General features: G+C 43.7%; 1 protein-coding gene across 1 annotated transcript; it reads left to right on the forward strand.

Annotated features, from left to right (window-relative positions):
• The first annotated feature begins 1,258 nt into the window (after positions 1 to 1,258).
• PRR12 (proline rich 12) lies at positions 1,259 to 117,643 on the forward strand. The gene is made up of 14 exons (XM_073570839.1): positions 1,259 to 1,860; positions 56,105 to 56,217; positions 60,494 to 60,655; positions 62,316 to 65,923; positions 66,173 to 66,698; positions 66,963 to 67,282; positions 69,436 to 69,552; positions 69,870 to 70,003; positions 91,931 to 93,837; positions 96,746 to 96,871; positions 98,346 to 98,443; positions 100,226 to 100,354; positions 101,366 to 101,461; positions 109,565 to 117,643. The coding sequence occupies exons 1-14, from the start codon at positions 1,775 to 1,777 to the stop codon at positions 109,703 to 109,705; spliced, it is 7,563 nt and encodes a 2,520-aa protein (XP_073426940.1). The 5' UTR covers positions 1,259 to 1,774; the 3' UTR covers positions 109,706 to 117,643.
• Positions 117,644 to 132,496: the final 14,853 nt, after the last annotated feature.

Here is a 132,496-nt window from a genome sequence, read left to right on the forward strand (position 1 = left end):
TCACAAGGGGAACTCATCTCGGTACCTAATGGCAGTCAGGCTACCTCCGGCAAGCACATGGAAGGCTGTGCGGCTCTCCAAAGAAATGCCACCCCACACCATTACTGACCCACTGCCAAACCGGTCATGCTGAAGGATGTTGCAGGCAGCAGATCGCTCTCCATGGCGCCTCCAGACTCTGTCACATTTGCTGAGTGTGAACCAGCTTTCATCTGTGAAGGTTAAAGGGCGCCAGTGACGAGTTTGCCCATCCTGTTCTGTGGCAAATGCCAAGCATCCTGCACGGTGTTGAGCTGTGAGCACAACCCCCATCTGTGGACGTTTCTAACAGTTTGTGCAGACACATGCACATTGTGGCCTGCTGGAGGTCATTTTGCAGGACTCTGGCAGTGCTCCTCCTTGCACAAAGGCGGAGGTAGCGGTCCTGCTGCTGGGTTGTGGCCCTTCTATGCCCCCTCCATGTCTCCTGGTGTACTGTCCTGTCTCCTGGTAGCGCCTCCAGCCACTCCTTTATTGAGTGTGTCTTGATAATTATCTATTCCATTTGCACAACAGCATGTAAAATTGATTGTCAATCAGTGTTGCTTCCTAAGTGGACAGTTTAATTTCACAGAAGTTTGATTTACTTGGGAGTTAGATTCTGTTGTTTAAGTGTTCCCTTTATTTTTTGAGCAGTGTGTGTGTGTATATATATATATATATATATATATATATATTTACATACACACGCATCTACAGCCAGTGCTACCCCTGCACACAATGTTTGCAGCTGATCATCAAACACAGAAGTGCCATCCCTGCCAACACACTCATTTAGCAGACAGTGTGTTCAGAATGGCAGTGGCTGTATGTAGATGCATGTATGTGTCTGGTGATCAGCTGCAGACAGTGTGTGTAGAGTGGCTGGCTGTAGATGCATGTGTGTGTCTGGTGATCAGCTGCAGACAGTGTGTGTAGAGTGGCTGTGGATGCATGTATGTGTCTGGTGATCAGCTGCAGACAGTGTGTGTAGAGTGGCTGGCTGTAGATGCATGTGTGTGTCTGGTGATCAGCTGCAGACAGTGTGTGCAGAGTGGCAGTGGATGCATGTGTGTGTCTGGTGATCAGCTGCAGACAGTGTGTGCAGAGTGGCTGTGGAATGATGCATGTATGTGTCTGGTGATCAGCTGCAGACAGTGTGTGCAGAGTGGCAGTGGATGCATGTGTGTGTCTGGTGATCAGCTGCAGACAGTGTGTGCAGAGTGTGTGTCTGGTGATCAGTGGTGAGGATGTATGCGCTGCCTGGGCTCTGGTGTAATTTTAGCCTGTGTCTCAGCCCTTTCCTCCTCCTCCTCCTCCTCCCCCTGGCTCTGTGTGGCGGTGGCAGCAGGAGGGGAGTCTTCGCCTCGGTGTCTGCTCTGCCTGCCTTTCTCTCCCTCCTGCCTTCTTCCTCCCCTCCCCCTTTGTACAGTTCACTGAAATGTATGCTGGGAAGCTGAAATAGACACATAGAGAGACTGCAAAAATGGCTGCACCATGAGAAAAAAACCAAAATACATCTGCGATCCAGACAAGGAAGGTTTGCACGCCGAGCCTTCTGGGGGGCTGAGGAGCGCTCCTGCCAGAGGGGGACCCCACATCCAGCTCCAGATCTGATTTTTTGGTTTTGGAGGGGCTGGTAGATCACAGGAGGAGAAGGAGAGCCCGAGAGAAAGGAAGCAGAAGCAATTAGCCTGCAAAGCAAGAGGCGAGAGGAGCCAACCCAGCCCTCTACAAACCCTTCCCCGAGAAATCTATGGATAGAAATTACCCGACCGCAGGCTTTGGAGATCCTCTGGGGGCTGGCTCGGGATGGAGTTACGAAAGGACGGCGAAGGCAAGGTAGGAGGACATGGCAGCTGCGGGGCTCACGTGCGGGGTGCAGGGGAGCATGGCCGGGAGATGGGGCTGCACAGATTTTGGCCCTGGCTATGGCAGCAGGAGGGGAGGTGGAGAGCTGCAGGGCTGAGCCAATGCTGCGTTTACATCCCCCCGTTTATTTTAGTTTAGGACTTGGGGGCTTTGAACCCCCTTAAAATGTGCACCCAGACATTCCAAAAACAAGAGTGCGCCCTCCCGCATCAAATTCCTTGATGGTTGCAAAAGAAGAAGAGGAGCGGGAGGGAGGAAAAAAAAAAAAAAAAAAAAGAATGAATCCAGCCCTGTCTGCTCCAGGCCTGCAGTCTGCAGCAAGGAGCACGTTGCAAGCAAAAGGGATTTCCTTCCATTTTGCCTCATTCTTTTTTTTTTTTTTCTAGCTGGGGAGGGGGATGGGGTGGATTATTGGAAACAAAAAAAGGGGGGGGTGGGTGCCTTTATGGGAAAAATAATAATAAAGTGGGCATGGATGCCAGTGCTTGTGGGGTTAATTGGCTTCTATTGTCTACAAGCAAATGTTGCATAATTTTTTCTTATTTTAGTAACTGTTTGGCTGATTTGCTGTGAGGGGTAATGGGGGGCTGTGTTGTGGGGGGTCTGTGAGGCATTAGGCACAGTTTGTTTATTTTTTGCATATGCAATAGTAAGGCCAGGTGTGGAGGAGGAGGGGACTGAGCGGCCTCCTTCCCTCCCCCAGGACTAAGTATTAATTATGGGGGCCCTTTCATATTTTTATTTTTTGTGAAAGGGAAAGCATCCCCTTTTATCCCCCTTCCCTGACCGAAAGCTGGATGCTTATCTGCAGGAGGGGGGGGAAAGAAAAAAAGATGGAAGGCATTGCGGTGAAATTCATTCCGGTGACATTCATTCCGGTGACAAAGCCATTCAGACAGAACGCCGGTGCGAAGCAATAGGAAATACAAACTTTACCAAAAAATGTTGGCGTGATTTAAAAAAATCCAAATGTATGTTGGGGCCTAATTAAAAGAAATGTCACTGGGTGATGAATATGCAAATTTTTTAATTCCGATTTTTCATTATTTTATTTTTGCATTATTATTGTTCATTATATATTATTATTATTGGAATATTCCCAGACTACTTTGTTGACTTTGTTACATGTGGGATATGGCTACGCTAATAGGGAACGTAACACGTGCAGATGACAGTAAAATCACACCTCCAGCTCCAGTCATTACCTTTGGTGTGATATTTCATGAAGTACACCACCATTATATACTAACAGATCTGCTCTTAAAGGAACCCTAAAAAAAAAATGGCAGTAATTGGAAGTCCTTGAATTGTCCTTTTTTTCGGTCATGGCTTGGATACGTCTCGTTATGAAGCTTGGGTTGTCCGTCCTTGTTGGTTCCTGGAATCTGGGTGACCATGTATCGGCACCATGATGTCTTCCGTGGGGGTTGTGGCCCGGCTTATGTAATATTACAAGATATGGGATGTATGGATGCACAAGTAATTTGGGCCCTCGCTGACGTCGTATGACCCCTTGCGCCCATTGTGAGTGACACTCCCGAGGTTGAGGCGTGAGTTATCTGTCCGATCCAGACCCCATCGCTCATCCTAAAAAAAACAAACATTGAGCCGCCGTTCCGTAATATAATATATTGATTTATTAATTATTACAGTGGGAAACATTTTTTTTTTTTATCCGATCTTAATGAGAGAGAACGGCCGACGGATACATTTTCAGAAGGAATTTTGGTTTGAGTTTGAATATTGTTAGATGCCAAAAATCTTAATTTTCCTTCTTTCTTTTTATGTATCTTTTTTCCTTTTTGTTATTTAATTGAAACTTCGAGTGTAAAGTATGCAAAGAATTGCACATAATCTATGAGGATTGTGTCGGACATTTCGTCAGGTGCAACTTGGCAAGGAACAACCATCGGTTATTGTCTGGAAACAAGTCGGCTGTGTCTAAAATGTTTTTTGCATGATAGATGCTAGTCTGTGATTGCTCTTTCTAATAATTTGTAATAATTTGTAACCATTCTTTACTTGCCCTTCACAGGTCCAGCGCTAAGTTTCCGCATCATCTCCCAGTGTCTGGTATTGTCACTTTGACAGTGCTGCAACCCATCACTAAGCTCAGCAGCTCTGAGTGGCCTGTGCTGTCTACTTGGACAGAGCCGCTCATTCTGTGATTAGCTGCAGTGCTGTCAATGTGCCGTCAGTATTCTCCGGTTCTGGCGGCAAGAGTGAACAAACACATACCCACACGTATTCGACGTCTATTGAGTAAGGCCGGACACGTCTAATTAGAATGTGGCCGGAAGTATGCAGATCGCATACTTTCGGTCACGTGGTTGTCCCCTCTCGCTATTTGAGAATCCTGACAGTGTGCAGTGTGCGCACTGTGAGGATTCACAATTCTGCAGTCATATGGACTGACTGCAGACTTTCATCCTGAACCTGGACAACCACTTTAACAATAAATCTGTGGAAAAAAACGGTTTAAATATGGATGGAAGGCTGAAGTACCAAGTCTGTCCCATGTTTCAATATTATATGGATTCCCGTATACTTTATTGGGCAAATGAGCCGCAAGACGTTTGAGAATAGGACACTTGGTGAATCTCGTGGCCCGGTGACATGGACCCAGTTTTAAAGTATGGATCAATGAAGCTATATTGGTCCACGTGCCAGCCGAATACAGATGTAAAATTAATTAGTTGGGTACAGTCTGCATTTTGGCGTCAGTAGTTCGACTTTTTGTAATCTAGAGATGATTACACCAGATCGCTCCGTCAATTGGACTTTTGCATAGCAGACACTGATCTCTACTGGCTGCCCCAGTGCTTGGCATGGCAGAGGCTTCAATGAGGAGAGAGGAGAAAGCCGCTGCCAGACACTTTTGGGAGCAGCTCATTTCTTATGAAAATTAAAAGAAGCATTAAAATTTCAGTTGCCCGATTCCCCCTCTCCCTTGTCATCATCAGTCAGATGGCCTCCATACACATTAGATGGTCTTTTGGTCCAACCTAAATTGGTGAATGGGTTCTGCAAATTTTCAAAGGGGTCATCCGGTGCCACTTACTTGTGCATCTTACAAAATTAGAATCTCATCAAAAAGTTTATTTAAGCTCTTCAGTACAAAAAGTGAAACTCATGTGTTAGATAGTCATGGCATGGCTCCCCAAACCATCACTGATTGTATGGAGAAAAGTGGAGAGGCACACAATCCAAGCTGCTTGAGGTCTAGTGTGAAGTTTCCACAATCAGTGATGGTTTGGGGAGCCATGTCATCTGCTGGTGTAGGTCCACTGTGTTTTATGAAGACCACAGTCAGCGGAGCAGTCTACCAGGATATTTTAGAGCACTTCATGCTTCTCTCTGCCGACAAGCTTTTTGGAGTTGGAAATTTCATTCTCCAGCAGGACTTGGCACCTGCCCACACTGCCAAAGTACCAAGACCTGGTTTACAAACAACAGTATCACTTTGCTTGATTGGCCAGCAAACTCGCTTGACCTTAACCACATAGAGAATATATGGGGTATTGTCAAGAGGAAGATGAGAGACACCAGACCCAACAGTGCAGATGAGCTGAAGGCTGCCATCAAAGCAACCTGGGCTTCCATAACACCTCAGCAGTGCCACAGGCTGATCGCCTCCATGCCACACCGCATTGATGCAGTAATTGATGACAAAAGATCCCAGACCAAGTATTGAGTGCATTTACTGAACATACATTTCAGTAGGCCAACATTTCGGATTTTACAATCATTTTTCAAGCTGGTGTTATAAAGTATTGTAATTTGCTGAGATAATGACTTTTGGGTTTTCATTGGCTGTAAGCCATAATCATCAACATTAACAGAAATAAATGCTCGAAATAGATCACTCTGTGTGTAATGACTCTATAACTTGAGTTTCAATTTGTATTGAAGAACTGAAATAAATTAACTTTTTGATGATGATCTAATTTTGTGAGATGCACCTGTAGTTTTGCTTCAATGAAATTGAGACCTGTGCACATGGGGTCGTAACGTTATTGGCCGCACTCTCCTCTGACGTGAAAGTGAACGGTATCAGATGACCGCTTTGCGTTTGGTTCGGTAGACCATTTGGATCTCTCTGCAGCTCTAATATTGACCCCAAAATTACGGCTCTGCTCACCCTGCCCTGGAGGCCTCCATTCATTCAGCTGATTATTTCATTGTAAGTCATATTTAAGTAACTTATGTGCACATAATGTGATAATTACATGAGAAAATAAGTGTCGGGTGTCCCTGTGTGAAGTTTGAGTTCCTGGGCTGGGCCGGTAGTGAGGGTGATTACAGACGAAAAGGCCGTATTCTTGTCAGTATGTGGTTACTTGCTAAGATGGAAAGGAAGATGCTTTTGTAGAGCTTCGTGGTTGCTGAACAGCTTGCAGTCTAGGCGCTTGAGGGTCCATAGTTTTGTCCTTTTTTTTTTTTTTAACAGTTCGGGTCTTCGTATCTGACAACGTGCCATGGGGCAGCTACTTGCCAAGTACATGAGATACCACATTAGACACTGACTAGCCAAATAAAAGACCCTGCCGGAGCCCAGGATATGAACAGTCTTTGTGGGTTTTGTTATGTTTGCTCATAAAACCATATTGCTGTACTTGCAGAAATTTTCCGGCACTAAATGTACCTAGTGTTCTGCCCTAGAAGTGTAAGGATAGACCACCTACGTACTTATGGTGGTAGACCACGTTTTTGTTGCCGCCTTATAGACAATGGCCAGATGGCGCACAAAGTGACTTCATCTTCCTCACTGTGGTGAACGGCTTTATCGGGGATTTCCGTCTGAATGTTGTTTGGGGGGTATATAGATAGAAACCACATCGTAGTGTACAGGATAGATGTCTAACAGGTATGGAAAAAGGTAGATGTTGGTTGTGGGATTCATTGAGACATTCGATTTATTTAATAATTTGTCATGTACAAGAAAATAGGACCGATTATTCTGATGTCATCCTATGTTCTCGTACATGGGGAAATTAAAACCTCCACCTTCTCCGTTCTGAAAGTCCGTGAAAATTGGATCGGAATCATTGTTAATTTTGAGTTCAAAATTGGACACGTCTCTAATATTTTACGCGGACAGAAAATTGCAGACATGTGACTGGTCCTACAGACTAGACAGCTGCTGTCCGTGAAAAACTGCAAAAATCTGACGTCTGAATGAGGGTCCAGCCATAAGTCTCTGATACTGCTCCCACTGCTAACCATCAGTGAGCTCAGCGGCCTTCCCAAGTTGATAGCACAAGCCGCTGAGCTCTCTGTCAGCTCTCCAGACAATAACAGACACTGGCCTGGGGAGGGTGAGTAAAGAACTTAAAAAATACAACCTGTGGGACTTCCAGTTATTGAAAGACATGGTGTTCCCTTGTAAGAGGAGGGAACGTAACAGGTGTGTAACATGGGTTCCACCTCCAAATCCCTGAATATGTTGGCCGGGAACCCAGCATCGTGACCTAACGCCTTTTCCTTTCCTAGTGGATCTGGTAGCCGGAGGATTTGCAATGGTTTCTGGCAGGGATACATAACAGGTGTCTCCATCCCTGCTGTGCTGTGGCCCCCAAGATCCAATTTCACTGGAAGCGATGTGCGGCCCACTCGCGGTTATACAGATAAATCATTGCTAATTACACTCAAGGTCTTTGCATTGGAAGAAGACAAGGAGTTTGTCTGTAGGTCAGGTAGAAAGCGCCATTAGTGCCTCTCGTTCCCCTGCAACGTAAACCTATCTCCGCACCCTCCTTCATTCCATCAGTGGTTGCAGATCTCACTTCTTATTCTATTTTCTTTTTGTTACCAATTAAACCCCTTTCCTTATTGTTTTTTTTTGGTCTGATTTGTTTCCGCTTTAAGGCATTTTTTTTCTTTTTGTGCCTTATTTTTCCTTTAATTTGCGTCTATTTTTGTCTTTTTTTTTTTTTTTTTTTTTACCATTGTGGGCCTGTTTTGTTTGTGGCCCATTCACTATTGTAACTTTTTTTATTTTTTATATATATTTGTTCAACAGAAATTTTTGCATAAATGTTGAAACGCATGCACAATTTTTATACATCATACAACTTTTTTTTTTTTTTAAGTGAGAAAAACTTGCATTTTATTTTGCACAAAATTTGTGAACCCGTGTGCACCAAAGGGGGCAATAAACTAAAACTAAAACTAAAAAAAAAAAAAAAAAAAAAGGGACTTAAAGCAAATGATGGATGCGGCCTGGAGATCATAGCTTTTAATTAGTGCCAGAAATGCAATGTATGTGACTGATGGTTGGAATGAATTTCCTCTGGGAAAATACTTTTTGATTGGTTGTAATATTTTATTCCTGATCGCAGTGTTCACACCAGCGGATGTCAAAATTTTCTTTCGTTCTCTTTTTACAGTATTGCATCCACATGCAATGGAGAAAATCTGCAGCGAAAATTGTCCTTTGCCGCAGTCTTCCGTACGAAAATCTGGACGATTTAGTGCAGATTTTGCCTCGGTGGAAAAAAAAAATCCATACTCTTAAAGGAATTTATTAAAAAAAAAAAAAAAATTGTCTGACATGTCGGCCAGCGGCTTATCTCTGGGAGAATAACACAATCAGCAGTCTGAAGTTGGACATGCACAATGGACATCCCCCCCCCCACCATCATTCAGCCGGAGCCCCCATACACATAACAGTTGGCTGAACCTGTCGATATCGTCGGATTCAGCTGACATTAGTATAAGGTGTATGGGGGGCTTTACTCATCCTCCGCAGGTCCAGTGCTAAGTCTCTGCTGCTGCTCTCTGTGTCCATTATTGTCTGCAGCGCTGACATCACATTAGCAGCGCTGCAGCCAATAACTGAGCTCAGCAGCTCTGCTTGAGTTAACGGCACGAGCCTCTGAGCTCACTGATTGGCGGACACCGGGAGACTCAGCATTGGACCTGGAGAGAAGGAGTAAAGCACAGGTTGTATAAACAAATTGCACCTGGAGACAAGGCTTTTTTGAACCGTTGTCACTTTTTTTTTTTTTTTTGTCGTGGTGTTAGGAGCATTATCACTAAGAGGCGTCTTCCACGTTCACCCTGAGCACTCAGGATTTACCTGGTAATCATTTTATCTCTTGCTCGGATTTGAACTCAACCTTTGAGTCACCCGGGAGTGAAGACTTTCAGCTAAAATTAAAAAAAAATAAAAATAAATTAGCTGAATATGTAAATGGGCCTATGTTGCATGGGTTAGTAACCCAGCTTTTCCAGGCCCCTGACTGGTTTAATCTTGTTAGTATGGGAGCGGAGATTGTGCAGTATTCCAATGCCCAAGGCGCTGTTCCGATTAGAGCATTTAATCCATCGGAGCTACGGGTTAAAATGTCTGCGTTAATAAGCGTCGACGTCCCCGGATGATAGGACCACCTCTGAAGAAGGTGAGAAATGAACCTTAAGTGGTTCAGATCTTGGAATGTGAGACATATGGCTGAATTTTTTTTTTTTTTTTTTTTTTGATCTCCAGCCGCTGCTTTCATTTCCAGCATTAATTATCCGAAAGTGAAGAGGAAGAAGAGCACTCCTGACACAAAGACTAATTAAGACTAATACCATGAGAAAGGCAGGTTATAGATCCGCCAGCTGGAGATTGGCTGCAGCCTGACGTTCCGGCACTTCCTGATCGCTGGAGGAAGAGGCTGTCACACACATTTGTCGAATGTCTCCTACTTCTGCAAATCTTCGCAGTATATAGACAGAAGGCCTCCGTCTTCGTCTTGTCTGCGGGAGGATCAGACTTAGAACGGGCCCCCCAAATACAGCGATGGGACACATTTTTATTACATTTTTGCCAAGATTCCACTAGTGTTAAATATCATTGATGTATTTGGCTTTTTATATCTCAAATTTGCCGCAGATCTCTGGGAAAAATTAGCGGCTGGTTGGACGCAAAAAGGCAAAATCAGCATGCAAATCCATGGCAAAATTTGTTTAGTTGTGGATTGCCTATTTTTTTTTCACAGCATTTCTGCAGCATTCAAACTGATTTTTTTTTTTTTCGGACAGCATTTTATGTATGAACTCATTTTTTTAAATCACAGATCTGACAAAGTTCTATTCTCATCCGATTTTGCAGGTCGGCCTTTAAACTTTAGGGGGATCCGTATACAATGGACGGAAGATTGGCGGTGTACTACTGAGTTCCACACTTTTTTTTTTTTTTTTTTTTCAGATCCATTGGTAAAAATCTCTTTGATGGTAACAGTCGCACGGATGTAACTGTTCACGCGTCCAACATATAGACCGCAATGTACGGTCCTGCCATGGGTCTACTGTCCCATGCTCGGCAGCCTTGTGAGCATAAATGAGGCTATGGATTTCTGTTCAGGAGATCCACAAATGGTCGAAGAATGTCCTAACGTGAAACTAGCCTTTGCGGGAAATTCGTCAAAATGGTTGATTCTCCAGTTTTGGTCCAGGGTCTCGAGAGTAAGATGCTCTAGATTCAATAAGAGATTTAAAGAGGTTGTCCACTACTTTTTCATTGATGACCTTTCCTTAGGAGAGGTCATCAATGTCTGATCATCCGACACCCCCACCGATCAGATTTGTTGGACGGAAATACTTGTGGAGCTTCTGATGGTGGATGCCGCACGGTGCTACACATACGCCTCCTATTGATTTGAATAGGAGGTGGATGTACAATAAGCCTCGGTCACTACCAGAAAACGTCCAGTTCCGCAAGTGAGTCCTTGCGTCCGACACCGATAATAGCTGATCGGCGGGGGTTCCCGGTGTCTGACCCCAGGCTATAAGACATTGATGACCTATCCTTGGAATAGGTCATTAGTGAAAAAGTAGTGGACAACCTCTTTAAGCCCCGATCACTATTTATAGATCGTTCTTCTGGCAACTATCTTGCCCAACTCTCTTATACAAAGGAGCTCTAGAGCTCCTGTGCTCTCTGAAAGAGCCACCGACAAACCACTCTGGCAGAGGCTTTTCTCTAGAGGATCAATAGTCTGAAAGTTGACATGTTGGACTCTTATCTCTTCCGAGATCATCTTTTGGGGGCCCCATACACAAGAGTTCAGCGGGTTCTCCCAACATTAGTCTGTGGATCCCTTTAGTCCCGTTCTCTTAAATGTTCCTACACTGATCACACTTTGGTGGTCTTTCTTTAGAATGGGTCATCAATGCCCTGAGACCTCCATACATAGTATAAGAAAGTTGTCCGAACCCCTCATTTCAGCTTGAACAGACTGTGTGGACCTCCTGACTCTACCCTGACAGATGATGCTGCGGAAGAGAAGGATTGAGCAGATTTTAATGTTTTCAGGGAAGATAAGCCACTAAAAGAAGAGTCTAACATCGGCTTTCTCCTCTTCCACCATGAGGGCTCATATTTATGGGGGATTCAGGAGAGATGGCTGTCTCTCAAACAGCAGCAATCCCATGTTTATGGCCAGATTAGCACCTGAAACTGATGTCGAGGGAAAGAAGGGTTGGACATGTTGGATTTCAACATGTCCGGTCCCATGTTCAGCCAAGTGCGGCAAAGGCGTGTTCCTTTTTCAGCTAAGTCAAACTGGCCTTGGACACATATAAAGGCTGGCGTCACATATCCAACTTTCGTGGTATGTATGGACCGTGATATGAGGAGCAGTCAAGTGTGTGCTCACCCAAAACTCAACTGCCTTCTATATTCCTATATTGAGTTTGGGTCAGGAGACCCTCACCTGTCTAAACGCCTACTGTGAAAGTTGGATGTATGAATGCGGCTTAAGGCATATGGGCATCATGGGCCTAATTTATCATTTGTTTTTTTAAGGCGCAAATGAAAAACACCAAAAACTGGACAAAAAGAAAGATGCAAATGCAAAAATGAATTGGGCCTCTAAAGTTTGTAAACTTCCTGCACAATCTGCAGTATTTCATCCCTTCCAAGTATGTCTGGCAAGAGACTAGGCACAGCATTGTATTTTGATTTATTGGGATCTAAGGGGTAACGTTTTTCCTTGTGGAGCGTGGCATGTCAAGCCGGTCATGTCAGAGTGAGGAGACTTAAAAGCCATGCATCATTCTTAGGGAAATGAAATATTCAAGGTAATTTGTATACCCTGATTTATTTACTGTCTAAGGCTATGTGTGCATGTTGCGTATTTTCTTGCAGAAATTTCTGCAAGGTTTCAGCATCTCTTGGCAGAAAAACGCAGTGGAAAATCTGCGTTTTTGATGCGTTTTTTTCATGTGTTCTTCTAAATCCATAGAGATAAATAAACATATTTTAAAAAAAAATTGTGATGTCATTTCTTTGTTCAACATCTTCTTTTTCATTCACCATTGAAGACCGTATATATACCGTATATTTATACCTAGCCCAAGGTTTAGTAATGAACAGGTGTCAGCCAAATACCCTCATTAATAAAACGACACATAAAGAGTTAAATAAAGACACACACATGCCTATGTAGGAGCATTACCATAATTAACCTACGTATGCTGTAACAAAGCAGCAACTATCAGAAAACCGCGTGAAACGCAGTATCTGTTTTATTTTTTTTAAAAATGTAAAAAAAAAAAAAAATTGCGTGGGCTCCCGCATAATTTTCATAACCAGCAGAGGGAAAGCCGACCGCTGAGGGCTGATGTTATATTTCTAGGAAGGAGCCAATAGCCATAAAGGTTCCCAGGCTATTAATATCAGCTCACAGATGTTTGCTTAGCCTTTACTGGCTAGTTTATAGGGGAACCCCAGAAAAAAATTGACATGAGCTTGAACCCCCTATAAAATCGAACCAGCAAAGGCTAGGCAGACAGCTGCGGGCTGATATTAATAGCCTGAAAAGGGGCCATGCATATTGGAACCTCCAGGGTAAAAGCATCAGCTCTCAGCATACCCAGAAATTGCACATCTTATAGAAGTGCCAATTCTGGCACTTAGCCTCGCTCTTCTCACTTGCCCTGTAGCAGTGGCAAGTGGGGTAAATATTTTGTATGGTTGATGTCACCTCTGTATTGTCAGGTGACATCAAGCCCACAGGGTAGTAAAGGAGAAGGGTCTATAAGACACCTATCCATTACAAATCCTATAGTTATATGGTAAATGAACACAGCCAGAATAAAATCCTTTATTTGAAATAATCACACAGACTCCTTTATTGAATCTAAATTAACCATACTTACTGAACGCCTAATCCCCGATGCCCTCGTCTCCTGCATACAATCAAAAAATAATAAACCAACATATAATACTATCCTGTCCGACGTGTCCCACTGCAAGCTAACATGTAGAACAGTTACATTGGAGGATGTGACTGCTCTACTCGGCCACCGGCGATACACTGACATGAGGTATTCGCTCCCACAGTGTATCACAGCACTGCCGTGAGAGTTCACTGGAGTTCATCAGCTATAGTGCTCTCACGGCACTACTGCTGTGTGAGAACTTTCACATGCAGCGGTGCCAAAAGCGAGAGCACCAGAGCTGATCAACTGATGTATTTCGGTGAACTCTCACGGCGGCTTATTGATACACTTACACTGTGGGAGCGATTACCTCCTGTATCGCTGGTGGCCGCGTGACATCAACGTGGGACACTCAGTATTAAATGGAATACAGCGGACAGGGAGTATATGTTGGTTTATTATTTTTGATTGATTACAGGAGATGAGGGCCTCAGGGATTAGGTTGTTCGGTGAGTATGTATATTGTATGTGATTATGTCAATGTTTTGTTTCTTTTTTTTTTTTTACAATGGAACTTAGGCACCGGATGATGAGACTATTCTCCCATCAATGGCTCATGCTGTCTCTATTATATGTGACAAAAGACGTAGCCGGATGGGAGTAGTAGTCCCATCAGACGATACGTAAGTACAATCACTATGGGCTGTTCATCGCATGGGTAAGCAGACACCCGCAGGCAGACGCAGACACCCGCAGGCAGACGCACACATATTCTTCGCCCACACACTTCCTCTGTCTGACATCATTTCCTTTTACAATTCCGCAGCAGCGTTTTTGCTGCAGATTTGATTGACTCAGTTGAAGTCAATGAGTCAAAAACACTGCAGAAATGCAAAAAGAATTGACATGCTGCAGAAAAAAACCCACTGCAAATGCGAAAATTTACGGGTCATGTGCATAACGCTTCAGGATTGTCATTGCATTACCTTGCTTTAGTATTCCATTGCATTTTCGGAGTATTTCTGCAAAAACGCATCGTGTGCACATAGCCTAATTGTGATGAGTGAATATGCTGGGATAAGGTGTTATGAGAGCATGCTCGGGTGCCGAGTGTCTTAGTTGTGCTCAAAGAATATGTTCCGAGTCCCTGCAGCTGTTCGACAGGAGCAACACATGTAGGGATTGCCTACCAAGCAGGCAATCCCTGCATGTGTTATGGCTGTCGAACATCGGTGAGACATGCAGCTGTGGGGACTTGGAACATATTATTAGATGCAATTTATTTCTTATTTTTTTTAGGGTTTTCTTTTTTTTTTTTTTTTTCTTTTCTTCCCCAGTAGTTTTGCACACAGGAGCGAGGCATAGCCACACCTCTGCCATGTCTGCCAGTGTTTCTGATGACATAATGCCATTCACGCATGCTTGAGTTTTCCATCTGATAAACAGGAGAGGATGTGAGAGTTGATGACAGATGTGGGGGAGAAGTAAAGCAAATGCATGAATACATGGAGGGAAAAAAGGGAGTAGAAAAAAACAAACAAGTTTTACACTTCTGTTAGGTCATGAGCAAATTCGGGTTAATGTAAATTTGGCGCAGGCTGACGTGAAATTGGGTTTGGCCAATGCTACATATTGGGGAAATGGCTTTTTAGTGACTTAGGAACCAAGTGTCTCATTGTTTACAAAATAACAAACAGTATTTATAAATATTACAGTGTGTGTGTGTGTGTGTGTATATATATATATATATATATATATATATATATATATATATATATATATATATATATATATATATATAATAGTGTGTGTGTGTATAGATACATACATCAAAATATATATAGTACAGACCAAAAATTTGGACAAACCTCATTCAAAGAGTTTTCTTTATTTTCATGGCTATGAAAATTGTAGATTCACTCTGAAGGCATCAAAACTATGAATTAACACATGTGGAATTATATAATTAACAAAAAAAAGTGTGAAACAACTGAAAATATGTCTTATTTTCTAGGTTCTTCAAAGTAGCCACCTTTTTCTTTGATTGCTGCTTTGCACACTCTTGGCATTCTCTTGATGAGCTTCAAGAGGTAGTCACCGGAAATGGTTTTCACTTCACAGGTGTGCCCTGTCAGGTTTAATAAGTGGGATTTCTTGCCTTATAAATGGGGTTGGGACCATCAGTTGTGTTGTGCAGAAGTCTGGTGGATACACAGCTGATAGTCCTACTGAATAGACTGTTAACTGCTTTTTTTTTCTTGCCATAATACAACTTCTAAGTAAAGAAAAACGAGTGGCCATCATTACTTTAAGAAATGAAAGTCAGTCAGTCCAAAAAAATTGGGAAAACTTTGAAAGTGTCCCCAAGTGCAGTGGCAAAAACCATCAAGCGCTACAAAGAAACTGGCTCACATGAGGACTGGCCCAGGAAAGGAAGACCAAGAGTCACCTCTGCTGCGGAGGATAAGTTCATCCGAGTCACCAGCCTCAGAAATCGCAGGTTAACAGCAGCTCAGATTAGAGACCAGGTCAATGCCACACAGAGTTCTAGCAGCAGACACATCTCTACAACAACTGTTAAGAGGAGACTTTGTGCAGCAGGCCTTCATGGTAAAATAGCTGCTAGGAAACCACTGCTAAGGACAGGCCACAAGCAGAAGAGACTTGTTTGGGCTAAAGAACACAAGGAATGGACATTAGACCAGTGGAAATCTGTGCTTTGGTCTGATGAGTCCATATTTGAGATCTTTGGTTCCAACCACCGTGTCTTTGTGCGACGCAGAAAAGGTGAACGGATGGACTCTACATGCCTGGTTCCCACCATGAAGCATGGAGGAGGAGGTGTGATGGTGTGGGGGTGCTTTGCTGGTGACACTGTTGGGAATTTATTCAAAATTGAAGGGATACTGAACCAGCATGGCTACCACAGCATCTTGCAGCGGCATGCTATTCCATCCGGTTCGCGTTTAGTTGGACCATCATTTATTTTTGTACAGGGCAATGACCCCAAACACACTTCCTGGCTGTGTAAGGGCTAGTTGACCAAGAAGGATGGTGATGGGGTGCTACGCCAGATGACCTGGCCTCCACAGTCACCAGACCTGAACCCAGTCGAGATGGTTTGGGGTGAGCTGGACCGCAGAGTGAAGGCAAAAGGTCCAACAAGTGCTAAGCATCTCTGGGAACTCCTTCAAGACTGTTGGAAGACCATTTCCGGTGACTACCTCTTGAAGCTCATCAAGAGGATGCCAAGAGTGTGCAAAGCAGTAATCAAAGCAAAAAGTGGCTACTTTGAAGAACCTAGAATATAAGACATATTTTCAATTGTTTCACACTTTTTTGTTAATTATATAATTACACATGTGTTAATTCATAGTTTTGATGCCTTCAGAGTGAATCTACAATTTTCATGGTCATGAAAATAAAGAGAACTCTTTGAATGATAAAGTGTGTCCAAACTTTTGGTCTGTACTGTGTGTGTGTGTGTGTGTGTGTGTGTGTGTGTGTGTGTGTGTGTGTGTGTGTATATATATAATTATTTTTTAAAAAATTTTCTACTAACAAAAAAAGTGATCTTTCATATTCATTAACTGTGTGGGTCACGTCCTCATTTGTTCCCTGTCTGCACTGCGAGGCCTGGAGCTGGAATGCCAGAAGCAGAATGGCAGTTCCGGTTGCCAGCTGTTACCTGATTGGGCCTGAAAACGCAGCCAATGTGTAAATATTCCCCCTCCCTCCACTCTGTATATATGTGGAATTACAACAGGAAAAGACACAAAAACAGCCTGAAATTAAATGCACCCTGACCGGACTGTGATAACGGTGTAACCTCCGTCCTAGCCATATCCGCCTCCTTTACTGCAGGTGTCTACGTCATAGAAATCTTCTCCGATTATTGTGTGTTTGCGTTATGTTTTTATCCATTTTTGGTGCAGTTTTCATACAAGTTTTTTTTGTTGTTGTCAGAAATTGTGTTGTTTGTCAGCCACACAAAAAAGACACTGTTCAACTGCGTCTGTTAAATTCAGTTTTTGTAAAATCCCATCCAACTGCTTTAAATGGTAGGGTATGTGCACACGTTGCAGATTCGTCTGCGGATCCGCAGCAGTTTTCCATGCGGTGTACAGTACCATGTTATCCTATGGAAAAGAAAAACCGCTGTGCACATGCTGCGGAAAAATCCATGCGGAAACGTAGCGGTTTATTTTCTGCAGCATGTCCATTCTTTGCGGATTCCGCAGCGTTTTTATACCTATTCCATTCTAGGAATCCGCAGGGGAAATCCGCTAGAAATCCGCAGGTAAAACTCAGGCATTTTGACCTGCGGATTCTGCAGATTTTGCATGGAAAAATCCACAGAGGAATCCGCAATGTGTGCACATACCCTAAGGGCTTGTTCACACGCGGCATTTTTGATGCAATTTTTTTTTCCTTGATTTGAATTTTTTTTTTTTTGTGGAAAAAAATAACTCAAAAACAGAATGAGATTTCTAAAACCTCATTCACAAGTGTTTTTTTTTTTTTCCTTTTTTTCTTTTCAGGCTTTTTTACCTGTTGTGTTTTTTTTTCTTTTTTTTTTTTTCAGCATTTCTATTGCAGTTTTTCTTCTTTAAAGATTGAAGAAAAAAAAAAAAGGATCAAGAACAGGTGTAATTTCTGCGGCATATTTCTGGCCATAGATTGTGTTTCATGCAAGGAATATATAATATATATATATATATATATATATATATATATATATATATATATATATAAAAAAAACAGAAAAAGCAAGGTGTGAACATACCTTTTAAATGCAGAAGATTTTCTGTTGGAGTAGAAAAGGATTCGCCACATTGGACTTCTGACAGCCAATCCTTTTGTTCTCCACCGGGTGGCGGCAATAATAGAAAAAAACAGAGCGCTTGACCGATGGGGAGTCAGGAGAAATAGCGGTCAGCCAAACAGTCTGTCTACGGCCGTAAGGGTGTGTTCACATGTGGAATGTTTGCAGCGGCTTTTTCTGCACTTTCTCTTGGCAGGAAAGCTCATTCACTTTGCTAGTGCTCTAAAACCCTGCATATTTTTTTTATACGCTGAAAAAAAAATGCTGCAAAACCCCAGAGTGTGACCATACATTATTATTATTATTATTATTATTATTATTATTATTATTATTATTATTTCTTTATAGATGTAGATGCATTGGTGATAGAGGTTGTACCAAGGACGGTTTATCTCTACTACAAGATATATACAATTGACTTTTTATTTTATTTTTTTTACATTATTTCCTTTTTTTTTCTATTCTTTACGTTACTTTGTTAACTTTGCGTTGTCATAAAAATCACAAAATGCAGTAAAACATTTTGGTGACGAATTGTCATCCCGCGATGATGAAAATAGAATTTACGGCGCGCAGTAATCCAAATGTTGTTCTGTCCCTGCGATTCTAGTACTTCAATTCCTTCCATTTATATTAATTTCTGAAATACAGTAGTGCACGATGCGGGCATAGTCTCGTGTATGTCATGTTGGAAACTCTTTAATAACTATTTTTTCCCCCGTATGTACAGTAGCATTGAGTTTTTTTTTTAATGGTAATTCTGCCTTTTTTGTTTGAAAAAAAAAAAAAGTCCCACAAAAAAACCTCAAAATTAATATTGATCCTTTGGATCTTTTAGAACCCCCTAGGATGACCACCAATCGTTGAGTGACGGAGCCAAATACTGCGTATTGTTCATGGCTTATCCATGCACCGCTCCAGACTCTTATTAGCCTTTTGTGCCTGATAGTTACAGCTCAGCCGGATTCACTGAGCCCCGCTCAGTTATAATACAAGGCGCAGCCACCGCTAAGTACGAAGCTGCACACGGTAAACGAAAGAGCGGACAGAGTGCCAAAGTAAAGTGTTATGATCCCTTTAAACAGCTGTTCCGCGGGGGCGTGGCGGGATGTAACACCGCAGGGGGCGTGGCGGGATGTAACACCGCAGGAGCAGGATGGAATAAAACACCGCAAGGGGCGGAACCTCACAGGGGTGGGATTAGGTGGGAAACTTCCTCCAGAGGTGATATTAATGGCCTATTTTAATTCTTATGGCTTACTCAAAGTACCACTTACAGCTAGGAACATTCTGCACACAGAATAATTTGTAATGTGATCGTTCTGTGCAGGGCTGTGGAGTCGGAGTTCGTTTTGGTTGGAGTCGGTAGAAATGTACCGACTCCAGCTTTAAAAAAAAATGTATTAATATTTCATAATTGAACTTTCATATGAATTTTATAAATGTTACTCAAATATATATGTTCTATCAAACTATGAACAACAGTGATAAGCAGTTCTGCTGGAGATAGAGACATTTCTTACTTCTTGTGTGTCACTGTTCTCCACTGCCCTTATCTAATCTTATACTTGGTTAACCTCATGCTGCCCCAACCCCCCTACTTACAATGTATGAAACTGAAAGTGAAAATATGTTGCAAATTCTTAGTAGTATAGCTCCTCCTCTAGACTAGATCATACTAGGTGTGCATCTTCCAAGCATCTCACAGCTGCCTGCTACTCAGAAGAGGAAGACTGTAAGAAGTATTATCCTTTCAACAAACTTTGCATCAGTTAACTGTGAGTACATGAGGAATAATAACAGTATTACTGACCACTATATCAGTTGTACGACCTGGCAATAATTTTGTACAATTGTTTTTAGGAAAAACAATTGTCATTTGGATTGTGAATGCAGAATTAAAAACCTGAGAATGTCAAAGAAGCATCACATTAAATCAGCTGTATTTGAACATTTCACCATCACTCAAGATAGAAAACATTATGTCTGTCAGTGTATGACAAATGATCCAGACGAAAACAAATGCTGTGAAGCCAAGATGAGTGCATATTCAGGCAAAGATAAAAATGCTCCTACCAGAGCTTCTAATCTAAAGAGACATTTACAGAGCTTTCATCCAGAAGTACTGAAAGCAGTGGATGAGAAAGACTGCATCCAAACCAATGAACCAGTGCCCAGCTCTTCCAGCCAAACAAAGGAGCAGAGAACTTTGCAGCCATCAGTTGCAAGATATTTTGTCAGTGACAAAGTTACTGTGACAATGACAGTAGATACATTTAAAAAACAGATCATAGAGCTTGTTGTAAAGGATAGTGTGCCTATTTCATTATTTTCACAACCAGCTTTTATGTGTCTGAATGGGGAACTGGCCCGCAAGCTTGGTGTTTCTCTGGAGAGAGAGAGTATTAGAAAATTAGTAATCGAAGAAGCTTTTAAACAAAAGGAAGAACTTAAAAAAACTCTCAAGGGGCACTTTCTGTTTCTTAAAATGGATGCCTGCACACGTCACAGAGTGAATTATTTTGCCATCAATGTCCGATTTGTTTGTGACAAAAATGAAATAGTTACCAAGACATTGGCAGTAAAAGACACCAAAGCTCATCACACCAGTGAGTTTCTCCAGGTCTTGGTGGAAAAGGTTCTGCAAGACTATGAACTTAAAAAAGAGCAAGTTCTTTCTGTCGTAACTGACAATGCTTCAAATATGATAAGTACTATTAAGCTAATGAATGAGAGTAATGATGGTGACCAGCAGCTAGAAGAACATTCTGGGTCCACAGACACAGAAATGTTTGAAATAGAGGAACACAGTATTGTAACTGAGGAGCAAACTGAAGTTGCTTCAGATGAACAGCAACATGATAGTTTAGATGATCTTGTTGAAACTGTGTCAATATGTTCTTTCATTCATCACATGCGCTGTGTTGTGCTACGCTACAGCTGGCTATAAGAGACAGTCTGCAAGAAGGACATGCTGCTGCACTGATTGGCAAGGTGAGAAAATTGGCTACTGTTGCCAGAACCCCTAAAGATGACTCAATTTTGAAGAGACGTGCTGGAAAAGGGGCAATTATTGATCAAGCCACACGATAGGGCAGTACTTAATGATTCAGCGCTTGGTTGAACTGAAAACCTTTCTTGTAGACATGGCTAACCCTCAACTGACGCTAAATGAAAGTCAGTGGAATCAGGTGACTGTGCTGGAAAAATTGCTAGAGCACCCATTTACAGTGACTAAAAAATTACAAGCAGAGGACTTAACTCCAGGTATTTTCTTAAAGGAGTGGAAGAACCTGATGTTTCGCCTGTCCCAAAGAGGAGGGTTAATTGCAAGTGGCATTGCTACATCAATGAAACGGAGAGAGGAGCTACTATTACAAAATAACATTCTTTTGGCAGCTGCTTATGTAGACCCAATGCATCGGATTCTTCTAGATGATCAATAGCTAAGTAAAGGAAAAGAAGCTCTGTTTGAAATAGCAGTAAGGATGAAAGGGTTGCAGAACAGTCAGGAGGAACAAGAAGAATTTGGTCGTCCTGACACATCTTCACCCTCATCATCAACTGATGAAGAATTTAATTTCGAAAAATATTTGGATCACAAGGACCGTGCAAAGCGTTCCCGCATAGAAGAAGAGTCATCCCCATCAAGGAACACAGCCAGTACATTTCAGCAGAATTTTTCATGTGCACTAAAAGAAATTGAGAAATTTGACCGTTCATCAAAAATAACAGTGCAACAAGCGATTCCTCTGTATCCTGACATTGTCAGAGATGTTGCCCGAGTGGTTACTGCTTTGCCACCAACACAAGTTAGTGTAGAGAGGTTGTTCTCTGCTCTCAAAATAATTAGATCAGATTTGAGGGCATCCATGAAGGAGGATCTGACAGAGGCAATACTTTTTCTGAGGACAAATTTATAGATTTCTTCTTATTAACTGCATAAAAGTGTTTATTGCATATTTACTTACAGTTTAGAAAAGTTTATAAAAGTTATTTGCTATATTCTAATTGTATTCTAATAAATGTAGTTTTTGCTCTAAGTGGTCTGATTACTTATATGATGGTGAGAAACTGAATAAGCACGATGTTTAATATTTTACAACAGTAAATTTGTTGTTATGAATTGGCCATTTATGAAGGAGTCGGAGCCTGATAAAATCCAGGAGTCGGAGTCGCAACTGTGGCTTACCGACTCCACAGCCCTGGTTCTGTGCACATAGAGTATCAATGTTCTCGGCAGCACATGTCCTATTTGCTCTGGTCTATGTGCTGTCGAGAATGAGATTTTTTTTTTTTTTTTTGATCATTTCACTTGACGAACGAGCATTTTTCTCGTTGATCAGATGATCGTCAGCTTGTTTACACTGGAATGATAATCCGGAAACAATTCCAATTATCATCCACTCTAATTGCACGTTTAACGCTCCTTCACACATTCGTGATTTTTCTCGTAGGTAATAAACGGCCCGAGTTTCATCAGCGTTTTTAATCCGTGTTATCGCAGTTTAGGTCAGCGTTTCATCTTTTTTTCTGAGGCCTTGTTCACGCTGTCAGAACTTTACATTAGTATTTATAAGCCAAAATCGGGAGTGCAAAAGTATAATAGAAACACGTCACCACTTGTGTAGTTTTTTTAACCCACTCCTGGATTTGGGATTACAAATACTGTACATGTGAATGCGGCCTTAGATGAAAGAAAAAAAACCTGATGATTTCTCAAGCGTCGCATGTCATAAAGTCCGTGAAACACAGATGGCATCCGAGTGCTCTCCGATTTTTTTTTTTTTTTTTTTTTTTTCCCGATCCATAGACTTGCATTGGCGGCTTTGATTCGACACTGATCAAAATCGGACATGTCTCCGTGCTTTTCTGCAGACCACTCGGTCCGAGGAAAAATAAGACACATGAACTACCCCATAGACTATCATAGGTACGATTTCTATCCAGAGATCTCTCGTCTGAGAAAAACTGACTTGTCAATGAGCCCTTAAGCCACATTCACGCGTTGCATTTTTTGTGCCGTTCCGGTTACAGTTGCAGCAGTTTTGTACCCTCTTGCTGTGGTTTTCAAAAATGGGAGCAAAATTGATGTGTTTTTTTTTTTTTGCTGTGGCAATGGGGACACCTATCCTTGGGCAGAAGATTGCACTTTGTGGATGAAGAGCAAAAAGAAAAAAAATCTGCAGCTCCTGAACTGAATGTTGGTTTGATCACATCTGTGAACAATTTATTCTTTTTTTTTTTTTTTTTCTTGACTGCCCAACTTGTGACTGGGGTGTCTGTAAAGTGACCTGAAACATTTATGTGCGGGTGAACTTAAAGAAAAAAAAAAAACCCAGCAGTCTGAATGAAGCCTGAAGATAGATTCATGGATGAAACCACACATGCTGATTGGCACTTTTTAATTTGATTATTTTTTCTTTTTTATTTATGGACACTGTATGATGCTGTTTAGCTGCAAAACCACATGGCTACATAAATACATGTATTTTGGCTAAACATAATTTTTGCAATTTTTTTTTTTTTTTTTTTTTTTTTTTTTTAAATTAAAAATCTTGCCCTGTTTGGCTCTTACCAGCATTTCTTGTTTCCCTAAACAGAATTCGGTCTGTGGTCATAAATCAGTGGAGAGGAGCATAAAAAAAAGACTCAAAATGAGCTCACTTATGAATTCTCAGTTAGCTCATTCTGCAGCCAGCAAAAAAAAAATTGCATTTAAATAAGAAAAAAGTGTCACCAATGGTGGATAAACCCCTTCAATAATTAAAATGCATCAGTTTGAGGGGGGGGGGGATTGTATGTTGGCATGGTTGTGGTCTCAAAATGTGAACTTATTCAGAAGCCATGATTATTCATGAATTGCAGGATAAGTGATTGGAGCTGACATGTAATACCAAACACGCCCTCTGGGTCAAAGTGGAGCTGTTACTAGGGAAAAGCGGATATCAATACAAAGTTAACATTTAAGGTACTGATTGTGCCACATAGGTCCTTCCTTAATGAACATGAAATACAGTGACCTCTGAAAGATATTCTGCAGCTGCACCTCCTCCCTACCCCCACCATAAGTAAAATCAGGATGATGCTTCCCGCATGCTATATATTTGGATCAGTTCATATCCTACCTCCACCTAGTTATATGGTCAGCATTATCCTAGCTGAAAGAATTTGGAAAGGAATGTGATTTATCACGTGCACTACAACCCCGTTGCACATGCTGCGTGCCCCGAGAAGCCATCCGTCACCGTGAGGGTTGTAGGGTGAAAATACAATCCAGAATGACCTTGAGAAATGGCTACCCGTACAATCGTGAACAGACGGGCAAAGGCAAATCTCCATTTCTGAACACTTTTACTTGAACATGTGGTCACCATCTGTTTAACTATTTCCTGTCCGAACACATTTCTTTGCCTTGTCACTTTTTTCCACTTGGTGAATGGGAGTTTTAATTGTAGAAGTGTCCTGGTCTTTCTCACTCATTGACTTGTTCGCCAGTCAAGGCTGGATTCGGATTTAGGTAACTCCGCTTAATTTTTTTTTGGAGGAGCCTTTAACATTTCCTATTTTTTAATTTGTCTATATCTATCCCTATGGGAAGTCATGGTACGAGCACATGCTCAATGAAGGTCAGAATAAATGGTGGATATGTGTACGTAAAGTTGCTTTCAACCCAGTTCTGTAATTTTTTTTTTCAGGCCTGCAGAAAATGTACTGTTTTTTTCTATTAGGTCACAGTCGCCAGTTAAGGCAGATCTTAATATAAAGGAATTTTTACTTAAAAGAGGGATTGTCATCGGAAGTGTTTTTGTACTTATTTTATTCCCATTACTCCCCTGAGTATGCCACGTTTTGTTTTCTGTAAATCCGCCTTACGGTTGCAAAGATATGGCACTTTTTATAGTCATTACAAGGGGTTTGGTGTAAATGATTCCTCATGGGCGTGTCTTTAAGCTGCTCTGCATAATTATCCTGTGAGCCACGCCCCCTTGAAAAGATGATAAAAAGCGGCACTAAATAAAGTGGACCATATCTCCGATACCGTATAATGGATTTTGAAAAGACAAAAACCGGAATACTCAGGGACGTAGCAGGAATAAAATAAGATCAAAAATTGTTTGCTTTTGACCTGTTGACAGGTCCTCTTTAAGCAATGTATGTAATGATTATAGTGACATTTTGAGGAGGATTTTATGAATTCCTGGTGGGCTCGTGAGGGATCCTGACTTGAAAAGGTTAGCAGAGTGAATGATGGGCTCTGGCGTCGGCTTAAACACCAGACAGCGCTGAGTCATTACACAGGCAGTGAATCAGTTTTGCCATAAAGGAGTAATTTAAAGTATATTAATGTCATCCCATACATCTGCAGTGGCTCCTACCTACATACTTTCTAGGAATGGCTCATTAAGTCTTACTTACTGCAGTGGTGCGAAAAACAAAAAAAATTCTCACAACTGTTTAGCTATTGACTTTCATCTACGTAGCGCAAATCCAACTTCGTTTTCATAAGCGTCTTGTTGCTGTGGGAAACATGGCGGGTGTATATAATTAGTGCTTGGCAGATCCCACTAAAAATAGATGTCGCATTGTCTTGTTAAAATGAAATATTTAAATGATAGGAAATTGCATAAGTAACATTTCCCCATTAAAAAAAAATTGTTTTGGGGATTGCTAGTTAAGCAGTTTCCCTAGTTTGTATATGGTGCTGTGCTAGATGTAATCTCATGCTGGATGTTCAGGAGCACACAGCTCCTCTACTTCTTGACTTCCTTCCTGCTGGGCAGTGGTGTGCTCCTGATGATTGGCAGCTTGGACACCATGCATTGAAAAATGTGAGCGCCACCTACTGTTTGGTGCAGTTTGAGCCACTCCATATTGATCAGCCTGCTCTGCGTCCACACGTCGCCGCTCCATTGTAGTTCTTTACAGCAATTTCGGCAAAATCACATGGTTCTGCAATGGTACTCTAAAATTTCTGTGAAATGTTGCAGATCTATCTCGGCAAAAAACCCCTCAACATATCAATACAGCCGATCTTTCCAGCTAAACATCTAATTGAGCGTGCAATTTAAGGGTTTAAAAAAAAAAAAAAGCCTGCTTATTTTCTCAAAACAGCGCCCCCTCTGTGGTTAGGCTGTGTTTGGTATTGCATTGTAGTTCACCTCCATTGAGGTGAGTAGGGCTGAGCTCTAGTGCCAGTTTCGTCTTAGTCAAATTCGGTTTTATAAAAAAAGAAAAATTCAGGGTAATGTTTGTAACCACGATGCCGGGACATTGGTGTCACACATCAGAGTCACCATATAGCCTCATCCTTACAATTTATGAAGCTGTGTTTAAATGATACATTTTTTTTAAATGATTTTACTGTGATCCAGAATATTGCAGGCAACAAAAAACTGCATCATGTGAACACGGCCAAATGCAAAGTGGAGTTTCTTTGTGGCAGGCGCATTGATTCCCTCCATGTCAGTCTGCTTTAGTAAAAAATGCTGGCCATCATCGAGGGACTTTTTGCAAAAATGGCTCAGTGCCCCCTAGTATTAAGATTATCTGAAATAAACTTCCCCTTTAATTGGGAGACAAGTGTCCTTGGTGGCATGGAGAACTGATCCTGGAGCACACAGGCAACAGCAGATACAATCAACAGCATTATTGCAAATCCCTGCAGATATTTTAATTTATGAAGTTTATGCATCCGTGTTTTGTATCGGTGGAGCGTGCGGCACGTTTCGCTTGCTCTCCATCTTGCGGTGAAGGGTTTAGCACAAAGGTGAAATCGCGTCTTCGGAGCCGTGCTGCCAACTGGCGTCGTACAGAAGCGACATTCCATCTGTTGTCAGTTTATCTACTTCAGAGCATTTTAGTGGAGAGCTTATGTGCGCAGGCTGCTCGCTCGCTCCCTCCCAGCCTGGCTCGGACTCACATGGTCACCTTCTGATGCTCACTGGGGCTCCGTTAGGGACTCGCATTCACACTGCACTTACGTCATATGCGAAGTATATGTCTCATACACACAGGTGTGTTACGGATCAAGGGAGAATTTTTTTTGCAGGTTTTGCAGCAAAATCTTTCCAATAAAAACTTGTGGTTTTTGAGCTCCTGAAAAAAAAACCATGTTACTTGCTAAAAAAAAAAAAAGTTGTTAAATGCGTCATAAAAATCCCTGAGATCCCCTGACTCTGTCGCTCTTTTCTGTTTTGTTCTGCGTAGCTCCATGGCGGATATATTCACATTTGTTGCTTTTGGAGCGTACAATGTGTGAAATCTCTGCTGGTATTGCAATTGTGCGTTTCTTCAGAGGATTTTCGTGGAGGGGGGAGTGTATGCTTTCATCCCTCTTTCCCATAAGCTGCTAGTCACAGCTCAGCAGCTGATCTAGCAGTTTAAGGGGGTGAAATCTCTTACCTAGAGAGAAGACTGAAGAAACGCCCAGTTGAACTACAAGCAGAGATTTCACATACTGCGCTCCAAAAGCATAAAAATGTGAATATCTCTGCAATGGAGTGACGCAGAGCAAAATGGAAAATAGCGGCAGAATCGGGGAAGCTCAGGGATTTGTTTTTCTAGGTATTTGACTCCGTTTTTGTTCTTGAGCAAGTGACAACTGCTCTATAAACAGATCTGTACTATACAACACCCACACTTGTGCTATAAGGTCATACACTGCATCCTATTACTGTACTAACAAATGATCTATTTAAGTATTTTTCCTGTATTTTCTAACATCCTGATCATATATGCCCATTTGTGCCAGTGATCCTTTTCTTTCCCTCTTACCACTGCAAAATGGATCTGGAAATCTGGGAGACAACCCCTCCAGAGCTAAATTAATGGTTTTGCTGGTTGTCACCTGCCTTTCCTATCAGCTAATATTCGAATTTGCTGACGGATAATGATGGTGATGATGCACGGTGGTGATACTTAATGCTGAATGTGAAATCTGTATTTCTCCGAGCATTTGGTGGTAAAATATTGCCTTTTCTGCAGAATACCCTTTTATTTTAGGGCCAGTCAGCAGGAGCAGCAGGCCGCGCGTTTCTTTGCCTCCATTTGTCAAGGTCTAAACACAGATGCGTTGTGTTTGCACGGATAGCTGTGCAAGCTTGTCAGGCGTGTCGATCGCATGTGGCGTCTGTACCTGTGATGGAGGATTTCCTACTAACCGCACTTGTCTTTTTGTCTATTGTGTTATGTGCTTTCTACTTTTATGACTGGTTTGGTTTCGTGCTTTGGCGAATGAAGATTTTCCAACTGGGTTGTCTATGATGTTGAGGGCTTTTGATTCCCACAACCATTTTTTTTTTTTTTTCTTTTTTTTCACTTTTATATGGCCATATAGAAACATCCACTTCATTGATTGGTTAAATTATACATGCAAAATAATAACATAGCAACCGATTTTGGCTTTTTTAAGCTTTTGTTTCGATTAATGGCGCTAGCATTGATCCAAAGCATCTAATGAAGGTCTGTACTGAGCGGAACGAGCATGCATAAGCGCGTTAGGTGCTCTGTCAGATACAGTCGCCTTCAGCATTTTGGAAGTATATTCTAACACATTTCCTACTCCTGTAATTCCTTAGGCTACGTTCAGAATCAAAATTTTGAAAATTTCGTCAATTTTGCCAAATTCTGAAAATTTTCACTAGATCTCTTTTGGTCTGACGCCAATTGTATTTCCAACATAATGGTGCATTCACAAAACCGTATATCACAGTCCGTAATTCCCGGGTCGATTTGGGGAATTCTGCCGTAAACTAAAAGCCTTATGAAGTAGTCTATGAGCCTTTTAGCTCCAAAGTGAGACAAGTGGGTCATGAATTTTGCACAAAATAAAAAAATAAAATGCTCTTTCCACAGTTACGGGACTTCTTACGTCAAAAAGTTGCATGCTTTGAGAAAAAACGTTTGCAAAATTTATGCCAAAATTTTAGGCGTACATAAAACTACTTCCAAGCGGAAAGAAAGGGGACTGGAGTAGATTTTACGACCAAATTTTCGAAAAGTTGCAGACGACGAGTCAGATAAAAACATCTGGAAACCCTAAAATCCTGCCCACAATGGAGAAGATAAAAAAAAAACAAATCGGTGAACACTAAAAATTCAAAAAGGATGAATTTGGTTGCTTTGCTCAATTTTTGATATTTTCAGGCTTACCAAACACAAAAAGACAGTCCAAACGGTAGTCCGGACTCGCATCTTAAAAGAATTGATCCAGTAGTATAAAAGGCTTAAAAAATGGTTTAACACACCAGTAGAAAAATTAAAAAGGAAGAAAAGAAGTATTCTCCGCTCCCAGGCAACATGTGTCAGACCTTCATGGTCCTTTGATAAGCCAGGCTTGGGGAAAAAAAAAACAGGCGCAAATTAAAAAAAATGACTCGATTTACTATGCGTCGACTTGGGAGAAAGTCTCGACTTTGTGTTTTCAGCAAATAAAAGCCACATGTCTGTAAAACGCAGCTATTCTTGGATAGACTTAACACTTTCTTTTCCCTCTTTGCCGGTCGCAGCTTTGAAGGTTCGGTAAGTGTTACTAGAATTTGGACTTGTGAATTTATATTAGAGCGACTTTCTTTCGAGTGGTGTTTGTTGCACATTTTAGTATGCTGAAAAAAAGATAGCTACATTACACCTTATTTTAAATTTTTGCAATAGAAAAAAACTCTTATATTCTCTTAAAAGTGCATAGTAAATAAGTGTGAAGTTTAATGGGCTGAATCGCTTAGGAAATAAGTGGCGTTTCAGATTGTAGCGTCCCATTTCTTGAAGGAGCGGGCAGAGTATTTATCCAGCCATCATTGTCTCGGCTCTCGTTAATATCCGATCCATCATGTTGTTTCGCTGTGTACAGCAATGTTCCCCAGACTCTCAGCGGGGCGTCCAAGACAGATCAGATTTTAGTAATAATCAATCACGAAGAATAAGTGTTCGCACCGCTCCAGAATGTGCGATGAGGCGTCTGTGCCCAATATGCGCAGATCTTCACCAGGAGGACTCTCTTAACCTGTAGAGAATATCTCTGGAGAACACTTCTGTAAATGGTCCTGGTGCATATGCCAAATGTACCGTAGATAGACGAGGTCACTATTCTCCCTATGGAGGTAAAATGGAGTCCTATATGGCTCTTTCAAACAAGCGTGTTATACGGGCATCTGCTCTCCGAGGTAAAATCGGACAGCGCCCCTGATCAATGTGCTGCAATAGTCTTATTCACACGGACTGTTTGGAAAAAGATTGTGGCATGCCCAAGTCTCTTTCTAGTATCGGATGAGAATCGCCTAAAACTGCGCACAAAACTTGGATCCCTTATGGATTATCCTTGTAGAATCCCATTTTTATGGATACATTACGGTTATTATCTAGGAAACTGTATCTGATAGTGTACTCGTAAAAATGGATATAAAAAACGGACATATGGATGAAACGCAGATGATTTTTTAACCCCTTAGTGACGGAGCCAATTTGCAGCCTAATGACCAGGCCAATTTTTACAATTCTGACCACAGTCGCTTTATGAGGTTATAACTCTGGCACGATGTAACGGATCCTGCTGATTCTGAGATTTGTTTTTTCGTGACTTATTTTGCTTCTTGTTAGTGGTAAAATTTCTTTGATATGACTATTGTTTATTTATGAAAAAAATGGAAATATGGCGAAAATTTTTTAAAATTTTGCAATTTTCAAACTTTTAATTTTTATACCCTTAAATCAGAGAGAGATGTCACCCAAAATACTTAATAAATAACATTTCACACATGTCTACTTTACATCAGCACAATTTTGGAAAGAAAATTTTTTTTGTTAGGAACTTATAAGGGTTAACAGTTGACCAGCAATTTCTGATTTTTACAACAAAATTTACAAAGCCATTTTTTTTAGGGACTGCATCACATTTGAAGTCACTTTGAGTGGTTAATGTGAAAATACCCAAACAGACACCATTCTAAAAAGTGCACCTCTCAAGGTGCTCAAAACCACATTCAAGAAGTTTATTAACTCTTTACGTGCTTCACAGGAACTGAAGAAATGTGGAAGGAATTAACATTTAACTTTTTTTTACAAATATTTTACTTCATAACCAATTCTTTTTATTTTTACAAGTGTAAAAAGAGAAAATGAACCATAAAATTTGTTGTGCAATTTCTTCTGAGTACGCCGATACCCCATATGTGGGGGTAAACCACTGTTTGGGCGCACGGCAGAGCTCAAAATGGAAGGAGCGCGGTTTGATTTTTTCAATGCAGAATTGGCTGGAATTGAGATCGGACGCCATGTCGCGTTTGGAGAGCCTCTGATGTGCCTAAACACCCCACCACAAATGGCACCATTTTGGAAATTAGACCCCTTAAGGAACTTATCTAGATGTGTGGTGAGCACTTTGAACCCCCCAAGTTCTTAACAGAAGTTTATAACGCAGAGCCGTGAAAATAAAAAATTTTTTTCCTCAAAAATGATTGAAGGGTAACAGGAAAAATTGGTCCACAAAAGTTGTTAGTACGCTGATACCCCATATGTGGGGGGAACCACTGTTTGGGTGCATGGCAGAGCTCGGAAGGGAAGGAGCGCCGTTTTGGAATACAGACTTTGATGGCATGGTCTGCGGGCGTCATGTTGCGTTTGCAGAGCCCCTGATGAGCCTAAACAGTAGAAATCCCCAACAAGTGACCCCATTTTGGAAACTAGACCCCCTAAGGAGCTTATCTAGATGGGTGGCACACGTCGTGGCTCAGAAGGGAGAGAGCACCGTTTGACTTTTTGAACGCAAAATTGGCTGGAATCAATGGTGGTGCCTTTGTCGTGTTTGGAGACCCCCTGATGTGCCAAAATAGTGGAAACCCCTCAATTCTAACTTCAACCCTAACCATAACTCTAACCACAAACCTAACCCCAACACACCCCTAACCCTAATCACAACCCAACACACCTAATCCCAACCCTAACCCCAACACGTTGGCTGGTGGGCAGATAATATTTGGCCAAATTTTATGCTAAGCGTCTCACATATTTTTTCCTAATATTCCAAAGCTGTATTGCTATTCAAATTACATATATTCCACATTGACATGCTTTAGCATGATAGAGTGCAACCTTTCTTTGTATATTGTATATGGGGGTAGCTCCTCTTGGTATGCACCTATTCACACTAGTTTGGATGTGCCAGTCAGTTTTTTGTGTTTTGTATGTTAGTTTACTGACTGAGCACTCCGCCCTCCACCAGGTGGTGACTTTAATTATATCAGGTCCCTACTTAAGACCCCGTCTCACATGGCGAGATCGCTAGCGCGTCACCGATTTTGTAACGCAACAGCGATCTCCTACATTTGACACAATGGCGGCGACCGCCCAACCCCCCCCCCCACTGGATATCGCTGATCGTGCTCGAATGTCCTAGGCCATTTTTCATCCTCGACGTCCCGCTGGACAGCGTGCATCGCTGTGTTTGACGCCGATGAGCGACCCTGTTTGGCGACACAGAACTCAAGGAAGCAGGCTGGAATAATTCAGAATAGCTGCTGTGTGACAACGCACCAGCGATCCTTACCAGGTCGTATCGTTGTCGGGATCGCTGGTGTGTCTTTGAAGAGATCTGCCTGTTTGGCAGTTTACTAGCGACCATGTAGCGACGCACCAGCGATCCCTACCAGATCGTATCGTTGTCGGGATCGCTGGTGCGTCTCTAAGTGAAACGGGACCCTTACCCATAAATGCAGGCATTGCTGACAGAGGTGTCCACTTTCACCCAGGAATTCAGACTTCAGTCTTAGAGAGGTATTCACACAGTGTAGGTACCCATCAGATTTGAGACCGCCTTGACGTTGGCTGGTGGGCAGATAATACCTAACCCCAACACACCTAAAATCACAACCATAACCCTAACCACACTCCTAACCATACCCCTAGCCCTAATCCTAACCATAACCCTAACCCCAACACACCCCTAATTCCAACACTAACCCTAGCTCCAACACTAACCCTAGCCTAACTCTAACCCTAGTGGAAAAATGAAAATAAATATATTTCATTATTTTTCCCTAACTAATGGGATGTTTATTTACTATTTTTTTTATTTTGATCACTGTGATAGGGTTTATCACAGTGATGAAAATGAACCTTTAAAGAATGAACGAAATCTTGCCGGGTGCCGGTCGGCAGATCTCGGCGGGTGCCCGCCATTTTCTTCCCGGAAAAAGATCGCGGCGCCCATGGAGTGGAAGCACATGGGCCGAGGACCACCGTGAGGTACCGTGTTATGAATGAGTCACCGTAGGAGGCAAAAACAGAAATACTAGCTAAGTCCAGAAAACCAGAGAAGTTGGCAGCTATCGGATTGCAGACCCCTGAACCTAACAACAGCAACTAGCAGTAGCTGTGGGGGGTTCCTACGGTGTCCTAGACCCCTCGATCACAGCCGGAGAACTACATAGCCTAAAGACAGAAAGGGAAATCTAAACTGCCCCAGAGCAGACCCCAAAGCAATAGGCAGCCCCCAACATATAATGACAGTGAAGCAAGATGAAAAAACACTCACACAGATAGAAAGATAGGCTGAGCAAATGATGGGGCTCAAGCTAACTAAATAGGACAGAATAGAAAAGCTGCTGTCTGCAATCCGCCAAAACCCTCTCAAAAACAAGAGCCAACAGACTGATAGGGAAAAAGGCCCTGAAGATGCTAGGCTTCAAAAAGACTATATAGTACTCAGGTATTATCTGAAGACAGAGCAAAAAGGAAATCCGCTCACCCAGCAGGGAAAGGCAGAAATCCAGAAAAACAAGGCAAAACAAAACACAAATGCAAAATGTAGAGCAGAAAACTTAGCTTTTGAGGAGCAGGAATCAGACTGGTCTCCAAGAATCCCTCAGAGTAATCACCCGCAAGGCAGAAGGGCGTCGGCTGCCTTATATCCAGTCAGCAATCCCAGTCACCCAGTCATCATCATTCTGCTCAGGTGCTTTGTAATCAGCCTCACTACCTTCCTTCACCAGAAGAGGGAGTTCATCAGACCTCAATGGTGAAGGGGAAAATGAACTCACAACAGTACCGGGGGTGGGATCGGAGTCCCTATTTCTCTCTCCTCTGATGTGCGATCATATCAGAGGAGAGAGAAATTAAATGACACATCGGACTTTTTTTTTTGTGGTCGCCGTTATACAGTTAATAACGGCAATGGCAAAAGCTGGGTCAGTAAAAACTGACCTGAATCATGTCCTGTGTGGTCTTGCCTACCCCTGGCTGCAGAGACCCCAGAGAAAATTCAACTCTGGGGGGCGCTATACACTTTTTCCACAGTGCCGTGAATTCATAGCGCTGTGGTTTAAGTACCTTTAACTACCGCCGTTAAAAGACGTATTGGCGGTTGTTAAGGGGTTAAACTTCCTTTCTGGTAAGTACACGGTTTAAAAAAAATTAGGCATTCAATAACTACAAGGTTTTTAGTGGAAACCTCTCCAGGAAAAGCTGCTTCTTTGGCACCTTATCCTATATTTTTTTTTGTGCCAGTTGGGTGAAGTTTACCATTCGAGCCCTGTGTTGCAGGTACACATCAGATAATACTTGTAAAATCTAACTCTGGGGTAGCATTCTTGGGTTACGTTCAGTTTTATTCCATAGGGCTGTCCTGATTAGTTAACCGAATGCCCTCGGCATGCTAACATAATATGTTCCAGTCCCTGCGGCTGCACGTCTCCCAGCTATTCAACAGATGCAACAGATGCAGGGACTGCCTAATAGACAATCCCTGCATGTGTTGCGGCTGTCGAACAGCCATGAGACATGCAGCCACGGGGACTCGACCATATTTTTTGAGCATGCTGAAGACACTCGGTTATCACCCAAGCATGCTCAGATAACACCTTATCGATGATCGCTCAGTCATCACTAATTAAAAGGTTAAAAAAGAGCAATCTTTTAAAATGTGTTAACATGCATTTCAATGGTTCCTGGAGGAGAGACCCTCACTCTCTGGGCTTGCTCACACAACTGTATTTTTGATCTGAGTGCCGTCCGTGGAAAAAACAGACCAATGTTATTCAATGGGGCAGTGCAGATGAGAGAAAAAAATTGCAGCTTGCACTAATCTCTTCTGTAAACCCGATGAAATTTGCCCATGCAAGTCTATGGGTGGGCAAAAAAAATAAAAAATTGGATGCCATATGGATACGCAATTATTACATTAGTTTCCCAAATTTTACAAAATTGTAAATGGTCTTGCAAATGATTAATGGCTGTTGCTGTAAAAAATGGACTCCACACTGATGAAAAGTAAGAAAAACGTGCCCCAATTTTTTGGATGAAAGTCTGAACGATTCTTTAATAAGCTCGTGTGAATTTACCATGTGACCGCAGCTTTGGATGTGCACTTTTATTCTTGAGGCTGGCTTCATACGTTGCAAAATTGTGGCGACACTGTATAGTTTTTGCCTGGATTTTGTAAAAAAAAATAAAAATAAATAAAAATGAAAATGATGTAGTTGGATCGCAGTCTTGCATGGATTTAAGGGCTATTTCACACTTTGCAGTTTTGTTGCGGAGATTTTGGCAACAGTCCCATTTGAGGGAGACTTTGCAGTGACTAGGAACTACTCGAGAATTAAATTTCGTTTGCAGAAATTCCTGCACCAAATTTGCCGACGCACAACAAGAACACGTCTGTGATTGCCCGGAGACAGAAGGTGCAGCCAAATGCATCATGTGAGATGTAGTTCAGCAAGTTTTACTGTTCTTTGTAAGGAAGATGTGAAGGTGATCAACTTTGCTCCCTTTTTTTTTTTTTTTTGCCGAGTGACACACAAGGCTTTTGAAAAACCCACAGGTGAAAAAACAAGGGCATCCTGCCACTCAGTTCCCTAAAAACAACACATGACTAAACTTTGTACTGAAGCAAACTTTTTGCATGTTCTTCACTAAGAGCAATCTAGATTGTTAGTCATCAGCCTAAAAAATCGTCTACATTTTTCACCTCCTAGGACAATTGTGTTTCAGAAAGCTGCGTTTTCGGAGCAGAATCTCCACACTTTTTATTAATAGGATTTGGAGATTTTTCTTTGTTCCAAAAACGCCTTAAAAAAAGGAGGCTGGTTTTAAATAATCATCATGGAATTTTGTGTTTAGACTACCCTTGAATCCAAATTTTTGGCCCAACACCAATGATACTTGGTGACAATTTTTGTAGGTACTTTGTTCCACCATGTTGGTAAGCTTCGATGAGCCCATAAAAAAAAAGTATTGGGAGTTTTTTTTTTGTTTTTTTTTTTGAAGATCCCTATCATTCTGGAACAATTGGACGTTTGTCATGAAATTCCTCTGCTCCTCCATAGATATCCATCAGTATTGATCTGGAATTTTTAGGTGGAGAATTCCTGTGGAATTTACAATAAAGGCAGAGTCTTTTTAGGAAAGCCATGAAGGACAATCCTGTCTCTAAATTCTAAAGCAAAAGAGGATTAAGAAGGTTATCTGTGTGAGTGGCTGTTCTCCTCCACCATTCCACCTCCTCTTGCTGCTGCTGTTCACCCCATTACTTCCCCCTCCACCCCAGGCCTGTGAGCCATGTAAATCCTGGCTATCTGCCCAAACTGGAGCAAAGTGAACAAGACAAAACCCCATTGACTAGGAAAGGAATTTGATCCCTGGATAATTTTAAAGAGGGGTAGGACATGTCTTCATGATCACTCTTCTGCAGGAGGGAACGGAAAGGAGGGGGTTTACTCCATGCAAGCCGTAATTCCCGGGAGGCAGATTTTTTTTCCATGTCAAAGAAAAAAAAAAAAATCACCTTTTGGCATGTGTAATGCCTCAGGCCGAGGATGAGAAATCTGTGTTTTAAGAAAATTGCAGAATAGTAATGACTATCAGTAACTTTTTATTATAGGTTATTATCTTGGTCTTACCCGGAACGGAGGAAAACTTACGAACGGGCTCGTTGGTTGGTGCAGAAGTATAAACATGGGATTATATTGTCAGAAAGAAATTCCTGCTGGAAGATAAAGTTTCTATTGTCTGGCCTTCCCTCCCCATCCCTTCTTAAAATGCAGGTGCCCAAACACTTTCAATATCTGTTGGCCCTTGCTCGTTCAGCTGGCAGAAATTCTTCCTGCCCACCTCGATTTCATATACTGCCTGGGCACGTTTTCTCGAGTGGAAAGGAGAAGTATCTATTGGTTTAAAAAAAAAAAAAAATTGGGCATGTTGAAATTCAACATGCTCAATCCTTATTTTCCTTCAAAATCTGTCATTTGGAGAGTCCAAATAAATCAACTACTTAGGATAATAATCACAAAATTGGCCACTTTCACTCTTAGGGTACCTCTTGGTGCTTGAAAGTAAAGTGCCCCCTTGCTGTCTGCCATTTTAATTTTTAGGCAGTGTGAGTTGTTTGAGTTTTAGCGGGCGACTACAAAGTTCTTCATTGGTGGCTTGGACATCCAAAGTAGTCCCCTTCTGACTGTAGTGGTAGTAGCAGGAAATTATTTGAAGGCAGCAAAATTAATTTGTTCAAACCTTGGCGAGCTGACGGCACATACAAAAAATGAGAGCTTTTGATGTGGAACTTTTTTACAAAAGTTTTTTTTGGTTTGGATAAGGACTTTAATTATTGGGAGACATTACTGAACTAGTATTGGTCACTTCCAACCTGAAATGATACATGCCAAAAAAATGGTGATGGCCGTCGTAATTGGGTAATTGGATAATTTTTGGACATTGGTCAATAAGAATATGTAAAATAGGATGACTCCTAATCTTTGGGATTTTTTTATTTTATTTTTTTTGCAGATTTTGGACAGGGTCTGCTGGTTCCTAAAGTTTTTCTTGTAAAATTTATCCCCCCTCGTTACATCATAACCTCATTTAAATCTTTTGCACGATAGTATAGTTTGCCGACTCCACTGGATAAATGTGCCTCCTCGTCTTCACCACGCATTAAGGAGATGTAAACAGTGAAGGTTGTCCTCAGGAGCCTCTCTTGGCCTCATTTGTACTTTTATATGGAAAATTATCATAAATCTCTGGGTAAAGTTGAATGTGACATAAACAGAATGGTGGTGAGCGAGACAGAAGTGTGTGCTGCTTTGTGTTTCCCAGGGCCTGCTGTGCTGTAGGCAGCACTGCTGTGTCCATCTGTCATTGCGTCCGACCGTCTGGCTAGCTGCGACTGCGTCTGTATATATGCACACGTTGGATACCTATTATATATACATAATCATAAAATGGTTTACTATGGCAAAACGATATTTTAGTACTATTTTTAGAGAGCTCAACAAAAAATGTTTCTAGAAAAATAAACTTTTTTTTTAATGTTTAAAAAAAAAAAAAAAAAAAAAAAATCTGCATCCCGTACATGCAATGAAACTTCCTCAGCCCTGTTCACATGCATTGGAAATTTTCTGTGCAGATCTTTGGTGCTCATGGGGCTGAAACTTTGCTTCAGCGGTGTTACTTACGGGACTCCTTGTAGTTTTGATACCTCCTTTTTTTTTGCCCGCTGCATCTCTGCTAGTCCTCGCAGCCATGACATACTTTATGCTGTCCTCATATTGGGAAACCGGAAACAAAACCTGGTTAAAGATTCCCTTTAAGGCTATGTGCACGCAGAGTTTTCAGAGCAGAACGAGAGTGGAGACTCCCAAGATTTTGAAAATTTTGGGGCGCACATAACCTATGGGTGTGTTCTCACAGAGCCTTTTTGCTGAGTTTTTGGTTGAACATTGAGTGCAAGTTTTTATGGAGAATTTTGAAGAGTTTCTGCTCTAAAAACACACCCTACATATTTCTAGTGGCTTGTTCACTGAAAATGGCAAGAATTATCTGCGCAGAATGACAAGGATCCATTGTAGTATAAACTACAAAGCCGTAGGTCAGCCTATTGTGAATTTTTCATCTCTGATTTTATGCCTTTCCGGTGAAAAGTGCAGTAAAACATGAAAGTAATATGGGTGGGCTGGTGGAAAAATCCATCACTTGGAGGGCCTATATTGCGCGCTATGTGCACATTTTTAGGAGTTTTTAGAGCTTAAATTGAGCAGAAACTTTCGAAACCTGTTGAATTTTCCCGCTCATTTCTGCTCCAAAAACTCAGCTAAAAGACTGTTTGCACATAGCATAAGTCAGTGAAACGCGGACCCTGCTCAGGTTGCAGTACTTGTCCTAAATGCCAGGTCTTCTGGCCTGTTAATTTGATCCGTATTTCCTGACCGTATAAAACCAGCCTTATAAGATTCTTCTCTACCACAATCCATGAGAATCTCATTTATATGTATTTTGGCAGTTTTTGTGTTCACCTCAGGTAAAGGTCAAAGTGAGGACAAGGTTTTTTTTTTGCCTGGAGATAAGCAAAATGATGCTGATTGGTTATTTACATTCACTTTGGCGCCGTTTTAACAGGCCATGATTGGTGGATGGTTTGGTGGCAGTGTAATTTGAGTATTTAAACCATTGCAGAGCGGTTTTCTCCTCAGTGAAGAAATTGTCTATGAAGAAAAGAAGATTCTCCCACCCCCTTTTTTCTGTTAATTGTCGTGATGTTTATTGTGGGAAAATCGCCCGCTAAGGGGCGGATTGAGTCTTTGATATGGTTTAATGGGTATTTATATGGAATTATTTATTAATGGATTTGGTTTAATTATTATTTTAAACCCAAAATAAACTCACGGCCAGTTTTTATCCACTAGAATCGGTGTTGTGTCAGTTATTTTAATGTATTAAATCGGTTTTGTGGGACCATGTTCTTGTCAGCCTATAAATTAGGGCAGAATCCTCCTAATATATTAAGGGTATGTGCACACACTGCAGATTCACCTGCGGGTTTTTTCCTGCAGAACCGCAGGTAAAACCGCAGGTAAAATGACCTGCGGTTTTGCTGCGGTTTGGCCTGCTGTTTTGCCCTGCGGTTTGCCACCTGGACAATGGAATAGGTGGCAAACCGCAGCAGAATCCGCAGAAAAAATTGACATGCTGCGGAAAAAAACCCGCAGCTTTTCCGCAGATAAAAAACCGCAGCGTGAGCACTGCGGTTTTGAAAACCCATAGGCTCACATGGTAAAGTACCATGTCTGCGGAACTGCTGCAGTTCTGCAGGGCCAAAACCGCAGCGTGTGCACATGGCCTAACGTGACCACTGCAGCAAGTCGCTGACCATCATTTGAGGCCAGGAATAGTAAGCCACCGACTCCAATGATGATGGCAAAAAATAAATATAATTTTGGCCTTCTTTGGTCTGGTTAGATCCCCCTCAGCTCCGGTAGTCCCCACCTCTGTAGCTTGTCTTGTTCCATGTTTCCAAGCCTCAATTTGATACCAGTGATCGGCTGCAGCGGTCTCTTTGAGGTACAGCACAACATCGTGGAAGTGAGCACGAGTTTTAGCTATTTTATTTTTAACACATTTCCTTCTTTTTGGCCATGTTTTTTTTAAATCCCCTCTAAAATGATAGAAACGCCTCCTGTAAAGTGCAATTACTGCAGTAATGTATGGAGATTATAGTCGGGCAGTGTATGATTGACAGACGTCACTTTTATAATCCCCTCATCCTATAGAACAGTGACAGTAATGTATTCCCCCCCCCCACGCCCACCCCCCCGAGCACTATTCTCAGTCTCTGGCAATGAATGGCAGCTCTTCTTTGAGGATTTTTAAGGAAAAAAAAATTCTCCACACGAGGCCGAAGGGGATCATCAGGTTATGCTGGAAGTTGTAGTTTCACCACAGGTTATAAGGTGCTTTAGACTTGGGCTGTGTTGTACATTTATGCACACTGTTGCATTTTTTTTTTTTGTCTGTTGCTTAGCAACACAGGACGTGACGCGTGGGTGACAACATGGGGGGCCTATTCATCGTGTCTAAAAGCAGAAATCTTTGTTGCCCATAACAACCAATCATGGTGCAGCTTTCGTTTTAGCAGAGCGGTTTAAAATATGAAAGCTGCATCCTGATTGGTTGCTATGGGCAACTAAAGGTTTTTACATAAACGAGGCCTTGTATTTTCTCTAGTGACCTCTTGTAAAGGTCACTACCAGTAAAGAGACACGTAGGGCCCAAGATGGCCCTATTCCTCCCTCCTGAACAGAAAATAAAAATTAAAGTATGGTGGGAATTGGGAAAGGTAAAAGTGGCACAGTGGCCCATAGCAACCAATTTCACTTTTTAAAGGACCTTTGAAACATGAGCTGGAATCTGATTGGTTGTTAGGGGCGACTGCTCCCCTGTGCTATAAGTTACTAAATCACCCCAATATGTCACCTCCTAGACCCTACGTTGTTTCAGCATCGGGGTTCAGTAACTATGGGGTTACACCCAAGCAAATATCATCGGGGGACCTCTCTGCCTCCAGTATAAAAGAAGTTTTTTGAAGGGGTTGTTTATAATGATAAAAACATGTCTGCTTTCTCCTTTACAAACAATGCCACTCCTATTTATAGGTTTGTCTTGGTATTGCAGCTCATACCCATTCACTTCAGACAAAATCCAAGACAATGCTTTTGGAATAAAGCAGCCATTTAAAAAAAAAAAAAAAAATCATGTTTAACCCCTTTAATGGGTGCTTGTCACTTTCCGTAAAAAATTTTTTTTTCTACCTGGTGTAAATGCCACTCTTCTCCTGAAACCGGTTTTGTTTTTCTTTTTGTTCCTACGCCTCTCCATTCCTGAGATATGGCCTCTTGTACCTTGTATATATTTCTTAGCCAAGTGGGCATGGTCCTCAACTTCCCTGCCCAGTTGGCTAAGAAATACTAAATTTATATATGGTGCCATATCTCTGGCATGGAGAAGCTCAGGAACAAAAGAAAAACAACACCGGACTCTGGAGAACAGCGGCATTTACACCAGGCAGAGAAAAATATGTACTTATGGTAAGTAACAGGTCCCCTTTAAATGAGCTATCCTTTTGAATCCAATCTAATTTAATTGAAGGGCATTGTTGGCTAAACAGTGTTGTTGGGCGCAAGAGTCTGAAGATGTGTTTTTTTTTTTTTGTTTGTTTGTTTTTATAAATTGGGTCCGTTTGCTATTGATTACATCTAAAGCCCCCGTTACACACTGCGATATCGCTAGCAATATCACTGTAAAGTCACCGATTTTGTGACGTTGCAGCGATATTGCTAATGATATCGCTGCATGTGATGCTTACCTACAACCCGCTCCCCCACTGGTTATCGCTGATCGCGCGAGAAGCTCCTGGACCATTCCTCGTCGTCAGCTTCCTGCTGTGACGACGAGCGACGCGTGGAGCCGGGCGGGAGGACGCAGGATCGCCGCGTCTGACAGGTAAGTAGCGATCCCCGTCCCCAGTGATGTCGCTGGTGAGATCTGCCTGTGTGGCAGCTCACTTGCGACCACTTAGCAATGCACCAGCGATCCTGACCGCGTCATATCGCTAGTCGGGATCGCTGGTGCATCGCTAGGTGTAACGGTACCCTAACGCATGTTGTTATATTTTGTTTGTTTTTATTATTGGTTTTCACTATCTTTAGTATGAGATGTTGCTACACAAACCAATAAACATATTGTAACTTCTAGTACATTATGAGATTCACTGGTCTGGAGGGAAAATGCTGAGTCGGAGTTATTGGAATATAACGGAATCTGCATTATTAATAACAAGGTGAATCTTAGTTCACGACACACTTTGATTTTTTTTTTGTTTTATTTTTTTGCCTACTTAGCAATTAACTGCATTTTTATGGTTTACCACCTGATGGTGCTGTTGTACAGACACTTGTTTCCTATGAATGGGGGGCTGGCATAAACATAGAGATGTAGCAGAGCCAAACTTGTAATTTAGCACATTTCTTAATTTTATCACTTGTTAACGTTCATTCTTAAGGAAAGTTTATTTCATGATGAATTCAGCTCTGCTACATCTGTATTTAAAATATATATTATATATATAATGCTAAAATGCAGCATGATAGAAGGAATATATATATATATATAAGTATAATATTTTTATATATATATATATATATATATATATATATATCTATATATATTATAATTTTCTGTCACGCTGCATTTTGTTAAAAGCATAATAACAGTATTGTTTTGTTTTATGCAGAGTATATTGATCCTGACAAGCAATTTTTCTAGTTATATAGCTGGAGAATTTGCTGTAGACTCAGTTTATTAGACATCTGTTATAATAGCCGGAGGCTTACTAGCATTTTCTTAAGGTAGTCTTCATAGGATAAATGGTTACATAGGTTTGCTTGTTTTATTCACCATTATGAGCACCCGCCATACGACATTTATAGGCCATGAGTTTAGAAATAAATAAATAAATAGCTGTATTTTTGTTTCAAATAGGTTTAGCGCCACCTTGTGTCCAATGATATGTGAAAAATCAAATAATGCACTTCAGGAAAAAAAAATCCAAACTGAAGCTGATTTATGTCATTCCATATTCTAGTAAAAGTCTGATAATCCAGCGTTTGGTGATCAAGACTTCTGCTAATCCAGTATGGAGCAAAAGTAATCCTAATGTCGGATTAGCTGGTATTTCCCTGATAGTTCTCCATTTTCCTCCCTCTCTCTTTCCTGATCTTTTCGGTGCACATTGATGCCGATCATACCCAGTCTAGTAATGCCAATTAATAAGCAAATAAAAACCCGATGTGAACAGTGGCTTAGACTGTAAGGCTGCATTCACACATCGCTTTTGTTCTGCGTTTTTGCGGCGTTTAATGCGCTTTTTTGCCACGAAGACGCAAAAAAACATCATCCCATGCAATCCTATGGGATTCCGCAATGCTGTGCTAATGCTGCGGATTTTCCCGCGGCAGAATCGCATCGCGGAAAAATATGCAGCATGTTCATTATTTTGCGGAATCGCGGCGAGCCCGCACCCATAGGATTGCATTGTTCCGCGTACTTCCCGCATGTGGCTGTGCCCACCATGCGAAAAGTAAGCAGAACATTTGCGGATGGTACCCACGGTCCGGAGGAGAGGAGACTGTCCTCCGGGCTCTGGGTACCATATCCCTGTAAAAAATAGAATAAAAAATGGTGTTATATTCACCTTCCGGCGTCCCGCGCATCCTTCCTGGGCCTCAGCGATGCTTCCGTTCCCCGCTACATTATCGCGAGACCGCGACGTCATCAAAGGTCTCGCAAGGCATTACTGGGAACGGAAGCATCGCTGAGGCCCGGGAAGGCTGCGCGGGACGCCGGAAGGTGAATATAACACCATTTTTAATTATTTTTTATTTTTAACATATCTTTTACTATTGATGCCGCATAGGCAGCCTCAATAGTAAAAAGTTGGTCACACTCGTCAAACACTATGTTTGACGAGTGTGACCAACCTGTCAATCAGTTTTCCAAGCGATTCTACAGATCGCTTGGAAAACGCTAGCATTCTGCAAGCTAATTACGCTTGCAAATCGCTAGTTTTTCCGCGGGAAAATCGCGGGAATTTAAAATGCGATTTTTCCCGCGGAATGGAATCCCGGAATTCTCGCGGTAACTTCCGCGAGAGTTCCGCTACATGTGCACATAGCAATAATGGGAAGAACAAGTACGTGAAACACAGCCTTCTGAGTGAGACCGAAGTCTCAGCTGCCGGGTTTCGCTTTGTAGCTCATTATCACACATCACGCTCCTGTTTTTAATAATTGTTAAGAGCAGGGGGCGCGACGCGCACACGTTTCATCTGTCGCTGATAAATTGCTGGAAGGTTTTATTTTTGTGCGAAAGGCTGGCTCACGTCCTCACTCTACATTTGCGCACTATGTAAATGTTGTATTTTCTTTCTAAGGCAACACAGTGAGCGTGTACAAAAAAATATATATATATAAATAATGGCCTTTGAAGTAATGTAACTGGAGAAAAGCTACTTCTTATTTTATTTCCCACAAACAGAATGTCTATAAATAGAGGCGATTGCGTCGCTCGTGTGAATTAACAGCTGATCCACGTGTGTATATATATATTTAATGCATAACCTCATGTTGTCTCATATGTGTCTTGACTCAGAAATAATGTCACTACACATAGAAAGAACTGAGGCACTCTTCCCTGTCTAGACTTACTCATAGAGTGAAATAAGAAATGACATTTCATGAGTCTTGTTTCTGTCCCTTTAAATGGGGCCAAAATAAAAGTCAGTTAGTGGATGCAAGCGCCCAACCTCCCTGATGTGAAGGTCAATAAGAAATATAGCACACGTTCAATAGGAAGTGTTAACCGGAGGTTGCTTGTAACCTTAAATGAGGCATTCCCACTATTGTTTTAGTCTAATTTAACATGCAGATTTTTCTTATGGATTTGTGGACTGGGTGAAATTTCATCCAAACACTCCAGAAGAAAAATTTCCATAAGTGGAAATTGGCCCTATGGTGCGAATTATGTGCTATGAATAGATGGAAAGTTATGGTTTTTGCAAAAAATTTTGAGGATATGCTCTTTCCATTCCAATATGTGACATCTGCTGTGAATGCACAACCTGTCATTTGCAGTGGATTTTTTGCCCCTTAATCCACAGAATGCCAATTTGTGCTGTGGATTTGCTTTGCAGATTTTACCTTTTGCAATACATAGAGATACAGTTGTGTGTAAAAGTGTTTGTCCCCTTCCTGATTTTCTATTTGATGTTTGTCACACTTATGTTTCAGATCGCCAAACAAATGTAAATATTAGACAATAACACAAGTTAACACAAAATGCAGTTTTAAATGAAGATCTTTTATTAAGAAAAAGAAAAGAAATCCAAACCTACAGGGCCCTGTGTGAAAAAAGTGATTGCCCCCTAAACCTAATAACTGGATGGGCCACCCTTAGCAGCAAGAACTGCAGTCAAGCGTTTGTGATAACTGATGATGAGTCTTTTACAACGTTCTGGGGGAATTTTGACACACTCATTTTTGCAGAATTGTTGTAATTCATCCACATTGGAGGGATTCCGAGCATGAACCACCTTTTTACGGTCACGCCACAGCATCTTAGTCAGATGAAGATCAGGACTTTGACTAGGCCACTCCAAAGTCTTAATTTTGTTTATCTTAAGACATTCAGAGGTGGACTTTCTGGTGTGTTTTAACACACAGTAATCTCCAGCGATCTCAGGTAGGAAGGTAGATATAAAAAATATTCCTTTTATTTCTTTTTGTTAAAAGAACATGATACAGCTAGTAGATGCCCTAGTGGATGGTAAAAAATCCAACGCGTTTCAACTAGAGTCTTAAACATGGATGAATCCATGATTAAGACTCTTTTGAGTTGAAACGCGTTGGATTTTTTACCATCCACTGGGGTATCCACTACCTGTAACATGTTCTTTTAACAAAAAGAAATAAAGGAATATTTTTTATAACTACCTTCCTGCCTGAGATCGCTGGAGATTACTGTGTGGTTGGACTTGTATCCGCCAGGCCAGGGCGGCTCCATGCGACGGTGTGGTTCCTGCTATCCGGAGGACGCTAAGGGGTGAGCTGAAACATTTTTTTTCATATTGCTGGTGTGTTTTGGATCATTATCCTGCTGCAAAACCCAAGTGCGCTTCATCGTGAAGTGTCAAACAGATGGCTGGACATTCTCCTTCATGATTTTTTGGTTCCTTTTACCACAACAAGTCTTCCAGCTCCTGAAGCAGCAAACGAGCCCCATACCATCAAACTACCACTACCATATTGTACTGTTGGTACGATGTTCCTTTTCTGAAATGCTGCGTTACTTCTATGCCAGATGTAATGGGACATACACCTTCCAAAGAGTTCAACTTTTGTCTCGTCAGTCAACAGAGTATTCTCCCAAAAGTCTTGGGGATCATCGAGATGTTTTCTGGAAAAACTGAAATGAGCCTTTATGTTCTTATTGCTCAGCAGTGGTTTTCATTTTTGAACTCTTCCATGCAGATCAGTTTTTCCCAATCTCTTTTTTATGGTGAAGTCATGAACACTAACCTTAACTGAGGCAAGTGAGGCATGCAGTTCTCTGGATTTGTTGTTGAGTCTTTTGTGACCTCTTGGATGAGTCGTCGCTCAGGGTAATTTTGGTAGGCTGCCCACTCCTGGGAAGGTTCACCGCTGTTCTATGCTTTTGCCATTTGTGGATAATGACTCACTGGTTTGCTGTCATTCCAAAGCTTTAGAAATGGCTTTATAACCTTTTCCAGACAGATAGATCTCTGTTACTTTGGTTCTCATATATTCCAGAATTTCTTTGCATTGTGGCATGATTTCTAGCTTTTGAGGATCATTTGGTTAACTTCACTTTGTCCGGCAGGTCCTATTCAAGTGACTTCTTGATTTGAGAACAGGTGTGGCAGTATTCAGGCCTGGGTGTGGCTAGAGAATGTGAACTCAGCTTACCAAAGATGTGATAAACCACAGTTAATTTATTTTTTAAGGGTGGTGCAATCACTTTTTCACACAGGGCCCCGCAGGTTTGGATTTCTTTTTAATAATAAAGACCTTCATTTTAAAAATGCATTTTGTGTTTACTTGTATTATCTTTCTCTAATACTCAAATTTAGTTTGGTGATCTGAAACATTTAAGTGTGACAAACATGCAAAAGAATAGGAAATCAGGCAGGGGGCAAAGACTTTATCACGCAGCTGTATCTGTGTTAAGTCTTGTTTGCCTTGTTTTTTCAGTGAATTTTTCAAATCTGCAGCATGTCAGTTCTTTCAGCGTTTTTGCACCATTTTTCACCCATTCAATTGAATAGGGGAAAAAAATGTGCATATTTTTTACCCTTTTTACAGCAGAAAAAACTTGTAAATACTCATTGTGCCCTTATGGTACATTTAAACGTGCAGGTTTCGCCTGTCACTGCACCATTATTGAGTGCCGAACGTCTATACCAAAGTTGTCCGATGCTCGTTTACTGGCGTTTAAACATGAACAACGATGGCGGACAGGACGATCGCAGATACGACTGTTCTGCATACAGAATCCTTCTATCAGCACCTGTTTATTATGCTGAAATATCTGATCTCCGGAAAAAAATGCATTTTGATTATTCGTCGGATGTTCATTGGCATGTATTTAAGGCTTAGTTCACACAAGGGAGTTTTCAGTCTGAATGTTGTTGAATGAAAATCGTCCATTTTTTTTCTTGGTTTTTTTTTTTTTATTTGTATGAACTCTCCTTGGGCGATTATCTACTCGTCTAATTGTGGCGTTCATAGACGTCAGTCCCTGTATGCACAGAACTCCAGGATGAAGCTGCAATTGTAAAGGAAAGCACATCAATCTTTAGGATGCTCGCTCCAGATCCAAAGACCCAATTGGAAATGAGACAGTCCAACAAAAATAAAAAAGGAAGAGCATCCAATCCAGGTGATGAAAAAATTGAAGCAAACTTTATTCCACCATAATGCGACGTTTCGACCAATATTGCTTGATTAAGACCAATATTGGTCAAAACATCACATTATGGTAGAATAAATTTTGCTTCAATTTTTTCATCACCTGGATTGGATGCTGTTCCTTTTTTATGGTGTCACATCCCTTTTTTTTCCACCATCCTGAGCCACCTGGATCTTGTATATGATAATGCATGAACTGCAGAAAAGACTAGCTGATTTGCTGTACCAATAACATGACCTCTTTGTATGTCACCCTTGGAAAGGTGAATAAAATGGTTGCCTTGTGCCGATTTTCTGTCTGTTGTTAGGAGGTTATGTAAAGGTGAATAAGCCGGCCTTTTATGTTCTCTACAAGCACAATGAAGCTTTGCTGAGCAATTTTCCATTGTTCGGGTATTCTGTGTATATTACTCTCAGGGACAATAGATCATATAATGGCAGCGCTCTGTAGTCATAGGCTCTAATCTATGAATAGATTTTTTTTTTTTATGTGGTTAATGCATTCTCTTGTTACTACCGAAGCAACGTGCCTTGACACATAGCCGCTGACTAAACCTGGAATTCCAAGCAGAATTCCCACCTCGACTCCAGCGTCTGAAGGCGGCCATGCACGTAATGATGATTGTTAATAAAGCAGCCTCCAAAGATGGTTCTCATTATGCTTGTAATACAGATATCATTCATTTCTTCATTTGATTGTAATAGGTTTTGCTTGTTGCAAACAATCCGGATATAATAATGCTTAAATTACTCTTTCACCAGAAGAATAGAAGGCCAAAATAAATTCTGAAAACCACTTTAATATATATTAAAATTCTAAAAGTTCTGGCCCAAAACCTTTGTGTAAGCAAAAGAGAATCCCCTCCAAATATACACATGTATGGGCGTGCAGCTCTTTGAAATATAAATCAGTTGACACCTTCATACCTTTTATCTGTTGCAGCCTTCCCGAGTAAATATTGTTTGCATTCACAAACAAAAAAAACTTTAAGAGCGCTAGGCATGCTATAGCACTTCCTGACCTTCAGCGTCCCAATGTTGTTAGCCTGCCCGGCGCCAGCCTCTTTAACTTGATTGACAGCTAAAGGTGCCAGGCAAGGAAATAAGAAAGTAATCTATCAATCAATGTAAGGAGGCCGGTGCTGGGTGGCGAAACAACTTCAGGAGGCGAAGGCTACAGAAGGGCTCTATCATGTCCCCAGAGCACTAAATGCCTAATTTATGTATGAATGAAAAGTTACACACCCGGAATGCAGCAACAGATAGAAGATATAAAGGTGTCTTTTGAAATGTAAATTTGTTATTAATCATGCTAAAGAAACTGGTGCTGGGCGGTAAGCAACCTGAGGAGGTGGAGGCTAGGGAAGGGCTCTGTCACATCTAGATTACTTTAACATATCATTTGCAAATGAATGAAAACACTAAGTGCTCTTGGTGTGACAGAGCCCTTCCCTAGTCTCCGCCTCCTGAAGTTGTTTCCAGGAACACCAGTTTATTTAGCTTGATTGAAAGTCTTTAAGATGTAAATTAATTGGCACCTTTATATCTCTATCTATTGATGCATTCCCCAGTATATAAGGTTTTCATTCATATACAAATTAGTGGTCTAGAGTCCTGGCAGAGACCTTCCCTAGCCTCTACCTCCTGAGTTTGTTTTGCCACCAGTAGTGGCTTCAGTACCATGATTGATGGTTATTTCTTTGCCTGGCGCCTATCAATCAAGTTAAATAGGCTGGTCCCAGGCGGGTTAACCTCAGGAAGCAATATCTTGGGAAGTGCTATGTCATGCCCAGAGCACCCTCAGTTGCATATGACTGGAAAACTATTAAAAATGCAGCAACAGATAAAAGATATAAAAGTATTAATGGATTGAGCTTTCAATGACCTGCATACCTATATATGTAATTTGGGGTGGATTGATCATACTGACAGTTTTTGTTTTTTGTTTGTTTTTTTTTAAAGGGAAGACTGCTTCAGGAAATGCTACTTTTTAGGAGGGTTTAGGAGTTTATCTTTTCCTGCTTTGTTGATTTCACATAGAAATGAATACATTTTTTTAAGCCTTTTTAAGGAGGATTTTGAAGCAAATCTCCTCCAAAAACTGCATGTGAATATAGCCTGACATAGCCTGAACAATCATATTTCGGCATGCAAGCTATGACGTGGTATTCACTTTTTAATGGGGTCGTCTGGCAGTATAAGAAAATAAACTAGCTACATCAAAGGATTTTTTATTCATTATTCTTTAATGGTATTTTACTCTCCGGTTATATTCTTCTCTGCTCCTGGAATTACTAAGATGGCTTCGTTCTCTTCTTTGGCTTGTTGATGTACCATAAATCCATGTGACCACTGCGGATAATCCCTGTCTTCAGTAATCACTCGCCATACATTGCTTAATAATAATAATTTTATTTCTATAGCACCAACATATTCCGCAGTACTTTACATTATAGAGGGGACTTCTACAGACAATAGACATTACAGCATAGCAATAAACACAGATCAAGGTAGATACCAAGAGGAATGAGGGCCCTGCTCGCAAGCTTACAATCTATAAGGGAAAATGGGAGACACGAAAGGTGGATGGTAACAATTGCTTTTATTGTTTTAATTGTTTGGACCATCCCTAGTGTAAGAATCGGGTGTTCCTGTTGCTGCATGAACCAGTTAACAGTCTAAATATGTAACAGTACAGACACAGAGGGCAATTAAATGCAAAAGGCATGTGAGAACATGATGTGAGGAACCTGGATATGGTAAAAAATTTTGAAATGAGCCACACAGGGATATTTAGGTTAGTGCGTTGAGGCGATAGGCCAGTCTGAACAATTTGCATTTTTAAGGCACGCTTAAAACTGTGGGGATTGAGGATTAATCATACTAGCCTGGGTAGTGCATTCCAAAGAATCGGTGTAGCATGTGAAAAGTCTAGGAGACGGGAGTGGGAGATTCTGATTAATGAGGATGTTAACCTCAGATCAGTGATAGCTTAGGGCAGTGATTGTCTGCAGCGGTTACAATGATGGACCACTTATCATCGCTCCAGAAATTTTTTAAAGGGAACCTGTCGTCGGATTCAGGTGGCTCAAGCAGTGTAAATCGGACACCGGCTGCGTTATTGTAGTCATGTACAGGGGTTGGACAAAATAATGGAAACACCTGGAAACATCAACAAAAGGTAGTTTAATATGGTGTAGGTCCACCTTTTGCGGCGATTACAGCCTCAATTATCCGAGGTATGGATTCATACAAGGTGTGAATTGTTTCCAAAGGAATTGTAGCCCATTCTTCAGTTAAAACACCCTCCAGTTCGTTGAGCGACGATGGCGGCGGAAATCGACATCTAACTTGAATCTCTAAAATCGGCCATAAATGCTCAATAATGTTGAGGTCTGGGGATTGTGGGGGCCAGATGAGATGCTCAACTTCATTAGAATGTTCCTCGTGCCATTGCCATGCTTTAACGCAGGGGTGGGGAACCTCAGGCCCCAGGGCCATTTACGGCCCTCGATGACCTTTTATCCGGCCCCGAGCAGATTCTCAGGGACCGCATTCTTGGGCAGGGAGCTGTATTTTGATTGCCACAAGCTCATTAATTTCTTCTTGCTCTGTTAACGCACACACGCAGTGTTCACTACTGAACATTGAAAGGTATGCAATGAAAGATTTAGGCTACTTTCACACATCAGTTTTTTACCGTCTGGCAGGATCCGGCTATTTTTAGAAAAAACGGATCCGGCATAAATTTTGGAGAACTGTAGAAACGGATCCGTTTTTTTGCTGGATCCGTCTAGCAGGTTATATCTGTTTCCTGGGGGCTGGCCAATTTGGATCTGAGCATGCGCAGACTTAAAAAAACGGATCCGGTGGCTGGATCCGTCTTTTTCTGGATCCGGCGCCCATAGACTTTCATTGTAGCAAAAAGCTGGAAGCGCCGGATCCGGCGCTTCCGGCTTTTTCGCCGGATACAAAAAACTTTACAGTAGCCGTTTTTTCCAGACACCGGAATGAGACAAGTTGCCGGATCCGGCAAAAAACGGATGAAACGCAATGCCATCCGGCGCGATCCGGCGCTAATGCAAGTCAATGGGGAAAAACTGGATCCGGCATTGCATTTTGCCGGATCCGGTTTTACAAAAAAAAGCCGAATCGCGCCTGACGGCAAAAAACTGATGTGTGAAAGAGGCCTTAGTCATGAAACCAGTGCCAGAGTTAGGATGTACTTTGTGGGCGGAGTTTATACGGCCCCCCCGAAGGATGGTATAAATATCCAAATGGCCCTTGGCAGAGAAGAGAGTCCCCACCCCTGCTTTAACGATTCTAGCTGTATGAATTGGTGCATTATCATCCTGAAAGATGGCATTCCCCTCCGGGAACAGTGCTTGAACCATAGGATGCACTTGGTCGCCCAAAATGCCTAAATAATCACGGCTGTTAATTCTTCCATGAAGGGATATCATTGGCCCGGCGGATCCCCACGAAATAGCTCCCCAGATCATCACAGAACCTCCGCCATGTTTTACGGTTGGGAGAAGGCAGTCTGGGTGGAATGCTTCTTTCGGCTGTCTCCAAACGTACACTCGGCCGGAGGTCGGAAATAGGGTAAACGATGATTCGTCTGAGAATATCACGTTTCCACTGCTCGAGGGACCAATTCTGGAGGTTTCTACACCACTCTAAACGCTTGGAAACATTTGTCATGGAGAGCAGCGGTTTTCTAATTGCAGCTCTTCCGTGGAATCCAGATTTGTGCAGCTCCCAACGAAGATTTTTCGTGGAAACTGGGTTCTGTAGGTGTTCATTGAGCTCAGCAGTGATTTTCGGAGCCGTGGTCTTGCGATCCTCTCTCACAATTCGCTTTAGAGTCCCGACGGTCTCTCTCAGTCAACTTCGACTTTCGGCCGGACCTGTGCTTTGCTGCGGACGTTTTTCCTTCTCTTTCAGACACAGTCATTACTTTTGGAGACAGTACCTCTTGACACGCCAAGCATTCGGGCACTTTCTGTTACACTAGCGCCTGCCATACGAGCACCAACAATTTGGCCTCTTTGAAAATCTGAGAGGTCTGACATTGTTATCAGGTTTTCATCAATGTTCTTACAATTCTGCAAAACAAACAGTTAATTTACATACACATATCACATAACACAAATAATCAACTACAAAACATTGCCATATGTCCCGGTTTGCATGTTTATAACATGTTCGAAGATTATGATGCCAAAACGTTAGGTGTTTCCATTATATTGTCCAACCCCTGTATGTTTTACTCTGAAATGCTGCAGAGTAAACATACTTTGAAAATCCGGCTTGGAATTATGGGTCCCGGATGACTTTTTCCGAGTCCGGGCCCTGGCATCTTCTTCCTGCCCCTCTCCAGTTGATTGACAGGTCTCTCCCAATTTGTATTGTAAGGTAGCTCTTGTTACTCAGTTTGGGGATATTCGCTGTGCAGCCAAATAACCAGGTCCGGCACGGGTTTTTCATAAAACATCAACAGTCCATGTGGTTTATTTATCAGCATAAACCAAAATCAGCATGCAACAGTCTTATAGCAGACAACAGGGTATCTTCATAGTGGAGCTCTGCTCCCCTTAACCCTCTGGTCCCACAGGCTGTGCTTTATCCAGCCTACAGGCTATACAGTCTCTCAGTTACTCTCCCCGTGTCTGGGTTACCTCTTAACTGCTTCACACTGCAGACGTCCGTTCCCTCCAGGGAACTGTCAGACATACGTAGCCATTACACACAGTGTCCACACGTGCTGTTCTGGAAGGCAGCCACCTCTTCCAGCAGTCGGCCTGATGAGACCTTCCATACGGACCAACCAGGTCCAGGCATTTCCTCATGTGACCTACCCTGGTCACCTTATATGGTCCGTAGCCACGCCCACCGGATCACATGGCTATGACCTCATCGCAGGTCCTACAACCATTCACACACATACAGTTTCCTATGGGCGTTTTAGACACACGCCCCTCGGTGGGTTTGTAGGTGGTTGGTTCCACCCGTCTCACCAACCACCTGAAGGCTTCCCTGACACACTGTAACAGAACATCAGCAATACCTCTGCTGATCAACACATAATCAAGCCTTCATCCCAAGGCCACCCACCTTGGGATGCATAACGGTCATTTAGCATCCTACTCCTATTACCACACTGGATATGCCTATACACCCACCCAGCGCCCCCTAGCGGACACAGTGGTCACTACACCACAGTATGTATAAGCAGAGACCTGTTAATCATGGGGAGCAGGGCAGAAAGAAGCCACCGGGGACCTACCTTGGACATGTCATCCGGAACCCATAAGTCCTTTCCTTTTTACTCTGCAACACCGCAGCATTTCAGCATAAAACATACACAGCTGCGATAACGTCTCTGGATTATGCATCGGGCAACATGAATCTGATGACAGGTTCCCTTTAACAAATGTGAACTGGGTTCTAAGCAGGATATTTTTTGCTTTCATGACTTCAATTGCAGCTTTAGCCAGAAGTGCGCTAATAATATCTGAGCTCGAATCTCTTGGCATGGATGGCTGGCACCTCCAGGCTCTTGTTTGGTTGCGTGTAGGCCTTTATGCGTGGGTGAATCCCAATGAATCACAATCACTATGGTCGAGGCACTTACTGACTGTTGTCTCGTTTTGGCTCATTGTAAGCAAAGGCTTTTCCTGGGATATTCTGAATCATGTACGAGATATTTATCACACACATACTATCAGACTTCATACCTCGACCTCAGTGTCTGAAATAGCCATGGTATTCTTTCAAGTGCAGATGACACTTCCTGTGGGGTTACATGTGATTTTAGAAGATGTGGTTTTGTTAAAGTTAGATTATACTTTGCCCAGGTCTGCTCTTTCATTGCATTATCAATTGTCGTTAGCGGTGTAAAGTGGCCAATCGACTTGTATATGCTATATAGTTGATCGGCATTTGTTAGCGGGACTAGATCTGCCTCTCTAAACGCACCGTTAAACAGACGTTTGTCCGATTGAACGATGGTTCAAGTGGCATAGCCATGAAAATTTTAGACCATCCCCTTTAAGCAAGGCATACACCAACATGTTTCCAGCTGTCATATCAAAGGCTTTAAAAAAAAATGAGCATTGTCTCAGCAGTGGGACATGCAAAAAAAAGAAGACTCATAACTGTCTATTTTCTGTTCCAGCTTTCATCTTAATATGGGATCTTACCCCTTAGGTAAAATTTGACCATACCCTAAGTATCGCCAGAGATGGGACTAGACTGAAAATTTCACTTAGTGGATGCGGAATGGTTGATTCCTCCTTGATTATTTTGGGGCAATGCATTTTTTTTTTTTATCCGAGGCTTGTTCTGAAATCTGTGATCAAAATATTCTGCAGGTGTATAGTTTTCCTGCAGCACTTCTACAGGTGAACTAGAGTATTGCACAGCACCGACTGAAATCAATGGACTTTTCTTGTATTGTATGTCATCATGGAGGTCTGTTTTCAGTAGCTTTATCCTGGAAGACATACGCTGCATTAGTTTCCTTTGTATCCCTATACAGCAGGTGATGTTTAGTATCGTTGGCCTCCTCGGGTCACGTTGCTGCACTATTTAGGCGCCCCCATCCTCCTCCCCTACCGTGTGGTGCTGACTCAGATGTTGGTTTGTGGTATTTTCTCTATATATGTTACATTTGCTAATTTAAATAATAATTTTTTTTAATGTTTTTCCAACTGATGCAACTGAAAACCACAAAGGCCGTTACATTTTTTTTTTTTTTTAATGCTCGTCACTTATGGAAAATGCTATCTCCATCGTTTGTCGGTGCAATGAGCAAAATTTACTTTTTTCCTGTCATTTTTATTTCAAAGGGGTTTTTCTTGTAAATAAGTGACCGCTGTATGGTCATAAAGCCGCAATACTAACATGTCTACTCTCCTTCTCCTTTTTTTAGCTTGGTCTACGGAAGCTCAAGAGGCTCCCACCCCGAGACGGATATTTTGCACAGGCAGGCGTATGCAACACCTCACCCCCTGCAGGGCTATGCCACCAACCATCACCCAGCAGGTAAGAGTCACTTAGAGGCGTTTTCCACCATTTTATGACATTGATGACCTATCTCAGTAGGATCGTTGGTGGGCTGACACCTAGAGGTGAATAGTCACATTGAAATGCTTTGGCCCCCACTGTTCCTTGTGTACACATGTCATCAGGACTGTGTAGGGAAGGGGCTGGCTGACATCTTTACATCAGCCACCAGTCATCCGGCCCACTTGACCAACAAAGGCCTATTAAAACTGGCAGCAATCTCCTGTGTCGTACACGGACCAGAGGACAGGAAGGACTGGACCACGGCTGCTGTTGGAATGTGTTTTTTTTTTTTTTTTAAAGAGAAAAGCGTGATTTATAAAAGGCACATACCGTATATTTGTGGAAACTATGTCCCGGAACACCGCTAAATACTTCCGGGACATGGTAAATCCGGCGCATGCGCACTAATGCTTTTCGGCTTTGCCCGCAGTTGGGCAAAGCATACTGCACACGCGTGGGAGGCAATTTGAATGCCCACGCGTGGGACCTGTACGCGGACAACGCTATTCACAGAACGGACTGCGTACAGCACGCCGATTTGGGGTGGAGAGGTGGACCAACACCCATCAGAGAGGACCGAGGATATTACCATACCGCGCGGGGGCAATATAAAAAGGTTTTTATGGGGGATTCATGGGGAGTCAGGGGGTTTCACAAGTAGTTGAGGAATGTATACCTCACACTCTATTAGATGATATTTTTAGGTGATAGGCCAAAAAACAGGTAACAGATTCCCTTTAAAGAAAATATGAATTGCTGTAATATTTTTTTGGTGAATAATATAATATTATACACAGCGTGTGTGTATGTAATACATATATATTTAAAATATATATTATATAGATTATTTGTGTGTAGATGTATATGTACAGTTGTGGACAAAAGTGTTGACACCTCTGCAATTCTGTCAGATAATACTCAGTTTCTTCCTGAAAATGATTGCAAACACAAATTCTTTGGTATTATTATCTTCATTTAATTTGTCTTAAATGAAAAAACACAACAGAGAATGAAGCAAAAAGCAAAACATTGATCATTTCACACAAAACTCCAAAAATGGGCCAGACAAAAGTATTGGCACCCTCAGCCTAATACTTGGTTGCACAACCTTTAGCCAAAATAACTGCGACCAACCGCTTCTGGTAACCATCAATGAGTTTCTTACAATGCTCTGCTGGAATTTTAGACCATTCTTCTTTGGCAAACTGCTCCAGGTCCCTGATATTTGAAGGGTGCCTTCTCCAAACTGCCATTTTTAGATCTCTCCACAGGTGTTCTATGGGATTCAGGTCGGGACTCATTGCTGGCCACCTTAGAAGTCTCCAGTGCTTTCTCTCAAACCATTTTCTAGTGCTTTTTGAAGTGTGTTTTGGGTCATTGTCCTGCTGGAAGACCCATGACCTCTCAGGGAGACCCATCTATCCTCACACTGGGCCCTACATTATGCTGCAAAATTTGTTGATAGTCTTCAGACTTCATAATGCCATGCACACGCTCAAGCAGTCCAGTGCCATAGGCAGCAAAGCAACCCCAAAACATCAGGGAACCTCCGCCATGTTTGACTGTAGGGACCGTGTTCTTTTCTTTGAATGCCTCTTTTTTTCTCTTGTAAACTCTATGTTGACACCTTTGCCCAAAAAGCTCTACTTTTGTCTCTTCTGACCAGAGAACATTCTTCCAAAACGTTTTAGGCTTTTTCAGGTAAGTTTTGGCAAACTCCAGCCTGGCTTTCTTGTCTCGGGGTAAGAAGTGGGGTCTTCCTGGGTCTCCTACCATACAGTCCCTTTTCATTCAGACGCCGACGGATAGTACGGGTTGACACTGTTGTACCCTCGGACTGCAGGGCAGCTTGAACTTGTTTGGATGTTAGTCGAGGTTCTTTATCCAACATCCCCACAATCTTGCGTTGAAATCTTGTCAATTTTTCTTTTCCGTCCACATCTAGGGAGGTTAGGCACAGTGCCATGGGCTTTAAACTTCTTGATGACACTGCGCACGGTAGACACAGGAACACTCAGGTCTTTGGAGATGGACTTGTAGCCTTGAGATTGCTCATGCTTCCTCACAAGTTGGTTTCTCAAGTCCTCAGACAGTTCTTTGAGCATGGAGAAAAGAAAGAAGACCAATGTGGTACACACAAGGACACAGGACAGAGGTTGAGTCAACTTTAATCCATGTCAACTGGCTGCAAGTGTGATTTAGTTATTGCCAACACCTGTTAGGTGCCACAGGTAAGTTACAGGTGCTGTTAATTACACAAATTAGAGAAGCATCACATGATTTTTCGAACAGTGCCAATACTTTTGTCCACCCTCCTTTTTATGTTTGGTGTGGAATTATATCCAACTTGGCTTTAGGACAATTCTTTTTGTGTTTTTTCATTTAAGACAAATTAAATGAAGATAATACCAAAGAATTTGTGTTTGCAATATTTTCAGGAAGAAACTGAGTATTATCTGACAGAATTGCAGGGGTGTCAATACTTTTGGCCACAACTGTATTATACACACAGTGGGTTTTTCACTCTTTCATTGCAGCCATTTGGTAAATTCAAAAAAGTTTATTTTTTTCTAATTAATGTACACTCTGCATCCCATCTTGACTGAAAAAAAAACAAACAAATGTAAATTTATTAAAAAAGAAAAACTGAAATATCACATGGTCATAAGTATTCAGACCCTTTGCTCAGTATTGAGTAGAAGCACCGTTTTGAGCTAGTACAGCCATGAGTCTTCTTGGGAATGATGCAACAAGTTTTTCACACCTGGATTTGGGGATCCTCTACTATTCTTCCTTGCAGATCCTCTCCAGTTCTGTCAGGTTGGATGGTGAATGTTGGTGGACAGCCATTCTCGGGTCTCTCTGGAGATGCTCAATTGGGTTTAAGTCAGAGCACTGGCTGGGCCAATCAAGAATGGTCACAGAGTTGCTCTGAAGCCACTCCTTTGTTATTTTAGCTGTGTGCTTAGGGTCATTGTCTTGTTGGAAGGTGAACCTTCAGCCAAGTCTGAGGTCCAGAGCACTCTGGAAGAGGTTTTCATCCAGGATATCGCTGTACTTGGCCGTATTTGTGTTTCCTTCAATTGCAACCAGTCGTCCTGTCCCTGCAGCTATAAAACACCCCCATAGCATGATGCTGCCACCTCCATGTTTCACTGTTGGGATTGTATTGGGCAGGTGATGAGCAGTGCCTGGTTTTCTCCACACATACCGCTTATAATTATCAGCAAAAAGTTCTATCTTTGTCTTGTCAGACCAAAGAATCTTATTTCTCATAGTCTGGGAGTCCTTCATATATTTTTCAGCAAACTCTATGTGGACTCTCTTATGTCTTGCACTGAGGAGAGGCTTTCGTCGGGCCACTCTGCCATAAAAGCCCGACTAGCAGAGGGCTGCAGTGATACTTGACTTCGTTGAACTTTCTCCCATCTCCCTACTGCATCTGTGAAGCTCAGCCCCAGTGATCTTGGGGTTCTTCTTTACCTCTCTCACCAAGGCTCTTCTCCCACGATTGCTGGTGGTCCCAAACTTCTTCCATGTAAGGATTATGGAGGCCACTGTGCTCTTAGAACCTTGAGTACTACAGAAATTCTTTTGTAACCTTGGCCAGATCTGTGCTTTGCCACAATTCTGTCTCTGAGCGTCTTGGCCAGTTCCTTTGACCTCATGATTCTCATTTGGTCTGACATGCACTGTGAGCTGTGAGGTCTTATATAGACAGGTGTGTGCCTTTACAAATCAAGTCCTATCAGTTTAATTAAACACAGCTGGACTCCAAAGAAGGAGTGGAACTATCTCAAGGAGGAATACAAGGAAATGGACATCATGTGACTTGACTTAAATATGAGTGTCTGAACAAAGGGTCTGAATACTTATGACCATGTGATATTTCAGTTTCTTTTTTTAATAAATTTACAAAAATTTTTACATTTCTGTTTTGTCAAGATGGGGTGCAAAGTGTACATTAATGAGAAAAAAATGAACGTTTTTGAATTTACCAAATGGCTGCAATGAAACAGAGTGAAAAATTTAAAGGGGTCTGAATACTTTCCGTACCCACTGTGTGTATGTATATGTGTGTGTGTGTGTGTGTGTGTGTGTATGTATGTATGTATGTGTATATATATATATATATATATATATATATATAAGTATGTGTGTATATAATATATATATTATGCATACTCTTTTTTTTATATATGTACTCAAATGATATATAACTTTTTACCATTTAGTACCATTTCTCTTCTAGGATTGTCGGGGTTATTTGAGACTGGCCTCCATCATGCCAGTAGTGCAACCCCAGACGCTTCGGTGATGAATCTCATCTCTGCTCTTGAGTCTCGTGCTCCTCAGCCTGGACCCTCTGCTTCTTCCCTTCTCTCTCAGTTCCGCACACCTTCATGGCAGACAGGTAAATGCTCCAGAGCTACTGTTATAAATTCTGCTACTATTTCGGGCGAAGAAACAACTTTGTAGCTATATATAGTGCTTATCCGGGATTTATTCTTGTATTTTTACTTTGTCTGTGCTCTGTTGTAACAGATATGACCAGTGACTGCTGTGTTATCTAAGGCCTCTTTCACAGTTCCGTTTTTTGTTGTCGGTTAAAATCTGCCAAAATGGCGGAGAAGCGGATCCGTTTGTAACTGATGCAAATGGATGCCACCGGACAGTTTTTTTGACGGATCCGTTGAATGCAGAATTTTAAAGGAACCGCAGTCCGAGAGAGAGAGACCGGGCATGCACACTGGAAAATGCGGATCCTACAACCAAAAAAACGTTTCAGGGTCCGTCCAGGCATGCCGGCGGACGCAAAACATTTGGCGGATCCGCAAAAATACGGATCCAACGGATGGCCATCCGTCAAGATCCGCCAGTAATGCAACTCAATGGGGAAAAAATCGGATCCTCCAAAAAAAATGGCGGATCCGTTTTTTTCTAAAACTGGCGGATTTTGACTGATGGTGAAAAACGGAAGTGTGAGCCTGGAGTCAACCCCTTCGCTATGTGCCTCATCATTGGCTCAGGCTGCTTTGTACTTTATGCTTTACACTGCAGCCCTGACTTTTAAAATTAATTTCTATATTTCACCATACAAATTAAAGACTAAATGGTGTAAGTCCAGGATATTTTCCTAAATGCAATTTCTTAAGAATGTGACTCGATAATAGAGTGGTATGATGGTTTGTTTTTAGCTCTAGCAAAGCAATTTCAGGTGGCAACAAACCAGATTAATGGCGCGATCCGATGGCCAGTCTAATTGCCACAAAAGACCTCTATAAATGCACCACTGGATAATGTGATCATTTAGGTCCCTTTTAAAGACTATGGATATTTTTTGACATGGAATAAAAATATTTTTACATTTGTTAGTGGTTATCTTTAGTTAATCAAGTTTCATTCAGCAGTATTCATTTTTCTTTAATTTTCATACCCCGTAAATTTGCAGCCTGAACCAAGTTTCAAATTTTTTGCTTGTGATTGTGTCTGTCCCTGTAATATAGGCTGGATGTGAGTTTTGTGTGTCTCTCCCAGTAAAATAAGCTGCATGTGAGTTTTGTGTGTCTCTTCCTGTATTATAGGCTGGATGTGAGCTGTGTGTCTCCGTCCCATGTATATAGGCTGGATGTGAGCTCTGTGTGTCCCTTCCAGGAATATAGGCTGGATGTAAGCTCTTTGTGTCCCTCCCAGTAATCTAGGCTGGATGTGACCTTTGTGTGTTCCTAGTAATATAGGCTAGTTGTGAGGTTTGTGTGTCTCTTCCTGTAATATAAACTTGATGTGAGCTCTCTGTGTCCCTTCCGGGAATATAGGCTGGATATGAGCTCAGGATGCTGTTGTGTTCACTGATCAATCATTGTCACAGCTTCTATTCTGTACTTTTCCACTTTAGTACGCTTTCCTCCTTTTCTTCAGCTTGTTTTTTCTGCCTTCCCTAAGATACTTTCTCCCCTCTCCACCACACCAACATGCAAATTGACATTTTTTTAAATGAACATAGTGATAGTGTAAGATATTTGACGGCTTCATTGTGTACTTACAATTTTTTCCTTTTTTTTTGTGTTTTACAGCCATGCACACCCCTGCACCTGCAGAACTTTTTATATCTGGAGCCGGTACATTTCCTTCATCATCCGCGCTTTCTGCTTACCAGCATCCAGCATCTTTCAGCGGTAGAAGCTTTCCAGTAACATCTTCACTAACGCTTCAAGATGCCACGTTTAGCCCCACGTCAAATGGACTCCTTTCTCCTCACGATCCCCTCCTCCATATAAAGTCATCCCAGTCTTCGGTTCCATCTTCCCTCAGTTTTGACCGACTTGGCAGCACTGTGCTAGGCACTGGACTACCATCACAGAGCTCGGCCTATCGAAGTGCCCAAGAGTCAGCTTCACGACACCTTCCATCCCAGTTCAATCTTCTCTCCTCCTCCCTCGGCCCTTCTGAACAAACATCCCAGCTCTACAACGCTTCTGTGTTTTCAAGCTCTCCGGCTTCTTCGATCGAAAGAGCGATGCCTCGGCAAGACAGCGTTATTAAGCACTACCAGCGGCCCTCCAGCGCCCAATCCCAGCTACCCTCTGCTGCAGCTGCCGCTCACTCCTTGCAGCATTATCTAAGCTGCGGAGGTAGTTACCAGCAGATGCAACATCGTTCCAGCTTGTCCTGCAGCCCGCTGGGGGACCAGTCTCCTGTCAGCAGCGAGGGGTCACAGCAGAAAAATTCACAAGCGCGCCAAGAGCAGTCTCAAAGCTACAGACCAATAATTCAGTCCCCGGGTTATTCAACATCTTCCTCTTCCAACAAGTCCAAGAGCTATTCAGCTTCTAGGCAGACTCCTCGATCTACCGCCACTCCAAAGTGCCAAAGCATTGCATCCACGGGCCAGACACACAACTACTCCTCATCCACTCCAAAGCCCAGCTCTGTTATTTCTAGCCAGTCTCAGGCGTATTCCCCCGGACAGCCGCAGAATCTTCTTTCTATGTCCCAGTCTCAAAATTATGCTGTCACTCAGTCACAGAACCTTTCAGCTGTCACTCAATCACAAGGCTTTACATCCAGCCAGGCCCAAGATCTGACCAGCGGGAGCAAATCGCAAAGTTATACCACCAGCCAGTCTCAAGGCTTGCAGACATGCGTGAGCCAGAATCAAACCTACTCCCCTGACCATTTGCAAGGGTTGTCATCTGTGGGTCAGATTCCAAGTTACAGTGTCCAAACAGAGTCTCATGTTTCTGCCAGCCAGGCTCCTAGTTATGTTCCTGCTCATTCACAAGGTTTACCTACTGCCAGTCCTTCTCTAAGCTACAGCACTGGCCATTCCCCAGCCATGTCCAGCCATGCCTCATCAATTGGGTATTCTTCAGTCAATCATACTCAGAATTTATCTGATTCTAGTCCTTCTCAGATCATTCGGCCTCTGCAGTCGCCATCATCAAGTCGGTCTCAAAGTGTTGCTTCTCCCGGACAGTCTCAGAAATATTTGACATCCGTGCTTTCGCCGTCATTCATGCAGGCTTCCCACTCACAAAGCTATCAAAACTCCCAGCCCAGTTTAGAAAGAACACCCTCTTACAGCAAACCAAAATCCGACTCAGATCTTCTCTCCTCCGAAAGGACGGATGATGAAGACTTTCTCATTCAGCACCTCTTACAGTCGCAAAGCCCCCCTCGCGTTTCTTCCGAAAGTCTTGTAGAATGCGAGGAAAGATCTAGCAAATCGTTGGGCTACGAGATGAGCAAAACCGAAGAGCGGTATCACCTGCAAAGTGTTATAAGGACTAACTCAAACTTAGACAACCAAGGCTTAGAATTATCTCTTCAGAGTTTAAAAGACAAGAAAAAAACAGATCGACATAAGGAATACGCGAACACAAGATCAACGCCAGAATCACTGGGGACGTCTGTTGTCCATTATAGTCACCAGACCGGTCCTATGGATTCCTTCACTCAGGATATCAAAAAGTCAGTGGATCACCTACCACACATGGACACCTCAAGTAAAGACTTAAACTCTGCGCATTCATACATGCAAAAGACCCCTGAGCATGCATCACAGGCCCACCGAATGGTGGCTGATAGTCAGTCAATGGAGCCTCACAACATGCTCCAGAGCCAGCAAGGCACTCCAATGATGATGGATACCTCTCCCGATCTGCCACTTTCTTCTCAACAGTCACAACTCTTGCAGTCTGTTCTCACTCACACCCAAAGTCAGATGCAAGCACACCAGAGAAAAGTGCAGACACCCATGGATGTACACCTTTTGGAACCACAGAGGATCCAAGCTGAAGCACAATCTCCTCAACTACAGATGCAACTGCAGTCCCAGGCTTTGGAGGCTCATTTACAGTCACAGCAAATGCAGGCTCACGTCCGCTCGCAGTCCTTGGAAGTACACTCTCGTTCCCAGTCAATAGAGGCACAGTTGATGGATTCCCACCAGATGCAGACAGATCAGCAATCCCCTCAGCTCCAGGCACAACTTCAGTCTGAGCGCATGCAAGCAGAAATGCAGCCTGAGAGGATGCAAGCATCTCTTCAGTCTGAAGGCATGGAAGTACTGCCCCAAAATGATGCAATGCAGGCGTTATCCCGTCCTCAAGAAATCCAGGACTTTTTGGAGCCTGACCTGAACTTAGAAACACACTTGGGCCAGAGTGGTCCTGTACAGGGTCAACACCTCATGCCTGATGCAGGAGACCCCTTGCGTTTAGATCCGGAGTCCTCCCAACAGGTGCCTCAAGCTCAGATGGAGCCCAAGGATCAGTTTGATAGCCCTAGTCCTCAAGGATCAAAGCAACGGTTTGTTCCTCTGACTTCTATCTGCTTTCCTGATTCCCTTTTGCAGGACGAGGAGCGCAGTTTTTTCCCTGGAATGGAGGATATGTTCTGTCCGCCACCATGTGGAAACGACGAGTTCCCAAAGTCGAGCTGCGGCGGTGATGATGGCTCTCAGAGCATGGACAGAAATGATGCTATGAAAAATAGCTATGAAATGATGCAGTCTAGCCAAGGATATTCCGGTTACTGCACCTCCGAAAGTAATGACAATCAGCAAAACGTTCATCTGGGTTTAGACTCAGTGTCTGTAAAACATGAGTTACCCTCCACCGTCAACACAGAGCAGTTAGGACTTATTCAATCCAGTCATGGTCAGCAATCTGAAGTAAAACCTGGCCTAACCTCACCCATATTCTGCTCTTCCAAACCCAAAAAACTTCTCAAGACGTCATCATTTCATTTACTGAAAAAGAGAGAACCCTCTTTCCAGCCTCCCAAGAAAAACTACGCCCAGGAATACGAGTTTGAAGACGATGAAGACAAGGAGGATGTTCCTGCCGACATTCGATTGAATAGTCGTAGATTACCGGACCTTCTCCCTGATCTTATCTCTAGCTGTCGTACTAGGCCGAACATCAGCCCTATGGGTGATATTGACTTTTGCCCACCAAGTATGGATGGACCAAAGCGTCGAGGCCGGAAACCTACAAAACCTAAAAGGGAGGGTCCTCCTAGGCCCAGAGGAAGACCAAGGATCAGACCTCTGGTAGAACCTCACGTTTTAGGGCATGATTGTCTTAGAAAACCACGTGGAAGAGGTAGAGGGAGAGGCAGGAGAATAACAGATGAAGGAAGGGAAAGTATGCCAATGGAGCCGCTGAAACCACTAAAGGTATGTGGATCGTTCTTCCACAAACTATAAATGGAGATTATTTAGAATTAGCAGACTGTAAATTGTCACCACAACTTTATTTAGTTCTTATGATCTGTTGTATCTAAAGCCTTATAATAGATATACATATTAGATTTTTTTTTATTTTACTTTTTTTGCCCCATCAAGTAGCCTCAGGGTAATAGTTCGATCAATTATCCCAAAGGTTCGTAAGCTCACACTGTGCCTTTTTAATATCTCTTTGGGCAGATCAAACTGCAAGTGCCAAAAGGGAACGATACAATGCAGATGGATCAAGCCGAGATGCTTCCTCCTCCCCAGGAGAATGCTTTGGACAACAGCCAGACACGAGAAAAGATCAAACAGAAGATCAAAGAGGTCGAGGAAAAGCAACCAGAGATAAAATCAGGCTTCATGGCCTCCTTTTTGGATTTCTTAAAATCAGGAAAGAGGCAGCAGCTGCCCACAGCCAACACCAGCCCCTCAAAGAACCGACCACCATCTGCCCATCAAGCTTCACAGGCTTCGTTTGGTATGGCTTCTCAAATGCTCTCTGGGCCTCTAGACTCAACGGAGAGCGATAGTTTGGTCATGAGCTGTACTAGCCCTTGTAAAAGGTTGGATGACGAATTGAAGAGGAACTTGGAGACCTTGCCTTCATTCTCCTCAGATGAGGAGGACTCTGTAAGCAAAAACCAAGATCTGCAAAAGAGCATCTCTTCAGCCATTTCGGCACTCTATGATCCTACTGACCGCAAAGAGATAGAAAATACAGGTCAGTAATTGTAATTTTTTTTAAGGAGTCCTTCATGCTCCCAAATTAATTAACCCTCTACCCAATCTGTTTAGTGCAAATTTTTAACAACAAAGTCCATGATCATTAGCTCATCTTTGTCATTTTTGGTGCTGGTGACATATGTAAGGTGTTTTCTTAGGGGGAGTTGATAGGAAAATGTTTGTCCTTTGTAATCTAGCGTTAATTATTATTTCGTGACCGCACAATATTTTCAACAGTAATTTTTTTGTTTTGTTAAAACAGTGCCTGCTGTTGAAGAAGAGAAGGTTGCAAGTCCTGTTCCTTCTGAACCTTCTTCACAGCCAGAGCCACCAGTTGCAGTCTCACCACCTTCTCCTCAAGAAGCTCCAGCTCCTCCACCTCCTGAAGAACCTCAAGCCGCCCAGTCGTCTCCTGAGCAGGAAGAGCCAGAAGACTCCAGACCTCTACATCTGGCCAAGAAGCAAGAGACGGCTGCTATCTGTGGAGAGACTGATGATGAAGATGTGGAAAGTAGCGGCGAGGGCATCTTCAGAGAGCGAGATGAGTTTGTCATTCGTGTGGAGGACATACAGGCCCTCAAGGTAAATTGAACTTGTTTTCATCAGACAAATCTTTCATCACTTATCCACAGGACCAGTCCGACCGCAGGGACCTGCGCTGATCGGCAGAAGGGGTCACTTTTATCCCCGTTAGAATGGTGTAGCTGTGCACCTGCCCAAACGCTGCTTCATTCATTCCCTTTGAGGCTGCCGAGCACTGTGCTTAGCTTTTTCCGCTTGGCGGCCTTTCGTCAGCTGAACAAATAGCTGTCGCTCAATGGCTGCAGAGGTATTGTGACCCAACAGGGTCAATCCATCGTTGGGAACAGCCACGCCAAGATCGCAGGAACGGCGCCACTGCAGTAGACGAGTATATACGGTTTCTAGTTTAATTCAGTTCCTGAATTGATTAGGTTGGGGTTGTACAATAGTGGTCAATCACATTAAGTTTAAAAGGACTTGTCGAATGCTAAGTTGTGACATTACGTTTTTTTTAGGGTCCTGTAAGGTCTGTACTGAAACTTAAGTGTCTGCAGATAACATTTTCTTGAGAAGCTTCGGAATGGGCACGTTATTGCACCGCTGTGTGTAGATGATGTCGGATTTATGATGTGGAGGCAAGGAATAAAGGAAAAACTTTTATAGAGGTTCACAGACACTAATAGTTTTTCAAAAAGGTGCTATTTGTACTCTATATAACACAGTAATGGTCACTCAGTGTTGGCTTATTCTTTTAGCAATTGTCCCATTACCAGTATGTATGTTTACATATAGTCCTTCTGACACTCCTAGTCTCTGGTGCCTGCGTGGAAAGCCTATCTCCCATCAGTGTCTTTCTCCTTCCACTTGCACTGTCTGTCTTGTGTGTTTTATCTCCTAACATTGTATAGTCCTCTCCCGTTCTCACTGTCTGTCTTATGATCTCCCAAGTAGTTCCAGCCATCTCTCTGCTCTCACTGTCTGTCTTACTGTCTCCCTTGCATTCCTAACCATCTCTCTGTTTCTGTGACAATCTTCCCAGCAGTCCCAGCCATCTCTCTGTTTCCTTGACCATCTCCCCCCAGCATTCCCAGCCATCTCTCTGTATCTGTGACAGACTCCCCAGCAGTCCCAGCCGTCTCTCTGTTTCTGTGACAATCTCCCCCCAGCAGTCTCAGCCATCTCTCTGCTTCTGTGACAATATCCCCAGCAGTCCCAGCCATCTCTGTTTCTGTGACAATCTCCCCCCAGCAGTCCCAGCCATCTCTGTTTCTGTGATAATCTCCCCCCAGCAGTCCCAGCCATCTCTCTGTTTCTGTGATTATCTCCCCCAGCAGTCCCATCCATCTTTCTGTTTCTGTGACAATATCCCCAGCAGTCCCAGCGATCTCTCTGTTTCTGTTACAATGTCCCCCCAGCAGTCCCATCCATCTTTCTGTTTCTGTGATAATCTCCCCCCAGCAGTCCCATCCATCTCTCTGTCTCTGTTACAATGTCCCCTAGCAGTCTCACATCTATCCTGTAATAACATCCAATTACAAACGTGCTTCATTGTAGAATTGTGAAATATTGAGAGAGGGTTTCTACTATTGGAAAACCCCTTTAACGTTTATTTCCTGTCTCTTGGTTAGTAAGATTATATATAATTTCCACTTATTGCCCATGTGTTGTAATGTCATGTATATTTTTAAATTTTATCATATTACTATAAGAAAGTTCTACTTATATAAAGCGTAAAGTCAGGATTAGCAAAATACCTAAAAGGGATTGATCACCGGCAGATAATGATGTATATTGAGCATGTACATCCTTCATGTAAAGCAGTAATTGCATCAGTTCTTGGAAGAATGACTTTGTGAATACTTACTTTAAAGAATATACCCCTCTACTTTTTATGTATGATTATAAGTACACAGGCTCGGAGTGGCCCATCGGAGAACAGGAGAAGTGTTCGGTGGGCCGCTATGCAGGGACAGATTCTCCACTTATATAGGAAGGAGTTGGCATCATCATTTGTTTCACGATGTACAGACAAGGGCTTCATTTCGACATTCATTTAACAAAATGCCCGTTTATTATTATATAGCAACACAGACAAATTTTTGAATGAGTGTAATGTAGCCGAACAGTGGACCCACCAGACTCAGTCACTGGTGGGCCCTTCACATCCCAGTCCGGCACTATAGGTATATTAATAGTTCTGCTTTTATCTCTAGCTTGCATTGCAAACTGGACGGGAGCCACCTCCAATCTGGCGGGTACAAAAAGCTTTATTGCAAAAATTTACTCCAGAAATCAAAGATGGACAACGCCAGTTCTGTGCCACCAGCAACGTAAGCCCCTTTTTTTTTTCTTAAAACCTGCACACCTTCTGGGACAATCCCTACGATTGCCATGTTATGTTTCCATATGGTCTTTATGGTTTGTAGTTGGAGCGATTCCTGTATTACCAGTGTACTAGGAGTATTCTATAGCATCGAATTCAATGGTGTGAAGTCACAATTAAAATGCCTAAAAATTCCCCCAATGATCGTACACCGTGCTGAACATTAAAAGGAAACTAAAGGCCCCATGTAGAGAACTTAGGATGGGGAATGACGCATGGTGACAGTATGAAGGACAATGTTATTTTTTTTTTTTTTACATCTAGTACTTGGGATACTTTGGAGATGCCAAGAACCGCTACCAGCGATTGTATGTCAAGTTCCTTGAGAATATCAACAAAAAGGACTATGTGAGAGTATGTTCCAGAAAGCCGTGGCATCGCCCCCTGCAGACCATGAGGTGACGTGCTCATTATTTCCATTTATTACATCTAGAGTTGTGTACATGTGGATGTATGTAGGTGTCTATCAATGTGCATATGTCAATATGTGCGTCTGTGTGTATACTATATACATTTATATATATTTTTTGTATATATGATTTATTTGTGTATCTATATAGACAGGAGTGTGTGTCTATGTCTATATGGATATATCAGTATACAGTTATGTTCGTGTGTGTGTGTGTGTGTGTGTGTACATGTACGTATTTTTCGCTTTGTAAGATGCACCTGATTATAAGATGCACCTAGATTTTAGAGAAGAAAATAATAAAAAAAAATATTTTGAGCCAAATAGTGTACAAAAACCTTTAATAAAATACAAAAATATCTGTGGATAACGCTCTGTTATGGGGATCTGTGAATTACAGTATAGTGCCTGCAGTGCCGTATATTGTGACTACTACCCCCCCTTATCCTCAGGAATACACCCACTTACTGTAGACATGGATGTATTCTGAAAGATGAGGGAGGTGGTAGCCACATTTGCAATGAACACTATGGACACTAAAATACAGTGTATATTTACTCTAAATATTGCTAGAACCCCCATCATCCTTCAGAATATACCCATTGGTACAGTATATTCTGAAGGATGATGGGGGTTGTTTGCTCACCTTTCCTAAAAGGATCTCGGACTTGTGAGTACCGTAGTTCCAACATTAAATAGTGTGCAGGGACAGATATGTGATTGGTGGAGGCAGCTCAGCAACAGTTCCCTCCACCAATCACTGTCCATCCCTACAGAAGAGGAGGAGAATCGCTCTTCTCTCCCTCCTCAGCTTTAGGCCTCTTTCACACATCAGTGTCTCCGGTACGTGTGGTGACCCTGTTACCACGTACCGGAGGCACTGACACACACAGACCCATTCAAATGAATGGGTCTGGGCACATGTCAGTGTGTTTCCACGGACCGTGTGCCCCACACGTAGACATGTCTGTTTTTTACCGTCAGCAAGGGAGGCAAAACATCCCGCACATGGAGAACACACATGGATGTCATCCGTGTGACACGCATTGGCGCCGAGGAAAAAGCGCTACAGTAAGCGCTGTTCCCTGATGCCACTTTCTGAAGACGGCTCTCATCATTCACCCCTGCTCCGCCTACGATCAGCACGAGCAGAGGAGAATGATGAAAGTTATATTCAAGTCAGAACAATGACAGCAGGTGGGGGCTTTTTGGATTATTAGGCTATGTGCACACGTTGCGGAATTGCCGCAGAGATTTCCGCGAGAATTCCGTAATTCCATTCCGCTGGAAATATGCGAGAAAACCACATTTTAATTCCCGCCTATTTCCTGCGGAAAAACTAGCGATTTGCAAGCGTAATTAGCTTGCAGAATGCTAGCGTTTTCCAAGCGATCTGTAGCATTATAGTGTTTGACTAGTGTGACCAACTTTTTACTACAGGAAAGATGTATATCTTTGTGCTGTGTTAGCCAGTAGATAGAAAAATATTCAGAATTGAGAGTCCTCAGTGGTTGATACTATTTAATGGCTAACTGAAAAGATGGTAGCACATTGCAAGCTTTCGAGACTACTCAGGTCTCTTCATCAGGCTAGACTAATACAAAATCTGAAGAGTCACATATTTATGCACAATACAGCACAGAAAAAATGCAATAGATGAGACAAGTGACGTGAAGACGTGAATGCCTACCTCAATGTGCGTCGTTCCTTTTCAGGAAACCATGTAGGGATACAGAGTAGATTTGCTACATCTGTATTCCCACATCGAGATCATGAGTACGGTGTATACTGCCATCCCGTCCCGTATCCTCATGAATCCCACGGGCAGGACCCTATCCCCTAACACAGGACTCGTGTTCAGGTGGCAGCTCCTGATCCTGACCTTCGTCTCCCATCACTCGCCCACCAGAGCCTGATGATCGAGAGAGACGCCCTGTAGAAAAGGTTTGGGACATCAATCTTTTCATGCAGATAACCGACCCCTGTTACGGGGTGAACTGGAGGTAAGAGACACACTCAGAGGAGGGTTCTGAGTAAGGGCCAGAACAGTCCAATAAGGATTTTGAGGAAGTGTTGGCCAGGGAAAGGGAGAACCCAACCAGGCGGTTTCAGAAAGGAAGTCGTTTTGGGATTCTATATCCCTTCCCTCCAGATCTCACCACCAACTGGACGGCCTCCCCTTCAGTGGACCCACCAGTGTCCAGACTCGCTACCAATACAGTCCTCCCACTCGCCAGTGGGGCAGCCCTAAAAGATCCCATTGATAGGAGGATAGAATCCCTGACAAAATCCGCCTTTGAGGCAGCCGCCCCTTCATTGTGTCCAGCCTTCGCCTCAGCCTGGGTAGCTAAGTCTGTTACAGAATAGGCCAAACAGCTTAGACAGGACATATTGGCCGGGGCCCCACCAGCAGAACTAGCGGAGTTCGCAGATCAAATTTATCATGCCTGGAGGTATATGGTATCAGCAGCCCTGGATGCCGCGTCTTGCGCAGCTCAAGCATCCAGTAACATGGTAGCCGTCCGGCGGATGGTCTGGCTAAAGGCTTTGCAGGCTGATTTGAAAACATAATGTTTTCAAATCAACTCTCTCCTCAACGCAGGAGTAATCGTCCCTGTTCCCGGGCAGGCACGTTTTACCGGTTTTAACCTGTTTGTGATACCGAAAAAGGATGGCTCAGTTCGTCCCATACTAGACCTCAAAAGGCTAAACAGATGGTTCCGCTTACTCCATTTTAGGATAGAATAGATTCGGTCGATAATTACGTCTATGGAGGATCAGGAATTCCTATGTTCCATAGATATCCTCAAAGAAATCACTGACCAATCTGCTGTTTCATGGCACCCGGCTCTTTGGGTCAGTGTTAGATCAAATCATTTAAGGATGCAACGGGGGGTACAAGCTCCCTTCTCCCTCAGGTCAAGCCTTGCCGATGTGTTTTCAAACGTAGGGCTTAGCCCTTTCACCGTACCCCAGTGACAGGCACTTATGCTCAGGGCCAGTTGAGGTCGCAAGCACCGAGAGATAGGAGGAAGGTATCATTTTGGGCCACCCCATCATGGCATTCCCGCAGTTCCAACAGCAGAGCTACCAAGTTAGGGCCGGGCAGAGCCACTTCAGCCTGACGCCAGCAGGGAGTCCAACTCCCTTCCCAGTACCTCTCCCAGACTAGGAGGCTGCCTTCTCCTCTTCAGAGATGTCTGGCAGAATTCAGTAGAGGATATCTGCGTAAAGGAGGTAGTATCAACAGGATGCAAGCTAGAATTCAACGCGCTTCCGCGAGATCGCTTCTTTCTATCGCAGCCACTAAAAGACTCTGCTATGGCTCTAGATTTTTTGCGGCAATCAACTCTCTCCTCAACGCAGGAGTAATCATCCCTGTTCCTGAGCAGGAACGTTTTACCGGCTTTTACTCAAACCTGTTTGTGATACCGAAAAAGGATGGCTCAGTTCGTCCCATACTAGACCTCAAAAGGCTAAACAGATGGGTCCGCTTACGCCATTTCAGAAAATGAACAAGGAAAAAAATTACAAACACACAAAATACTAATATAAGGTGTAATAATCACATTAATATAAATGAAGATATAAATATATAAAAAAGTGTGATTGAACCAATCTCCCAAGAAAAGGATGGCAGACCATCCGGTGTGTATGAAAAGATTTACTCAAGGGTGGATAAAGATGAAAAATACCACAAGATCAGAGCAGAATGTGCAGCATAAATGATGATACAATGATAAAATAATAAAGATAATAATAACAAATGGCAAAGTTTTTGTGGAAAAAATGCCTTTATTAAAATATATTGGCACAACAATTAAGTGCATTAAAATTATTTATATATATATATATATATATATATATATATATATATATATATATATATATATATATATATATATATATATATACCGGGTGAGTCATAAAGGACGGACGTTTTTAAACTAATCATAAAATCGTTAAATATTTATTAAATATAAATGTATTCACAGATTTGGTTACGTATACTAATAGCATTTGACAAATTCAAGTGTGGAAAACAACATCTGCCATGTGGTGGCCATTATCAGTGATGCATTTCCAAAGGCGTTCTTGGAAGTTGGCATCAACACGTTCCAACACAACTCTGTCGATTTGGGCAACTTCCACTCGAATAGCTTCCTTCAGTTCTTGTAATGATCGAGGCTTAAGCTTGTATACACGTGATTTGAGGTGACCCCATAAGTAATAATCGCACATGGACAGGTCTGGGGACCTAGGAGGCCAATTAATATCGCCAAACCTGGAAATGATGCGACCAGGGAAGAGAGGGCGAAGAACGTTCATTGTTGCTCCGGCTGTGTGGGCCGTTGCCCCATCTCGTTGAAACCACACACTAGAGATGGGGATATGTTGCCGTCGTAACTCAGGAACAAAGAAGTTATTTATCATGGCGATATAACGTTGTGAGTTCACGGTAACAGTATTGCCATTATCGCCTTCGAAAAAGTACGGACCGATCACGCCATATTTGCCCATAGCGCACCACACCGTTACCTTAGGGCTGTGCAGCGGTCGTTCATGTAATTCTTTCGGATTTTCATAGGCCCAATAACGGCAGTTCTGCTGATTAACCATGCCATTGACATGGAAATGAGCTTCATCACTCATGAATAAAATAAGGTTGTCGTTTTGCTCAATAATTGCTTCCATCTCATGTGCGAACTTCAGTCGCGCTGCGTAATCCCCGCGCTCCAACTGTTGCACAATGGCCAATTTATAGGGGTGGAAATGCAGGTCTAAATGCAAAATACGCCTTACTGTACGATTACTGAGGGCAAGTTCTAAAGAATGTTTCCGAGCAGATCGACTCGGACTACGCAGCATGGCTTGCCTGACGCGTTCCACATTTTCAGGGGTACGTGCCGTTCGTGGAGCCCCCGGTGGTCGTTTGTTCATTAGTGTACCTCGTGTACGGAGTGCTTCAACCCAACGTAGGATAGTGTTAGGAGCGGGAACAGCTTGATTTCTGTGAATATTGAAATGACGCCGAAACTCACGCTGAACGGCTGTGATACACTCATTATTCTTGACAAAACTGTCGTACGCAAAAAAGCGATGTTCTATCGTACACGGCACCATAGCTTAAACTAAAACTAAAATAAAAACAATGCTTTCACCTCACAAACATAACCCCGCCTCCCGCACATCTCTACCTCCACCTGGTGGTGAGTTATAGCCACTTCAAATACATCCGTCCTTTATATTTAACGATTTTGTGATTAGTTTAAAAACGTCCGTCCTTTATGACTCACCCGGTGTGTATATATATATATATATATATATATACACTCACTGGCCACTTTATTAGGTACACCATGCTAGTAAGGGGTTGGACCCCCTTTTGCCTTCAGAACTGCCTCAATTCTTTGTGGCAGAGATTCAACAAGGTGCTGGAAGCATTCCTCAGAGATTTTGGACCATATTGACATGATGGCATCACACAGTTGGCGCAGATTTGTCGGCTGCACATCCCTGATGCGAATCTCCCGTTCCACCACATCCCAAAGATGCTCTATTGGATTGAGATCTGGTGACTGAGGAGGCCATTTGAGTACAGTAAACTCATTGTCATGTTCAAGAAACCAATCTGAGATGATTCGAGCTTTATGACATGGCGCATTATCCTGCTGAAAGTAGCCATCAGATGTTGGGTACATTGTGGTCATAAAGGGATGGACATGGTCAGCAACAATACTCAGGTAGGCTGTGGCGTTGCAACGATGCTCAATTGGTACCAAGGGGCCCAAAGAGTGCCCAGAAAAAATTCCCCACACCATGACACCACCACCACCAGCCTGAACCGTTGATACAAGGCAGGATGGATCCATGCTTTCATGTTGTTTACGCCAAATTCTGACCCTACCATCCGAATGTCGTAGCAGAAATCGAGACTCATCAGACCAGGCAACGTTTTTCCAATCTTCTACTGTCCAATTTCGATGAGCTTGTGCAAATTGTAGCCTCAGTTTCCTGTTCTTAGCTGAGAGGAGTGGTACCCAGTGTGGTCTTCTGCTGCTGTAGCCCATCTGCCTCAAAGTTCGACGCACTGTGCGTTCAGAGATGCTCTTCTGCCTACCTTGGTTGTAACGGGTGGCAATTTGAGTCACTGTTGCCTTTCTATCAGCTCGAACCAGTCTGCCCATTCTCCTCTGACCTCTGGCATCAACATGGCATTTCCGGCCACAGAACTGCCGCTCACTGGATTTTTTTTCTTTTTCGGACCATTCTCTGTAAACCCTAGAGATGGTTGTGCATGAAAATCCCAGTAGATCAGCAGTTTCTGAAATTCTCAGACCAGCCCTTCTGGCACCAACAATCATGCCACGTTCAAAGGCACTCAAATCACCTTTCTTCCCCATACTGATGCTCGGTTTGAACTGCAGGAGATTGTCTTGACCATGTCTACATGCCTAAATGCACTGAGTTGCCGCCATGTGATTGGCTGATTAGAAATTAAGTCTTAACACACAGTTGGACAGGTGTACCTAATAAAGTGGCCAGTGAGTGTGTATATATATATATATATATATATATATATATATATATATATATATATATTCATAAAAAAGAAAAAATAATAAAATATAAAACCACATATGCGGTATACTTATGTATACTGGAAAACCCGTTCCATAACAAAAAGGGCTGAATTAATAATACAGGTAGAAAAGTGCATAATTATAGTGACACAAAAAAAGAAAAATATCCATTAATAAATGTGCCAAAAGTGCAGCTGTGCAAGTGAATAAAAAACGCCCTAAGGCGTGTGCTATTGAAACAAAAAAATAAATAAAAAAATACCTGTAAGCCAATGACCGCAATGTGGATAATATAGTGACGCGCCCCGACGCGTGTTTCGGAAATAAAATCTCCTTCGTCAGGGGGATAGATACAGACAATGCCACGGCGGTGGCATACATCAATCACCAAGGGGGAACCAGAAGTCCCCGGGCACTGGCCGAGGTATCCAGAATCTTCAACTGGGCAGAAACCGCAATTCTGGCAATTTCGGCAGTTTACATTCCCGGCACAGACAACACGCCCGCCGACTTTCTCAGTCGGGAGGGGCTCGTGGCAGGAGCATGGTCCTTACACCTGGACGTGTTCCATCAGATAATGACAGCTATGGGGGACTCCAGATGTGGACCTCTTGGCATCGCGACAGAACAGGAGGGTCCAACAGTTTGTCTCAAGATACCGCGATCCTCTAGCAATAGGGTTCGACGCGCTTGTCATTCCCTGGACACAGTTCAGACTCCCTTACCTGTTCCCTCCCCTTCCTCTCCTGCCCAGACTGCTAAAGAAGATCAAGGCGGAAGGGGTGCCGGTCATATTGATTGCCCTGTACTGGCCCAGGAGGGCCTGGTTCGCAGAAATTATCAATCTTCTCACAGGCACCCCCTGGAGACTCCCCGACAGACCAGATCTCCTGGCTCGGGCCGTTTTACCACCCAAATTCTCGGCTGCTCAATTTGACAGCATGGCCGTTGAAACCACAATACTGAGAGCAGCGGGTTTTTTGGACCGAGTCATTAATACAATGATTCAGGCTAGGAAGCCTTCCTCTTCCAAGGTCTATTATCGAGCCTGGAAGGCCTATTTTGGCTGGTGTGAGTCTGATCACATCACACCTATGCCCTGTTCCCTGCCCTAGCCTTTCTCCAGGCAGGGTTAGATGGCGGTTTGGCCCTAAGTTCCTTGAAAGGCCAGGTATCTGCTCTCTCTATTCTTTTTCAAAGAAATTTGGCCTCCCGCTTACAGGATAAGACCTTTCTGCAAGGAGTGTCACATGCGGCCCCTCCTTACAGATCCCGTGTGTCTCCATGGGATCTTAACTTGGTCTTGGAAGCCTTGACAGGTTCATCCTTCGAACCCCTCCAAGAAGCTCCCATGTCTTTGTTGTCCTGGAAGGTGGCATTTCTCGTAGCCATCACCTCTATTAGGCGGGTTTCAGAATTGGTGGCATTGTCCTGTCGCCCTCCATTCCTAATTATGCACCAGGACAAGGTTGTTTTGCAGCCTCCTCCTAACTTTCTTCCCAAGGTGGTATTGGCCTTCCACCTGAACGAGGATATAATCCTTCCGTCATTATGTCCTGCATCCTCTGGAGCTAGACCTGGTCATGGCGATAAGGATCTATCTGGCCAGCACCGCTCCCTTCAGGAAGGCGGACTCGCTCTTTGTTATCCCCAATGGAGTGAGAAGAGGCCTGCCGACCTCTAAGGCAACAGTTGCCCGCTGGATCAGAATGGCAATTCTGGAAGCCTACCGGGTGAAGGACAGGGTGTCCCCTGCTGGGGTCAAGGCCCATTCAACCCTGGCGGTGGGTGCCTCCTGGGGGGTACATAACAGGGCATCAGCCATGCAGTTGGGCAAGGCTGCCACATGGTCGTCCGTGCATACCCTTTTCAAGGTTCTATAAGGTCCATACCTATGCTTCAGCGGACGCCAGCCTAGGCAGAAGAATCCTGCAGGCGGCAGTGGTGAGTTCTCCGGCCTGAAGGAAGTTTCTGTCTTTTCCCACCACAGGGACTGCTTTTGGACGTCCCACGGTTTCTGTGTCCCCCAATGAGACGAAAGAGAAAAACAGGATTTTTTGGGTTGCTTACCGTAAAATCTGTTTCTCGGAGCCTTCATTGGGGGACACAGAGACCATGGGTGTATGCTGCTGCCACTAGGAGGCTGACACTATGCACAAAAAAAGGTTAGCCCCTCCTCCGCCGTATTCACCCCACCGACCGGCAGGAAGTTCCTCAGTTAGTCAGAAAGCAGTAGGAGAAGTAACAGAATAGATTGAGAACAGAACAAACAACTCAACTGTAACAAACCGACAAACATAAGAACAGGAGTTGTAGAACATGGGAGGGTGCTGTGTCCCCCAATGAAGGCTCCAAGAAACAGATTTTACGGTAAGCAACCCAAAAAATCCTGTTTTCTCATTCGCCTTATTGGGGGACACAGAGACCATGGGACGTCCCAAAGCAGTCTCTGGGGTGGGAAACAAACTTCCATCAGGCCAGTGGACTCTCCACCGCAGCCTGCAGAATCCTTCTACCTAGGCTGGCGTCCGCCGAAGCGTAGGTGTGGACCCTGTAGAATTTCACAAAGGTGTGAACCGATGACCACGTTGCAGCCTTGCAAAGCTGCAGCGCGGAAGCTCTGTGGCGCACCGCCCAGGAGGCACCCACAGCCCGGGTAGAGTGCGCTCTGACCCCTGGAGGGGCCACTCGATTCTTGACCCGGTATGCCTCCAAAATTGCCGATCTGATCCAGCGCGCAATAGTGGCCTTTGAGGCTGGGTGACCTTTCCTCGCCCCGTCAGGAATGATGAACAGAGAGTCTGACTTCCACAAGGAAGTCGTCCGGGCTAGATAGACTCTCAATGCCCTGACTAGGTCCAGCTTGTTCAAGGACCGCTCCCGAGGGTGAGCTGGGCTCGGGCAGAAGGATGGCAGAACAATGTCCTCATTGAGGTGAAACGAAGATACCACCTTCGGAAGAAAAGAGGGCGGAGGCCGCAGAACTACCTTGTCCTGATGAAGGACCAAAAAAGGAGAGCGGCAAGAAAGTGCTGCTAATTCCGACACGCGCCGGATGGAGGTAATGGCCACCAGAAAGGCCACTTTCCAAGAAAGGAGGGAAAGGGAAACGTCCCTGAGAGGTTCAAAAGGAGGACCCTGCAGAACCTGAAGAACCAAATTAAGATCCCAAGGATCCACGGGCGCTCGGTACGGAGGAACCGTGTGAGCCACACCCTAGAGGAAGGTTTTGACCTGGGGCCGGGAGGCCAGCGTTTTCTGAAATAAAATGGACAGTGCCGAAACTTGACCCTTCAAGGAACTGAGAGCAAGCCCCGCATCCAGCCCTGCCTGCAGAAACTCCAGAATAGAAGGGAGCGAAAAAACCAAGGGCGCGATGTCATTGGTCTCACACCAGGAGAAATAGGCTTTCCAAGTACGGTAATAGATCTTCGAGGAAGAAGGCTTTCTGGCGCGGATCATGGTATGAATCACCTGATCAGAGAATCCTGCCCGTCTCAAAACCTCGGTCTCAACAGCCACGCCGTTAAATTGAGCGACCGAGAATTGGGGTGGCAAATCGGGCCTTGAGACAGCAGATCTGCCCTGTCGGGAAGCTTCCAGGGGGCGTCCGCGAGAAGGTTGACAATGTCCGCGAACCAAGACCTTCTGGGCCAATTCGGGGCGATGAGGATGACTGGAATCCCCTCTGCTTTGATTTTCTTCAACAACTTGGGAAGAAGAGGCAGAGGAGGGAACAGGTAGGGGAGCTCGAACTGTGACCAAGGGACGGCCAGAGCGTCGGCGCCCACTGCCAGAGGGTCCCGAGACCTGGACACGAATTGTGGGACTTTCCTGTTGAGGCGAGATGCCATGAGGTCTACATCCGGAGTTCCCCACCGACGGCAGAGCAGATGAAACACCTCCGGATGTAGGGACCATTCCCCTGCCGCGAGACCCTCGCGGCTGAGGAAATCGGCGGCCCAGTTGTCCACGCCGGGAATGTGAACCGCGGAAATCGTTGGAACAAAGGTCTCTGCCCATTGAAGAATTCTGGACACTTCCGCCAGAGCTGAGACACTCCGTGTCCCCCCTTGGCGGTTGATATACGCCACCGCTGTGGCATTGTCTGTCTGAATCCTGACAGGCAGGCCCTTGAGGCACCTTTCCCAGTGGACGAGAGCTAGATGGATCGCTCGTATCTCTAGGACATTGATCTGCAGAGCTGATTCCTGAGTCGACCATCGACCCTGAACAGTGTGATTGCGGAACACTGCACCCCAGCCGATGAGGCTGGCGTCCGTAGTGACAATCTGCCAGTGAACGGGAAGAAAAGACCGCCCCAAGAGAATGAGGGGAGACGTCAACCACCAGTTGAGAGACCGCTTGATCCGGCATGAAAGGCGAACCGGACGATCCAGAGACAGAGCCGACCTGTTCCACCTGGACAAAATGGCCTGCTGGAGTGGCCTGGCGTGAAATTGGGCAAAGGGACTGCCTCTATCGCCGCCACCATCTTCCCCAGGACCCTCATGGCTGTCCTGAGGGATGGAAATCGTGTGATCTGTAATGATCGCACGCCCTGCTGCAGGGAAAGGATCTTGTCTTGTGGGAGAAATACCCTTGACCGACGAGTGTCGAACAGAAGGCCCAGAAACACAAGGCGTTGAGTAGGGACCAGACAGGACCTTTTCCGGTTGACGATCCACCCAAAACTGGACAGGGTGTCTAGAACGATCGCCACACTTAGGCGGGCCTGTTGAAAGGAGGGAGCCTTGATCAGGATTTCGTCGAGGTACGGAAAAACAACGAGACCTCTGATCCTCAACAAGGCCATCAACGCCGCCATAATCTTCGTGAAGACTTTGGGAGCGGTGGCGAGCCCGAAAGGAAGCGCGACGAACTGGTAATGTTCGTGGTGAATCGCAAACCGCAGGAACTTCTGATGTCCGGGAAATATGGGCACATGTAGATAGGCATCTTGGATGTCTATGGAACCCATGAATTCCTGCTCCTCCATGGAAGCAATTACCGAGCGTACAGACTCCATCCGGAAGTGGCGAAGGCGAACTCTCTTGTTGAGTAACTTGAGATCCAAAATGGGCCGAACTGCCCCGTCCTTTTTCGGCACCACAAACAGGTTTGAATAAAACCCTGTGAAGCGTTCCGATTCGGGAACGGGCACAATCACCCCGGAACTGAGAAGAGAGGCGATGGCCGAACAGAACCCCGGGACCAAGGCCGGATCCCTCGGCGGACGGGATTGGAAGAAGCGATCCCGTGGAAGAGAAATGAACTCTATTTTGTATCCTGTTGATACAACCTCTCTGACCCAAGCGTCCTCTACTGAGGCGAACCAGACGTCGCTGGAGAAAAGAAGTCGACCTCCCAATTGGAAGGGACCCACGGGAGACCGATGGTAGTCATGCGGATGTAGACCGTCCAGATCTAGATCTGGACGGTCTTCCCTGGGAAGAGTGGGACCGCCAGGACGGAGTGGGCCTGAAGGAAACCTTCTTTCTCTCCTGACGTGCCTGTGGCCTTTGCTGGTTGGAAGGGTTTTCACCCGTATTGAAACTGCGGAAAGTCCGAAAGGGACGAAACTGACGCCTTGGAGGAGGTCTGCGAGGCTTGGAGGGGAGAAGAGAACTCGTACCTCCGGTAGCGTCCTTAATAATCTGATCCAATTGTGATCCGAAGAGACGCACTCCCTGAAAAGGCAGATTGGTCAGAGACTTTTTAGAGGATAAGTCCGCCTGCCAGGCCTTGAGCCAAATTGTACGTCGGATTGCCACGATGTTACTTGACGCCTGAACTGCGCAAGATGCGGCATCCAGGGAGGCAGAAAGCAGATAATCCCCCGCATGGGAAATCTGATTGGCGAGATCGGCCAAATGCCCTGCCGAAGGTCGTCTGCCCAAGTGGATATGGCCTTTGCTGCCCAAGAAGAAGCAAAGACTGGACATACCGCTGCTGATGCCGCTTCGAAGGCAGATTTTGCTAGAGATTCTATGATCCTATCATTAGAATCTTTTAGAGACGCCACACCTGACAGCGGAAGGACCGTATTATTAGAAAGTCTGGACACGGGAGGGTCCACCGAGGGAGAAGCGGCCCAGTTGTCCGTGAGCTCTTTAGCAAACGGGTACAGTACGCCGAGACGCTTTCCTCTTTGAAAGCGTCTGGTCGGATCTTCTCTCTCCTTTGTAAAAAATCTTTCCAAACTCAGAATGGAAGGGAAACACCCTGGATGGTGTTTCCGCCCGTCTGAACGAAACCTCCTGATCTGAGGATTTCGCAGGGGCGTCAGCGATGTCAAAGGTATGGTGAATCGCGGCAATGAGGTTTTGCACCGTAACCTTCATGTTCGCATCCTGGTCCGAATCCAGCTCTAAGACCCCTTCCGATTCCGAAAGCGCTTCGCCTGACTCGGGAGAGGAGGCCCGAGAGGGAGACTGCTGGGGACTATGGGGTGAGGTAGGACGAGGGGAGGACTCCGCCTGGAGGTCCTGCCTGGGCCTCTTGCGACTGCCGCTGGCTGGCTCAGATGGGACGTCCTGAGACGTGCTGGGTCCCGCCGAAGCTCCCAAGGGCAACTTGTCCAGAACGCTACTAGGGACTGAGACACCTTGGTGAGGTCTGCCACTGACTGTGATAGAGAGGAGGCCCAGCCCGGCATGGGGGGCTCACTCACCACTGGGGCTATGGATGGCTCCTGAGCGGTGTCGGGCTGGATTGGATTGCTACAGTCCAGGCAGAGGGGAGTGGACTGACCTGAGGGAAGTTTGCGATTGCAAGAAGAGCACGCAAAGTACTTGACTAAGGTGCCAGAGGAGGCAGGGGGACGAGCGCGGTCAGACTTAGAATTAGACATACTGACGGACAGTCACTGAAGCCTTGCCGGAAGGTTGGGGGACAGGAGGCAGAGGAGGGTGTCAGTCTGCAGTATGCAGAGCTACTCACGGTCCGGTGTCCTATCGCAGCTTCCAATAAATGGAGATGCACGGTTCGTCCGGCTTGCAGGGGCACGGCTGAGGGAACAGCGTCCGGCTGACAGGCTGCGAAAATGGCGGCAGCCAGAGAGGAGCCGAGCAGGAAGCGCGCGCTTTCCTGCAGATGCAGAGGAGGGAGGTAGGCGGGGCTAGGCGCCGATGATAAAAATGGTGCCGCCCGCTAAGATGGTAGGGTGGGAGGGACGGCGCCGCCTCCGGGACGCTCAACCTGAGGGGAGAAGGCCGTGGGCGGGCTTAGAGCGGGCGGGAGGGAAGCCCGCCCGAGAATGGAGAAGGGGGGCGTGGCCGCGACGCCGGACAAGGCCCCAGATGAAGCCGGGGCCTGGATTAGAAGAGGCGGCCGCCTGTCAGCACAGGGCGGCGCGGAGGCGTCGCAGAACCGCCGCGGTGGCTGCTACTGAGGACAGCTAGGACCCGGCAGAGGGGGGGAAGAGCTGTCCGATAACCAGCCAGGGCCTAAATAGCTGCAGCGGCCGCCTGGAGGCGACGCGGAGGCGTCGCAGCACTGTCACAGCGGCCGCTGCCGAAGAATCCATGGAGTGGCCTGGCGTGGAACCCGCAGGGGAGAATGGGACTCAGGTCTCATACTTACCCTCCTGATCCGTTTCATCCAGCGTACTGTTTCAAGGAGAGTATCCTGCGCCTCAACCGACCGACCGGCTCTGGTAGGCGAGTGGGTGGGAGACGGGGAGCGAGGACCATCTGGAACGCCACATCCATGTTAGGGGTCTTGGTCCTGCTGTAGACTTACGAGGATACGGGGTGGCAGTACACGCCGTACTCATAGTCTCTTTGTGGGACTACAGATGTGACTATTCACACTGTATCCCTCCGGAAAAACCTGAAAAGAAACGACGCACATCGAGGTAGATATGGGTCTAATCAAAGACCCGTGTCCACCTCCTACTGACACTAAGCTAAACTGAGGAACTTCCTGCCGGTCGGTGGGGTGTATACGGCGGAGGAGGGGCTAACCTTTTTTTGTGCATAGTGTCAGCCTCCTAGTGGCAGCAGCATACACCCATGGTCTCTGTGTCCCCCAATAAGGCGAACGAGAAACAGGATTTTGGTTGCTTACTGTAAAATCTGTTTCTCAGTCATCAAAGACTTCATCAAAGGTAATTGTCGCAATGCATCACTGGGAACGGGACCTGCCGGGAGCATTGCTGAGGCCTGGTGATGCCTCGAGGGACATCGGAAGGTGAGAATATGATGATTTTTTTTATTTTAATTCTATTTTTTACAGGGATATGGTAGCCAGAGCCTGGAGGAGAATCTCCTCTTCTCCACACAGTAGGTACCATCCGCAAATGTTTGCTTACTTTTTGCATGGTGGGCACAGCCACATGTGGAAACTAAGCAGAACAATGCATTCCTGTGTGTGCTGATTTTCCTGCGATTCCGCACAAAGAATGAGCATGCTGCGTATTTTTCAGCGATGCAATTCCGCCGCGGAAAAATCCGCAGCATTAGCACAGCATGTGCGGAATCGCATAGGAATGCATGGGATGCTTTTTTTTTTTTTGCTGCAAAATCGCGTGTTTAAAATCGCCACGAAAACGCAGAAAAAAACGCTACGTGTGAATACAGCCTTACTCCCATCAACCTACACCTGCTGCCTCTAATAACAGTGACAGCAGGATCGGATGATGGGGATATTCCTCACCCGCCATCTGCGATATACGGTAACTAAATAAATGAATGTAAAACCCGGCGTGGGTTCCCCAGTATTTTCTATAACCAACAAGGCAAAACTCACAGCTGGGGGATGCAACCCTCAGCTGTCAGCTTCAGCAAGATTGGTTGTCAAGAATAGAGGGCTCCCCACGCCTTAGCTTTAATTATTTAAATGAATAAATAAAAAAAAAAGGTGTGGGGTCCGCCTCCATTTTTGACCAGCTTTGCTAAAGCTCACAGCTGGGGACTGGTATTCTCAGTCTTGTTAGAGGCCATTGATATAGTCCCCCCCAGCCTAAACATAGCAGCCCGCATCTGCCCAGAAAAGGCACATCTATTACACACACACATACACACACACTGAGCTTTATATATTAGACTAGCTGAAGAGCCCGGCGCTGCCTGGGCATAGTAACTAACTGTGGTTAGTTATAACAAATTATAATTATCCTCCATCCCATAGTCCCATGCCCATATACCCGTCATACATATCCTCCATCCCATAGTCCTGTGCCCATATACCCATCATACATATCCACCATCCCATAGTCGAGTGCCCATATACCCATCATACCGATCCTCCATCCCATAGTCCAGTGCCCATATACCCATCACACATCCTCCATCCCATAGTCCCATGCCCATATACCCATCATACATATCCTCCATCTCATAGTCCTGTGCCCATATAACCATCGCACATCCTCCATCCCATAGTCCCGTGCCCATATACCCATCACACATCCTCCATCCCATAGTCCCGTTCCCATATACCCATCATACATATCCTCCATCCCATAGTCCAGTGCCCATATACCCATCACACATCCTCCATCCCATAGTCCCGTTCCCATATACCCATCATACATATCCTCCATCCCATAGTCCAGTGCCCATATACCCATCACACATCCTCCATCCCATAGTCAACCAATATGACATCATAATGAGCGGCGGAACTTGCAACCTATGATGAATCAGCGTCGCCATGGCAATCTTTATGACATAATGAGGGGCGGGGCTTGATACACACTTTTTCCCCATTATGTAGATAGGGGCAAAATTGTTTGCTGAATTGGAACGCGTGGGGTTAAAATTTTGCCTCACGACATAGCCTGACGCTCTTGGGGTCCAGATGTTTGACTCTGCCAAATTTTGTGGCTGTAACTGCGACGGTGCGGATGCGAATCCCGGACATACACACGCATACATACTTACATAGATACATATATACATTGAGCTTTATATATTAGACTAGCTGAAGAGCCCGGCGCTGCCCGGGCATAGTAGCTAACTGTGGTTAGTTATAGAAAATTATAATTATCCTCCATCCCATAGTCCCGTGCCCATATACCCATCATACATATCCACCATCCCATAGGCCTGTGCCCATATACCCATCATACATATCCTCCATCCCATAGTCGAGTGCCCATATACCCATCACACATCCTCCATCCCATAGTCCCATGCCCATATACCCATTATACATATTCTCCATCCCATAGTCCCATGCCCATATACCCATCATACATATTCGCCATCCCATAGTCGAGTGCCCATATACCCATCACACATCCTTCATCTCATAGTCCCATGCCCATATACCCATCATACATATCCGCCATCTCATAGTCCCGTACCCATATACCCATCATACATATCCTCCATCCCATAGTCCAGTGCCCATATACCCATCACACATCCTCCATCCCATAGTCCCGTGCCCATATACATATCCGCCATCCCATAGTCCCGTGCCCATATACCCGTCATACATATCCTCCATCCCATAGTCCAGTGCCCATATACCCATCACACATCCTCCATCCCATAGTCCCGTGCCCATATACATATCGGCCATCCCATAGTCCCGAGCCCATATACCCATCATACATATCCTCCATCCCATAGTCCCGTGCCCATAACATATATCCTCCATCCCATAGTCCCGTGCCCATATACCTGTCATACATATCCTCCATCCCATAGTCCGGTGCCCATATACTCATCACACATCCTCCAATCCATAGTCAACCATTATGACATCATAATGAGCGGCGGCAGGGCTTGCAACCTTTGATGACATCAGCGTCGCCATGGCAACCATTGTGACATCATAATGAGGGGCGGGGCTTGATACGCACACACTGCTTCCCCAGTATGCAAATAGGGGCATTGTGACATCATAATGATGGGCGGGGCTTGATACACACACTTTTTCCCCATTATATAGAATGGGGGCAAAATTGTTTGGTGAATTGGAACGCGCGGGGTTAAAATTTCGCCTCACAACATAGCTTAGGACGCTCTCGGGGTCCAGACGTGCGACTGTGCCAAATTTTGTGGCTTTAGTTGCGACGGTGCGGATGCCTATCCCGGACATACGAACAAACATATACACACACACACACACATACACACTTTGAGCTTTATATATTAGATATACAGATATAGACACAGAAACAACATATGTATGTGTGTGTATATAATTTACGTGTGTGTGTGTATATACATGTGTGTGTGTGTGTGTGTATATATATATATATATATATATATATATATATATATATATATAATGTGTAGATATATAGCATTGGGCCTCCATCTAGTGTATATGTATATAATAATGTTTGTATATAGGTAGGAATGTGTTTGTATATACATACATTTCTATGTACATAAATACAGTTGTGGCCAAAAGTATTGACACCCCAGCAATTCTGTCAGACAATACTCAGTTTCTTCCTGAAAATGATTGCAAACACAAATTCTTTGGTATTATTATCTTCATTTAATTTGTATTAAATGAAAAAACACAAAAAGAATTGTCCTAAAGCCAAATTGGATATAATTCCACACCAAACATAAAAAAGAGGGTGGACAAAAGTATTGGCACTGTTCGAAAAATCATGTGATGCTTCTCTAAATTGTGTAATTAACAGCACCTGTAACTTACCTGTGGCACCTAACAGGTGTTGGCAATAACTAAATCACACTTGCATCCAGTTGACATGGATTAAAGTTGACTCAACCTCTGTCCTGTGTCCTTGTGTGTACCACATTGAGCATGGAGAAAAGAAAGAAGACTGTCTGAGGACTTGAGAAACCAAATTGTGAGGAAGCATGAGCAATCTCAAGGCTACAAATCCATCTCCAAAGACCAGAATTTTCCTGTGTCTACCGTGCGCAGTGTCACCAAGAAGTTTAAATCCCATGGCACTGTGGCTAACCTCCCTAGATGTGGACAGAAACGAAAAATTGACAAGAGATTTCAACGCAAGATTGTGCGGATGTTGGATAAAGAACCTCGACCAACATCCAAACAAGTTCAAGCTGCCCTGCAGTCCGAGGGTACAACAGTGTCAACTCGTACTATCCGTCGGCATCTGAATGAAAAGGGACTGTATGGTAGGAGACCCAGGAAGACCCCACTTCTTACCACGAGACATAAAAAAGCCAGGCTGGAGTTTGCCAAAACTTACCTGAAAAAGCCTAAAACGTTTTGGAAGAATGTTCTCTGGTCAGATGAGACAAAAGTAGAGCTTTTTGGGCAAAGGCATCAACATAGAGTTTACAGGAGAAAGAAAGAGGCCATCAAAGAAAAGAACATGGTCCCTACAGTCAAACATGGCGGAGGTTCCCTGATGTTTTGGAGTTTCTTTGCTGCCTCTGGCACTGGACTGCTTGACCGTGTGCATGGCATTATGAAGTCTGAAGACTACCAACAAATTTTGCATCATAATATAGGGCCCAATGTGAGAAAGCTGGGTCTCCCTCAGAGGTCATGGGTCTTCCAGCAGGACAATGACCCAAAACACACTTCAAAAAGCACTAGAAAATGGTTTGAGAGAAAGCACTGGAGACTTCTAAGGTGGCCAGCAATGAGTCCAGACCTGAATCCCATAGAACACCTGTGGAGAGATCTAAAAATGGCAGTTTGGAGAAGGCACCCTTCAAGTATCAGGGACCTGGAGCAGTTTGCCAAAGAAGAATGGTCTAAAATTCCAGCAGAGCATTGAAAGAAACTCATTGATGGTTACCGGAAGCGGTTGGTCGCAGTTATTTTGGATAAAGGTTGTGCAACCAAGTATTAGGCTGAGGGTGCCAATACTTCTGTCTGGCCCATTTTTGGAGTTTTGCGTGAAATGATCAATGTTTTGCTTTTTGCTTCATTCTCTTTTGTGTTTTTTCATTTAAGACAAATTAAATGAAGATAATAATACCAAAGAATTTGTGTTTGCAATCATTTTCAGGAAGAAACTGAGTATTATCTGACAGAATTGCAGGGGTGTCAATACTTTTGGCCACAACTGTATGCTATGTCAGTGGATTCATCACTTGATGTATATCTGCCCCCTCTGAAATCCGTGTCATGGTTTCATGTCATTATCATAAATCTTGTAAGTGAAATGCTTAGGAATCAGATGCCTGAAGATTTGTGTACAGGGAAGGGAGCTGATGATCCAGCTCATTAATAAGGGGATTCTTAAAAAAAAAAAAAAAATCAAGACCAAATACCTGAATAATAAAGGACAAGTGCAGAGCTGATGAAAGCAAATGATAGCATTCCTGTGGTTACATGGCGGTGTGGAGATTAGAGACCACTCTGCTGGTGACCTTGGGGTGGTGACCTCACTGTGCGACTTCAGTACTGACCAGAAGGTCACATGTGGCAGCATTTGGCAGCAGAGCTGTGTACATCCTATTCCCCCTCTTAATAATGGATTACCTGACAGCTGAGCATTTTGCAGGACTGCGTTCTGGCATCGTATCATCTATTGTATTAGTTCTCTAATGTGCTGCAAGGTGGGTGCGATAATTTTGCCCTGATCTTGTCGCCCAGGGCTACTGTTGGATCTCCACATGCTGATAGCCAGTAATAATTTATAAGCTTGCTGCACTTCAAGACCACCTTGCCATGAATATGTAATTTTTTTACCTGGTGTAAAAGCTGCTGTTCTGAATCCGGCGTCGTTTTTTTTTTTTTTTTCCTGCTCCTCTCTGTTCCTGAACTACAGCCCTATCTTCACTCTACCTAAATCTAGTCTTTTTGGCCAACTGGGCATTGAGTGAAATGGCCACTTGGCTTTAATAAGACTTGGGATATTGGGAAGAGGGATATATGAATATCTCAGTTGCGGAGAGGCGAAGGAACAAAATAAAAACCACGCCAGATTCAGGAAAACGGCGGCATTTACACCAGATAAAAAATTACATATTTATGTCAAGTGACAAGTCCTTCCTTCTTAGGCTGAGTTCACACGTGGCGTTTTTTTCGCTTTTCTGCGGCGGGTTTAACCACGCGATTTTGCCGCGAAAACGCGAAAAATAAGCATCCCATGCATTCCTATGGGATTCCGCAATGCTGTGCTAATGCTGCGGCTTTTACCGCGGCAGAATTGCTTCACGGTAAAAAACGCAGCATGCTCATTAATTTCGCGGAATCGCGGCGATCCCGCACCCATAGGAATGCATTGTTCTGCTTACTTTCCCCATGTGGCTGTGCACACCATGCGAAAAGTAAGCGGAACATTTGCGGATGGTACCCACGGTCCGGAGGAGAGGAGACTGTCCTCCGGGCTTTGGGTACCATATCCCTGTAAAAAATAGAATTGAAAATAAAAAATATTGTTATTCTCACCTTCCGACATCCCGGGCAGCCTTCCCGCCTCTCTCCACGCTCCCGATCCCAGTAAGCCTTTGCGAGACGTCGCGATCCCGCGAGAACAGACGTCATCGCGGTAATTGTCGCAAAGGATTACTGGGATCGGGAGCGTGGAGAGAGGCGGGAAGGCTGCGCGGGATGTCGGAAGGTGAGAATAACAATATTTTTTTTAATTATTTTTTACATTCTATCTTTTACTATTGATGCCGCATAGGCGGCCTCAATAGTAAAAAGTTGGTCACACTCGTCAAACACTATGTTTGACGAGTGTGACCAACCTGTCAATCAGTTCTCCAAGCGATGCTCCAGATCGCTTGGAAAATGTTAGCAATTCTGCAAGCCAGTTTTTCCGCGGGAAAATCGCGGGAATTTAAAATGCGATTTTCCCGCAGAATGGAATTCCGGAATTCTCGCGGTAATTTCCGCGAGAGTTCCGCTACGTGTGAACCCAGCCTTAAAGGGGTTTTATACTGATTATTCATTTTTTTTAAACCAGTTTAAACCATTTTTTTTTTTTTTTTTTTTTAAATGCAAAAAGGAAAAAAAAAACTTTGATAGCGGTCAACAATGCTTCCCAGGTTCTCTGCCAGTCTCTATTCCTTTTTTCCATGCGGGCTGGGCATGTTACCAATGTTGTGTACATACTAAATTCACTGTATAGACATGTGACTCCTGCAGCCAATCACTGAAAGCAGCGGTGACACATGAATCACCACTACAGCCAGTGATTGGCCAAAGTGATCACATGTGTGTCCAGGACAGAAGGGGCACTACAGATACTGGTAGGTGACCTGGGTAGCATCATAAGAGAAGCATCAGATTAGTAATTTTTTTTTTATTATTATTTCTTGGAAACCCCACTTTTGGGGTTGGAAAATTCTTCAGTAAGTGCCATTATTCTAATTTGTTTATATGGGAGGAAAATTATTATTTTATCATTTAGAACTTTTTGTATATTTGCATCTAATGCAGTCATTTTTATGTTTCTCTTCTAGAAGGCAAAGTCAAACAAAAGCACCTGGAGCTAAAAGTCCGGTGGCCGTGACCAAGCCAGAAAAATGTGATAAACCAGATTGCTTGGTCAAAATGGAACCCGTTCAAAGACCTGAAAAAACGGAGGCTGGAGAGAAGACTGAGAAACTGGAGAAACTTGAAAATATGGAACAAGAGGAAACCATTGAAAAGGACGAAGCTGTTAACAACATTATTGAAAAGGCAAATGTTGAAGAAGATCAAGAACTGCAAAATGTTGAAACCAACGTAATAAAGGAAGGGGCTCCTGTAGAAAATGAAAAAATAATAGGAAAAGTTGATCCAGAGGAAAAGACAGAACCCTCGCACCAAAATGAAGTACTGGCTAAGAATAGTGACATATCTGAACCTGTGGTGCAGGATAAAATTGGAGTTATGACAAAACCTGAGCCAGTGGCCAAGGCAGAGAAGTCTGAGCCTATGGCAAAATTGGAAAATATTGAACCCACGTTGACACCTGAAAAAGTTGAAATAGTGACGAAAGTGGAAAAAACAGACACAACTGTAAAAACTGAAAAAAGCCCACATGCGGCAAGACCTGAAAAACAAGAACTTACTCCAAAGACTGAAAAGATTTCATCTGCTGGAAGGCAAGAAAAGTTGGAACCAGGTACAAAGGCTGAGAAGATTACCACAGGTAGTAAGCAAGGGAAGCCAGAACGCATTGTAAAAACTGAAAAGGCTTCTTCTGCTGTGAGACAAGACAAACCTGAACGTATTCTAAAACCAGAAAAGAATTTGACAACCGTAAAGCAGGACAAGGTGGAACCTGTTGTAAAGCCTACAGCTCCCGTAAGACAAGAGAAGGTGGAGGCTACAGTCAAAGTAGAGAAAAATGTAACTGTGGTCAAGCCAGAGAAGATGGAAGTAAAACCAGACCCAAAAGTGGAGACAACTCGAAAAGCTTTGAAGACTGAACCTTCAGGAAAGTTGCATCCGCCAACAGAAAAGTCATTAAAAGACGAGATATTGGATGCACCAAAAAAGGCTGAAGTAGAGAAAATAGAAAAACCTGAAGCACCCAGTAGAGCGGAGCAGAATGAAGCATCAAAGAAACAAGCCAAGCTGGAAGTAGTGGAACAAACAGCGAAAAGTGAAGTACCAAACAAATCCGAGGGAGAATTGTCACAAGAGAAAGGCATTAAGAAGGAAAAGGTAGAAAAAACTTCAAAGATGGACAAGCCAACAAAGGCTGAACGCTCTGAAAAAACTGGAAAAGTTGAACGTCCAGACAAACCAAACAGGATGGAGAGAACTGAAAAATCACGGAGGCTGGAGAGAGCCGACAAATTACCAAGGTTGGAACGAGCTGATAGATCGCCAAGGTTGGAACGAGCTGATAGATCGCCAAGGTTGGAGAGAGCCGATAGGTCGCCAAGGTTGGAGAGAGCCGATAGGTCGCCAAGGTTGGAGAGAGCAGACAGATCACCCAGGTTGGAGCGAGCCGATAGATCACCAAGATTGGAGAGAACAGAAAAGACAGCCAAGTTTGAGAGGCCTGACAAACCTATTCGTGCTGAGAGATCTACTAAAACTGCCAGGACAGATAGGTCTTCAAAAACGGACAAGTACGAAAGACCGGAGAAGATGCCCAAGTTAGAAAGAATGGAGAAACCACCGAAGCTCGAAAAAGTGACTAAGAACGACAAAGTTGAGAAAGTTGTCCGAGTCGAGAAGATTGAAAAACACATAAGAGTGGAAAAAGTGGACAAAGTAGAACCAATGCCTCCTAAAGTAGCACTGAAACCTAAACAGAAGCAACACACAAAAGTAAAGGCTGAACCACCACCGAAGAAGAGGAAAAAGTGGCTGAAAGAGGTGGCATCATCCTCTGATTCTGACTCTTCACCTGACCAGCAGAGTGAAGAAGGTGAGATGATGCTGGGGGGGGAGTTATAGAAATATGACCACACCGTTCTCACGACATTGCTTATAATTTACGTCAATGAGTGTCAGGACAGTATCGTCTGTCAGCGACACCATCAGATCCCCCTACTCCATCAAATCATGCCATTTAAATGCCGCTGTCAGTGATGGACCGTGGTATTTAAATGGTTAAGCAATAGCAATTGGATCACGCTACTATTACATGAAGATGTCAGCTGTGTATCACAGCCTCTGGGTATGGTGCTAGCTGAGCTCCTGAGTCCAATACATATGCAGGGACTCGATGTCTCATCACTAGCCATTACTTTATGATTGTGGCGGATATCCTCTGGGATCCCCGCTAATTCTGAGAATGAATGGACTGCAGCCGACCCCGGTCACTGTAGAAATTAGAGGAAGTTATTTACATATTCTGAATAAAATACTATATTTTTTTGCTTTGCACTTGGCACCACCACCAGGCAACTATGTAGTATTACACCACTACAGACAGCAATTGTTTTTTCACCCTTAATACTTTTCCTGCCCCTTTAAATGCCTGCTATATACACATGTGGTCAAAATTGTTGGTACCCCTCATTTAACGACAGAAAAACCCACAATGGTGACAGAAATAACTTGAATCTGGCAAAAGTAATAATAAATCAAAAATCTATGAAAATGAACAAATGAAAATCAGACATTGCTTTTCAACCATGCTTCCACAGAATTTTTAAAAAAAATAAAACTCAGGAAATTGGCCTGGACAGAAATGATGGTACCCTTATCTTAATATTTTGTTGCACAACCTTTTGAGGCAATCACTTCAATCGATTCCTGTAAGGCTAAGTGCACATGTAGCAGAAATTTTCTGCTGAAAAACAGGACTCCGTTCCCAGAAACCGCGCTTTTTTTCTGCGCGTTTTCCGCGCATCTTTGGGTTTTTTTTCCGTGCGGTTTCTAGACACATGGAAAAAGCCAGAAACGCGGAAAAAAACGCGAAATTAATGATCATGCTGCGTTTTTTTAACGCGATGCGTTTTTTTTGCGGTAAAAAACGCATCAATGTGCACAAAAAGTGCCAAATGCATAGAAATGAATGGGGAGCTTCTTTTTCGCGTTTTTCCCGTGGATTTTTTGGCAAGTCCGTGGGAAAAACCGCGAAAAAAATGCTGTGTGTGAACACAGCCTAACTGTCAATGAGACTTTTGCACCTCTCGACAGGTATTTCGGCCCACTCCTCAAGAGCAAACTGCTCCAATTGTCTCGTGTTTGAAAGTTGCCTTTTCCAGACGGCATGTTTCAGCTCTTTCCAGTGATACTCAATAGGATTTAGGTCAGGGCTCATAGAAAGCCACTTTAGAATAGCTCAATGTTTTCCTCTTAGCTATTCTTGGGAAGTTTTAGCTGTGTGTTTTGGGTCATTATCCTGTTGGAAGACCCATGGCCTGCGACTGAGACCAAGCTTTCTTACACTGGGCAGGGCATTTCTCTCTAGAATCCCTTGAGAGTCTTGAGATTTCATTGTACCCTGCACACATTCTAGACACCCTGTGCCAGATGCAGCAAAGCAGCCCCACAACATAAGAGCCTCCTCCATGTTTCACAAGAGGCACAGTGTTCTTTTCTTGATATTCTTCATTTTTCCATCTTTGAACGTTGAGCGATGTGCTTTGCCAAAAAGTTCCATTTTTGCCTCATCTGTACATAGGACATTCTCCCAGAAGCTTTTTGGATTGTCCACATGTAGTTTGGCAAATTCCAGTCTGGCCTTTTTATGATTTTTTTTTTTTTTTTTTTCAACAATGGTGTCCTCCTTGGTGGTCTCCCATGAAGTCCACTTTGGCTCATGCAACGATGGATGGTGTGATATGACACTGATGTTCCTTGAGCTTGAAGTTCACCGTTAATCTGTTTAGAAGTTTTTCTGGGCTCTTTTGCTACCATTTGTATTATTCGTCTCTTTGATTTTTCATGAATTTTCCTCCTGCGGCCACGTCCAGGGAGGTTGGCTACAGTCCCATGGAGCTTAAATTCCTGAATAATATGTGCAACTGTAGTCACAGGAACATCAAGCTGCTTGGAGATGGTCTTATAACTTTTACCTTTAACATGTTTGTCTATAATTTTCTTTCTAATCATGAGTTTTATTTTTTTTTAAATTCTGTGGAAGCATGGTTGAAAAGCAATGTCTGACTTTCATTTGTTTATTTTCATAGATTTTTGATTTATTATTACTTTAGTCAGATTTAAGTTATTTCTGTAATCATTGTGTGCTTTTCTGTCATTAACGAGGGGTACCAACAATTTTGACCACGTGTGTATGATATAAAGTACATATCTAAGGCTGGTTTCACATTTGCGCTTTTGTGCGCAGCGCATCGTGCGCACCCGTGCACCTATATTTAACATGACGTGCGCATGGTCTTGCGCATACTTGCGTTTTCGTGCGCATGCGTTTTTTTGTCTTTCGCGCCAGACGCAACATGTTGCATTTTTTGGTGCGCCCAGTCTCGGCAAAAAAACGCTTGCGCACGGAATGCGCAAAAACAACACATTGAAGTCTATGGGAACGCAGGCGTGCGCATGGTTTTGCGCACGGTTGCGTTTTTTTGCGCATGCGTTTTTGAGTTAAACAAGTCTAGAATGTTCTCTAGACAATGGAAAAAATGACACACCTAAAAACGCAAGCGCTTAAAAAAACGCAAACGCATGCAAAAACGCATGTAAAACGCAAGCAACGCTGCGTTTTTTTGACGCATCAGCGTGCGCATGACGTTAAAAAAACGCGCGTTTGTTTTGCGTTTTTTATACGCCCGATGCGCAGCGCAAAAAAACACTAATGTGAAACTAGCCTTACAACGTGATAAGAGCGAATGAAATAGCTTTAATGTTTTAAATGTGCTTTGCAGAGCGCGTTCCCGTTGGCCGAGTACTGAACACAAGAGCAATGAAGGAGATGTACCGAAGCTATATTGAGATGTTGGTCAGCACGGCATTAGACCCGGATATGATCCAAGCATTGGAAGATACAAGTGGTGAGTTGCTACTGTCTTATTCCTCCTTGAAATTGGCAATTACAGTGCCCCTTGAACAGTTTGCTACATATGCAATGAGTTAATCCTTTTAAGGGGTTGTCCAGATTTTTGGCCATTTTTTTTCTTGCCTAGCTTAAATACCGTATATACTCGAGTATAAGTCGACCCCCCTAATTTTGCCACAAAAAACTGGGAAAACTTATTGACTCGTGTATAAGCCGAGGGTGCACAGTGAGTGGCCTCAGTTATCTACACAGTATGTGGCCCCTGTTATGCTGCACAGTGAGTGGCCCCTGTTATGCTGCACAGTGAGTGGCCCCTGTTATGCTGCACAGTGAGTGGCCCCTGTTATGCTGCACAGTGAGTGGCCCCTGTTATGCTGCACAGTGAGTGGCCCCTGTTATGCTGCACAGTGAGTGGCCCCTGTTATGCTGCACAGTGAGTGGCCCCTGTTATGCTGCACAGTGAGTGGCCCCTGTTATGCTGCACAGTGAGTGGCCCCTGTTATGCTGCACAGTGAGTGGCCCCTGTTATGCTGCACAGTGAGTGGCCCCTGTTATGCTGCACAGTGAGTGGCCCCTGTTATGCTGCACAGTGGCCCCTGTTATGCTGCTGCTGCCCCTGACTCCCTTCCAAAAAAAACAAAACAAAAAAACTGCATACTCCCCTCCGTCGCTGCCCCCTGCTCATCAGCGTTGCGCTCTGCAGTGACTGTGCAGGCAGAGAGCGCGATAGCGCTCTCTGACCTGAATGTCACTGCAGAGGACGCAAGACAGCAGAGCTCAGGGACAGGTGAATATGCCTCCCAACCCCCAGTTCATACTCACCGGGTCCTGGCGCTTGTCTCTGCAGCTCCTCTGCTTGTTCCATGTATGTCGGCGCTGCTCTCTTCCTGGTTCAGCGGTCACGTGGTGCCCGCTCATTAAATATGCGCATATTTAATGAGCGGGTGCCATTTGACAGCTGAAGCAGGAAGAGAGCAGCGCCGACAAACATGGAACAAGCAGGGGAGCTGCAGAGAAGGGTGAGTATGATCTGACACCCCCGCTCCCCCTTCCCCGGCTGACCCCCGGTATATGACTCGTGTATAAGCCGAGAGGGGGACTTTCAGCCCCAAAAAATGGGCTGAAAATCTCGGCTTATACACGAGTATATACGGTACATGTATTTTTGGCTAAAAATAATTTTTAGAATTGGGTAACATATTGTTTTATTTTTAGTTAAATGCATATGTACATATAATTTTACAATTATCTTTCTTATAAATTCATGTTTTTGGTTCTAAAATTGTAAAATACATTTTATAAATATTCATTTTTAATTTTGAAATATTGTATTTAAAAGTATTTGGGGTGTTGGCCAGCATGAGTCACATAATGTGTGATGCAATAAATGGTCTGCGTAGCCTGGTCAATGACCGTCAGTGCATTGCCCCTTATGCTGTGTCACTGTTTATCTTCCTTCTCTGTTCCAGACGAACTTTACCTTCCGCCCATGAGAAAAATTGATGGAATTGTAAATGAACACAAGAAAAAAGTCCTGAAGAAAATCTCTCTGAGCTCATCGGCTCAGGTAATGTTCCACTGTGGACATACACTAATGAGATGGATAAATTGATTTTTTGGCTTAAATGCATGTTTCTGGGTCTAAAAAGTATAAAATAAATTTTATATTTATTTATTTTTCTTGAAAGTTGTATTACATTTTGTTTTAAAAGTGCTAAATTTCTCAATATATCTTTAACCCCTTAACGACCAGGGGTATTTTTGGTTTTGCATTTTCATTTTTCCCTCCCCTTCTTCCCAGAGCCATAACTTTTTTATTTTTCCGTCCATATAGCCATGTGAGGGCTTATTTTTTGCAAGACGAGTTGTACTTTTGAACGACACCATTGGTTTTACCATGTCATGTACTACAAAACGGGAAACAAATTCCAAGTGCGGTGAAATTGCAAAAAGAAGTGCAATCCCACACTTGCTTTTTGTTTGGCTTTTTTGCTAGGTTCACTATATGCTAAATCTGACCTGCCATTATGATTCTCCAGGTCATTACGAGTTCATAGACACCAAACATGTCTAGGTTCTTTTTATCTAAGTGGTGAAAAAAAATTCCAAAGTTTGTTTAAAAAAAATAAATAAAAATGTGCGCCATTTTCGGAGACCCGTAGCGTCTCTATTTTTCGTGATCTCGGGTGGGGTGAGGGCTTATTTTTTGCACACCGAGCTGATGTTTTTAATGATGCCACTTTTGTGCAGATACGTTCTTTTTATCGCCCGTTATTGCGATTTTAATGCAATGTCACAGCGACCAAAAAAAGCGCTTTGAATTTTTTCTCGCTACGCCGTTTAGCGATCGGGTTAATCCCTTTTTTATTGATAGATCGGGCAATTCTGAATGCGGCGATACCTAATACGTGTAATTTTTTTTTAATGTTTTATTTTGAATCGGTCGAAAGGGGGGTGATTTAACCTTTTTATTTTTTTCATATTTTTTAAAACCTTTTTTTAAAACTTTTGGCATGCTTCAATAGCCTCCATGGAGGCTAGAAGCATCCACAACTCGATCGGCTCTGCTACATATAGGCAATGCTCAGATCGCCTATATGTAGCAGAAATATAGCATTGCTATGAGCGCTGACCACCGGGTGGCGCTCATAGCAGTCTGGCATCAACAACCATAGAGGTCTCCAGGAGACCTCTGGTTGTTATGCCAAAGCATCACTGACCCCCGATCACGTGACGGAAGCACTGGTTAAATGCTGCTGTCAACGTTTGACAGCGGAGTTTAACTAGTTAATAGGCGCAGGTTGATCGAGATTCTACCTGTGCCTATTACGGGCACATGTCCCAACTTTGATGCAGGCTCACCACCGGAGCCAATGACGGACTGTTAAGGCTTGGAGCTGTATAGTTAAATGAAATTATTCTCCTGCCACCACTAGAGGGAGCTGCTTGTGTTCATACTTATATACCTTCCATTGAATGCAATAACACATTTTTCTACAGTGATCTCCCCCTAGTGGTGGGCAGAGGCAGAAAAAAAGTATTAGTTATTTAGAGTTGAAAGATGAACTTGCACTTTCAGAAAACTTTTTAAACTCAACTAACAACTAAAAATAAATGGGGAACAGTGCTCTCCTTCGACACTGAAGACAACCACATAGACTTTTTCACACTGAGTCTTTTTGTTGAGCGTTTGGAGCATTTTGGAGAGTTTACTCTTCAAAAACTTCTGACATCAAACCTTTTATTGATAAGTGAAGATTTTCCCACTTTTTTTTTTTTTTTTTTACTTAATCTAAATGCTCATTTATTGATTATTTATTTTGCATATTCCACTTTCAATGACCTGTAGGAGGCGCTTCACACGTTCCCACAACTGAATATTGATCCGGGAGAATCTACCGTCAGGATGAAGCCGGGAGGAGAGCCCTACAACCGAAAAACACTCAATAAATTAAAAAAGAATGTAGCCAAACCACAGGTACAAAATGATCTTACATCTAATAAGGTCCAAGATATAGTATCTTTGTTGGGTGCAGGATGTGTCATAATTCCCATTATATTCGGGTGACGGCAGATGTGGGCATCAAAGCCCATAAGGGTGAGTGCACACGCTGCGGATTCACCTGCGGATTTGCAGGTAAAACCGCATGTAAAGTGACCTGCGGTTTTCCTGCGGATTGGCCTGCGGTTTTCCCCTGCGGATTGACACCTGGACAGTGGAAAGGTGTCAAACCGCTGCGGAATCCACAGAAAGAATTGACATGCTGCGGATTTAAAACCGCAGCAAATCCGCTTGGAAAAATCCGCAGCATGTGCACTGTGGATTTGAAATCCCATTGGCTAATATTGTACTGTACAATGTCTGCTGAACTGCTGCAGATCCGCAGCAGAATCCGCACCGTGTGCACATAGCCTAAAGGTTCAGTAATTGCATACTGTGTGAATAAAACCCAAGTAGAGAAATTATGAGCATGGTATACCCATGCATGTATCCAAAATCTACATAAATTCTTCTTTAGTAACTTGGTTATTGATGTTGGATGTAATATTTGGAAGTACATTCAAGGAAAGCCTGCCTCCTGTAAAATTACAGGGATATCTCCATCTTAAATGGGGCACTGTTGGATAGGGCTTGTAAATAGAAGCAATTTTGCAATTTACTGCTGTTTAAAATTTGTATCCGTTCTTGAGCTATTAACATTTTTCTTCCTTTTAAAGCACTTTAACTTGGAGACCGACCACTGCAGCTAGACAAAAATATATCCAGTGCTTACAAGCTCTTTTCTATTGAGCTCACATGCATGGTTCAGAATAAAAGTGTGAATATCTCAAGAACTGCTGAAAATTTTAATACTCAGTAAATTGAAAAAGTGCTTGTTTTTACGAGCTCTGTCCAACAACACCCATCTACAAACCTGAAGAATAACCCTTTAAATTTTTGTTAACATTGCATTCTTTGTCATTTTTATTTATTTTTTATTTTTTCAAGGAATTTAAGGTGGATGCTGAGAAATCACTTTATTACTCTCTGTACCATTCCTTGCATCACTACAAGTTTCACACCTTCCTACGTTGCAAGCAAGAGGTAAGCGGATGCCTGAGGCAATGGTAACTTTATGGAAAAGGATAGATGGTAAATGTATGATCATTGGGGGTTCAACCACTGGGACCCCCACCCATCACAAAATCTGTGACCTAAATGTACTTGTGCAAATGGTGTGATTACAGCTCTAGTCACGTCACCTCAGTGGGGATGATGGAGATGGCTGTTTCGGCATTCCCATAGAAAAGAAATGCAGTGGTTACGTGTATGGCAATCTCTTTTGAAACCTCCATTCTTGGGATTGGTGGAGGCTCCAGCAGTTTAGACACTGAGCAATCATACATTTATATCCAGAGATAGGTAAACAATTTATTTAGTGGACAAACATCTCTTCTGTGGTTCTGACTGGCTAAGAGGTCTAAAACCGACAACTACCTGTCTGTTGTACCCGGTGCCAGTCATTAACCGCTCCTGCCAGAGATTCAGCTACTTCCTGTCAACAGAGCAGCTTTTTCTCCATATTGACAGGGCGGGACTCCTGGTGTCATGCTGATTGACAGCTGGCTTCCCCCAATTAGGCAGCGGAGACCAGATTGTCAATCAGCATCCCGCCCCGTAAACAGGAAGACAAACTGCTGCTCTGTTGACAGCAGCTGAATCTCTGGCAGGAGCGACCGGTCAATGAGCAGCGGCAGATACAACAGACAGTAGTTGCCTCTGTTTGCCACCACATGCTTTCTTTCTTTTTTTTTTTTTTTTGTATGTACCGGATATTGAGGGTGCCAATTTTTGTTTTTTTTGTGTGTGAAATTATGTCCATTTTGCCTTTATTCCTCTGTTTTGTTTTTTTTTGTGTTGTTCCAATACACAGAAAGGAAATAAAAATGTGCATGATAAAACAAGCAATTGCAATAATTTTCTGGGAGAAATACTTCATTTTCTGGACCAATTTAAAGGGTACCAACACTTTCGGCCATGACTGTGGTGATCTACATCCACACCAGGTCTCTATGACAATACTGTCAGAACAGGCTGTGTAGACACAAGGAATTGGGTGGCACAATTTTTTTTGTTATTTTCTGAAGTTGTGGGAAAAACCCTAATAAAAAATGAGTGACTTTTCTCTATCGCTTCATTGGGGACACAGAGAAACCATGGGTTGTATGCTGCTGCCACTAGGAGGCTGACACTATGCATAGAAAAAGGTTAGCTCCTTCTCCGCAGTATACACCCCACCGAGCGGCAGTAATTTCCTCAGTTTTAGCTTAGTGTCAGTAGGAGGTGGACACGGGTCTTTCTTTAGACCCATATCTACCTCGATGTGCATCGTTTCCTTTCAGGTTATCCGGAGGGATACAGAGTGAAAAGTCACAGCTGTACTCCCACAAAGAGACTGTGAGTACGGCGTGTACTGCCACCCCGTATCCTCACAGCTCTCCGCAGCAGGACCAGCAGCTTTCCGGGCGGCCGCCAACATGAATACTTGTCAGCGATGCAGTGGGTCCTTGCCTTCCGTCTCCCACCCACTCGCCTACCAGAGCCTGTCGGTTGGATGAAGCGCAGACATACTCAGGACAAGCAAGATACCTTTATTCAACTCGGGTCCGGGATAGGATGAGTATTGGGCCCCCATTCTCCTCAGGCGGTACGGTCGCAGCTTCAGCGTCTTCTTTGGGGCGGGTGGCTGCGGCAGCGCTGCGGGCTTCCGCGGCCGTCCCGCTCCTCCAGGCAGCCTCCTCATTTGCCCTCCAGCCCGCTCCCTTCACCCCGGCCAGGATTCTCTCAGCAGCGTTCAGGCTGCGTCACCTCCGCGCCGCCCCGTGCTGACAGGCGGCCACCGCTATTAATTTAGGCCCCGGCTTCACTTTGGGCTTGCTACAGCGTCGCGGCCACGCCCCCGCCGTCATTCTTAGGCGGGCTTCCCTCCAGCCCGTCCTAGGCCCGCCCACCGCCTCTCCTCATGCTCCTATCGCACTGTCACAGCGCTCAGCCCACCTTTTACAGCGGGCGGTACCTTTTTCTCAGAGCGGCGGTTAGCTATCTAACAACACGGTCCTCCCAATTTCAGGTGTGGCGTCTCTGAAGGATTCTAACGATAGGATCATAGAATCCTTAGCAAAGTCAGCGTTCGATGCGGCTGCGACGGCGCTGAGCCCTGCCTTCGCTTCAACTTGGGTAGCTAAGGCCATAGCTACTTGGGCGGAGGATCTCCGCCAGGGCATTTTAGATAAAGCCCAACCAGAGCGTTTGGCGGAGCTAGCCAACCAGATCTCCCATGCAGGGGATTATCTGGTCTTGGCCTCCTTGGATTCTGCATTTTGCGCAGCTCAAGCGTCCAGCAACATGGTAGCAATCCGGCGTACAATTTGGCTCAAGGCTTGGAAGGCGGATTTGTCTTCAAAAAAGTCTCTTAACAATCTGCCTTTTCAGGGAAAGCGTCTTTTCGGATCCCAGCTGGACCAGATTATTAAAGACGCCACTGGAGGCACAAGCTCTCTTCTTCCTCAGTCCAAGCCTCGTAGACCTCCTCCAAGACGTCAGTTTCGGTCCTTTCGGTCTTTCCGCCGCTTCTCGACGGCAGAATCCTTTTCCAACCAACAAAGGCTGCAAGCACGCCAGGATAGGAAGAAAGTCTCCTTTAGGCCCACTCCCTCCTGGCGATCTCACTCTTCCCAGGGAAGCTCCTCCAGGTCCAGAACTGGACGGTCCACTTCAGCATGACTATCAACGGAACCCCGAGGCGCCTTCCCAACTGGGCGGTTGACTCCTTTTCTTCAGAGACGTCTGGCTTGCTTCAGTAGAAGACGCTTGGGTCAGGGAAGTTGTATCCTCAGGATACAAGATAGAGTTCACGGCCCCGGGATCGTTTCTTCGAGTCCCGACCTCCAAAGGACCCTGCTTTGGTTCCGGGTTTCTTTGCATCCATCGCCTCCCTCCTCAGTTCCGGGGTGATTGTGCCCGTTCCCAAGTCAGAACGTTTCACAGGGTTTTACGCAAACCTGTTTGTTGTACCGAAAAAAGGCGGCGTGGTCCGGCCCATCCTGGACCTCAAGTTACTGAACAAAAGAGTCCGCCTACGACATTTCAGAATGGAGTCTCTTCGTTCAGTAATCGCTTCCATGGAAGCGCAGGAATTCATGTGCTCAATAGACATTCAAGACGCCTATTTGCATGTTCCCATCTTTTCCGGGCATCAGAAATTCCTGCGTTTCGCGATTCACCAGGACCACTACCAGTTTGTCGCCCTGCCGTTCGGTCTCGCCACTGCGCCCAGAGTATTTACAAAGATCATGGCGGCGTTGATGGCCTCGTTGAGGAGCAGAGGTCTCGTCCTTTTTCCGTACCTCGATGACATTCCAATCAAAGCTCCGTCTTTTCACCAGACTCACCAAAGTCTTACCATCCTTCTCGACACTCTGTCCAATTTCGGGTGGCTCGTCAAGAAACAGAAGTCCTGCCTGGTTCCGACTCAACGCCTTGTGTTTCTAGGCCTATTGTTCGACACCCTTCGAGCGAGGGTTTTTCTTCCACAAGAAAAGATGTTCTCTCTGCGGCGAGACATACGATCACTGCAGAGCACTCGGCTTCCATCTCTCCGGTCAGCCATGAAGGTTTTGGGAAAGATGGTGGCGACGGCCGAAGCGGTCCCCTTTGCCCAAATTCATTCAAGACCGCTTCAACAGGCCATCCTGTCTCGGTGGAACAGGTCTGTCCTTTCCCTGGATCGTCCAATTCGCCTTTCGTCCCGAGTCAAACAATCCCTCAATTGGTGGCTGACGTCACCCCTCATTTCCCTAGGCCGGTCATTCCTCCCGATTCACTGGCAGATTGTGACAACGGACGCCAGCCTTCTCGGCTGGGGTGCAGTGTTTAGCAATCACACTGTTCAGGGTCGGTGGTCGACTCAAGAGACAAGTCTGCCTATCAACGTCCTGTGGATCCATGGGATCTTAATCTTGTTCTCGAGGTTCTACAAGGTCCTCCCTTTGAACCTCTCAGGGAAGTTTCCCTTTCCCTTCTTTCCTGGAAAGTTGCCTTCCTGGTGGTCATCACTTCCATCCGGCGCGTGTCAGAGTTGGCGGCCCTTTCTTGTCGCTCTCCTTTCTTGGTGCTCCACCAGGATAAGGTGGTCCTGCGGCCCCCGCCCTCTTTCCTTCCTAAGGTGGTATCCACTTTCCACTTGAATGAGGATATTGTGCTCCCGTCCTTTTGTCCAGGTCCAACTCACCCTCGGGAGCACTCCTTGAACAAGCTAGAACTGGTCAGGGCGTTGAAGGTCTACCTGGCTAGGACGACTCCTTTGCGGAAGACAGACTCTCTCTTCATCATTCCAGATGGGGCGCGGAAAGGTCAGCCAGCCTCTAAAACTACTATTACTCGCTGGATCAGATCGGCAATTTTGGAAGCCTACCGGGTCAAACATCGAGTGGCCCCTCCTGGAATTAGAGCTCATTCTACCCGGGCAGTGGGTGCCTCCTGGGCGGTGCACCACAGAGCTTCCGCACTGCTGTTTTGCAAAGCTGCAACCTGGTCATCTGTTCACACGTTTGTGAAATTCTACAGGGTCCACACCTACGCTTTGGCGGATGCCAGCCCAGGAGGAAGGATCCTGCAGGCAGCAGTGGTGAGTCCGCTGGCCTGATGGAAGTTTGCTTTCCCTCCCCAGGGACTGCTTTGGGACGTCCCATGGTTTCTGTGTCCCCCAATGAAGCGATAGAGAAAACAGGATTTTTGGGTCACTTACCGTAAAATCTGTTTCTCAGAGCCTTCATTGGGGGACACAGCACCCTCCCATGTTCTGCAACTCCTGTTTTCATTTGAGTTGTCTGTTCTGTTTCAATCTATTCTGTTACTTCTCCTACTACTTTCTCACTAACTGAGGAAATTACTGCCGATCGGTGGGGTGTATACTGCGGAGGAGGAGCTAACCTTTTTCTATGCATAGTGTCAGCCTCCTAGTGGCAGCAGCACACAACCTATGGTTTCTGTGTCCCCCAATGAAGGCTCCGAGAAACAGATTTTACGGTAAGCGACCCAAAAACAGGGCTGTGGAGTCGGTAAGCCAAACCTGCGACTCCGACTCCTCAATTTCCCTTACACCAACTCTGACTCCACGACTCCGACTCCCACACATATTGCTTATATTTAAGTGAAAAATTTATTGTAGTACAATGTGAACATCAGACATTTAATCATTTTTATGAACCAATAATCAAGATATTTAGATAGAACAGAATATATATTTATTGGAATACAACTTTAGAACACAAAAAACTGTAATAAATTGTGAATATGTAATACACTATGTAATATCGATTACATATATACAGTACAGACCAAAAGTTTGGACACACCTTCTCATTCAAAGAGTTTTCTTTTATTTCATGACTATGAAAATTGTAGATTCATTCTGAAGACATCAAACCTATGAATTGACACATGTGGAATTATATAATTAACAAAAAAGTGTGAAACAACTGAAAATACTGTGTGTCTTATATTCTAGGTTCTTCAAAGTAGCCACCTTTTGCTTTGATTTCTGCTTTGCACACTCTTGGCATTCTCTTGATGAGCTTCAAGAGGTAATCACCGGAAATGGTCTTCCAAAAGTCTTGAAGGAATTCTCAGAGATGCTTAGCACTTGTTGGCCCTTTTGTCTTCACTCTGCGGTCCAGCTCACCCCAAACCATCTCGATAGGGTTCAGGTCTGGTGACTGTGGAGGCCAGGTCATCTGGCGTAGCACCCCATCACTCTCCTTCTTGGTCAAATAGCCCTTACACAGCCTGGAGGTGTGTTTGGGGTCATTGTCCTGTTGAAAAATAAATGATGGTCCAACTAAACGCAAACTGGATGGAATAGCATGCCGCTGCAAGATGCTGTCGTAGCCATGCTGGTTCAGTATGCCTTCAATTTTGAATAAATCCCCAACAGTGTCACCAGCAAAGCACCCCCACACCATCACACCTCCTCCTCCATGCTTCACGGTGGGAACCAGGCATGTAGAGTCCATCCGTTCACCTTTTCTGCGTCACACAAAGACACGGTTGAAACCAAAGATCTCAAATTTGGACTCATCAGACCAAAGCACAGATTTCCACTGGTCTAATGTCCATTCCTTGTGTTCTTTAGCCCAAACAAGTCTCTTCTGCTTCTTGCCTGTCCTTAGCAGTGGTTTCCTAGCAGCTATTATACCATGAAGGCCTGCTGCACAAAGTCTCCTCTTAACAGTTGTAGAGATGTGTCTGCTACTAGAACTCTGTGTGGCATTGACCTGGTCTCTAATCTCGGCTGCTGTTAACCTGTGATTTCTGAGGCTGGTGACTCGGATGAACTTATCCTCCGCAGCAGGGGTGACTCTTGGTCCTTTCCTTGGGCGGTCCTCATGTGAGCCAGTTTCTTTGTAGCGCTTGATGGTTTTTGCCACTGCACTTCGGGACACTTTCAAAGTTTTCCCAATTTTTCGGACTGACTGACCTTCATTTCTTAAAATAATGATGGCCACTCGTTTTTCTTTACTCCGCTGCTTTTTTCTTGCCATAATACAAATTCTAACAGTCTATTCAGTAGGACTATCAGCTGTGTATCCACCAGACTTCTGCACAACACAACTGATGGTCCCAACCCCATTTATAAGGCCAGAAATCCCACTTATTAAACCTGACAGGGCACACCTGAAGTGAAAACCATTTCCGGTGACTACCTCTTGAAGCTCATCGAGAGAATGCCAAGAGTGTGCAAAGCAGTAATCAAGGTGGCTACTTTGAAGAACCTAGAATATAAGACACAGTATTTTCAGTTGTTTCACACTTTTTTGTTAATTATATAATTCCACATGTGTTAATTCATAGTTTTGATGACTTCAGAGTGAATCTATAATTTTCATAGTAATGAAAATAAAGAAAACTTATCTCGGCTAAGACAAAGCCTAGATCCTCAGGCTACATTCACACCATGGGCGTAGCCAGGATCAAACCTGGGGGGTGCAGAACCTCATACTGCACACCTCAGCTGCTACAGAACCTCATACTGCACACCCCTACACTTGAAAATAAAGCCTGCACCTTAAGAAGATGTGGTGGTGATGAATGCAGTCTATTTATTCGAACTATCAATTGATGTGTTACTGAAGACGAGCAATGCCTGTCCTGGGTGTTCTTTTGGGCAGCTATGAGGTGTACCTGACTTGGGCTAAAAAAAAAAAAAAGGAGTGTTAGTTTGTGTACTATCGGTTTTCATTCTTTTGGCACAGATACGATATGGATAGACAGATATGGATAAATGGATATAGCAGATTTCTAATCTGCTTTTGCTATTGAAAACATTATCTATGAGCTCAAAAACCTTTCAAGTGATGCAGTTTTTTAAAAAGCTGATCGGCTTTTGCAGCTGAAAAACGTATCCTCAAACAACACTGGAAAAACGCCGTATGTGAATGTAGCCTTAGATCAGGAATATAGCAGCCATTTGTAGGACATTTCATAACTTTCCCAAATTCCTATGAAAAAATATTCAGCACATCCTGCATTGAATTACTGTACCCAATTTATTATATATAAATTTATTATATATTTTAGGAGTCGGTCCATTTTATTCCGACTCCACCAAAATGAGCACCAACTCCGACTCCACAGCCCTGCCCAAAAATCCTGTTTTATGGTTGTTTTTGGAGTACATATGCTTAAAAAATCTCAAGGCTCCATCTGCAAGTAGCCTAAGTGTTTATTTTACTGATGAGTAGAGATAGGGGAATCGATTCGCAGTGCTCTGGTCCATCGGCCAGGTCTGTATTTTTGAAAACCACCTCATACTTGGAGGCATCTCTGGCTCTTCTTGTAAGCTTCTTGGAGCTGGCTCAACTTCATGTGTGCTACAGGCAGCAATAGTGTCATCGCACCAGTAAAAATAATAGCCGGGATGTAAAGAGACTTTATGGCCTCCCAGACCTGGTCGATGGACCTGAGTCCTGCAAATCCATTGTCCCATCTTTACTCATGAGGCTTCAGCCTTTATGTATGTGTTACTGTGACACGTAGGCCGATATAGTCATATTTTTTATAACTTTGTACACCCATCACATGGTTGGCTTTGTTTGATTGTCATTCCGGTTTGCCTCTAACCACAGTTGTTTTCCCTGCCTTTTCCAGACCAACGCAATAGAAGAACAGAATGACGACTTGGGTCAAGAGGAGGTGGTTCAGCAGTGCATGAGAAACCAACCTTGGCTCGAAAAAGTCTTCGATTCTTTCATCGACCTACTCACGCAAGCACAGAATAAGTGCGCGTGACCAAACCCATCACAGCTACCTGAAGCTGCAGAACGAAGCGAAACCTGTTAAGCAGGGATTCAATAGACAAACTGAAACCATGTGACTCGTAAAAAAAAAAAAAATGAGAAAGAAAGACATGCCAGGCCGAAAAAAAAAAAGAAAAGCGAACTTTCCTGGACTTAACTTTGTGGTCGCGACGACCGTCCACACAACAAAGCTATAAGTGGAGTAGCTGACGTAAGTGTTGGAGGCCTCAACTTGACTTTCAGGCCTCTGGCTTCTGAATAGTGACGCTTGGATGGAGGTGGTTCTCTCTTTCTCTTGACTTCTGTCTTCTTCCTTTTTTGTTCATTTATGGTTTTGTTTTTTTGTTTTTCCTTCTCAGAGAACGTTTCACTAAGCATACGTTGTTTTCGTTCTTCTCCTCATCATAGTCATACTACCGTAAAAAGGATTTTATTTTTCTGGCTCTGCCTTCTGATCAGACCTGCTTCCAGTGATTGACACATTCTGACAGAAGACGACAGGCTGACTGACATTTTTGGCCCTAATTCTTATTTATTGGGAAGCATGTGTGTATGTATTGTGCGTGTGTAACAGCCAGAATCCCCTCTTGGACTGGGTGGTGGGCATTTTTTTATTTTTTGAGATTTTGGATTAACAAATCTTTTTTCGAAAAATACGACGATGCTCGCTTTTTCACTGCCAGTTTTGGTTTGGTCACGCACTAAAAAAAATTATAATTATTTCTATATTGAAAATGGAAATCTAGTGTGTACGCTAAATACAGCCTAAATTGGACATTAATAGCAAAGTACAGTGCAAGTGAACACAACCTAATCTGTATATTAATAGCAAGTATAGTGCAGGTGAACACAGCCTAAACTGTTCATATTAATAGTATTAATTCAACATAAGTCACATTTTTATTTTAATTATATTTTTTTGGGATGGAGAGAAAGTTATAAGATTTCCAGGAATCTGAGGGACAAAAAAAATGTAATCTACTAAGCTAGCTGCCCTTGGTGATGGTGGTTGTAGTCAAACCTAAGGGGGGTGCTCCTGATTTTTTATTTTTTTTTTATTTTAACAGGGTACAGCTATTATCTCCAAAGATGTTTTGCGTAAAAATTTCATAAGGTGATAGTCGTAAGAAAATGGTACCGTAAACCTGTGCTCTACTGGATTGAATTCAATGGAGGGTCCTACATGCAACAATAAAAGTTTTGTTAATCCAATATCGACATTTTTTTAAAATTTTTCCTTTTCTCTTTGTTTAGAGAGTCCACAAACGGTTAACCTGACATTCAGTATTTTTGACGTCGCAGGATTATTTCTATGTCTTGTTAATAGCTCTTGACATAAAGTTGGTGTTTTCTACGTTCTATAGATGATTTCTTTTTTTTTTTTTTTCGAGAGGACGGGTGGAGTGGCTCTTATGGTGTTAAGATCCTTTGTTTTTGGAAATTTGTAAAAAAAAAAAAAATTTGAGAAACCATATTAGGCATTTTGTAAGTATTTTACGTTAAATTTTGCTACCTTTTCCGTGTGCATAATATTCATCAGCCTAAAGGCTAAATTATTTGCCTTCCTTGATCACCTTTATAAGGGGGGCTATACAACATGCCGACATCCACTTGTAACAAAAAGCAAAAGTTTTTAATTTTTTTCTTTTTATTTGCTGTAGATGACTAGGGTGCGATGGGCCTTCTGCCCCATAAATATAAAAAGGGTGATAATAAAAAAGAAAAAAACACAAAAAAAACTAGATATTTTTTTAAATTCACAGTTCTAACATTATTTAAACATTATTACATGGTCGTTGTATCTCTTTTCTTTTATTCTCATGCATCAAATCGTATTTTCCCAGTATGTCGGAATGATGAAATGATGGGGAAGATGAACTATTTTGAGTGTTTTTAATTTTGTTAATTTTTTTTTTTTAACTGACTGTAAATATTGTATAGGAAAAAAAAATCTATGTACAATATTGTATTTGACTATATCTAATTGATAATGATGATGTTGCTTAGATGTGAAGTGTTCAGTTTAACTGAACTTGGATTAGTATTTTGCTCAGAAAAAATAAACTTAGAACAGAGAGAAAAAGAAAAAAAAATTGGGGTATTCTTAAGCTACTTTGACCTTTTTCCACTACTTTTCCCTTTTTATCTGATTTATTTTTTTTTTTAAGTGGAGGGATAACTGTTGAAATTTAATTTGAGTAGGGTTTGGGGTTACAATGAGACGTATCTGACTATTTTACCGTGGTCACCAAAGCTGTTTGGTTTTGAAACCTTATCTTACCAATGTCCTATCCATGAGAAAACATGATGTGATATGGAAGAGTGAGCCTCACGTGCTATATTTTCCTGAAAAATCAGTAACCTTGGGTCAAGGGTTCACAAATTTATTGCTTAGATTTTTTTTATTACAGTAAAATTTTTTACTGTAGTTCTAAAAAAAAAAAAAAAAAGCACAGGTGAACACAGCCTAAAACTGTATGTTGGTAGCAATTACAGATCAGGTGAGCACAGCCAAAACTGTTACTAGCAAGAACAGTACAGGTGAACACAGCCTAAACTGTATGTTAAGAGGAAGTACAGTGCAGGTGAACACAGCCAAAACTGTATGTTAGTAGCAAAAACAGTGCAGATGAACACAGCCTAAACTGTATGTTAGTAACAAGAACCGTACAGGTGAACACAGCCTAAACTGTACGTTAGTAACAAGAACCGTACAGGTGAACACAGCCTAAACTGTATGTTGTTAGCAAGAACAGTGCTGGTGATCACAGCCTAAACTGTATGTTAGGAGGAAGTACAGTGCAGGTGAACACAGCCAAAACTGTATGTTAGTAGCAAAAACAGTGCAGATGAACACAGCCTAAACTGTATGTTAGTAACAAGAACCGTACAGGTGAACACAGCCTAAACTGTATGTTGTCAGCAAGAACAGTGCTGGTGATCACAGCCTAAACTGTATGTTAGTAGCAAAAACGGCGCAGATGAACACAGCCTAAACTGTACATTAATAGCAAGTACAGTGCACAGCCTAAGGTCGGAGTCTGACGAGTATATGAAAAATTGTCTTATTTTCACCTAGAAAACTCGGTCGATTTTCATTCACATTGTCATCTGTGTCCTTTTTTTTTTTTTTTTTTACGTCCTTTTGATAACTGTGCCATCCATTTTTATAGTGTACTTTATCGAACACAGTTCCTAGGTTAATCGTGGCAATACATCCTAAAAAATCAGCTGTAATACAGATGTTCTGTATGGTATCCTGATTTTTTTTTTCGCACCCATACACTTGAATTGGGAGAATAATTAAAAGAGAATAATGCATGTTATGACATTTTTTTTTTTCTTCACATGGACGCTTGGTCATCTGAACAGCCCTATTGAATAATATTGATCAGTGTGGTATCCGGTTTGTCTTTTACTCGGACATTACATATGCGTATTATACACTCTTCTTAATGAGCCCTGTACTGTATGATAATGGTTAAGTATAGTTCAGGTGTACACTGCCTAAATTATAATGGCAAATATTGTGCTAGTGAACACAGCCTAAACTGTACATTAATAGCAAGTACAGTGCCAGTGCACAAAGCCTAAACTGTACATTAATATCAACTACAGTGCAAGTGAACACAGCCTAAACTGTACATTAATGGCAAGTACAGTGCAGGTAAACACAGCCTAAACTGTACATTAATAGCACGTACAGTACAAGTGCACACAGCCTAAACTGTACATTAATATCAACTACAGTGCAAGTGCACACAGCCTAAACTGTACATTAATGGCAAGTACAGTGCAGGTAAACACAGCCTAAACTGTACATTAATAGCAAGTACAGTGCAAGTGAACACAGCCTAAACTGTACATTAATATCAACTACAGTGCAAGTGAACACAGCCTAAACTGTACATTAATATCAACTACAGTGCAAGTGAACACAGCCTAAACTGTACATTAATAGCAAGTACAGTGCCAGTGCACACATCCTAAACTGTACATTAATGGCAAGTACAGTGCAGGTAAACACAGCCTAAACTGTACATTAATATCAACTACAGTGCAGGTGAACACAGCCTAAACTAGATTAATAGCAAGTACAGTGGTATTAACTTTGCAGGTTGAGCTTTCCTGTGTCATTTTTGACTATTATTATTTGCCAAAATGGAAAGCAACATATTTTGGGTTTTTTTCCCCCAAGAAAAAGCTTTAAAAAATGGCACACCTGAATACAAAGTTGTTGGCGAACTCATTGATTTGAATTAATTGTAAAAATAATTGCTACGTAATGTTAACCAGTCAGGCTCACCTCATCAGCCATTTGTCCTTTATTACCGTGATGAGTTTGGAAAATAAATCTATGCGCTAAACAGCAGTGCTAGGGATGTGGGTGGACCAAAAGTCATGAGACACCTAGTCCTGTAGTGATAATCACCTGCTGATAAAACACTGATTGTATTCCAACAAAAACATACAGCCTAGTAAGTGACAAGTCGCTGGAATCAGGCTCTCTGCTCCTACATTATGCTCCTCTCAGATTACATAGCACAAACCTACTGATGGATTCTCTTTTAAAGGGGTTGTTTTTTGAACAGCATCTATTATCTATTCACATGATAGATAATACCTAATTGCTAGGTTTGGCTGCGGAGATGCCCACTGCTTCCCAAAGTCCCCTGTGAATAGAGCATTAGTGAGCATGTGCAACCAACATTCTACAGACTGTTAATGGAGCAGTGGTGGCACATGCTCACTAACTCTTCCTTCACGCAGGAGACTTTAGGACCCCTGTTCTTGTGATCACTGGGTTCCCTCCGCAGTTGGGTCCTCCTCAGCGATCATACATTTGTCATACCATACTATCCTTCCATGGGGTGTTTCCTTAGATTCTGTACATATGGAGATACTCTTCTGATCCTGCAGTTGCCTGATAATCTTACATTTGGCCTTAAAGATAAAATATAGTCCGGCAACTATCTCTTTTTCTTACCAAATGATGGTCGAACCTCCTGCCCGTTTTGACATGTTCCATCCATTTCATCTGGGAAAGAAACCTTGAGAGCAAAAGGGCTGTCGAAAAAGAAGGATCGGGCATGTTGCACTTCAACATGCCCAATCCTTTGTTTCCGCAGGAGATGAGCCCAGGTGTCCAATAGCAGCTCATTCCCTTCTCACCCATGTATAGGAGAGTTGGAAGGAATCACCGACAGCTTTATGAGCATTCAGCCGACAGTCATTGTTTGTGTATGGGCAGCTTAAAGGGAATGTCTCGCCTTTAGAAACGGATTAATCTGGTTTTGACTTTTAATCATAATTTTTTATCTATATCTTAAAGGGATAGGTGATAACTAATTGATGGGGGTCAGTAGAACGGGGCACTGTTATCCCGCTTACAAATTGGAACAGTAGGTCCGATGTGAGACCTCCGCTCCTGTTCATTCTCTATGGAGGTGGGGGGAAAGCTGAGCGCAGCGCTGTAGGGAATGAATGGAGCCGTGGTCGAGCATGCGCGCACTGCTCTGCTATCGGTCAGTCCCTTCAATCGGAAGATCACCACCGGACAACCCCCTTAATGTGCGCCTCCAGTTTTAGGGTACATTATAGATTTCACACTTTATACCTAGTAGATCCTGTAACTTGCCCTTACCACTGGCACTACAACATTCTGCATAGGATGCTAGGAGTTACAGTTGCTGCAGATATATATATTTTATATATCTTTTCATTAGTTCCATATTCTATTAAAGTAGGGTTTGGTATCACTATAAAATGAATGTCTTCAGGCGATTTTTTTTTTTTTTTATTTTTCCCCCCTGGTTACTCTTTGCTTACTATGGGTGTAAATATAATTTAACAAAGTATTACGGAACGCCTTTACTTTATGTATAATACCAGGACATAGGTAAATAGGGTGTTTTTTTCACCTTTGTACCAATTTGTATACATCCCCCCCCAAAGGGTTAATTTGTTAGTAAATGATATGAAATGGGGGATTTTATGGATGCTGACATCAGAGGATTCGGGGAGTTTAGGAAATGTCCAGATTACTTGAAATGTAAAGGATATGGATGCCTATTTTGGGAACAATTTTATTTTGTACCTAACTAGGTGTATTTTTGTAATTTGATTTCATTAAAACGTTTGCACCATTTGCCTTCTGTAGGGTCTGGCTGCAGAATGAGTTTACTGAGAATCTGTCAGTAAGTTCTGTCCGGTGGTAGAATTTTTCTAGATCTTTATTTTGAGCTCCTCTTTAGATCAGAAGAAAAGAGTAAAGACCCTTTTCAGATGTCCGCGATAATGTCGGAGCGCAATGCATGGACTGGCCGCACATCTCCTGACCAAAGCGTGACCGCTTCATATGATTTTATGGCGCTGTCACACTCGGGTCAGAATATGTGCTCATTGCCATCCGACGTCGAATCGATTATCACGGACATCAGAAAGAGCCCTGATTAAACTTTCCAACCAGAGCTTACTGATGAGTTCTCAGTTCACTCATTCCACAGCAGGCGATATAGAGGCTGTAGAAGGCAAACAGTGCATAAATTGTACCGAAATCTAATAACAAAAATAATTTTTGGGCAAAATGTTTATTAAGTTTTTGAAAAAAAAACAAATTATCACCAATCTACAACGATAGGTGACAACTTGGTGATTGGTGGAGGTTTAACTGCTGGGACAGAATGGGGGACTTTTATCCCTGCTAGAATGGACATGCTCGACTGCCGCTCCCTTCATGAGGCTGCCGGGCGCTGCACTCACCTTTTTCCCTCAGCCTCCATAGAGAATGAATGGAGAGGTGGTCGGGCAGCTGATCAGGGATATAAAGTCCCCCTGTCTTGTGGATACATTATTTGTTTTCACCGTAGGACCCCTCTAATTGTAGTTGGGACAGTTATATATTACACACTTTGGAGAGAATCGTGGATGTTTGCAATTGGAATCATGGGGAAAATTGCCAAAAGTGATCACAGATTTCATCTCGGAAATATGACATTGAAGGGCGTCACTAATGCATTATCCATAGCTGAAAAAAAGGTCTGAAATCTCGTTTTAATAGAAACAGCGCCACTCTCATTCACAGGCCGCATGTGGTATTACAGCTTGGCTCCATTCAAGTTAATGTATCCAAGCTACAATATACTCAGACGTGGGCATGATTGGCACTAGTTCGTTTTTGTTTTTTTTTAGTGTTTTTTGACATGTTTTCATAATATTTTGTCTTTTGTGTAAAGTCTGTTAATTTACATGAAGATGAAAAAAAAATAAGGATAGAGTGGCTCAGACTGGCAACAGTGGTGGTCGGGGGGTGGTAAGGAAAAGCCAAGAGGTCGGCCCACCCAGAAACTTGTATCATAGTGTAAACAGAGGACACAATGGTTCTGAAGAGAAGATGGTGACAAAATTCTGGATTTTAATAAGAAAAAAACTGACTTTGTAAGTAGTAGGAAAATAAAATGGGTGTAAAAAGTATTTACGGTAAATAAGTTTAAAAAAAATATTAATAAAATAGCCAAATGCTCCTGGGCTAATTCTGCCCCTCCCTTTGTTCTGTGGGGGAATCTTTATTTTTAATTCATTAGCTTGGTTGGAAATAAAATGTCTAAATAAAATAATTTAAAAAAAAAATAATTTCTCTCTCTCTCCATGTTACCAAATGTATTTCTCAGCTAAACCCATAGCGGCTCTTGAGGCCCGTTCACACTTGCTCCTTTTTATGTGTCCTAATCTAGACCTTTTTTACGCTGTGTACTGCGTGTATCTTGTTCTTGCCTCAAAGGTATTGTTACAATAATTGAATTTGTGTTCCTGTATGGATGTTATTATATATTTTTATCGTCAATTAGTGTCTGACGTTTTTTCTCTCAATATGTACAACTCACATTGTATAATGTGTACACAAAAGAAAAAAAAACACTTTTTCTTTGCATCCTGTTTGCTCTTCTCGTTTTCTTTCTCTGTATTTTTTTTTTGTGGTCTGTGACATCTCAGCAAGCTTTTCTAACCCCACCCTTGAGACTTAGGCTGTGTGCCCACGTAAGCAGTTTTTTTCGCATTTTTGAAGCGTTTGTCCCAGTCAAAACGCTTCAAAAACGCGTACAAGAAGCATCCCATTCATTTTTAATGAATTCTGCACTTTTTGTGCACATTGATGCGTTTTTTTCCCGCAAAAAAAATGCATCGCGGTAAAGAACGCAGCAGGCTCATTAATTCTGCGGAAAAGTCCGCGTTTTTAGCTATTTTCTAGGAGTCAGAAGATGCGCGGAAAAAACGCATCTGAAACGTGCGGAAATAACACTCGTGTTTTCTGGCAAAGAGTCCGGTTTTGAAGCAGAAATTTTCTGCACACGTGGGCACATAGCCTTACTCTTATGTAGATGTCTCGTAGAATCTCAGTACCCAGAGCCACCACTAGGTGGAATGTGACTCTCTTAGATTCTCAGTACCCGCAGCCGCCACTAGGTGGAATGTGTCTCGTAGATTCTCAGTACCCGCAGCCGCCACTAGGTGGAATGTGTCTCATAGAATCTCAGTACCCACAGCCGCTACTAGGTGGAATGTGACTCTTAGATTCTCAGTATCCGCAGCCGCCACTAGGTGGAATGTGTCTCATAGAATCTCAGTACCCAGAGCCACCACTAGCTAGGTGGAATGTGACTCTCTTAGATTCTCAGTACCCGCAGCCGCCACTAGGTGGAATGTGTCTCGTAGATTCTCAGTATCCGCAGCCGCCACTAGGTGGAATGTGTCTCATAGAATCTCAGTACCCAGAGCCACCACTAGCTAGGTGGAATGTGACTCTCTTAGATTCTCAGTACCCGCAGCCGCCACTAGGTGGAATGTGTCTCGTAGATTCTCAGTACCCGCAGCCGCCACTAGGTGGAATGTGTCTCATAGAATCTCAGTACCCACAGCCGCTACTAGGTGGAATGTGACTCTTAGATTCTCAGTACCCGCAGCCGCCACTAGGTGGAATGTGTCTCATAGATTCTCAGTACCCACAGCCGCTACTAGGTGGAATGTGACTCTCTTAGATTCTCAGTACCCGCAGCCGCTACTAGGTGAAATGTGACTCTCTTAGATTCTCAGTACCCGCAGCCGCCACTAGGTGGAATGTGTCTCGTAGATTCTCAGTACCCGCAGCCGCCACTAGGTGGAATGTGTCTCGTAGATTCTCAGTACCCGCAGCCGCCACTAGATAGAGCGTGTCTCATACATTCTCAGTACCCGCAGCCGCTACTAGGTGCAATGTGTCTCGTAGATTCTCAGTACCCTCAGGTGCCACTAGATTGTGTGTCTCTCATACATTCTCAGTACCTGCAGTCGTCCCTAGGTGGAGTGTGCTCATATAGAATCTCAGTACCTGCAGCTGCCACTAGGTGGAGTGTGTCGCTCGTAGATTCTCAGTACTTGCAGTCACCACTAGGTGGAGTGTGTCTCATAGAATCTCAGTACCTGCAGTCGCCACTAGGTGGATAGGATCTCAGTACCTGCAGCTGCCACTAGGTGGAGTGTGTCCCTCGTAGATTCTCAGTACTTGCAGTCGCCACTAGGTGGAGTGTGTCTCATAGAATTTCAGTACCTGTAGTTGCCATTAAAGGGAACCTGTCACCCCCCCAGAGCCTTTTTAAGTAAAAGAGCCACCTTCAGCAGCACTAATGCTACCTAAGGCTGCATTCTGTGAAGGTGGCTCTTATGTTTCTTATCCCTAGGAACTCTGAAATAGACTTTTATAAATTGCGCGCCATACCTGTATTGTGTCCTGCAGGTATGTTTTCTCCCCGTCTCAACCGCCTCACAGCCGTCCATCATCCCCCTCTTGCCTCTGTGCGCCGCCTCCTCTGTTCCTCGTTACATTCCTGGCGCCTGCGCTCTGCAAACATTTCTCGGACATGTGCCGTGCGCGCTGCCCGGGAACTTACATCAGTAGATGATGTGAGGATATCGCGCCTGCGTGTAGCAGAGGCCCCAGATCCCGCCCCGCAGTGTGTTATAATGTATTCTCTCTTCAGGGCCAGGAATCTGGGGCCTCCGCTACATGCAGGCCTGATATCCTCACATCATCGCCTGATGTAAGTTCCCGGTGCAGCATGCCCGAGAAATATTTGCAGAGCGCAGGCGCCGGTCACGTAACGAGGAACAGAGGAGGCAGCAAACAGGCAAGAGGGAGATGGACGGCTGTGAGGCAGTTGACACGGGGAGAAAACATACCTCCATGACGCAATAGAGGTATGGCGGGCAATTTATAAGTCTTTATTTCAGCATTCCTAGGGATAAGAAACATAACAGCCTCCTTCACAGAATGCAGCCTTAGTGCTGCTGAAGGTGGCTCTTTTAGTTAAGGCCCTGGGGGGGGTGACAGGTTCCCTTTAAGTGGAGTTTGTCGCTCATAGATTCTTAACACCTGCTGCCACCACTAGGTGGAGTGTGACTTAGATTCTCAGTACCTGCAGCCACCACTAGGTGGTGTGTGTGTCTCATCGATTCTCAGTACCCGTAGCCACCACTAGGTGGAGCATGTCTCGTCGATTCTCAGTAACTGCAGCTGCCACTAGGTGGAGCGTGTCTCTCATAGAATCTCAGTACCTGTAGTTGCCACTAAGTGGGAGTATATCGCTCGTAGATTCAGTACCTGCAGCCACCACTAGGAGGAGTGTTTCTCTTGTAGAATCTCAGTTTCTGCAGCCGCCACTAGGTGGAGTGTCTATTGTAGATTCTTAGTACCTGCAGCTGCCACTAGGTGGAGTGTCTCGTCGATTCTCAGTACCTGCAGTTGTCACTAGGTGGATTGTTGCTTGTAGATTTTCAGTACCCACAGTTACCATTAGGAGGAGCGTGTCTCGTAGATTCTAAGTACCTGCAGTCGCCACTAGGTGGAGTGTGCTCATAGGGAATCTCAGTACCTGCAGCTGCCACTAGGTGGAGTGTGTTGCTTGTAGATTCTCAGTACCTGCAGCTGCCACTAGGTGGAGTGTTACTAGTAGATTCTCAGTACCTGCAGCTGCCACTAGGTGGTGTTTCTCTCATAGAATCTCAGTACCCGCAGCCACCACTAGGTGGCGTGTGTCTTGTACATTCTCAGTACCTTGCAGCTGCCACTAGGTGGAGTGTTTCTCTCGTAGAATGTTTCTGCAGCCGCCACTAGGTGGTGACTCTCGCAGATTCTCAGTACTTGTGGAGCGCCCAGGCGCGGGGCCGTGAGATACTCAGTACCGGGCCCATCGACTTCAACGGGGGACGGTGTCACGGCAGCGGTGACCCGGCCTGGGGCGTCCATTAAATAATAAATTGGGGGAGATAAAGGGGAAAAGTTGTTGGTGATGTGGTAAAAATGAAGATAACGTTTATAGATGATTAAATACGTGACACCAGCTGTGGTTTTCTTGTCAGAGGTGACCAGCGCTGCGGTGTTGTTCCCCTGAGACTGTTGGTGTCGCAGCTGAGGTGAAAATAGCTTTCCACAGGTAGAGCAATCGTCCCAGAGCAAAGATGTTAGATTAATAGTAAAAATGGTTGTGAACGTTAGGGTGCAGAGAAATGAGAGGAGGACACAGAGAGGTGCAGTTTCTTTACCTTTTACTGGTAATTGGTTGCAATCCGGAGAACCACATACAGGTGATGGGATGAGTCCGGCTCACCTGGAGGCATTCAGGGGATCCACCTTGCCAGGTGGGGATTTTGGACCTTCCTTCTGCGCTTTGTGTGTGGGTCTCCACTGTTTATAACTAAGCTGCGACCCTCAATTGCATGATGATTTCACTAACCTGTACGGCTGTCAGCATGAGCCTATTCCACAGGTACCATCCTTTTCACAGTCAGCCCCGGGCTCCTTATCTGCTGCCGTGCCCTCAGGTGTGCAGTGTCGCACAGGAATTTACAATCCCCTGTACTTTCAGATTCGGCTATCAGGACATACAGCTCCTGTCAGCCTAGGACTCTGGTGTCCTCTTTCTCTCTATTAGCGCTTCACTCTGGGGTCTGCTATATGCAGTTGTTTAGCTTCCCCAGAGCCTCTCCGTCTCTCCTATCATCCTTCCCCCTCCTGTCAGATCATCTCTCCCTCCTGAACTGACTGGATCTTCCAGAAAGATTTTTACCTCATGTTTTAACTGTCTTGTCATTTCCTAACAGCTGCTCTCGTTTCCATGAACAACCCCCTCAGCTCACCTCTGGCTGACTCACCAACCCCCTCTGCTGGCCAGAATTTATAAGGCAGCTCCCTTTTCTGACCTGCAGCAGGAATTGTGATTTAATCTGTTACCTAGCATGGGGGTCCCTTTCTGCCTCCAAGCATGACTTCACCTCTTAGAGGGAGGCAATGTCACTGTGACAACCGGACTCTGGGGTGTCACATTCCCCCCAGTTAAGTTCAGTACTCCCGGACTGAGGAAAACATAACGAATTGTTAACAACAATTAATGAAAATCTACAAAGTCATAAAAATGTTAAAATTATCAAAAAACAGACAAGAAAAAGAAACAATAGCACAGTTACTGCAGCGACCAGTCCTTTAGCTGCTGTCCAGGAATTGTCTTTGTGCTTGGACCTGGAGTTTGGTTGGTGTGAACTGCCTTAGCCCACTTTGTGCGTTGTCCCTGGGCGTCGCTACAGGGCACTCTGTAGATGGGCCTGTTTTTCAGCCACGCCGGCGGCTTATTTTCAAGGCCTTTTTGGAGTAACTATTTACAAATACAGTTCTGACCACACATAGTATTGTGGCCCAATTGTCCTTTAACTGGTTATTGCGAATACTTAAAAAGGTTCATACAGTAAGTCTCTGTAGGCTCTCATGCTTAACGTTTACAACTATACATTCTTATTACTTTATTTACATTATGTAATCTCTATAACAGGCAGGGATCTGACCTCTAATACTACGAATGGATCTACGCAGTATAGGTATTTTCTGATGACCTGTCCTGTTCTCTGATGTCAACTGTTGGTGCACTAGTCACTATGCTATAAGTGGGCTTGTGTAATATTGGTATTCTAGACTGCCTTCTCTCTACTCCTAGACTCACCATGAGATTGTCAGATTCGCTGATAGCAGGGGACAGACCTGATTTACTTGTGTCCACGTCCGAGGAAATTCTCTAAGTATAGTTTGAATCTTTTCTTCCACCTCTACTATGGGCTGTGGAGTGTCTTGGACTTCTTTCTTATCCTTCAATTGATCAGGGCACATCTTTAAATGATCTCTTGAGACTGCTTCTAAGGTTTCTCCATCTTTGCTGATGATACATACTTTGGTGTTATTAAAGTCTGAAGGTATCACGGTGTATGGCTCTGCCTCCCACTGGTCATCTAGTTTGTGAACACGTCTCTTTCTTTTGAGTACTTGTTCTCCTGGTATCAAGGGAACTGCAGGGGCTTGTTGGTTGTAATTTCTTTCCTGCCTCTGTCTTGCTTGGGACAAACTTTTCTCCACACATTCGTGCACTTTGCGGTATTGTTGTTGCCGCTCTGTATCCCAGTCTGCATCTGGTGATGTCTTGGGTGTTAAGACTCCCATATCTAAATCAATGGGTAACTTGCCAGGTCTTGCTCTCATCAAGCAGGCCGGAGTGCAATTTGTAGAGTTTACTGGTATATGATTATATAGATCTATCAGATCTGGCAACTTCTCTGGCCACTGGTTTCGTTCTTCCAGAGGTAAAGTCTTCAATAAGTCAATGACCACCTGGTTCATCGTCTCACACATGCCATTTGTCCATGGTATGGCGTCGTTCTGATTTTCTTGCAACAGTACATGTTACAGAACCTCTGAAACACTTCTGCCTCAAAGGCTGGACCTTGGTCGGTGAGCAATTGTTCAGGGTATCCGTACGGTCGACAAAAGTGCTGCTGAAATGCCTTGGCTGCTGTCTTTGCTGTTTGGTCTTTAACAGGCACGACTACCAAGAACCTTGAGTAATGGTCCACTATGGTCAAAGCATAGGTGTAGCCATTCCTACTCGGAGTTAACTTCACGTAATCCAAGGCTACCAGTTCAAGCGTCTGTTTTGTGATCGGCTGTAATGGGGCTCGCTGGCTGTTACGGTCTTTTCTGCGCAGGTTGCATCGGCCACATTCTCGGCACCACTTCTCAATGGAGCTCCTCATGCCAACCCAGTAGAATCTTTCACGAAGTAGGACCTCCAACTTCTTCCAACCGAAGTGTCCTGCTCCATTGTGGTACGTCTCTAAGACCATTGGTGCAACCCTCTTCGGGACTACCACCTGCCAGACCTGTTCGTGTGTGCGTGAGTTGATGTTCCTCCGACAGTTTACCCTCGTAGATGAACAGCTTGCCTCTCTCCTTCCATAGCTGCTGTGCTTCCTGTGGGTCATCTGGACCAGGGTGTGCATCGGCTTGTGCCAGCCACTCCTTTACTAAGCGAACAGCTGGGTCACTTTCTTGTGTCTCTGCCCACTCATGATGGGGTATTGGGTTCAACGTTACCTCTCATATGACAAAGCGCTTATTCCTTACTCCTTGGGAGTGCTGGGCTGCAATTGGACGGTGGAAGGCTGGTAACTCTATTTCTTCAAGTTCTTTTGGATCGTCTCCCCCCGTCTGGTGATTTGGGCATCCTGGACAACGCATCCGCATTAGCGTTCTTATGTCCTGCTCTGTACTTGATGGTGAACTCGTAGTTGAACAGCCGGGCCATCCATCGCTGCTCAAGTGCCCCAAGCTTTGCCATTTCAAGGTGGGTTAGCAGATTATTGTCCATGTAGATGGTGAGCTTTGCGGAAGCCAAATAGTGCTTGAAGCGCTCTGTTACCGCCCAGACTATGGCGAGGAGCTCCAGCTTAAAGGAACTGTAGTTGTCGGGGTTCCTCTTAGTGGGACGAAGCGTCCTGCTGGCGTAGGCAATCACTCTCTCTCTGCCTTTCTGCACTTGTGATAGCACTGCTCCCAATCCCACGTTGCTGGCGTCAGTGTAAAGTACAAATGGTTGGTCATAGTCAGGGTAGGCCAGGACCTCATCTCCTGTGAGGGCCAATTTCAACTTGAAGGACTCTTCTATCCTTTTGTTACACTCGAACGGAAGACTTGTTCTTGGCCTTCTTGGATTGGCCCACTAGAAGATCTTGCAGCGGTGCTGCTATCTTGGTGAAGTCCTTGATAAATCTTTGGTAGTAGCCTACTAACCCAAGAAATTGCCTCACTTCATGAATAGTGCTGGGTCTTTTCCAGTCCCGGATAACGGTGACTTTGTTGGGGTCAGGTGCCACACCTTCCGTGCTCACCATATGGCCTAGGTACTGCACCTTGGGTTTCAAAAGGTGACATTTGGACGGCTTTACTTTAAAGCCAAAGTTTGACAGGGCTTCGAATACCTCGGCTAGGTGCTTCAAATGGTCTTCGTAGGTTTTAGAGAAGACGATTGTAACGGGGTCTACCCAAGCTGGGGTACCTCTTTCAGTACCACCCCGTGTTTTCGGAGGTCCACTCTGTGTTGGCTGGAGTCTGAATGAATGACGCTGGCTGGAATTCCTTGGTTACATGGGCGCATATAAAAGATCACTGCTTCTCCACGTATTTCCAGTCTGACAACACTTTACTCACAAGACACAGAATATATCACACAGATACAGAGGGCAGGTCAATAGAAAAGCGGCAGGCCAGACATGCATTACAAAAGCCGCAGGTGGCCGGAGCCTGCCGATGTTTACTGTGGGAATTACAAAGGTGGGGGGAGGGCGGACAAAAGGAGAATATCGTGTCCCCTCTGCCCAGGGGCGCAGTCTGGGGGCTGATGCATTAGGGACATGCATCTCACATAGAACCTATTATACATACATATAACTGCACAACATATTCTGGGTGCTGAGTGGTTCTGTAACACGGCTCCCCTTTTCAGCGACGCGATCGGTATACACAGTCTGATCCTCAACGGATCGGTTTGAGGATGACTGAAGTTTATGGGGTTGGTACAAGTTCCGTTTGTCAACTTAATCCATCGGCGTTACCATTTTGTTTGCCGGGTCTGTGGTGGATGGTGAAGTCCAGAGGTTGTAGGGCTAAACTCCACCGCAGCAATCTGGCGTTGTCTACGGAGACCCGATTAAGCCAGACTAGGGGATTATGGTCCTTTAGGGAAAACTGTCGTCCATACAAATATGGTTGCAACTTCTTGAGTGCCCATGCTACCGCCAGGCACTCCTTCTCGATGGCCGCATGGCTTACTTCACGGGGCAGTAGTTTCCAACTCGGGTAAGCTACCGGGTGTTTTTGGCTGTCCGGCCCGACTTTGCTCAGTACTGCCCCCAATCCAAACATAGAAGCGTCTGTGTGAACAAGGAAACGTTTAGTTGGATCGGGTGTGGCCAATACAGGGGTATTGGTGAGGGCGTCTTTTAGTTGGCAGAAGGCTTCCTCACACTCTGAGGTCCAGGTTACCTGACGGGGTTGGTTCTTACGGGTCAAATCAGTGAGGGGCTTGGCTACGCTGCTGTAATTGAGAACGAATTTCCTGCAATACCCCGCTGTCCCTAGAAACGCCATGACCTGGGTTTTAGTGTGTGGGATGGGCCATTTGGCTATGGCCTCAATCTTGGCTGGTTCTGGTCACTGTTTCCCACTTCCCACCCAATGCCCTAAATACTGAACCTCTGCTTTGCCCACGTGACACTTGTTTGGGTTCAGGGTGATTCCGACATGGTGGATCCTGTTCAATACTGTCTCTAGGTGACTTAGATGCTCTTCCCATGTCGCACTGTTGATGGCGATGTCGTCCAGGTAGGCACAAGCATAGTCCTGGAGACAGTCAGCCAGCCTTTGGAAGGTCGCCGGGGCATTCTTCATCCCAAATAGCATAACTCGAAACTGGAATAAACCGAACGGTCAGCGGTGACCAGCGCTGCGGTGTTGTTCCCAAGACTGTTGGTGTGTCGCAGCTGAGGTGAAAATGGCTCTCCACAGGTAGAGCAATAGTCCCAGAGCAAAGATGTTAGATTAATAGTAAAAATGGTTGTGAACGTTGGGGTGCAGAGAAATGAGAGGACACAGAGAGGTGCAGTTTCTTTACCTTTTACTGGTAATTGGTTGCAATCCAGAGTACCACATACAGGTGATGGGATGAGTCCGGCTCACCTGGAGGCATTCAGGGGATCCACCTTGCCAGGTGGGGATTTTGGACCTTCTGTGCTATGTGTGTGGGTCCCCACTGTTTATAACTAGCTGAGACCCTCAATTGCGTGATGATTTCACTAACCTGTACGGCTGTCAGCATGAGCCTATTCCACAGGTACCATCCTTTTCACAGCCCCGGGCTCCTTATCTGCTGCCGTGCCCTCAGGTGTGCAATGTTGCACAGGAATTTACAATCCCCTGCCCTTTCAGATTCGGCTATCAGGACATACAGCTCCTGTCAGCCTAGGACTCTAGCGTCCTCTTTCTTTCTATTAGCGCTTCGCTCTGGGGTCTGCTATATGCAGTTGTTTAGCTTCCCCAGAGTCTCTCCGTCTCTCCTATCGCCCTTCCCCTCCTGTCAGATCAGCTCTCCCTCCTGAACTGACTGGATCTTCCAGAAAGATCTTTTTACCTCACGTTTTAACTGTCTTGTCATTTCCTCACAGCTGCTCTCGTTTCCATGACAACCCCCTCAGCTGACCTCTAGCTAACTCACCAACCCCCGCTGCTGGCCAGAATTTATAAGGCAGCTCCCTTTTCTGACCTGCAGCAGGAATTGTGATTTAATCTGTTACCTGGCGTGGGGGTATCTTTCTGCCTCCAAGCATGACTTCACCTCTTAGAGGGAGGCAATGTCACTGTGACAACCAGACTCTGGGGTGTCACACTTGCAGCGGCCATTAGATGGTGTGAATCTCTTAGAATCTCAGTACCCTCAACCACCACTAGGCGGAGCGTGTCTCTCTTAGAATCTCAGTACCTGCAGCTGCCACTAGGTGGAGTGTGTCTCTCGTGCATTCTCAGTACACCTGCAGCCACCGCTAGGTGGAGTGTGACTCATAGATTTTCAATACCTTCAGCCACCAATAGGTGAAGTTAATCTAGCAATTGAGTAATTAAAGGGGTGTTTGAAGGATTAAAATATTTTATTGTCTCCCTCCCTGATCCTATGCATGCCCCAAACCAGCATTCATCTGTTCTGCTTTGTGTTTAGGCAATCACGTACTGTGGCAAACAGTAAGTTTCTGGCCGGTCATATTAAAAATGTATATTCCCTGGAATGTCCGTTTTTGAAAAGGAGGTTCTCCTCCTTAAGTAAAGAAAGTGGCATTGACTACAGGCCTAACAGAGGTTTTGCCCCTGCTGAGATTCAGTGATCAGCTGTAATCTGTAGGGAAACCTGGAAGTGTTAAATATCTCTACAGCACTACTGCAGGAGAAATTGGGAATTACACAGTATATTCATATCAATGGGTTGTCTGTAGGTTTCATGAACAAAGAACAGACTGGCAGAACGTGATGGCCTTATGTTTGCCTATAAGGCTGTTGAGTTCTTTGCAGGAGACCTCTGGTCAGTCCGTACATCGATGCGTGAAACATGGATTTGTGAAAATGGCCTTAGGCAGGACAGGTCCTCCAAGGACAAAGTTTGTCGAAGAATGGAGGCTGTGGAGTCATTCAGTGATGTAGTTTCACTTTGGTATTGACTGAGCCCATTCAACATCTTCTAAAAAGAGGCCGAGTATCTTAACGAAAGTGAGGTGGCAAAATAAACTATCCCTTTAAAGAGGCTAAATGACATAAACCATGGCTGCTTTATGCTAAACACCATTTCTATATATAGGCCGGTGCTTGGTACTGAAGCTTAGCCTCAACCTTCACCTGTGGACAAGAGTTTGGGATATTAACATTTTCCTCTTGTTTACAGCTCGTTGCCTAGGCAATCGACCACCCTTGTTTGGTTTGTACGCACTACGCTGAACCTAGCACAGGATTAGGAGTTAACAGCTTGAAAACACGGTTTATAGGCTCAGTAGAAAACAGATTGTAAATGCTGTGCATGTTCTGCTGTCTAGCAGTGATGGTCAATCTCCTAGGCAACGACAAGCTAACAAAAGAAAAGTTTTAATATCTCAAAAGGCTGAAAACTTTAATTAGCAGTAAACTGCAAAATTGCTCGGTTTTATAAGCTCTATCCGACAATACCCATTTCTTAAAAAAAAAAGGAATAACACTGTAACTAACCCTATACGTTTTATAGGACCACATGAATCTCAACGGTCGCCGGTGGCCTTGGTATGACCACACACAGGAGCAAGACACCATCATTAAACCATATCATCACTTTAATGAACGTTCAAGGATATGCAATTATACGAAGGATGACTTGTAAACAATATACATAGAAATGAACACAGCCTCATGGCGGAAATACATAGGACTGTGAATGGCGGGTTTTTTAAAGACGTAATGTTGTCCCTGTCACTTTCTACTTAAGACCGCTACAATTTCTCCGCTAATCATCATTATCGAGGATGCTGCAGTCAGTGCCTGCAGGTCCCTGGTGTAACATCTCTTAGCCCTTAGAAAATGGCACAACCTCTTTAAACCTAATACTAGACCACTCATGTGGTGTTCAGTGCGCCATTCCTATGCCATCACATCTGTGCGTCTGTCCCCGTGCTGCTTCCAACAGGAATAGGTTGAAGTGTGTACAGAATACCACTATGCAAGTAATAAGCGGCACTGCGCCGGGAAACCGGATTTTAGCTCCATTATTCTACAGTAAAGGAAATAATTATTTGATCCCTTGCTGATTTTGTAAGTTTGCCCATTGACAAAGACATGAACAATCTAGAATTTTAAGTGTAGGTTAATTTTAACATTGAGAGATAGAATATCAAAAATAAAATCCAGAAAATCACCTTGTATAAATTATATAAATTTATTTGCATTTTGCAGTGAGAAATAAATATTTGATCCCTCTGGCAAACAAGACTTAATACTTGGTGGCAAGCACAGCAGTCAGACGTTTTCTGTAGTTGATGACGAGGCTTGCGCACATGGCAGGAGGAATTTTGGACCAATCCTCTTTGCAGATCATCGCTAAATCATTGAGATTTTGAGGCTGTCGCTTGGCAACTCGGAGCTTCAACTCCCTCCATAAGTTTTCTATGGAAATAAGATCTGGAGACTGGCTAGGCCACTCCATGACCTTAATGTGCTTCATTTTGAGCCACTCCTTTGTTGCCTTGGCTGTATGTTTTGGCTCATTGTCTTGCTGGAAGACCCAGCCACGACCAATTTTTAATGTTCTGGAGGAGGGAAGGAGGTTATCACTCAGGATTTACAGTGCATTGCTCTACCCATTCTCCCATTGATGCAGTGAAGCAGTCCTATGCCCTTAGCAGAGAAACACCCCCAAAACATAATGTTTCCACCTCCATGCTTGATAGTGGGGATGGTATTCTTTGGGTCATAATCAGCATCTCTCTTCCTCCAAACACGGCAAGTTGAGTTAATGCCAAAAAGCTCAATTTGTGTCTCATCTGACCACAGCACCTTCTCCCAATCACTCACAGAATCATCCAGTTGTTCATTGACAAACTTCAGACTGGTCTGCACATGTGCCTTCTTGAGCAGGGGAACCTTGCGGGCACTGCAGGATTTTAAACCTTTATGGCGTAATGTGTTACTCATGGTTTTCTTGGTGACTGTGGTCCCAGCTGCCTTGAGATCATTAACAAGTCCCCCCCATGTAGTTTCAGGCTGATCTCTCACCTTCTCATGATCAAGGATAGCCCATGAGGTAAGATTTTGCATGGTGGCCCAGATCGATGTCGATTGATAGTCATTTTGTATTTCTTCCATTTTCTTACTATTGCACCAACAGTTGACTCCTTCTCACCCAGCCTCTTACTTATGGTTTTGTAGCCCATTCCAGCTTTGTGCATGTCTATGATCTTGTCCCTGACATCCATATAAAGCTCTTTGGTCTTGCCCATGTTGTAGAGGTTAGAGTCTGATTGAGTCTGTGGACAGGAGTCTTTTATAAAAGGTGACTATGCAAGACAGCTGTCTTTAATGCAGGTAATGAGTTGATTAGGAGCTTCTAACTGGTCTGTAGGAGCTAGAACTCTTAATGGTTGGTAGGGGATCAAATACTTATTTCTCACTGCAAAATGCAAATAAATTTATATAATGTAATGTGATTTTCTGGATTTTATTTTTGCTATTCTATCTCTCAATGTCAAAATTAACCTACCCCTAAAGTTATAGACTGTTCATGTCTTTGTCAGTGGGCAAACTTACAAAATCAGGAAGCGATCAAATAATTATTTCCTTCACTGTATATGAAAGTGATCGAAGACCTAAAATACGTGGCAATACAGTGTGCCTTAGTGTTGGGATCTCTCACCCAGGACTCGCATTCATTTCACCAACACAAGCTACAGAAGTTAATTTTCTGCGTTTAGAGATGCGAGTAAGGAGCCTTGGGTTAGAAAAAATAAATAAAACTGAAAAAGGGAAGCTGTTACGTATATGTAGAACGATCTGTGGACAGCGGGGTCTTGAGGAAAAGCCTAGCAGGATGATAGTGTTATAGGGAAAGATTCAGTATAACTTGTATTTTATTAATTGAAGTCCTTGGAATTTGCATGCATAGGAGCCCAGTGGGCGGTCCTACTAGTGATTGGCAGTTATTGCTCCATGCGGTCATACATGGAAGTGTCCGATTAGGACCACCCACTGGACTTGTATTTTATTAATTGAAGTTCTTGGTGTTTGTGTGCATACGGGTCCACGGGGCGGTTCTATTCACTAGTCCAGTGGGTGACTACTAGTGATTGACAGCTAGCTCTGCATAGTTATATAAGAAAGTGTGTCAAAGTAGAACTGCCCACTGGACTCATAAGTAGGACCGCCCACCAGACAAAACCGGAATTTCAGTGAAAGAAAATTGCAAGTTTTACAACAAAAAAAATCCTCCTGTTCTATAATCTCCTGGCTACAGCGACCAATATCAACATGACAGATTGCCTATAATTCCTCATCACTGTATGATGAGAGACGAAGGTGATGGTGTGAGGTATGAGGAGTACGAGTGCAACCTTTGGGAGCCATGCGGTGACTGCGGTGTAACACTATGACCCCTTTATTATGGTTTATACCTACATAATGGAACCACCTGCTGTGCAGGAACGGCAACAGAATCCATCAAGAAGGGGACAGTGACAATTCCGATAAGCACTAACAAGCAGCACAAGGGTCCCATTTATGGCCCCCGTACACATTAGATGGTTGTCATTCAAAGGATGTTTATCTCGCCCGACTGTCCCATGCTCTCTCTGCCGAGAGCTCCTGCGTTCTCTATAAGACCTCCGGTCAGATATATCTCGCCAAGAACAAAAGCATCATCTGTCCAATATGGGACAAGCCAGATCTCATCTCCCCCTCCAAAACATCCATCCACATTAGACTGTGACCTGTTGATATCTGCAGATTCGGCCGATGTCAGACCAATGTGTATTGGGGTCTTAAGTCTGTAAATGCAGAGGAGACCTCACTCAATAGTCACTAAACCTAAAATAAGTCACCCATGGAAGGTCGGGAGCAAAGCTACAAAGTAGTGGTTATGGAGGGAGGGGGAAACATGTTTTTTTCCCCCGGTCATCCCATTAAGATAATTAATGCAAACAGCTAATAACAGACTAATTGACCGCACAGACAATGAGATACCATATAGAACCATTTTTTTTTAAGCAAAGTTTCTTATATTTAAAAAAATAATGATAAAAACTTAAGGATTTGCTACAAAAGTGAACCCAGGATTTGGGGGCAAATATCGACGCTGCAGAATCAAACCCACCTAAGACACTG

The sequence above is a fragment of the Dendrobates tinctorius genome, unplaced genomic scaffold (genome assembly GCF_039654945.1).
Source record: "Dendrobates tinctorius isolate UK_male_01 unplaced genomic scaffold, ASM3965494v1 ptg000028l, whole genome shotgun sequence".
Lineage (NCBI taxonomy): Eukaryota > Metazoa > Chordata > Amphibia > Anura > Dendrobatidae > Dendrobates > Dendrobates tinctorius.

Excerpts from the sequence above, each read along its gene's own strand:
- PRR12 (XM_073570839.1), top strand. The coding sequence starts at position 1,775 with ATGGATAGAAATTACCCGACCGCAGGCTTTGGAGATCCTCTGGGGGCT. Across the intron at positions 67,283-69,435 it reads AGGACATACAGGCCCTCAAG|CTTGCATTGCAAACTGGACG; the intron begins GTAAATTGAACT and ends TTTTATCTCTAG. Across the intron at positions 96,872-98,345 it reads AGCATTGGAAGATACAAGTG|ACGAACTTTACCTTCCGCCC; the intron begins GTGAGTTGCTAC and ends TCTCTGTTCCAG.